The sequence below is a fragment of the Hypomesus nipponensis genome, chromosome 22 (genome assembly GCF_054491055.1).
Source record: "Hypomesus nipponensis isolate SF chromosome 22, ASM5449105v1, whole genome shotgun sequence".
NCBI lineage: Eukaryota > Metazoa > Chordata > Actinopteri > Osmeriformes > Osmeridae > Hypomesus > Hypomesus nipponensis.
In genome coordinates, this window is record NC_140382.1 from 7,124,157 (window position 1) to 7,250,000 (window position 125,844).

The 125,844-nt window shown below is 47.7% G+C and overlaps 12 protein-coding genes across 21 annotated transcripts; 6 read left to right on the forward strand and 6 right to left on the reverse strand.

Moving 5' to 3' along the window:
* The first annotated feature begins 6,585 nt into the window (after positions 1 to 6,585).
* On the forward strand, positions 6,586 to 11,118 carry anxa3b (annexin A3b). Its single transcript, XM_084687551.1, has 14 exons — positions 6,586 to 6,665; positions 7,116 to 7,149; positions 7,304 to 7,351; positions 7,580 to 7,667; positions 7,754 to 7,848; positions 8,224 to 8,337; positions 8,476 to 8,566; positions 8,709 to 8,788; positions 8,914 to 8,970; positions 9,380 to 9,473; positions 9,631 to 9,726; positions 9,905 to 9,963; positions 10,052 to 10,174; positions 10,489 to 11,118. The coding sequence occupies exons 2-14, from the start codon at positions 7,138 to 7,140 to the stop codon at positions 10,546 to 10,548; spliced, it is 1,017 nt and encodes a 338-aa protein (XP_084543677.1). The 5' UTR covers positions 6,586 to 6,665; positions 7,116 to 7,137; the 3' UTR covers positions 10,549 to 11,118.
* Positions 11,119 to 12,130: 1,012 nt separating this feature from the next.
* Positions 12,131 to 15,757, reverse strand: paqr3b (progestin and adipoQ receptor family member IIIb). Of its 2 annotated transcripts, XM_084688033.1 has the most exons (6): positions 15,058 to 15,754; positions 14,741 to 14,903; positions 14,441 to 14,596; positions 14,047 to 14,244; positions 13,717 to 13,807; positions 12,131 to 13,579 (listed from the first exon to the last, which is right to left on the reverse strand). In XM_084688033.1, exons 1-6 carry the CDS (start codon positions 15,258 to 15,260, stop codon positions 13,437 to 13,439), a joined length of 954 nt encoding a protein of 317 aa, XP_084544159.1. In that variant the 5' UTR covers positions 15,261 to 15,754; the 3' UTR covers positions 12,131 to 13,436. The 2 variants fall into 2 exon arrangements, with proteins under 2 accessions (XP_084544159.1, XP_084544160.1); XM_084688034.1 differs by lacking the exon at positions 12,131 to 13,579 and having other exon boundaries at positions 13,963 to 14,244; positions 15,058 to 15,757.
* A 141-nt stretch (positions 15,758 to 15,898) lies between these two features.
* antxr2b (ANTXR cell adhesion molecule 2b) lies at positions 15,899 to 24,433 on the reverse strand. 2 transcript variants are annotated; one of them, XM_084687422.1, is made up of 17 exons: positions 24,082 to 24,433; positions 23,598 to 23,669; positions 22,845 to 22,916; positions 22,476 to 22,557; positions 22,227 to 22,331; positions 22,013 to 22,081; positions 21,171 to 21,251; positions 21,013 to 21,073; positions 20,769 to 20,864; positions 20,001 to 20,070; positions 19,491 to 19,569; positions 19,191 to 19,286; positions 18,913 to 18,963; positions 18,619 to 18,714; positions 18,333 to 18,506; positions 18,160 to 18,240; positions 15,899 to 16,386 (listed from the first exon to the last, which is right to left on the reverse strand). In XM_084687422.1, exons 1-17 carry the CDS (start codon positions 24,210 to 24,212, stop codon positions 16,348 to 16,350), a joined length of 1,455 nt encoding a protein of 484 aa, XP_084543548.1. In that variant the 5' UTR covers positions 24,213 to 24,433; the 3' UTR covers positions 15,899 to 16,347. The 2 variants fall into 2 exon arrangements, with proteins under 2 accessions (XP_084543548.1, XP_084543549.1); XM_084687423.1 differs by lacking the exons at positions 23,598 to 23,669; positions 24,082 to 24,433 and adding an exon at positions 23,029 to 23,555.
* An 87-nt stretch (positions 24,434 to 24,520) lies between these two features.
* prdm8a (PR/SET domain 8a) lies at positions 24,521 to 27,904 on the forward strand. The gene is made up of 5 exons (XM_084687356.1): positions 24,521 to 24,601; positions 25,277 to 25,358; positions 25,517 to 25,744; positions 25,877 to 26,096; positions 26,232 to 27,904. The coding sequence occupies exons 2-5, from the start codon at positions 25,356 to 25,358 to the stop codon at positions 27,170 to 27,172; spliced, it is 1,392 nt and encodes a 463-aa protein (XP_084543482.1). The 5' UTR covers positions 24,521 to 24,601; positions 25,277 to 25,355; the 3' UTR covers positions 27,173 to 27,904.
* Positions 27,905 to 28,748: 844 nt separating this feature from the next.
* Positions 28,749 to 34,888, forward strand: ugcg (UDP-glucose ceramide glucosyltransferase). Its single transcript, XM_084687163.1, has 9 exons — positions 28,749 to 29,012; positions 29,894 to 30,038; positions 30,532 to 30,634; positions 30,809 to 30,910; positions 31,016 to 31,128; positions 31,264 to 31,442; positions 31,565 to 31,651; positions 31,823 to 32,009; positions 33,052 to 34,888. The coding sequence occupies exons 1-9, from the start codon at positions 28,915 to 28,917 to the stop codon at positions 33,220 to 33,222; spliced, it is 1,185 nt and encodes a 394-aa protein (XP_084543289.1). The 5' UTR covers positions 28,749 to 28,914; the 3' UTR covers positions 33,223 to 34,888.
* Positions 34,889 to 40,658: 5,770 nt separating this feature from the next.
* ptbp3 (polypyrimidine tract binding protein 3) lies at positions 40,659 to 52,969 on the reverse strand. 2 transcript variants are annotated; one of them, XM_084687439.1, is made up of 15 exons: positions 52,704 to 52,969; positions 47,815 to 47,848; positions 46,089 to 46,164; positions 45,053 to 45,222; positions 44,392 to 44,538; positions 44,072 to 44,239; positions 43,820 to 43,930; positions 43,204 to 43,378; positions 42,428 to 42,499; positions 42,145 to 42,284; positions 42,025 to 42,058; positions 41,805 to 41,897; positions 41,423 to 41,639; positions 41,213 to 41,290; positions 40,659 to 40,820 (listed from the first exon to the last, which is right to left on the reverse strand). In XM_084687439.1, the coding sequence occupies exons 1-15, from the start codon at positions 52,709 to 52,711 to the stop codon at positions 40,688 to 40,690; spliced, it is 1,656 nt and encodes a 551-aa protein (XP_084543565.1). In that variant the 5' UTR covers positions 52,712 to 52,969; the 3' UTR covers positions 40,659 to 40,687. The 2 variants fall into 2 exon arrangements, with proteins under 2 accessions (XP_084543565.1, XP_084543564.1); XM_084687438.1 differs by lacking the exon at positions 52,704 to 52,969 and having other exon boundaries at positions 47,815 to 49,464.
* A 3,239-nt stretch (positions 52,970 to 56,208) lies between these two features.
* hsdl2 (hydroxysteroid dehydrogenase like 2) lies at positions 56,209 to 60,212 on the forward strand. The gene is made up of 11 exons (XM_084687339.1): positions 56,209 to 56,453; positions 56,912 to 57,075; positions 57,209 to 57,307; positions 57,483 to 57,597; positions 58,072 to 58,175; positions 58,449 to 58,547; positions 58,763 to 58,957; positions 59,038 to 59,109; positions 59,369 to 59,521; positions 59,650 to 59,778; positions 59,985 to 60,212. Exons 1-11 carry the CDS (start codon positions 56,437 to 56,439, stop codon positions 60,098 to 60,100), a joined length of 1,263 nt encoding a protein of 420 aa, XP_084543465.1. The 5' UTR covers positions 56,209 to 56,436; the 3' UTR covers positions 60,101 to 60,212.
* A 145-nt stretch (positions 60,213 to 60,357) lies between these two features.
* Positions 60,358 to 65,169, forward strand: kiaa1958 (KIAA1958 ortholog). 5 transcript variants are annotated; one of them, XM_084687335.1, is made up of 5 exons: positions 60,358 to 60,577; positions 61,656 to 62,668; positions 62,784 to 62,963; positions 63,066 to 63,257; positions 63,709 to 65,169. In XM_084687335.1, the coding sequence occupies exons 2-5, from the start codon at positions 61,672 to 61,674 to the stop codon at positions 64,014 to 64,016; spliced, it is 1,677 nt and encodes a 558-aa protein (XP_084543461.1). In that variant the 5' UTR covers positions 60,358 to 60,577; positions 61,656 to 61,671; the 3' UTR covers positions 64,017 to 65,169. The 5 variants fall into 5 exon arrangements, with proteins under 5 accessions (XP_084543461.1, XP_084543462.1, XP_084543464.1 ...); XM_084687336.1 differs by having other exon boundaries at positions 60,358 to 60,478; XM_084687338.1 differs by having other exon boundaries at positions 60,358 to 60,474.
* Positions 65,170 to 65,259: 90 nt separating this feature from the next.
* On the reverse strand, positions 65,260 to 66,505 carry inip (ints3 and nabp interacting protein). The gene is made up of 5 exons (XM_084687435.1): positions 66,362 to 66,505; positions 66,181 to 66,277; positions 65,991 to 66,084; positions 65,798 to 65,888; positions 65,260 to 65,375 (listed from the first exon to the last, which is right to left on the reverse strand). The coding sequence occupies exons 2-5, from the start codon at positions 66,203 to 66,205 to the stop codon at positions 65,274 to 65,276; spliced, it is 312 nt and encodes a 103-aa protein (XP_084543561.1). The 5' UTR covers positions 66,206 to 66,277; positions 66,362 to 66,505; the 3' UTR covers positions 65,260 to 65,273.
* A 754-nt stretch (positions 66,506 to 67,259) lies between these two features.
* Positions 67,260 to 72,980, forward strand: snx30 (sorting nexin family member 30). Its single transcript, XM_084686371.1, has 9 exons — positions 67,260 to 67,560; positions 68,245 to 68,433; positions 68,700 to 68,810; positions 69,018 to 69,176; positions 69,289 to 69,478; positions 69,556 to 69,755; positions 70,364 to 70,450; positions 70,697 to 70,849; positions 70,951 to 72,980. The coding sequence occupies exons 1-9, from the start codon at positions 67,423 to 67,425 to the stop codon at positions 71,080 to 71,082; spliced, it is 1,359 nt and encodes a 452-aa protein (XP_084542497.1). The 5' UTR covers positions 67,260 to 67,422; the 3' UTR covers positions 71,083 to 72,980.
* A 120-nt stretch (positions 72,981 to 73,100) lies between these two features.
* Positions 73,101 to 76,595, reverse strand: slc46a2 (solute carrier family 46 member 2). Of its 2 annotated transcripts, XM_084686372.1 has the most exons (4): positions 75,310 to 76,595; positions 74,504 to 74,587; positions 73,586 to 73,742; positions 73,101 to 73,485 (listed from the first exon to the last, which is right to left on the reverse strand). In XM_084686372.1, the coding sequence occupies exons 1-4, from the start codon at positions 76,304 to 76,306 to the stop codon at positions 73,428 to 73,430; spliced, it is 1,296 nt and encodes a 431-aa protein (XP_084542498.1). In that variant the 5' UTR covers positions 76,307 to 76,595; the 3' UTR covers positions 73,101 to 73,427. The 2 variants fall into 2 exon arrangements, with proteins under 2 accessions (XP_084542498.1, XP_084542499.1); XM_084686373.1 differs by lacking the exon at positions 73,101 to 73,485 and having other exon boundaries at positions 73,645 to 74,077.
* Positions 76,596 to 76,736: 141 nt separating this feature from the next.
* palm2akap2 (PALM2 and AKAP2 fusion) lies at positions 76,737 to 112,835 on the reverse strand. 2 transcript variants are annotated; one of them, XM_084686369.1, is made up of 13 exons: positions 112,540 to 112,835; positions 105,232 to 105,312; positions 103,433 to 103,563; positions 101,086 to 101,200; positions 100,864 to 100,885; positions 99,995 to 100,093; positions 98,811 to 99,542; positions 94,864 to 94,949; positions 83,174 to 84,034; positions 81,463 to 82,963; positions 81,170 to 81,357; positions 80,116 to 80,154; positions 76,737 to 79,211 (listed from the first exon to the last, which is right to left on the reverse strand). In XM_084686369.1, the coding sequence occupies exons 1-13, from the start codon at positions 112,582 to 112,584 to the stop codon at positions 79,068 to 79,070; spliced, it is 4,044 nt and encodes a 1,347-aa protein (XP_084542495.1). In that variant the 5' UTR covers positions 112,585 to 112,835; the 3' UTR covers positions 76,737 to 79,067. The 2 variants fall into 2 exon arrangements, with proteins under 2 accessions (XP_084542495.1, XP_084542496.1); XM_084686370.1 differs by lacking the exon at positions 80,116 to 80,154.
* Positions 112,836 to 125,844: the final 13,009 nt, after the last annotated feature.

Below are 125,844 nucleotides of genomic sequence, written 5' to 3' on the forward strand. Positions count from 1 at the left end.
GGAGGTGATGGTATGGGAGGAAGTGGTGGACATAGAAGTGGTGGACATAGAGATGGTGAAGAGAGTGAGGTGGAGAGGAGGAGCAGGAGAAGGTGGAGCAGTTAAAAGGAGAAGATGGGAAAGCAGAGTTGGAGGAGGTGGTTGAGGAGATAGTGGAGGAATAGGAGTTTCGAGAGGAGAAGGAGGAGTGCCAACATTTGGGTAATGGCAGGTTTGGGGTGTGTAGGGGTGTCCATATGTCAGTCATTTGGGACCATTGTGTACCTTGGCCTTAAACAGGGCTGGATGATTGATGGAGGCCGTCTCTGGCCCGCGACACAGCCTGGGAAATTGCTTTCAGCTGATAGCTTCATTTCAGTTGACATTTATCAAGTGAATTACCCTGTTCTCTGCCCCTGCCTGTGTGCGATTTAGCTACCCTCACCAAAGTATGGATGGGGGGGGGGGGAGAGGTCATGTTTTTTCTTTAGCCTCTTGCAAAATATACAAGTCTAAATTGGCTCAGTAAACTGTAGAATTGATAGTGTACACTATGCTAAACAAGGAAGGCATCAGGCAAGGGAGGAAGAGGGATATGGCTGCAGTCAGTCCTAACTCTGCCTCGTTCTACGTTTCAGTCATCGTCCTTTCACATAGAGTAAAGAGAAATTGAAATCTCTCCCAGAGACATTTTCCACATTACTTTCTATGTAGATTACTCAGTGGTGAAGGACTCCTTTCCCTCCAGTCTAGCAAGGTCTGAGAGTCTTGGGACAATGGGCAGAACCATTTCATTGCTATGCAGGTCTGGTGAAGATGAGTAGGCTATCATCCCTCCCATCCGTCCGTCCGTCCCTCCTCCCATCCCTCGTTCCTGGACGCTTCTGTCTGATTACGCGCCCCACACCCAGCAGATGAGCCAGTGGTTAGAGAGAGAGGAGAGAGAGACCGGCGGCAGGGCCACTCGAGCGGGGGACAAGATTGGCTCCAGCACGCCCCTCGCGTGCGCACTCGTCGCTGGAGTGCGGGAGCCGGCCGGCGATCTCATCAAGAATGCAATCAGCGTGAATATGTATACATGAATATGTAATGCTGTCGGCTCGGCATGTCGCTGATGGTCGACACAAGGCCACCACGCTCACTGCATATGTAGATTGGACTGGAAATTAACAGGGGTTTTGAGACTGAGGATGGTTCTTGTCAGGAGGGGGGCTGGGGACTCTAAGCCCTGCTCATCTCATGTGCCAAGACAGAGAGGGAGGAAGAAGAATATAGAAGCACTTTCTTTAAGCATTGTTCAGGGAAAGGCTGGAGGGAGGAGGAGGTAGGCTGGACCGTGTTGGCTGGGTTTGAGGTCCATGCTATTTTAGGGCGGGGTGGTGGGGGGAGGCGGGGGGGGGGGGCATTTGAAGGGGTATTTGTGTAGGATGTTGGACATTTTAATAATCAGGTAACTAATCCCGAGGAATGGTTTCCTTCCTCGCCGGTGCTGCGACACGGGCCTGACTTGGCCTGGGAGCTATTTCCACGCCACAGAACGCGTGCGCTCATTTCGAGTACAGGGCTACCCCCTAGGTGCACCCTGCCGGCCGTTCGTGGTGAAGACCCCCCCCCCCCCCGCACCACCCCAGGAACAGAGCCCGCTCTCAGTCAGAAGTGGTTCAACTGTCATTTCAAATAGTCTGGACGTCGTGATTACCGGCACGGGAGGAATTATATATTTAGCTTTATGTCCTCTGCCATTTCCTACCCCCTACTTGATCTTAAGTGACTAGTTCCCTGGATATTACTGTCTCCAGGGAGCTGAACTCATCTCTTGGGGGGTGGGGGGTGTAATCAAGAACTCAGAGTGAGAGAGAAGTGGAGGGAGGGGTGGGGTGGGGTGTAGTAAGATTGCAGTAGTGGTAGATGGTATGCTTCTATGCATGACTGCTCTGTATATAACATCATATACATACAGATTGGTTGACGGTCTACCCTGTATTTCTAGATAGATAAAGAAGGCCAATTGTGGATCTCTCCTGACAGAGTGCTTGGTGTAAAAACATGGGTTCTGTTTTTTCTCTCTGAAGGGTGACAGGTTCAATAGGAATGGATGTCCATATAGCCAATGGATGGGAGGAGTTCTTCACTTCACATGGAAATATCCTTCTCATCTATTCAACTTAACTGTCTTGTTGCCATCACAAACCTGGGGACAATAGGATCTTTCTCCTCTCAACCTGGGTGTATGTGAGGCTCCACAGTGGATCAGCCAGGACATACCCATTCACCCCTCCCGTCATCAGTTTCCCCCCCAAATGATCCCATCAAGGATCAGACCTAATAACACGATCCCTCGCTCATAAATAAAAGTGATCATTTGGAGAGCTAATGGTGGGATCGGACAGGAAGTCTGTTAATCTGCAACCTGAGCTGACAGGAAGGAAGGAGCCAGGAAGTAGGTCTCAGAGCTTTCACCAATCATATTCATCACTGCACTCTGGCTCTGAGTCATCTGAGTGCAGCGCTGCACTTAACTAAACATCTCAGACCTCAAATAAATGCTTCCAGGTTACCCTGCACCCTGGTCGCCCGACCCACCCACCTGATATCAATTACCCTGGCGAGTTTGGAGTAGAGAGGCTGGGGACTGGAGAGAGGCTGGAGGGAGGAGGCTGGAGGGAAGAGAAGGAGGCTGGGGGGAGGAGAAGGAGGCTGGGGGCTGGAGGGAAGAGAAGGAGGCTGGAGGGAAGAGGAGGAGGGGAAGGAGGCTGGAGGGAGGAGAAGGAGGCTGGGGGCTGGAGGGAAGAGAAGGAGGCTGGAGGGAGGGGAAGGAGGCTGGAGGGAGGAGAAGGAGGCTGGGGGGAAGAGGAGGGAAGAGAAGGAGGCTGGAGGGAGGAGAAGGAGGCTGGGGGCTGGAGAGAAGAGAAGGAGGCTGGAGGGAGGGGAAGGAGGCTGGAGGGAGGGGAAGGAGGCTGGAGGGAGGAGAAGGAGGCTGGAGGGAGGAGAAGGAGGCTGGAGGGAAGAGGAGGGACGGGAAGGAGGCTGGAGGGAGGAGAAGGAGGCTGGAGGGAAGAGGAGGAGGGGAAGGAGGCTGGAGGGAAGAGAAGGAGGCTGGTGGCTCGAGAGAAAGGCTGAAGAGAAGCTAGAACTAGTTATCGCAAGAGAGGCATTAGTATGTCTGAGTCTCTGCCTCCAGTCAATAGTAAGATTCCACCAGCCGGGCATCAGGTGCAGTTTTGGGCCTGTACAGTTGATCATGGACCAACACCATAGAAGCAGCTGGTGTTGGAGGTGGTGACCACGGTGACCATGGTAACACTGACCGGAACCTTCCGGGGCCGCCGCCACAACGACATCAGGCGCAATGCTGTGATTGCACACTCCAAAACTGAGATGGAGAGGAAAGGATGGGGGAGGAGGGGGTGATGTTATTGAATAATTGTTTCCTGATGCTCTCCTTTCCGTGGAATATTAATTACCTGGTGATGAAACCTCTTTTTGTCTCAATGGGCTTCAACCATATTTGTGAGAGAGTATGGGCCCCAGGTATTGGACCGGTTCCTATCTAAAAGAGTTAACGGAATGTGTGTGTGTGTGTGAGCAGGAGATCAGAGGAGGCTCCATTCCAGAGGAAGCAGCATTCTTCTCCTCCTCTCTCCTTCTCTCCATCATAGCTGGTCCAGGCCAAGGGGTGGGTCTTGGCCCGGGCGGCTGTGAGGAGAAAGTGTGTTTGGGCCTCGGCCCGCTGGATTAATGGGCCGGAGAATGTCATTACTTCTCCAGTCGCATGTGAAAACAGAACCAGCAAACAGGAAGGAATGAGAAGCAGAAAGCTGTGGAACATCTGGCCTCTGCGAGGTCTACAACAAGGATCCTCCCTGGGCTGGTCTACTGGCCTTCTAGGATTCAGGCCAGGGTCTCTCGCTCGCGCTCTCTCTCTCTGTCGTTTTCTCTCATTGGTTGTGTCTCTCCTTCTCTTCGATGTTGTGCGCTACATTGCACTCACGTTCTCCATTGGTGGCTCGTTGTATCTGTCTTTCCCCCATTATATTTCTCTCTGAAACACACAAATGATGAAGGGTAATTTCACCTTAAAGCACCCAAATTGACCTGTCTGTCTTCTCTAGTTAGTCTAATACCATGGACACTGTCCCTGACCAACAGCACAGCCCCCCATTACAGCCCCCCCCCCCCCCCCCCCCCAAAGGCATGGTCCATTCCTATAGTAACTCCAGACTAACAACAGCCGTGTTTGTCAACAGAGGGTATAGTGCGCCCTCTAGTGGCTGAATGTATTTACATATTTACAACTAGGGAACCTACACAAGTACAGCCCCTAGTTTCTTTGCTCCTTCCCTTTCCCACTCTTTATCCCTCTCCTTTTCAGCCCTCCCTCTCACACCTCAGTCCCCCTTCCTCTACCTCTCCAGCCCTCCTACAGCAGTGTACTGCAGTCAAGATCGAAATACAGACTAAATGGGGCCCTTAAAACCCAGGAAGGGCTTAAGGAGTGGAAAATAGTGTTCTGAGAGGATCTCCTGGAGATGAAGAGGTGGCACAGCACTGGTGGGGAGAATTGAGATCTTGGGCTGACATTGAGACGAGAGCTTGTCTCGTTTGAAACCTCCTCTTATACGATTCAACCACCGTCCTCACACGCTATCATCAACACACTTCCAAAAATCACCAGCTTCTGAAGTTCAGACATTGACACTGCTGTTAGACCAGACACGAGAAAAGAAGTAAAAACTGTTTGACCAGCAGAAGGCGACAAAGAATTATGCTTCAGGATTTGTAATTTAATCGAAATAAAAATGGTATTTGGTTATGTTATACGATGGGATATTCCATTCTACTGTGTTCCGATATTACAGCTGATCTGAAACAGAGTGTATTTGATACTGAATAGCGTGTATTTGTGGAGGGGTGTATCTACAAGACAAGGTAATGTGTTCTGTTAGCTTTGTGATAACAGAATTGACCCATCACCTGTTTCCCAGCACTAGGTCCTATACAGACTGTTTATACAGTGTTAACACGCATATACGCAAGCACACGAACGCACCATGTCTCCCTCCTCCCCCTCTGCATCTCCTCCACAGCCCTGCCTCCACAGCCCTGCCTCTCAGCCTGTTCCTCTCATGTGCCCTCTCTCTAACCCTGCCCTGGTCACTCAGGTGAGGCAGGAAGAGATGGACGGAGCCCTTCTCTCCACAGTGCTGTTTGGAGCCATGGTGTGGCTGGTGGTGGCTGTGTACCTGCTGGTGTGTGTGCTGCTTCTCTGCTCTCTCTGCTGCGCACCCCAGGCCCAGGACAGCGACCTGGAGAGTTCAGAGGTCATGCCTTCTGAGGTCGTCATGGAGGTCCTATAGGGTCGAGGGCTCGGGGGGAAGGGAGTCTCCACTGGACTGTACCTTACATACAGAACAGTTTGAATCCATAGACCAGACCAGGACCAGGACCCTACCCAGGATCAGGAATATGGACCGGGACTTCACTGGAAACGTGACCAGGAGTGTGCGCGAGAATGTTTCTCAGCATGGTGGAGGTGGTTTGGAACCTACAGTATAGCCTGTAATCTTAACTCAACTGTAGCAAGGCAGTTGGACCCCAAGACAATTAGGGTTCCAGTTCTGGTTAGGCAGATATACTGCAGACATTGTGGTATTTAACACTTAGCCAGGAGATGCATATTTGCATGTGTACAGTAATTGCATGTATTTCCATTCGTATTGTTCTGCTTTGTTTAGTGTTTTGTTGTTGTTGTTGTAAATGTACATGTGAACAGATCCTTGTGTAAACACTCCGATGAGATAAACATCTGCATAAAAATAACAAACCAATTAATGCTCCACGTTGCCCATGGCAACCCCCAGGAAATGACATTGGTTCATTATCTGACATTGACTTAAACCCTCCCAGAGGGCAAGGATATGTTACAAGTGAAATAGAGAACAGAAGAAGGAAACCACAAGGGGTTGTCAAATCATGACTGCTCCTAGTCTCTCTCACCAAGACGTGACCATGTTGTCTATGACATAGTCCAGGTGTTAAATCAGACTGATGTATATATGTGGGATGAACACAGTTTAACATCTGTCCAGATGGCCCTTAGAAGTTGTAAACATTTTGTATTTGTTTCTTATTGGATTTTTGTTGGATAAAAACTGATATGTTAACAATGTCCTTTACTTTGTCTTATGTTATTCACAGTTTTTGTAAGATTTGACTGTGTTTATCAGTAAGGGTGTGCCATTAATGCATATTATACAACAAGGATTTGTACACTTCCCTTAGAATGCTGTTTTGGACTTATTGTGTGTGTTAGAGAGGAGAGAGAATGAAAACACACATTATTAATTTTGCTTTACATGGTCATACCCAAAAGTATTCATACAATTGTGACTCAATGTCGGCTTCATAACCAACAAACACTTTATAAGTATGGGCCTATCAAAGCCTGACTATTTCCGTGTAATATTATATTTCATTATAGGCTGTGCATGAAGTTGAAGCACCATTACTGGACTGGTTAATGGTGTAAATGGTTTAAAATGAGTTATCTACACCCAACTCTAAAATGAAGCGGGGCTGCAGGAGTATTGACGTATCATGGGCGTTGCCAGTTCAACTCTGTGAAAGGTGTGGCTACACATTTATTGAAGAGCTACCAGTAGAAACCCCCTGACACCAAACCCCAGGTAGGCCGAACATTATTGTGTTTAGTTGTATACAAGTTACATACGTAGCCTACAGTATTTTGTAGTTGTTATTTTTCCATTATAGCGAGTCATTCTCTGTTGTGCGTCATGATGTGCTTTGTAGCTTTTACTTTTGGCGTAGTTCTCCGGTTTCTGGTTTCTATTGGTAGTCGGTGACCCAGATCAGTTCGCGAGCAGTTTATTTTGACAACCCATTAAAAGCCCAAACACACGAGCGTACTAACGTTAAACCAGACAATGTTGATCTGAGTTCCGTACAACATTCAGTTAAGAGGTGGAAATTCCAGCACGCTATTACAGCTCCGGTTCCGGGTCTAGAAGCAGTGAAATAAAGATGAGTCTGATGTAAAGAAAGATAAGTAAGGATCTGATTGATAAGACCATGGCCCTGAATTGCAAATGTAATAGTCATGTATTCTGCTTTCTCAGTACATTTTCCTAGAAATCCACCATGTCTGTTTGGGTGAGTATAAAACAAATCGAGTAAAACATACCTAATCTAACCTAAACCTAAACAAAAACGTCCAATCTATGCAGCACATAATATATCATCACATCTCAGTGTATGTGGTATCAGCACCACCACGAAGGATGATGGATAACATTGTCTGTTCCAGGATGACCTGGATCTCCTCCTAGACTCACCTTCCTCATTAACAGTGACCGTGAGTAGATGTTCCTCAAGATCACAGTGAGACTATATTGATGTGATGTTAACTGTGCTGTGAACCACAGGCCCACACTCAGACCCATCCACATACACTCACCCTCAGTGGAGAGCTAGCCACTCTCTTTGGAGCAGCCCCGGGACGGCCCCTGGCTCATGGACACAGGAAACTGCTGAGGTTAGGTGTGCTGTTGTGCTGACTCTAACAGTCTGTTTCTCTCACTAGTCTACGGCCCGAGGAACCATCAAAGAGCGTCCTGGCTTCTCCCCAGCGGACGATGTCACTAACCTGAGGAAGGCTATCGAGGGTCTGGGTATGTCCCTCGGCTCTCCACATACAGGAGCAGACCACTGAGATCCTGAGATCAGACTGATATGTTTGACTGATGTGTGTTCTCAGGTACTACTGAGAAGACCCTGGTTGATATTCTGACCCAGAGAAGCAACGCTCAGCGTCAGCTCATCTCTAAAGCATACCAGGAGACTACCAAGAGGGTACACACACACATACTCGTGCACACATACATACACTCCTGAATGCCAGCACAGAATATGCAGCACTGAGAGGAATCTCTCCATGTGCTGGCGAGCTCTCCAAATGACATCTCTACATATCAAAGCCATGTTCATGTTGAGTGTCACACACACACACACACACACACACACACACACACACACACACACACACACACACACACACAGGCTCTACAGGCCTCACTATCCCCCCTATTCTACCACACACGCATGCGTTGACACGCACATGCATTCCAGTCCTTTCCCATCCCTGCACACACACACACATAAACAATAGGAGCCCACCTCTATGGAACAGCAGTGTTAATCCTTCATCTCCACCCGCTCTGACTGCAGTCCCTGGTCACCGACCTGGAGGGAGAGACCCATGGAGACTTTGAGAACCTGCTGGTCGCCCTGGTAACGCCTCCTTCCACATATGACTGTCATGAGGTCATCAAGGCCATTAAGGTGAGGAGGAAGGAGACACAACCCACCTGTGTTTGTTTATGCAGTCTGTCTGTATGACTGCCTGTCTGTCTGACTGTTTGTATGACTGTCTGTCTGTCTGACTGTCTGTATGACTGCCTCTCTGTCTGTCCTGTACAGGGTGCAGGGACCAAAGAAAGTACTTTGACAGAGATATTTGCATCCAGATCCAACACGCAAATCAAGGCCCTGACTGCGGCATACTTAGCAGGTCAGTGTGCAGTAGCCTTATCTATTAGTATGCAGTATCCTTACCTATTCAGTCACCATGTGTTAATGACCAGAAAAGGTATTGGTTATTGTGTTATTAATATTGATTGGGTGACAGGAATGTTTTTGGTGTGTAATGACAGAAACTGGCCGATCACTGACTCACGACCTCCAGTCTGAGGTAGGTGGGGATTACGGCAAGACTTTGCTCATCTTGGCTGAGGTGAGTTACCACCAGGGGTGGTGCTAAGAAATGAGCCTTCAGCTCTCCACTTTGAATGGGTTTTATGAGTGCAAGTTCAGTTTCTGTTTTAAAGTGACCCTTCTGCTCTTTGTCCATCCCTGAAGGGCAAGAGAGACGAGAGCACCACGGTGGATGCAGCCAAGGCCAAAGCCGACGCTAAGGTAGAGGGGGTGAACAGCTAGACTATTTTATTTTTTAACTAGGAGTTTGTACTTGTGACTTGTGAGGGTGTAGATGAGATCTAGACTGTTGACATATGTGGAAAGCTTTTAGGCTCCTTTGGACAGGGCTTGTCTACAGAACCATATGGACCAGATTTGTGTCCAGTCAAACTCCCGAGGTTCACAGTAATGCTCAGTATTTCATTGTTCCCTGTGGGCGTGTGTTTGTTTGGCTCAGCTTCCTGACCGAGCTGTGAGTCACACAAGAGAAACTCCTGTCCCTGTTGACCTGAAACACCATTCCTCCTTCTACCTGTTACTGTACAGCCTGTTATTCCTACCTTCATTGTTTTGCAACCCTCTCTCTCTCTCTCTCTCTCTCTTCCCTCTCTCTCTCTCCTCTCTCCAGGTGCTGTATGAAGCAGGAGAGAAGAAGTGGGGGACAGACGAGAGCAAGTTCATTGACATCTTGTGTCACCGGAGCGTGCCTCAGCTGAGACAGAGTCAGTAACAGCACGCTGTCCATCTCAGCTGAGACAGATCCAGTAACAGCACACTGTCCAGGAACAGTTCATAGAAGCTCTACTGAACAATACTGATGATTGTGAGTATGTATGCAATGAACAACATGAGGATGATGACTGTCCGTTGTGACTGCAGCTCTGGTGGAATACAAGAGCATCAGTAAGAAGACTCTACAGGAGAGCATCGAGAGTGAGATGTCTGGGAATCTGGAGAAGATTCTGGTGGCCATCGGTGAGGGGTTTTCTGTTTGATTCTCAACTTCATCAGTGGGCATCTTCCATCATGAGGGTCAGAGCAGACTGTTGGTAATAGATAGATGTTTGGTTTTACAAGATGATAACCTGAATGGTCATAGTGAAGGTGGTACTGTAAGTTGTTTCATGTCAGGTGTGTGTGTTTGTCTCCACAGTCAAGTGTGTGAAGAATGTTCCCGCTTACCTGGCAGAGAGGCTCTACAAAAGCATGAAGGTCAGTGTGTGTGTGTGTGCATGTCTGTGCACGTCCATCTGTGGTCTGGTCTGGACCTGATTGTAATCCGGTAGCGTCCTCTCCTCAGGGGCTGGGCACCTCTGAGGACACCCTGACCCGGATCATGGTGAGCCGGGCCGAGCTGGACCTGCTGGACATCCGGGCGGAGTACAAGAAGCTGTTTGGCTGCTCTCTCTTCTCTAGTCTGGAGGTGAGGAACCCTGACTGGACACACCGACTCTTCTCTAAAATCATGGAATCTAATTTGAGATCAATCCTTATTTTTGTAATGTAATGTATTCATTTAGCAGGCACTTTTATACTAAGTGAAGTACACTATACAAGGGGGATTTGAACCAGGCTGCTACCTCTTGATGTGCAGTGAAATGCTCCAACCATGGAGTTATACCCTCCCATTATATGTTATATAGTTATGTTGTATTAATAGTCATATAAAGGTTTTCTGTTTGTCCCTCTTAGAATCAGTCTTATCTCAATCTCCTCCTCTCTTGTCCCACTTTCCAGTCTGAGGTGTCGGGTAACTACGGCGATGCACTGAAGAAGATCTGTGGAGGAGATGACTAACTCCACTCCCTCATCTTATTGGATGACTAAACATACCCGGCTCAACACAGTACAACATTATTCAATAGGAACCCAGCATCTGATGGTTTGAAGTTGAACCGATGTAATGTGAACACCGTACTGTACTCTCTAAGTCCAGAGCACACAGTACCACCCAAGTGTCTAACACATGTTTAGTGACAGGGATTTTAGTGACAGGGAGCTCAATTTCATTACACATCAGTTGAGAACATGTTAAAGCGCACATAACGCCACTGTTGCCTAGGAACATGTGGAGGTAGATTTCAAGCTTTAAATGTATCTTACAGGTTGCCCAATACTGTGTGCTTTGGGCTTTGCTAAATTATCTGAAGATTGAGAATCCCCTGTGCTATGTCCGCTTGTACATTGAGCCTGTGATCATGACAACGTATAGCTTCACAATCTCTTGTAAGTCTATGACAGGTCTTCATGTCCATAAAGTTTTGAAAAAAGTGTCATTTTCGCTGCTTTGATAGACATATGTGCATCAATCATAACTGAGTGATTTAAATCCTTTAATGTAATAAAACCGGTGTCATTTGTTATTAATCCTTCGTTATAACAGGTACTTCTTCCTCAAACTTGTGTACTGTTGGGTGGAATTTACACCACAAGAGGGCAGTAAGCATCAGAATGCACCTTTCTCAGAACATCTTGGATTGGTCTTTCCTCAGCCCTGGTCCACACCACCACACAGTAAACCTGGTAGACTCCTGCCAGGCTCTCCAACCATAAGTGACAGCTTGACATTGTTCAGTCAGATGAGAAAGTGCTTATTACAGACTGTTATGGTACAAATCCATAATCCAACCCTAATCCCAGAGACAATGGAGAATCTCTGAGGCTCCTTCCAGATTGTGAACCAGGGAAAAGTGCTTAACCCAGTTGTCTGTTTTATATCAGACACACTGATTGGTCTGTACTATGTCAAGACTGTCTGATCTTGCATTGTTAGGGCTTGAAGAGGAAAAGCCGTCTTCACCTGTAATAAACTGACAAGCAATGCCCAAACTTCGATTGGAAAGATTTTCTTTGTGTGTTTATATTCATTCATACAAGGAAGCTCGGAAATAGCTCCCAGGTAGTGAATTACCAAGAAGACCATCACATCCTCTGGCCCCAATCAAGGTTTATCCCAACAATGTCTTCCTATGTTTGCCAACAGGAGGTGTCACATGAGGGAATAATCCTAGTCCCAATCTGTCATTACACATCTAATCCGTTACATGCTGTCTATTTGGGAATATTGAAGGAACTGTTAGCGAATTTTGGAGGAATCAAAAATCTTATGACAATGTCTGAGTGGCTGGCTGTTCAGAAACAAGACAATGCCCAATGGATTATCCTGCCCTTTACTTTCTTAGGTCAGAGATTACAGCAGATTAGGGATGGGGATTAAATAATATCCTCATGATAAAGCCGGAGTAAATTATTTAACGGTGGGGTTAAAACAGAAGAGAGGCTTTCTGGCAGATTCTTTTGTCTTGAGCAAAGCTGTTGTAGATAAACTGTCTGCAGGACCATCTCTACACATAATGGCACAAAATGAACACAAACAAACTGTCATTTAGGCATTCTTTAATCATTGAGAATATTTCAACAGATGATACTTTACAGATACATTGAAATCATTCTATGCCCCTTAGTCATAAGTGTCAGCATTCATATACAAACCGTCATGCGAAAACAATAAAACAAAGAATCAACCCAACCAAATTCAAAACAGGCAACCAAGACCAATAAAAATACCACTGTAATACTAACACATAATAACAGAAGGCCATAAGGAAAATAAAAATGATGAGCTCAGTTCATTTAAATATAAATAAATCCCCATAGCTTTAAGGTACAGTTTGTTTCATATTTTGACAGGAAGTAATATGGTTCTTATTGTCTGGGAGAAACTCCCAGTCATTGTCCCTGTCAGGCCTGATGACACAGACAGTGGAACAGTATCAAATCAAACGCATCATACAATAGATTGTAGCTACTGGCAGGCATGTGTGATATGACGACATCATGCTTTAGAGGTTTGTATCGATCAAGTAGTTTGTTTACCCAAATGAGGGCCTGCAGAGCACATTGTCAATCACCTAGAAGATTAAGGCAAGTCGTAAATCCCATTTTGTTCATAATAACAAAAATATGTGCCCTGAATCAACACTCATGTGCTGAGGAAGTCAGCTGACTACTAAATATGGAAGGTACCTCCTCATCAATAATAACGCAATAATACCCAAAAAGATAAGGACCCCGGAAACAGAACCAACTATTCACAAAATATACATTTCAAGTATTGTAGATTGTAACCTGGTAAAAATACTCAGCCATAAAATATTTGATCAGACAGGCATTTTTTTCCCCCAATTCCAAGACGATATATTGCACATAACCTTGCTGGGTCAAATGTGCAAAAGGCAGAGATACATTGTTTTCACAGCATTTCACAAACATTCAAACTGCAGACCTCATGCAAAACAGACGCAGGTCACACTAAGTAATAAGTGCTTGATTACGAAGAGAATAATCTGAGAATATGAACAGAATTCTCAGAATAGGAATAGAATAATCTGGTGTTCAGAGAGTAAGGGGGTGTGTACTTGTAAATGTCAAGGATGCTCATGTTTCTACAGACAGACCAGCACACTCGCTCCGGTCCAATAGCAAGGCCTTTGGTTCTGCCATTACTTTAGCTGGAAGTGCTGTAAAGTTGAGGGTGTCCTGGTCCAAGCCTGAGCTAGCTAGCTGCTAGCAGTTAGCTGCTACCCAGCAAACTGGGTAAAGATAGCTATTTAATGCTAACCTCTGCCAGCTAGCCCAAAAGTGGTGTGGACACGACAAATATGCTAACCTCTGCTAGCTAGCAGCTATTCCCTGCTGGAGTAGTCTTGGCAGGGCTGGTTGAGTCTGAAGTGCATGATGTTGATGGCCGTCTGGTGCCACCAGTAGAACATGAGCACCACTAGCACGTGCCACACCTGGTGACTGGCACCAAGGTAGTTCAGCTGACCTATAAAGGTTAAAAGTCATCAGCGAGCAAGTGGAACTGAGGGTGCTACGTTTAATGTTGCACGGTGTACACATCAAATAGAGGGGCAAGACAAACCTGGCGGGAATCTGGGCAGAGGTGAGGGTAGAGAGACTGACCTGGGAAGTAGCGCTCAGGAACCTTGGTGATGTAGAAGATGAAGGCTGAGCCAGCGATAAGGTACATGATCATGACACGAGGCAGGAACAGCTGCAGACAGACAGATGGCCGGACAGGACCAGACAGACAAGGGGGAGAGTTCATATCTATATCTAGCTCAGTCAGTAGCACTCTTGGAATTCTTGAATTGGAAAAGTGAAAAAACGAAGTCTTGGAATAAAATAATCGACTACATTTTAACTTACATTATTATATCGTAATAAGTGAGGCAAGAACAGAGACAGCTAGAGAGAGTCGTGTAACCTCTCCATGTCTTTGACCTCCCTCACCTGGACCACGGCAGTGCTGAGGCCTCCGTTGAGCCAGACCCAGTGAAGGGCCGGGAAGACGCCGTAGCCCGCCACGGAACAGAAGATGCCGGATCGCAGGCGGTGCCACTCCCTGGAGAGGTAGTGGGGGTGGATCTGGACACTGAACACTGCCAGAATCAGCACCAGAACCGTCACCAGGTACACCAGCCTCCAGAACTACACACACAGGGGAAAGAAAAACAAAGGCAGGGGAACATGATGGAAGGAACAGAGGGAAAGGCAAGAAAGAAAAATAAGATGAGGAGAGCAGAGAAGAAGAGAGGAGAGAGTGGCATTAGACTGTAAAGCTAAATATCCCTAAATCTGCCCCTAACCCTGCAGAGTTAGTGATATGATGATGATGCCGTCTTACCCCGTTACAGTAGAAGGCATAAAAGACCCCGGGCACATAGCAGCCCAGGATGCCCACGGAGATGCCTGCATAGTCCAGCGCCAGCCAGCGCCGGCACATCTGCTCCGACCGGTGGCAGGAGAACAGGTGATAGCCCACGGAACACAGCATACACATCTGTGCGGTGTGACGCACACACGCACGCACACACACACACACACACACACACACACACACACACATTACTCAAAAACAGTTAGACTAGTGATTAAGACCAGATTCTCACTCATGGAGACAATCAGCGCTGGTCTCCACACACACCTGAAAGCAGAAGAGGCCTATGGTGTAGATGACATAGTCCTCCCAGTTGGCCCCAGAAGCAGGAAGCACAGTTGACAAATCGTTTACCGCCAGAGAGAAGAAGAGCATGAAACCCAGCAGGTGGCTCCAGATATTCACAGTCTCATTGGACAGGATGAAAATACTAGAGTGGAAAGGAATAACAAATACTCTGATTAGAAAGTAATCCTGGGATAGACATCATCTATCGAACACAACCCATCGCCTTGTTCGCAGGGTTGAGGGAGAGGACTAATACTGTGGCCACCTACGACATAGATACACACGTGTAGTCTTACCTTTTTAAACATAGCTTGGATGGCAGGTGAGCTCTGTATCCGTCAGTGATGTAGGGATTTTCCTTCAGGAACTGAGGGACCTGCTCGATGTTGTACAGACGGATGCCGCGAGGCAGCAGGATCGGCCAATATTGGTAACTCCCGGAGCCCAGCTCCATATATTGAGAGCTCTTCAGCAGCCGTTGAGGAAATTTTAATGGCATCTTGATTCAAACGTAAAATCTCCCAGATTAGGACATTAAGGCTTGTTGTTTATAACTCGAGCTAGTCCATTCTCCACTCCAGCTGCAGGAAGGTTGGCTAACCCAAAAGGGCCTTCATGCTGCTGGCTACTAGCTACGGTCAATGATGAACTGTGAGAAGACGTTGCTAATGCAGTTCTACATTAGGAAAGCATACATTACAACACAAAGCAGCTTAAGCATGCGTCTTTACTTTACCCTCAAAAGTAGGTAAATGTAACGTTACGAATGATCAGAGTAGTGACATGCTGTAGCTAACAGCATGCTCATTCAAAGGTTATTCCGAACATTAGCTACTCAATGCCGGCTGCCTTTAGACCGTGGCCTACTTATTTTTAGCAGACAATGTTGCAACCAACAGACAATATAAATCAAATGACAAACTGCGCCATGCAGCTAGCTAGCCCAGCTAGCAGGCTAGCTACTAGTACTACTAGTAAACAAGCATCTACTGCTACTAAAGCCCTCGGCAGTAGGTTATGCCTTAAATATGCCTGATTAAAATGTTCCCAATCGGGAGCATAAAATACTGTGAGTATTTTTGGTGATCGATTTGAAATTAAAGGGGAAATGTTGTTCAAACAAAACACCAAACAATATTTTTAAAAAGTCACATTTATTTACAATAAGTGAAACATTAGTGCAGCTCTAATAGCGCAGGTAAACACCCAGACAATCAATGCACTGCCATTTTTTCTTTGGTAAATAGCCATAATAAAAAAATACCAACTTATGTCAACACAGACTGTGCTGGTTGACAAATAATACCGGCATAGTTTACACATTGCACACGATATAAATGTAACTTAAGCCCACTGACAGACAAACGATCTATAACATATATCTGGTTTCAGCAATAGGCTGAAATACAAGTTAAACCTCTTCCCCCTTGAATCACTCACTGACAGTGCAAAAAGAAGTCTGACGACAGAACTATGGAATGTTCTATGACGTTGACAAAGACACATGTCAAAGGCACACCTACATCCACAGCACTGTAATTTATAGTGTACTATCCCTTTAGGATTTATGAAAAGTTATCTTTAACCTATCGCCTCTGTTCTCTGGTGAAGTTCATACAGCGACCCTGAAACATGATCAAGACAAAACACAAAATAAATGTTCAGCAGGCTATTTAGAATTTTCCAATAAATATATTTGCAGTTCATGTATAGTTAGACATCAAACAAATGATTAATGTCTACATATTATATCATTCCTTTACTCATCTGCCAATATAACCCTGTTAGCCCCTATAATATGCCTAGTTTATATCAGTTTTGTTCCCATCACCCTGAGAGTCGTGAACTGTTAGTGACGGCCCCCTAACACAGCCTAGTCTGGATGACACTGATCATCCATCACCGCGCCCTCTCAGCGCTGCACTCCTGAGACCATCCAGACCTGCTGTCTACTGGTCTCAAATATTACAACCCACCACGCCAGATCATGCCAGACCTGCTTTACTCAATATTCCCTGCCACCATCACTCCTTATAACGCCATTAATATGAATGTGTACATCTCAGACCAATTAGAATCATCTTCTACAGATGAGTAAGCCCAGGGTGAATGTATGGGTGCTATATGTGACATATCATGGGAGCTGTTTTGGCAACACGGGGCAGCGTTGACATTTACGATAATGTATCATAATTGAACTCAATTGAGGCAGCCGTCCCTGCTGATGGACGGTGGAGGGGTGGAGAGATGGTAGTGTGGCGTAATGCTCGCTGTGTCATGACAGCTACGGCTATTAGTGAATAGCACTAATCAGGCACAAATGGGCTTCTCTGTTCCCCCCCTTTGTCTTCTCGATTCTCATCCATCCCTCCCTCCTATCCTCCACTTTCTCCTCTACTCTTCTCCATCTCTCCTCCACTTTCTCCTCAACTTTCCTCCATCCCTTCACCCTCTCTTCCACCTCCTCCTCAACTTTCCTCCATCCCTTTCCCCTCCTCCACCTCCTCCTCAACTTTCCTCCATCCCTTTCCCCTCCTCCTCAACTTTCCTCCATCCCGTTCCCCTCCTCCCCTTTTTTTCCTCAACTTTCCTCCATCCATTCCCCCTGTCCTCCACTTTCTCCTCAACTTTCCTCCATCCCTTCCTCCTCTCCTCCACCTTCTCCTCAACTTTCCTCCATCCCTTCCCCCTCTCCTCAGCACGTCTCCTCTGCCACCCTGCTGTATGTACACACACATCCCTATAGACAATTCTATCGCATCACATCAAGACAAGCCAACGGAAAGACAATACACCCTTCATTAGAGCTGCATGTGAGCCTAGCATAGCATGACTGATAGGACAGAGGTCACAAAACCATAAACCCTCTTGCCCACCTCCCTCCAACCGTGGCTACCTCGTTAGCAGGCAATCTAGTCCAGCTCGTTAAGGCCACCCAGCTCATTATGGCAGTCAAGCGCGTTAGCGCTGTCCTCAGCGCTGACAGCCAGCGGCTTCACCCAGAATAATGGGGATAATAGGCACAAGTCGACCTGGGACACGCAAACACTTTCAGAAGATCCCCCATTCCGTATGCGATTGAGTGCTAAATCTGCTTGTCACCTCCTCTCTCTGACAGAGTGGAATTGACCTGTCAGCCCCCTGTACCCTATATATGACTCACTATCCAGTCTGCATGGTGTGCTAATGCACTGGTTAAGCTAGTGACATGTCAGTTTTGATCAATGGCAATCTGATCATAGAGGTATTACAATCTATAATGGATCTAACTCTACTTCCTATTCAAGCTTCTCCCTTTCTCTCCCCCTTTTTCCTCTCTAAAACATCTTTCTCTCTCATCCCCTATTCTTGATTTCTCTCTCTGTCTCTCTCTCTGTGTTTCTCTGACCCAGTCCTACCTTGTCCCCAGCTGTGGGTCTCATGATTGCCACACGGTCATACTGTCTCCTGAGCAATGCCCGCAGTGCATCAAACCTTCCCTAGGAGGACGAATCACACAGTTACAGGGAATGATTTTGACACTTGATTTTTCACAGTTATCTTGGATATTACCGTGGTTATACATACTCACCATAATGGGAGTGTACCATTTGGACTGTGGAGGGGGGTGGTAGATGGGGGGTGGTCTGGGAGGGGGTTGGGGTATAATGGGCTCCTCCACCTCCTCCTGCATGGTCACCACAGCATTCTTGGCTTTTTCCAGCCGAGCACCCTCCTCGGTGGAGCCCTTCTCACCCCAACGCACCTGTAGGGGCCACCAGGAAGGGACATTACCCGTGTGTGTTTACTGTTTTTATGCATGTGTGTGTTTATGCATGCTTTACTTGTCCACGTGTGTGTTTGTGTGTGTGTGGTACCTCCATGCGTTTGATCCCTCCGGGCCCCCTGCCTCCGTAGTAAGAGGCGTCCACCATGGGCCATCTCCTCTTGGGGAGAGATTCTTCCTCAGGCTCCTGGAATCGAGGGAGCCATCATAATCAGCACTGTTTGCATCATCCTCTTCCCTATCAACATCATCTGACTATCATCCCCGCCATCCTCTTCATAATCATCATCAACATCAATACCGTCAGGATCATTAACATCATCACAATCAACATCATCTTCCTCCTCCTCATTAACCCAATGGATCTGTAACATCCAGTACTCACCCACACTGGCGCTGGGGGTGGAGGTCTGGAGGGTGGAGGGTCCCTGATCACCTGCAGGTTTCAGTACCAAAGACCCAGATCACATTCCTGCTCCAACCACCTCCATACATCAATGGTATCGCTTTTTCCTAAACTGGTTTACTTAATTAATACCCATCGGGCTGAATCATCATCAATACAATAGCCTTTTGACAGTCCTAATACATTGATACTGTTGTGTTTACAATGTTGGAATGGTCCAATTACAGTAGGAGGGAATGGGGGGGTGTTGCACGTACAATGGTGCAGCAGAGAGGCCAGAACCACCACAGCAAGGCCAGGCCCAGCAGCAGTACCAGGATCAGCAGAACCACCAGAACCAGCCATCCGTCTGACTGCAAGAGGCAGGAAACACACAGCTGGTTAGACAACACACACACACACACTCTCTCTCTCCCTCTCTCTCTCTCTCTGAGACTCTGAGACACAAACAGTAAGCGCCAAGTCATGGCTCTGTCGTATTGTTTCTCTCTCCGGTCTCTCTCTCTCTCTCTCTCTCTCTCTCTCTCTAGCAGACTGGTGTTGTTGTATGAACTCACACAGGTGGTGGCATGGATGGTGATAGGGCTGGAGATGTATGACTGGCCATTGTTCAAGCTGATCAGAACTTCTATGGACCTGGTCAGAAAAAAAGGAAAAACAATATCAATTTTCAATACAAATGAGTACTAACTATATTTATGTAAAATGCAAAACATTAAAGAGTTTAAGAATAAGACAGGCAAAGAGGGAGTGAGTTGGAGCGTAAGCGATAAGATGTGTATTTGTCTATGATCTAACTCATTTGATACAGTAAATAGGTCAAGTAGTTGAAGTATCAGCCTGGCATCTGCAGCATAACAGTGCTTGGCTCCAGTTCAGTTAAAGCACCATGGCACAGCAAACATTCTCCAACATGGGTGCCCACTGCCCTTATATAGCCATAGGAAGTTTATTAGTGAATGAACCCGGAGCACTTACTGAGAGAAAGAGAAAGTAAAGGAGATTGAGGGAGGAAGAAAGAGAGGATAGAGTTTGGGGTGGGATAGAGTGCAAGGGGCAGCACTTACTGGCCCACCTCGTGCAACACTGGGCCTGGACACAGCAGATAGCTGTCCTGCATCACTGTGGGCCTCTGGTCTGAGAGACAGAGAGAAACAGCTGTGTCTGAGATCTCCGTTAAACAGACACTCTGTTCTTTTAATAGAGTGATGAGGCAAGAGCAGCTCCAGCCAGTCATCTGACTACATAAGGACTCTTCTGTTCTCCCCCTCCACTACAAATAGAGAGGCTCGCTGATCTGATGTTTGGAGTGGTGTAGGTGTGTGTATGTCTCCATCAGAGACACAGACTGTCTCTCCACCTTCAAGAGAAGGCTCAAGACGCACTTGTTCCGGGAGTACAACGGTACTTAGGAATGGTTTGCTGAACCCAATGCTGGTTTCCTCAAGGATCACAATGACTCTTGCTTAGACTGTTGCTCTTGTTTGTTAGTGGTAGCTGATTTAAACTGTTTTCTATTTTAGTTAATCCTATTTTTATTGCTTTCCTACAGGTACACTTGCACTTAGAGTTTCATGTTGTTTAATTGTAACTTGTTTAACTACATGCTCTTATGGTTTCCTCCCTTTAGCACTTATTTTTTGGTTGTTCACAATGTGTACTTCTTGTTTTTGGCTACCCGCAATGCTTTGGGGTTATCTTGTTGTTATTATCAGTGACCTATGCACTTTGTAAAGCTCTCTCTTGGAAGTCGCTTTGGATAAAAGCGTCTGCTAAATGAATAAATGTAAATGTATATGCGTGTGTGTGTGTGAGTGTGTGTGTGTGTGACTGACTGTAGCTCTTCTGGTTCACAGAGAGGGTGCAGACCACACCCTCCGTGCTCCTCCCTCTGGTGAATCCACTTCCCCTCAGCACAATGTTGAAAGACTCTGAAACACACACACACACCCAAACAAACAAACAAACACACAAACGATAACAGAGACCATTTGATGCTGATTTGATCCACATCTCGCAATATCGTTCCATCTGTATGGACGTTAACTTGGATTTAAGGAGTTCTAATTTGAGACTCACCATTTACACAAACACTGGATGGCTCTATTCTCAATATCTCTGTGCAGGACTGCTTCAAAATCTGTACATGTGGAGATGGAAAATGACCATGATAAAATAAATGGCTAACCTTAATGTTTCTTTTTAAATTAACCTTCATATGGTGGCTCAAGCCTTACCGAGTTCACAATCGTTTTGAGCTCGTGGAAGCCTGCCAGGACAGGGAACACCTGCTCCTTGGTATCTGCTATATCTGCCAGCTGTAGATATGGAGGTTTGTGATCTGGTGGTTAGGTCGTGATAATTGAATCACTACTTTTGTTTCTACAGTACAACACAGCATAACGCTGCACTATACACACTCTAGCACTGTACTACAGGGCACACAGCACAGCACAGCAATGCACAACCCTAACCCAACCAAGTACTGTACAATACAGTACGCATTATTAGCAGTGGGATTGGTCTGCTCTTGATTCCACAGTGGCTTTCATCTAATGTGCTCTGCTACATGGACAGGAAGCTGGCGCTGGCATGATCCAATTAGGGAAATTCCTCACTTCCTATCCAGACTACTAACAGCCTCAAAGAAACAGACAGACAAGCAAGCAGGCAGGCAGGCAGGCACAAAGTCAGGCAGGAAGTCAGACAGACAGACAGACAGGCAAGCAGGCAGGCAGGCAGGCAGGCAGGCAGGCAGGCAGGCAGGCAGGCAGGCAGGCAGGCAGGCAGGAAGTCAGGCAGAAAGTCAGACAGACAGACAGACAGACAGACAGACAGACAGGCAGGCAGGCAGGCAGGCAGGCTGGCAGGCAGGCAGGCCGGAGGTAACTTGTCATGTCTAACTCTAATATTTGTCCTGCTTGTATCAAGTTCCTCATTAAACTGTCCCTGGACCATTCGTCTGACTGATATCCGATTATCAAGAATCCCAGTCTCTCAGCAGAGAAGGAACAGCACACTCTCAGTTCTATAAACTGAAATTCAAATGTTCAGACAACAACAGTCACTCAGACTCTACCTGAGTCTCATCAAAGTCTTTAACTCCAACACAATACACTCTGGCACCATACTCCCTGGCAGTGTTGGCCTGTGGAGGACAGCAAAGATCAACACTATGTGTGTTTATGTGTGTGTGTGTTTATGTGTGTGTGTGTGTGTGTTTATGTCTGTGTGTAGGCGCACATGTGGGAGAGATCGCGTGTATGTGTGCCCTTAAACATGTGTCGCCTCACCTCTCGGACAGTCAGTTCATAGGGGTAGACCTCCAGTTTCCCATCAGTCAGGGCTATAATGATGCTAGAGGACCTGCTAGTCTGGATTTTCATCTGCTCAGAAGCCTGAAATACAACACACTGTACACTACTATACAGAATATCACACAATATATCAGATACAACCAAAACATTGATTATGATGAAACATATAGTATTACACTTTATTACATCTAGTTAGGATGGGATGAGACGTGTTCATTTGCGTACCGCTATCAGGCCTTCATGCATGTACGTTTCGCCAGCTGGTCTTATCTGACTCAGCTGGTTCAAGCCCTCCTCTATCTCCCTCCTGTGAAAAGCACAGCAGGGATATCTGAGTGTGCAGGAGAGTGTTTGTCGTCACATCATTGGTGGTTATGTTGTTGTTTTGATGTTATGTTGTTGTTTAGAAAGAAAGAAGAGAGGGGGAGGTAAAGAGAGAGGGAGAGGAGGGAGAGAGTGCGTGTGAGAGAGAAAGAGGTGGGAAAAAGGGATAAGGAGGGAGAAAGAGAGGGAGAGAGAGAGCAAAGGAGAGGAGGGAGATAGTGTGACAGAGAAAGACATGGGAGAGAGAGAAAGGGTGAGACAGAGATATACCTGTTGCCAGTCAAAGGAAGAATCACGGCAGCTCTGGAGGAGAAGACAATGTAGGACACTCTCATCCTAGGACTACAACACACACACACAATACACACACACACATCACAATACAATTTAGAGTCAATTTAACTCAACTGATTACAAGTTCTGTTGTTTTAACAAGTCTCTAAGTGCCACTTACAGAGGTGGTGCTAGTTCTGTTGAAAGCCAACCATCCTGCCCTAACAAGACAGATGTGTCCGGTCTTTCTGTCTGGCCACCACAACCATCTGTTCCAACCAGTGTTTTCGTGGTTAAGTTTAGTGCCCCAATATTATGTTTATAAATATCCCACATATGCTGTGTAATTATCCAAGACTTATTTTTGAATGTTAAGTGGTGGCTCCTTCTGTATTTGAGTCAAATGCCACAGTGAATCTGAGCATCAGTGTGTCCACAACACATCCACATGTATTGATCCAGACCAGAGTAAACGCTATGAGAGACCTTGATCAATCATTAACAGACTAGAGGAATAGTTCTGAATGTGCGTAGCTCACTGCAGTGTAAACACACAGACACAGAAAACTGTTATTTCTCATGACTCACCCTGGCTATTTGTGTTTCGTTCACGAGCTGTTTGCGTGACACTAGTATTCCTATATGGTGTACAAGCTAGTTGGCCGAATGAGACAAACACATGGGACAGCTCCTACGAGTCCTTCAAGCCGTTTGTTCTCGTCTCAACTTAACACAAGATTTGTTTCTTGCCTGACAAATCGGTTGGTGAGCTGCTCCACAAATCCATAGATCTCCCCCCAATTTCCAGACACACTTCCGGACCTGCAGAGAGAGGGGCACCAGCTGGATCAATGGAAAGAACTGGACAAGATAGGACAGGCAAGAACAGAACTATACAGAGCAGCACCAAACACAACCATACAAGGACTGGACAGACTCAGACCTGAGAACCCTTTGAAACTAGAAATCTGCAGTCTCGGACTAGAGTCCAAGGAGACTGCATATTTTTCACTGTGCAAGCTAGATGTTATCTTAGCTAAGTTAGAGATAAGGTAAAGTTGTTTTTTATTAGATGTTTGAAGAATGATTAAAGCGCATCTAAAAGATGAAGGAGAAGAAAATGAAACTGGACATGAACAATAAAGTAATTACAACAATAAAGTACCAGATTATAAATGATAAAATATTGGTTGAAGTCGCATGGGATGAGTATTGTCTTATGTAGCACACTTACCTGTCTAAAACAAAATATATATCAAACGCTCCATGGCACGAGGGGTTCTCGCACTCACAGACTAATGCGTTTAAAGTAACTGTGAGGAGGACTGCAGATATTTGTGTCCAATGTCTCTCCATTAAGACCATATTTCTTCGTGCACTGTCTTGCTGCTTGGCTAGACTTCGTGCCGAAAAAACAAGTGCACACAACCACGAATAAATAAGGAAAACATTTCACAACAATTAGGTGACATGTTAAGTCTTCACTCTTTCTGATAAATCCACCGTTCAAAATTCTAAGAGCACTTGTTGGTAATTATCCATATGCTGGATTAAGGCGATGAGCGAAGAAACGGGACATGGGCGTATCACACAGTACAGAGGGTCACCGTTGAGAGCATGCGCAGGGATACACTGCACAGATGCTCTTTAGCGTCTTTCAAACATCACAGATCTCATTCATCGAAGTTCTCTGTGACTGTGCACGCGAAACATTTTCAAGATGTGACTATTACACATACAGAAAGGGATTGTCCGTGAGTTTATTATGTTGTCACATTATTTTTCAATTTATGTGACAAAATTGTCTTGGTCGTCGGGTGCCAACTGTCGAATGGGGAAACGTGCATCTTGGTGACCCGTCAATGAACCGATATGGCCGGAGGTCGCAGAAACAGCGTTATTCAACCAACCTTATTTAGCCTGCTTTACACTCAAGACTAATAGCCGGAGGGAAAGCCTTTCTGTGTGCACACCAGAACTTCACCCGCAGTCACCAAATACATTTTTACCTCGATTGCATTCAACAAAGCCTGACTATTAAATAGATTCTGACAGGCAGGACCAATGACTTAACAACTCTCACGAGTTGTAGTCTATTTATGTCACACTATAGGCCTAGTCCTATATGAACCATTTTTTATTTTATTTTTTATTACATTTAGGGCTACTCACACCATAGGTTCATCGTTACCGCTGCATGTCGACTAATTGTGATTGATTGTGAGTGGGCTTTTTATTCAGGGGCGTTTGCATTCCGTGACTGACTCTCATTCTGACCTCATTTTACTGTCCCTTTTATTAATCCCTCTGATTGTCAGATATTATTAGTGTCATCTAATCTGAGATGAAGGAGGGGCGGTGAGTTGTCACAACTCATTGCAGCAGATTACCCTATAAAACCTTCTCTTCACCCCTGTTTCCTCACACAGCAGGTTCTATGCTCATCTTCACACTCCACGCAAGACGCCGACTGCAATCTGTCCGAGCCTGAGAGGAGATTTTAGCATAATGGTAAGGGCCCGGTTGTCACTAGGCTACTGGACTGTTGATTTTCTATGGAGAAGTTTTACGCATGTAGTGTCATTGAGCAACAAACACTTGTTTACCAAACACGCATTTGTACACTCTGTTGTGAAGTAAACATTTGACGACATTATCATCATTCACAGGAGACAACTGAGGCATCTGCTATTCGTCCCAAAGAACTTTCCCGCGACGAGGCGAGGACTGCGCAACAGTGGCTAACGGACATGTTTACGCGTGTCCACACCACATGTGAAATCCCGGTGAGCGCTGTATTCGGGCCATGCGAACTGCAACACACCTCCGCTTACGACAGCATCGCTTTCATTGCTCTCAAATGTATGGACAGGCGAACGTCGCCTTATATCATAAAGGTGAGGAAACTACCCGATGCCTAAATCATTTGCACGTCTTTGTTTTAAATGGCAAAAACAATTTACTCTGGTAGTACAAGGCGCTGTTTTACGGGATCGCGTCTAACAAGTGGATTCTTATATTTGAGGCAGCAAGTGCACACCTCTATGCGCGCGAACGGTCTGGTGTGGCTGCGCCTCGTCCAGTCGGCCCGGTGTCCCGTGGAGCAAAACCTGGAAGCATACTTGAAAAACGGCCAGCTGTTCTATCGAGCCCTGAGGAGGATAGAGAAAGATGAGGAACTGCTGGTCTGGTACAGCAGGGACCTAGCCAAGCTGCTACTCCTTCATCCACTTCTGGTGCAAAGAAAAGGTACGCCTACTAAGCTAATTATTTCAAGATGACATTGGCCTATTGCCTTTAGAACAGCCTTCGCACATTCCACAGATTTCACAAATGTTGTAATTCCACTGTTTAAGATTAACAATCTAGATCTCTTTATTAAAGGTGCCCCTCCATACATCTGCCCCCACTGCAACCAGAGCTTTGAGTCCGAGTTCCCCTTCCTGGCCCACAGAAGGTTCCTGTGCAGCCAGCGAATGACATCCAACAGCCTTCATCAACACAACTCACCTAGCCAAGAAGACTTTGTCAATCCTGCTCCAAAAGACTATACTTCCCATGCAGCGAAGCCTGAGTCCTCATCCTCCCTTAAGGGGAGAACTCTACAAAGCAAACCTGGAATGGATTTCCACAACCTAGCGAGGGACATGGAGAGGAAGGCTGACTCCACGGTGGCTCAGAGTAAGGACCTGAAAAGGAAACACTTTAAGGTAGAGGAGGATGAGATCCACTGTGACCTGCAGCAGCCAATGGTACTAGAATCACTGACCACAAGAGAACATTATGCTGCAAGCATGAGCAGAGCAAGCTCATTTATTCACCAACCTATCAAAGGCTTGGACACTTTGTCAGAGAGCAGGAGTGCCTTCTCCCAACCTCCACACCCAGCCCCCGCTTCTGTCTTCCCCCAGGCCCCCCTGTTGTTGGTTAGAACAGACCCCAATAGCACATCCCTTTGGTCCAAGGCCCCAGGGTTTTTCCTTCAGACCCAGGCCCAGCTCCATGCCAAGGCCCTCCTTCACCAGACCCAGGCCCTCCGCACCCAGGCACAGGCCCTTCCCGACCCTCATGTTCTCCTCTCTCCGTCACTTTCCCCCCTCCGGCTGCAGGGTCAGAACTGGTGCGCCAGATGCAGCCTGTCCTTCCGACTCACCTCCGACCTGGTGGCCCACATGAGGACTGTCCACAACCACCAGAGGGTGTTTTCAGCCAGGTCTGGAGGGGACAAAATCCCCACGGGGGATAAGCGCCACAGCTGCCCCATTTGCAGGGAAGTGTTCAAGCAGCGTCACCACCTGGCAAGACACCTGGTTGCACATACCTGAATGTTTTTTTGTGAAGTGTCATTGCATACTAGTTCTGTATTAGACAGTACAGTACAGTAAAAAAGAAAAAAGAACGTTTTGTAAGAAATATGGATGTTTTCATATAATTAATTATAATAATTATAAAATAAAGCGGAGTAGTATTGTACTGTATTACTTTTCTGTTCAGTAAAGTTCCTGCATTTCTTTGATGTCTACTGGATATGCAAAGACAGAACAATTTCAGTTGAATACTTGTTTAATGCAAGATTAATAATATATAATGTATTTTACATATTACTTTTATAATAATGTGTTGCATACATTGATTCAGATACATTTATGAAAAGTTTTAAGAAACGTACAAAATGCAGAGCTGTGACAACAGAAACTCCATTTAAGCAAGACAATGACATAATCGATGTGTCGAAATGTGATGAGATCGGTGGAGCTGGCCTGCGTAGTTTGGTTAGCAATTAACTTGCAGGCTGCATGAGGAAATACTTTGTAAACCTGACTTACACACCACTTATCTCATAAGGGGGGTCAGATGGCTAAGCGATTAGGTAATCGGGCTATTAATCAGAAGGTTGCCGGTTTGATTCCCGGCTGTGCCAAATGACGTTGTGTCCTTGGGCAAGGCACTTCACCCTACTTGCCTCGGGTGGAATTTCCCTGTACTTACTGTAAAAAGTCGCTCTGGATAAGAGTGTCGGCTAAATGACTAAATGTAAATAAAAAGTACTGAAGGTACATTACTCACACAGTTCATTCATTGATTTGGTTATGAATAGTGGGATTGTTGAATATACTTAAAATAAAATAAAAATGTGAATAGCCTCTACAAAAGAGACCACAGCCATCATTTACTGGTACCATTTGAGAGTTATGGCTCTCCCTCTAGTGGACATTTTGGAAACAAACGCAGTCACCTGATAGGTATTTGACCTCTTACCACTTTTGACTGATTGTAGCTTTTCCTGGATACATTTTGCATATATATAAATAACATAAATACATTTTTGACACATCACATACAAATTGAGCCAAGAAAATTCAATTCGAACTCCCTGGAGGCCCAGACTTGGGACCCTCACCATGTAGGAGTTTTCTCCAAGTGTCTTTTGTAGAAAAAAGGAATGCATGTATTTATTTATTTATCAGCATACGGGCTAGTGTAAGACTAACCTACTATCTATTGTTACAAAGCAAGTTATTTATCTATCTGTTTCTGTATGGATCTATCTAAACCAGAAGATCCTTTTTCTCGAAAATGAACTTTGCTTCTCATAAGGAAGTTATTCATGGCTCAATGAACATTGTTCTTCCTGTTCCCTAACACGTCTTTATTACCAAAACCATAATCAAAACCTCTATGGTGTGCTATTTATGTTATGTATCTTTGTTACCATATGCCTCGTGCTACTTATTTCAGTTATTTCGTTTAATGTGTCCCCTCAACATCTTGACCACTGACATGGTATTTTGCTGGTATCGTTGACATTGTAACTTGCGAGGAGACAGCTGAACACAAGCACAAACAGTAGACATACAAATACACTTTATTTTGAAATTCCAATACCGCAGCCCACACCACCGGAAGTTTCGATGTTACACAGACTAGAGCCAGAGAGGCCACAGTTACTGCCCTGTGCTGTCAGTCGGGTTGACAGCTAGGTGGCTAACCGGTGGCTTAGCTTGAGGCTGTTTGGATAAGCTCGGTCGTTTGCTAGAACCCTAAATCTCTCCACAAAATACCAATCATGGCCCTTCTGGAACTTGCCATGCAAGGATTCTCTATCTTTGGCTTCATTTTATTTTTTGTATTGTGGCTCATGCATTTCATGTCCATCATCTATGTGTAAGTATCGGCACCTAACGATAGCTGGGTTAGCTATGACTGTTAACCAACGTTAGTTAGCTTGTTAACCTAAGCTACCAATATAAACACATTAGATGCTGGTAGCTACTGAACCTGTTTTTAAAATCTTAATTGTATAGGGCATGTACTCTGTTTTGTTGACGAAAAGATCTACCTCCGCATAACACATACATAGTTAGTCTAGCTAGGCTATATGGGGATCTTGTCTTGGTTGCTAGCCAACCATGTAGAACCATTTAACTAGCTAGCTAGGCAGAATAGCGACTAGTTGAGTGGGATCTCTCCGGTGGTCGTGGTCACACGATCAGTGATGGCATGAGCGTTTTTTTTAACTAGCAACGTATTACAACGTTTGTCCCTTAATCGACTTTATTATTATACAATATCATAAATAAATAACTTAATGCCAAACATACACATCAATTGATTTAAATGCATGTTGTTCCCTACATTGTTGCATCTTTGTCAACATGAAGGGAATATCTTATAAAGCTAGGCTCAAATAGTTGTGCTAACGTTAGCGTCTGGTTAACTAGCTAGCTAGCAATTTAGTTCTGCCAGTGGTATTTACCATCCCAACTGGTAAATGTTTTGTGTAGGATGATGTGTGCCTTGGCCAAACCCTCAACAGTTCTGATGTACCAAGGAAGTTATCCTAGTTAATCTATCGGTTTTAGATTATCGCAGTTGTCAAATTGCAGCCTTTACACAATCAAAATGTTAATCCTGACTCAGTTAGACCATCATCCCGTTGGCTAACCATTAACATCTATTTAATAGTATCTAAAATGATCTTGCAGTGAGTGAAAGGTAGGTCTCTAGTGAATCAAGTTCCCTCTCTCCTTTTATAATATTTGTAGCCGCCTCCATCTCAATAAGAAGACGCCTGAGAACAAACAGCCCTACAGTAAACTAACGGGTGTCTCGTTGCTGAAGCCACTTAAAGGAGTGGACCCCAATCTCATCAACAACTTGGAGACCTTCTTTGAGCTGGACTATCCCAAGGTAAACACCTATGTGCATTACAAACCCCTACATGTACAATCAAAGTAATTTTAAAAGGAAATATAGAAATATTTCAACTTAATTTTTGTCGTTATCAAAGGGCTTCCACAACAGAAGCTCTCTCGAGTTTGATCAAACCCATGTAATTTTTCCTTGATTCACAGAAGAAAACACACAGACACACACAGACACACACACACACAGACAGACACACACACACACACACACACACACACACACACACACACACACACACACACACACACACACACACACACACACACACACACACAGAGAGCAACACTTCCCACATCTCTGATTGGCTTCCTTGCCCAGTGAAAGCTGCAGCATTAGCTAGTTGTCCAACACGTTGCAGTAACACCTTCAGAGAGATGCTACTGGTCAGTCTGTGTAGTCTCTTTTGTCTCTCTTCCTCTCTTTTGTCTTCCTCACCCGTCCACTCCCATGCCCACTCTCTCTATTCTCTCCTCAGTATGAAATTCTGCTGTGTGTTCAAGACCAAGATGATCCAGCCATCGACGTGTGCAAGAAGCTCTTGGGAAAATATCCCAACGTTGATGCCAGGTTGTTTATTGGTAAGCTTCTAACCACCTTCCGCTCGCCAAACAGTGGCTGTATTATTATTTGGTGTGTGTGTTTGTGTGAATGTGTGCTGGTGTAGGTTATCGTGTAATTGTTTGTTACTTGTGTGTGTGTGTGAGAGAGAGATGTAGTGTTTATTCTGCATCTAAACTGACTGTGTGATACAGGGGGGAAGAAGGTTGGCATCAACCCTAAAATCAACAACCTGATGCCCGGGTATGAAGGTGCTAAGTATGACCTGGTATGGATCTGTGACAGTGGCATACGAGGTAAGGCAGCCATCCCATTGCCCCGCCCCACGGCTTACGTGCAACCAAACCTCGAAGGAAAATTCTGTGAAAACCAGTTTCAATGTGCCTTGCGTTTGTCCACAGTGAAACCGGATACCTTAACCGATATGGCTAATCAGATGACTGAGAAGGTGGGGCTGGTTCATGGTCTCCCATATGTGGCCGACAGGCAGGGCTTTGCTGCTACCTTAGAACAGGTGAGTTTAGTTTCTTTGCAGACGAGTAGAACCTTAGAATAGGGAAGGAGTCCTGTGGAGCTAATGAGACCAACAAAGAAACCCCCCCCCCCCCCCCAAAAAAAACAACCTTTTCCCCGTGTGCGTGTGCTGCAGGTGTATTTCGGCACGTCCCACCCACGCTCCTACATCTCAGCCAACGTGACAGGGATCAAGTGTGTGACGGGGATGTCCTGCCTCATGAGGAAGGACGTCCTGGACCAGGCTGGAGGCCTCATTGCCTTCGCCCAGTACATCGCTGAGGACTACTTCATGGCTAAGGCCATAGCTGACAGGTGAGGGCTTTTGTTTGTGTGCGCGTCTTGCTTTGTTTGCATACGAGTGCGCATATTTCCCGTGTGTGCCTGTATGTAAACCATGTGTCTCCCAATGTCTAACTGGAGCACCGGTCTTACAGGGGATGGAAATTCTCGATGGCAACACAGGTAGCCATGCAGAACTCGGGCTCCTATTCCATCGCGCAGTTTCAGTCGCGAATGATCAGGTACCTTGGCCGCCCTAGTGGCTTGGGATCTGGTGGTTCCTGCTAGTCCCAGCTTCTCGCCATAGTCCCAGCTCCAGTCCCAGTACTGCACTGTACAATCCACACCACTGTAGGGTGCGTGTGGTACCCAGGGTGGAAGAAGCCCGTTCTGACGCTGCCATTTCCCTCCAGGTGGGCCAAGCTGCGCATCAACATGCTGCCCGCCACCATCTGTGAGCCCATCTCCGAGTGCTTTGTGGCCAGCCTCATCATCGGTTGGGCAGCCCACCATGTCTTCCGCTGGGACATCATGGTGTTCTTCATGTGCCACTGCCTGGCCTGGTTCGTTGCTGACTACATACAGCTAAGAGGAGTTCAGGTAAAACACCCACACACATCCCCACACACACACTGGACTATATTGGGCCCTGTGGCCTATGCTACAAAACATGATTTGGGGTTAGCGAGGGACCTTCAGGTTTATCCCTGGGTCTTCAGTGTCACAACAGTGGTTCACTTCTTACCAGGGTAAGTCGCCATGGTACCTTATGCTGCACACCTAGACGGCTCCAGAGCAGGTTTTGTTATAGATAACAGATCGACCCGTATGAAAGCATCTCCTACTGACTAATCAGTTCTCTTGGAAAATGTCCTAATTGTTATCTAGAACATCCGGTGACTTCAGTGGGCAAATCCTTTGTGTCTGACAAAACACTTTGGCTTTCCTGATGAGTATCTTTGTAGCCTTTAGACCATTATTATTATTAACAGAGACTGATTAAAGAAGGAAAGCCTTATAACTTGTTGACCTTTATATGATTTGCATGTAAGTAACCTTAGTTACTGGTTTGAATTATGTTTTGTATTTGTTCCTTATTTGCTCAAAAAAACATTTAATAGTGTCGTGCAGCTAAAAGAACAAGGCTAAAATAGTTTTACACCCATGAGAATACTGTGACACATTCATTTAATGGAATAAACAATTGTAATCATGGTCAGATCTAGGCCTACTTGTGCCTTAATGATGGGCCGTGATATTGGAAAGCCTATAAATGTTTTACTAGCTTTCCTTGCTGCCTTCGGCAGCGGCAACAGTTGGGCTTTTAGCCTGGATTCCATTCAAAATGTGTCAGGTTTATTTAATATTATAGTTTGCTCATCTTGTGTAAAATATGCGTCTGTGGTAGACTTGTCCATTTTCTAGGAGCAGTCCATGTTCTGTTAAGTGAACGTGCTCATGGCTAGATGAGGGATGAATTTAGGAGTTGATAACCACTGTCGAGACGCGGCTTAGAGCGTTGGCGGTCGTTAGTCTTAGCAAAGCCCGCTCATTAAAATATATCCCAGGTATGTCGAACTTGCTTCGTAGTACAGGCCTCTGGACTATAACTAACCCCAACTCCACCCCTGTCCCCCTGCAGGGCGGCCCTCTAGCCTTCTCCAAGCTGGACTATGCTGTGGCCTGGTTCATCAGAGAGTCGATGACCATTCAGATCTTCCTGTCTGCGCTGTGGGACCCCACCATCAGCTGGAGGACCGGCCGATACCGGTTACGCTGCGGCGGCACCGCCGAGGAGATCCTGGACGTATAGCCACACCCGTTCTGGTGCTCGGACTCATGGGAGCAAGGTTCCATGGAAACCAAGGTTCCATGGAAACCACACTGAAGGACACGCTCACAGACAAGCGTGGCAGCTGCCATGGAGAAGACATAAACTTGAAGAAAGTTGAATCTTTTTCTTTTTTTCTTTTCTTTCTCTGAGAAGGAAGTCCTTGTTTGAGTGTTTTTAATTTGTGTGTTAAAATGTGTTAGGTTGTTATTTATGTTATTGGTGCTCTTAAGAAACCTCACATGGAAGGCAGAAATCCTTTAGAACCTTCTACACAGGAATAAAGAGTTAGAAAGGAGGACATGGTGTGTGTGTGAGAGAGGGAGAAGGAAGGAATGAAGGAAGGATTATTGGCTTGAAGTGCAGGTTTTTCTGTTGTGGGTGGTCTGACCCCAGTGTTCGAGGTCCAGTAAAGGTCAACAAACAGACATTAGGATAGAATCATCCTTAGGGTCAAGATTTAGCATTTAGCTTAGTAATTGTAGAAATGTTATGTGTCTATCCGCTAGGAAATGTAGGACCAGTAATCTGGTAATGATGCATGTTGGAACGTTCAGATCGCAGACTCAATCAGAGGGATAACGTTCCTCAATCCTCACCAATGTAAATACACCAGATCCACGTAGATCCACCAGAGGAACAGCTAAAAGAACCCCTCCCCAACCCCACAGCCTACTGTGTCCTAGACACACCTTCCTCACTGCAGACACATTTTCATTGGTCAATCCAGAATGGCCACTTCCTGTAGAGCGTTGGCTAACCCCTCCTCCGGTCATTGTGGTGGGAGTCAGCTGGCTGTCCAGTTGGCTGATTGGCAGGCTATCTGGTTGGCTGCTTGGTTGGCGGATGGCTTCATTGATTGCTGGCTGTCACCTTGAGCTCTGTTTACCATTTCTCACCGTGCTCTGAACGAAGACACGGCCTGTGTTCTACAGTGTCTTCAGATATATATCAAATTAATTTTGGTGTATGAAATAGCCAAACTGTACAAATGCTTCAGTCCTCTAGCCTTACTCATTTCATTTGGTTTGAATGGTGTGTGTTTGTGTATGGGTGGTAAGGTGTTGAGTTACCACATTAATGTCATTGTTTCAATATTGCCCTCCTGGGATTATTCCAGACATGTATCATCTTGTCGAAGGTTCTGGATCCACCCCACCATCCCACCACAACTGGCAGCAGTATTTAGGGAGTGGATAACAAACAGGGTTGGGCAGGACAGATGCAGAATCATGTAATGACGCGTGTGGAGATCACACTGTGAAGTACTGTGTGGATTTGAGTTTTTTTTGTTGTTATGACGCAGCTCAGAACGGAACAAGATGGAACCATTGGAAAGAATGGGATCATGAGTCATTATCGTTGTCATCTGAGACTGGTTTTATTACCCAATGCTGCAACTTGTCTCATATCAGCTCACATGGCCAACCCCACACTGTCAAAGACATACAGTATGTGTAAAGTGTTGTCACAAAATTGTATGATTTCCTGTATATGGCTGTATATTTATGAAGTTTGGTTGATACCATTATTTTCACAGCGTAACATTAATTTATTCTACCAGTAGGTAGGTATTGAATCTGTTAGCAGTGAACAAGAAGGCTGGACAAACTTGTTGTTAAATATCTTAACTTGTTTTTATATGAAATGTTTTCTGTCATGTTTTGTAGTGAGCGTTGGGGGGGGGGGGGGTCTGTGATGCAAGAGGAATAGTAAAGCTTTATGAACATAGTCATTTCCTTTTTTCCATACGCCTAGAGAACCAAGCGGTGGGAGAAACCAAACTGAAACTGGCATTGCACCAATAGAGCTGACAAACCAGTAGACCGGGGTGGGTCCACGAGACTTAAGGTCGTTAAGATGATGCAAAAAAAATAAAAATAATTGTAAACCGATACCAATAAACTGTACATGGGGTGGAATGGAAGTGGTGTAAGCCTGGGAAGTTTGCCCCGTGAAACACAAAGTACTGGAGCATACTCTCGTGGTTAGAGAGAGTAAGCCTGGTGACCTGGTCATGAGACGGCAGCAGCCTGACTTACCATGTGACCTCTTGAAATATTCAGAGAATTTTAAGCAGCTCTTGCACATTTACTTTACGTTTCAAGCCTTAGTTTAGATAAGGTTTTCGATAGATTAAAAGTGCGGTTTAAAAGTATTTTGCCCAACATGATTTGATACAAGACTAATTTGTATTAAGATGGAACCAAAAAAACTGAATGGGACAGAAAATTCCCGACCGGTTTGTAGAACATCCTGTCATTGGAGTTGCAGTAGGGTTGGGTGTTGATGTTAAGGCAATATTTATAAGCTACACTTAAGGTTAATATTAGGCTTTTAGGGTATAAAGTGATGTCATGGGTACCTGTGTTGCCGGCAGTGCTGTGGTTCCCAAAAACATCCATTAGTATGAAGTGTAATTAGTAATATCGCCTGCTTTTCTGTGCGGACAAAAATGTATTTTTGTATGTGGTTGGATATGACACAAGAGGTGTCTGACCTTCCAGACAATACATTTATGATAAATCCAGATAAACCAAACTCTTGGATTGACATCTGCTGGACAGGTGAATGAACTACATTGTCATAATTGATTATGCTTCTAACTGTTAAAAAAAATGACCAAACATTCATTTCATCTGGTAAAGAAAACTGGAAAGAAAATAATCATAAACATGACATTCCTGGCCTGTCACCTGGGAATTACTCAATTATTTCTGTGACATCAACAAAAACGTGTCATAATCGCCCGATCGTTCAGCCTGTTTCATTTGTTGATTTTACAAGCCCAGAATACTCTCCACCTCTGGATCCACAGTGACGCAGGAAGTTATATGTTCCAGATCATTTTCCTATCCTGATTATTCCCTGAGAGGTTAGTGGCGCATAGAACAGAAGAAAGGGGAGGGGCTTATCGCTTTGAGCGGCAGGACTGCGAGTCAGGGGGGAAGAAGGGTGGGGTGGGGGTAAAAGAGGTTAAATGGAAAGTATTGCAGGGTTAACAGGGTTGGACTGACGTGAGTGTGTGAGAAAGCCCAAGGCAAGAAGTAGAGGACACAGGAGCACCAAAGAAAGTACAGATGTCATGACATTTATTCAAGGCATGCTACAATTAAGTTGTTTTAGGAAAAAAATTAACTAGAGATTCTGGCGTATTAATAGTAACCATTGCGATAATAAGAATCATATAATTCTAGTAATAAACAATTAAAAACATGACAGAAAATGTTCTATATGAAATACGGAAACTTCACTCAACCATGCACCGCAAAAATTAGAAAATATGTTTCTTTAATAAGTCATCTTCTATTTGCATTTAATTACATCAACTCATAACTTTGTGTCTTTTACCCGTCACACTCACTGCTTTACAAATCAAAGCTGGTACTGGTATGATATCAAAATACACAAGAGTCTATCCTTTTAAATACAAAAAAACATGTCTGTTGTTGTCTGTGTCTCCCATAGACCATTGTGCCCAGGCAAGCCAAGGAAACCGACTGAACTAAAGCATTCATTTTTGGTGCTCAAACTTCTGACCAGCTATAAATAAAGAACATGCTGTGAGACCGAGAAACAGATGAGAAGAGACAACTGGGCTGTTCAACTGTCAAGATCCAATCACATTTCTCCCCATCGTAACATACCAATTTAACCATGTCATTGTCTTGCATGGATCTCAGTTTTGGGGTTGGTGGGCATTGCTGAGTAAATAATGCGTATTTATTTTTAAAAGGGTGGAATTTTGAGAAAGAAAAAAAAAATACTCTAAACATTCACAAAATCATTGAGGTTTAAAAAGCACCACATTTAAGCGACAATGCTTTGTTGGGTCATTCTAACAGGACAGAGTTCCTTTGGTTTCAGTTCCTGTATTGTTGTGGTTGGGTACAGCTACTGCAGCTGTCTAGGTTTGGTGGGGGTGTGGGTCAGGGGGGAGGAGAAGCCAGCCACCAGCCACTGTAGACCCAAGGAGTCTACACATCTGACCTCTTACTTCACCGCCAGAAGGGAAACAAGTTATGAATATGATTAATGAAAGGCACATAAACTTTGGTCCTGCGATGTTATTGATTCCTCAGTAAAAAACGTTGACAAAAGTGTAGAGTATATTGTCTCCAGTCCATTTGATATAGTCAAATCACAATTCGAAAGGCTGCAGAGCGGCATGGCTGCCGACCTGTGTGGCCTGAGTTAAGACAGAACTTTTAGTCAGGACAGTTAACTGAACATATCATAGAGCAGACAGCTTGCTCAATATGCAGGGTGTCACGGTCTGGCTTCTCTCCTGTTCAGAAATGAAAGGTAGCAATGTGGCGGATTTGGGCAACAAACAAAAAAAAACATCTTTCTTCAACCTCAACCTCCCCACCTGCATATATGACCGAAAGGATGGCTTCCATATTTTCATGTTGGGTTCATACATAACCACTGAGGTTGGGATCATTCACAACCAGGTTCATCCATTATCAAGGCTGGGTTCAAAGACAACCAGGTTCAAACGTAACCATGGGGATGGGGTGTATACAGTCAGAACTTCAGGGCAAATGATGCCAACTGAAACAGCAGAGTGACAGACAACCACAACCAAAACCAACTTCATCACCTTTAAAAGAAGATCAAATGAATAAAAACACAAATATCACTACAGATCAAAACCAGGCAAAATCCCTAAAATGAATAGTATGAAATACAGTAAATAAGATGACAAATGAAACACACACACACAGAGAGATGGAGATCTCTGGACTTCACTCTACCACAGCAAAATGAAGGCGCCCTTGTAACCCAGACTAAATAGGGGATCTCTCCTTATCAACCCACACACACACAGAAAAACCTTGCACATGCACGCACACAGAACCACAGACACACACCCATACAGTTAGGAGAGATCCTCACAAAATCCTTAAGGTACCAGAGTTTACCATTCATTTCCAAGTGCACTTAAAGCACCAAATATGAACTTACATTTCAAAAGACAATATCATGGAAAGACCCACAGTAAAACACATCTAAAAACCTCTAAGAAAACTGAAAATGAGTCAACCCGCTCACCAAATCCCACTAGATAGTACATAAGATAGGCCGTCTAAAACCTAGCAGAGTATGAACATAATAAGGCACATAATAAGAAGTGAAGTATTACACAGTAAATATGATATATGGTGTGATTACAGTGGTATAAAACCCTGGCTAATCTTCCATAGGGCTTTGTCTTTGCCATAAAAAAGAACAAATTACCAAAATAACTTTGTTTTTCTCACAAAATGTTGACAATCCTAAAGATGTAGACCTGAATAGTTTAGCTTTAGTTAAGACTGTAAACTTCAAAACAATAATTTTAGATTTGTTTTTCTTCTCAATAGAAGGGGATGTCATTGTTTTGCAAAAGGGAACAGGGAGGAGTTTGGAAATGCCCTATTGTGTCTAAAGGTCTGTCTGGTAGACGGCGTGTAGACGTCTATCCAGTTGGTCTCTCAATAGATAGTGGGTCCACTAACAGTTTATTAAGGACATATACACAAATGATTTTCACAGTCTTTAACAGTAAAAGGGTGTACTTCCTTCCTTTCTCTCCATATATATACACATGTCTTTCTAGGGGTTATATATCTTTCCTCCTGCATTCTTGAGTCCCAGGCACAGTAAGACACTTCCAACGCTGCTCTTGTTCCCCTTTCAAGGTAAAGTTAACAGTGACACCATCCTTGACTTGCGTTTGTGAAAACAAAACCGTTTTGTTGCTGTCGTGGGGTTAGGGACACACTCCCAGAAGCATGCACACGCAGGCACATGCACGCACATACACTCACACACACACACACACATACATACACACACACAAACGCACACACATACTTGCACCACACAGGGCTTTCCCACAAAGCAATGCTACTCAATCAACTCTTCTCCTTGGAATGTTAAGGCTAGACCGAGACAGCATAACCAAGGCAACAAGCCTGTATGAGAGCGAGGGCTCCAGTTGGTCTAGGTCTGTCTTTACAGACATTATGTGATCGCACTTTTCATTGTTACTTCCTGGTGACCATGGTGATTAAAACACAAGAAGACTGTTTTTGGTTTGATCCAAGATGGATTACAGGTGAGCAGGGCTGGAAGGCTGACTGGCCCCTCCCAACAGGGAGACAACAGGTCCCCATGGTAACACATGGTAGTAAGGGCTGGTCCCATGACCATCTTTCATGGTAACATACCCCAGAGGACAATAAGACTTATGTTTAGGCCAAGAGGAGTGGACAGGACAGGACAGGAGAGGAGAAGGGAGAGAAAGGGAGAGGAGGGGAGAGAACAAGAGAGAAGAGACACATGACCTCCAGGCCAGCTCTTCACATTCATTCACATGTCTTCCAACTGACCTGGCCTGGCCTTTCGGGCCTGTTCTAGTCTGGGCTGGAATGGTGCTCGATAGAAGCCAGGTATAGAGCAGGATGCTAGACTGGGTGAGGTGGCAGGATGGTAGAAATAGTCTGTCTCTCTGAAATCACCTTCACATTGCTGATGCAGGTCTTCCACTGGGGCAGGGGGCTGGACTAAGGGGCAAGCCCAGGATCTGAGCCTCCTACTGGGGGCTGAGCCTCCCTGAGCCTCCCTGGCAGACACTGGGTCAGAGTGGCAGCAGTGGCTCCCACCTACATCCTGATGCTACAAGGGAGGGGTCCCATTGGTTAAAAGTGTCGCTACAGGCTTCCTGTCCCTCCCCCATGTTCCTGGTGATGCCCATATAATGGGGCTGTGAGTGCTCCAGCACTCCCATTGGAGGGAGGGGTAGGGTTGGCTTGCTCAGCCAATGGGCTGAGGAGTGGGGAGGGGTTTGCCTCCCCTTTGTTGTACAAGGCAACGCAGCTAAAAGAGTCTCGTCTCTGACACTGGAACAACACAGAGTCTCAGGCCTTCAGGGGCAGGACAGGATGTAGAGGCCAGGAGTACTGGGGGGGGGGGGGGTCAGAAAGAAGGCTAGCCCCCTCAACACCCCCCTTCCTCCCCATCCTACACGGTCCAGGAGTGATGAGTTCCTCTCTCCTCTTGCCCCTCCCCCTGCCCGGAGTTGAACCTATCACAGGTCACCCTCCAGTCTCTGTCTGAAGCCATTGTAGTAGTCTATCACACAACAGATCTAAAGTAGCACACTACAAGTGTCTGGTTCCCCAAATGAACCCCTTCATGGGGGACAGGGGACGGACAGGGGACGGTGACAGGGGACAAGGAATGAGGTACTGGGGAAGTGTGTTTGTGCGTTGGGTATGTGTGTGTGTTTGTTTGTGTGTGTGTGTGTGTGTGTGGGCATCTGTGAGGCAGCACATTACATGGGGGCCAGCCCTAGGGAGGAGGGGCAGCGCCTGGTGGACGCAGAGGGGGTTGGGATGGGTTGAAGAGGGGGGGGGGGGGGTGCAGGTGGTGGTGGAGCGGCAGGGGGGGGGGGGGGTCAGATGGTGGACTTGGAGAAGGAGACGCGTAGGTGGTGGTTCTCCCCCAGGTCGTGGTTGTGGAGGTCAATCAGGGCCTGGATGGCCTCCTCCACAGAACCCAGCTGGATCAGGGCCATCTTCCTGTCTTTCCTGACACACAAAACATACCATCACACATATCGTCAGAACCTTACAACAAATTTACACTACACAGTGTAACTACACAGACTGACAAGGTAACTAATAATGGCAAGCTAACGCGTAGTGAGAAGGTCAGTATGAGAACTACTTGTACGATTTAGTTAACTAGTCATATGACGCCAAGCTCTAAGCTACCCACCAGTTTACTGGGTGTGGTACAATCACTCCAGTGCCATTAGTGCCCTCTTGTGGCTGTGTAACTACACTGCACATGATTAGTTTCAGCTGGCATCACTGGGTTTCATTCCAGACAAAAGTTCCCTCCTCTATAGCCTTGTTTCCTTCCCTGCATCCCTGCTCCCTCCCAAATGTCAAAGAGGAGTGGAAAATAGAACACTTACTGGAAGAATTTGAAGGCCTTGACTGTGTATCCAGTTCCAGCAAACAGGTCTTTCAGGACGTCGTCAGTGACAGAAGGCCTTTGAACAGACAAACAGAGTCACAATGTAGGATTTGAGGTGGCGCACAGTGCACATGATTAGTATGTGTGTGTGTGTGTGTGTGGGGGGGGGGGGGCGTACGCAGCGCGCGGGGCGGGTCGGGGAACCTACGGGATGTTGGAGAGGTGCAGCGTGGCGGAGGGAGGGAAGATGTTCTGGAAGTTCTTGGAGCCGGGCTTCTTGAAGCGGTGCAGCGGGCTGCCGCTGAAGTCCTTGGTGAGGCCCTGGTCCTCCTGGCCCTCCCTGGGCAGCTGCACCGTCTGGTGCTTGGAGATGGTCACCCGGATCACCTTGCCGTGGAGACGCTGGCCGTTCAGGTGGCTCATGGCTGCACTCACAGGAGACACACATAGCTCCAGTATGCTGCCATGACACACACGCACACAACTCAAACACACTCCCAGCACACACCTGGTATGGCTCGATCTTCTAAGTAGCACGGGTACACGGCTAAGCTTCGTGGGTTTAAGGTTAAACATTGAGGGTTACTCACCCAGCTGTGCCTGAGTAGCATCTGCCATCTGGATTAAGGCATTCTCTTTCTTGTTAAAGAGAATCTTGACCCTGTGGACATCCCCGTACACCCCTACACACACACACCATACGCACCAACACACACACCATACACGCCAACACACGCACACCACACACCGTTAGGAGAGGAGAAGAGAAGAGAGGAGAGGAGCGTAAGGGAGGGAGGGAGGGCGTCTTACCAAAGAGGATGAAGAGTCCATTAGGTGAGATGGTCTGTAGGAGAGGAGAGAGACTAGTTAAGACCCAGACGCCCCTGAAGGCACCCTGACCCTCCCATCTCTCTCTGGAGCTAGACTCACGTCAGGGTTGAGGTTGGAGACAAGGAGAACGGCGTGCACAGCAGGGGGGGCCATGCCGTGGATGGCCATGCGTCCGGCCACGGCTGAGCCTGACAGCGTGAGGGGCCCCAAAGCGCCGGGCATCGCCTGCATCGACAGACCTGGGGGAGGGAGTGGGGGAGGGAGTGGGGGAGGGGTGAGAAAGGGTAACTCACACAAGAGGCCCTGTTATTGACACAGCCGACGTAGCAGTCACTGTGGCAAGGTGCTGAGGTGGGGTGGGGGGGTTGGCATGGTAACTGACCTGCTTGGGGGAAGCCCATGGTGGGGGCAAAACCTGCTGCTGCATATGGAGATGAGATGATCCCTGGGGCTCCTGCATACACACACACACACACACACACACACACTAGGCGTTAATGCTGCCAAGAACTATATACCTGCATGTCTGACATTCCAACTTCCAAGCCAGCAGTTAGTGTGGCAACATCTGGTTCTCCTCTGCAATTTCAAACTGAACACATATTTCCAATTTCCTGTTCCAGGGGGCTGTTGACAAAACAGGAAATGAGAATCTCCTCCTGGGCTCAGTCCCCCCTGAGCATGTCCTTTAGATCCTGTCCTTCCCGAGCATGTCCTTTAGACCCTGTCCCTCCCGAGCATGTCCTTTAGACCCTGTCCCTCCCGAGCATGTCCTTTAGAGGCTTTCCCTCCCGAGCATGTCCTTTAGAGGCTATCCCTTGAGAACATGTACTTGTCTGTTCTTGTCATACATGTGTAAGAAAATGTGAGTGTGTGTTTGTGTGTGTTCAGGGGATGGTGCTAGTAGATATTGTTGCCTCAGACTCCACTAATCAATGGTGTATTCATAGCAGAGGCCTGCTGGGGCTACTGATAAGCTGCAGAGGTGGATAAACACTCATTCAAACACACTCACACACAGACAAAAGTGTGCACACAGACACACACACACACAGACACCTTTTGACAAATTAATTTGTCTGAATACAATAGCATCCTTTCTTTGGCGAGTTAACAGGAAGTCTGGATTCAGGGGTTGGGGGAGTCAGGGATGGTTACCGAAGGCGGCAGTCATGCCAGGGTCCATGGTGGGCTGGCTGTCCCCAGAGGGCAGGTCCAGGCGGGTGAAGTCTCGGCTCTTGTCGTTGTTGTACTTGACATTCAGGCTGGTCAGCTTGGAGAACTCCACGCGCAGAGTACAGCAGGCATTGTAGATGTTCTGGCCATCTAAAGTCTGGTGGAGATGGAGGGAAGGAAAGAGGAGAGAAAGAGGTGGAGGAGAGGAGATGAGAGAGAGAGGGAGTGATGAGGGTTGAAGGAGTGGAGCAGAGGAGAATGGGGAGGGTGGAGGAGAGAGAGAGGGAGGGTGGGTGGAGGAGAGAGAGAGAGAGGGAGGGTGGAGGAGAGAGAGGGAGGGAGGGTGGAGGAGAGAGAGAGAGGGAGGGTGGAGGAGAGAGAGAGGGAGGGTGGAGGAGAGAGAGAGGGAGGGTGGAGGAGAGAGAGTAAGACAGAGAAAGATGTATCCGAGGACCACGAAGCTCCCAAGACTGATGGAGCTCTGTTTCATGCTCCATCTGGGTGATGACAACTAGCTCCAGCCCGCGGAAACTCTTACCGAGCTCAAGGAGCAGATGTGTGTGCGTGTATTTGTATATGTGTGTGGTTGTGAACTGACCACTTTGGCGTGGTGTGCATTCATAGGGTCAGCATATTGAAGCAAGGCTTGAAACTGGTTATTCTTGGTGAAGGTGATGATCTTCAAGACTGTCCCGAACTTAGAGAAGATCTGGGGAGAGAGACAACGTGACCGGAGAGGGACAAGAGAGGAGAGAGGTTAGACGTCTGAGGATCAAGGTCAAAATAAGTTCACTCTGAGAAGCTCAAGATGAGAGCTTATGTGAGGGGTGGGGTGGGTACGGAGGCTGACCTGGTGCAGCACTTCCAGAGAGACGGGGTAGAAGAGGTTCTCCACGATGATGCGGAGCACTGGGCTCTGTCCTGGCATCAGGGTGCCATCACTGGCTGACGCAGACCCGGACAGCGCCATGTTCCCAGAATGCACTGCATTCACAGCCTGCAAGGCTGCCTGGGCCCTCTGGGAGTGTGGGTTGGGTGGAGAGAGGAGGAGCGGAGGAAGAGAAGATTAGGGGGCGCCTAACACGATATGCACGTTCTTCCGTTGAGTACTCTCATTGGACAGACTCAGTCAGTGCTCACCCCCTGATTGGGCAGGATGTCAGTACTCACCCCCTGATTGGGCAGGTTGTCTGTCTTTAGCTCGCGATGGTTGGAGTACTGGATGTAGACAGGTTGGTTACGGACATGGGGCGTGGCTGTAGTGTAGTAGTTCACCATGGTTATAGCTGCTTCCTCAGACGCCATCTCTAAAAAGGCCTGGAGTAGATCAACAACAACATCAACAACCAACAACAGCCAGCACCACAGTGTTCACCCCCTGGTTTCCTGCTGGTTGAGAACCAGGCAGCACAGATAGAAACACTGCCGTATCTGAAGTCTGTCTTGTCTTGTTAGGCCAATTAGAGGCTCACCAATAGGATGATGCAAATTTATGCATCCCAACGTTTAGAAAAGGTGTGCGTCTATTATTTACCAGATATTCAATTTCCATGTGAATGAGAGAGAGCTCTCAAGCTGGAGGGATGGGGAAGTGTGTGTGTGTGTGTGTGTGTGGGGGGGGGGTAGACCCACAATCCACCCCTCTATCTTCCTTTCAGTAATACCTTGATGTTTGTAATTAAAAGGAACCCTCCAGACCCTACCCTTCTCCATCTTCCAGACCAAAAACTCCCTCACGTCCCTCCTCCGGATCCCTCCCGCCATCCATCAGACCCCTTCGCTCCTCCCGGGGGTCAAAGATTCAGGGTTCAGTTCCGAGCTGAGCTCCTACCTGGTTCTTTCCTTTCAGCATCAACAGGTTGGTGACCTTCCCAAAGGGGATTCCTAGAGAGACGAGCTCTGCCTCTGACACCTCCAGAGGAACCTTGCGAACGTGGAGCACACGGGAGGGGCCACAGGGGGGGCGGTCTCCTTTATACACTCTGCTGTCGTTGCCATTAGCTACGGCACGGGAGAAAGATACAGAATTGGGGGTGAGACCAAGAGAGGAAGGTGAGTGCAGTTGTGGTGTGTCATGGGTTCGGAGGTGACCACCACCCCACATCCCATAAACCCCCACCTTCTCCCCCAACACATACATGACTAGCTGTGGGGGAATTACAGAACAGAACATCACAGTCATACACTCTGCAAATGTTGGTCTATGGTATTAAAACAATCTGTTTTGCTTCTCTGCTAGTCCATTGAAAGCTTGAGCTTTGCTTGAGACAATTTCCCTGGATGTAATGGCTTGCTATGTCCTTGTACAGACGTCATACCTACTCTGTCAGGCAGTGTCCTCTCTCCTAATCACAAGTACCAATCAGGAGACAGCAGCTACCACTCATAACATCCAACCAGGATGGCTGTACAGTAGACAAGTCAAAATAACCAATGTGGATGGCTGTAACATATGCTAGTCAATCAGGATGGCCTTCCGATTGGCCTGTGATAATAACCAATCAGGAAGGCAATCCTTTCTGCCAGTCACAATGACCAATCAGAACAGCGGTCCTATTTATTCAGTCCAGTCACAATAACCAATCAGGTTGGCAATACTGTGAGCCGGTGAAAACGGCCATATTATCTGCCAATCACGACAACTAATGATTACATTAACCTCTAAACTCCTAACCTCAACTCTCAGGATACTGAAACACTCATTCTTCCCAAAACACTAATACCTTGGTTCTTTAAGCTGTAAGACACACAACCATTCTCACACGTTAGTCCTCGTTTGTTTTCTGTCCTCACTGTTGGAGACACACCTGTTCTGATTGGTCCTGTGACTCTAGGCCTGTGTGCGATTGGTTGAGCAGGACACGTACCTGTGGATGGGGTGGAATTGCTCATGGTAGTGCGGCCACACAGGAAGAAGGAGGAGAGAGGGTTCTCAGGGTCCTGCTGAAACACACAAACACACAAATGTTTCACTTTATACATGAGCCAAGTATGTTCATATGCGGTATGTATGTTAGGGTTACTCTGCACATACAATAGGTACATCATACGCAGGTTATCTAGGATTAGTATGAATGTTGTTTGGGTTAGGATGCTAGGCAAGTATTTACTATGTGTTATGTTCTGAGCAGTTTATTCAGCCGTGCTATTTGTAAACTGTTTTTGTAAACCCCCTGGCCTATGCCTCTCTCTCTGGTTGCCAGGCAGCAGGCTGCTGGACCTATCTTCTCCCTTAGATCATATTCAAATTGCTGCCGCCAGAATGTATGAATATGCAAAATAGATACTATCTGTCCACCCTTTACAGCGCGAGCCCTTCTCCGATATCAATGACATTTAGACTGTCGTCAGAGACACGCACAAACACATCCACAAACACACACACATCCACAAACACACACACATCCACAAACACACACAGTGTGTGTACTGGTTGGGTGGAGGGTGACCTCTAGCTCCCGAACTTGTGTTATCTGCTGGTTTGTTGTGAGGAGAGGGAGGGCTCATCTCCAAGGCAACCAGCCGGGAGCAAGCTAGGTGTTTTGGAGGTCTGGGTGCCCTTGTTACGTTAACATGGTTCACATCTAACTAAACTGACCCATGGCCATAGAGTAACCAGCAGATTGTGATACAGCAACAGGTTCACATCCAGTTAATGTTGAATCAGGCCAACCTATATTGCTGACAGTGAGACTTTTGACATACACTGTTGCTATGGAGACAGGACAGCCAACTGGACACCAGCGAGAGAAGACAGAAGAGAGAGAGAGAGAGAGAGAGAGAGAGAGAGAGAGAGAGAGAGAGAGAGAGGGCTGTAGAGGACAGTTTTGTGCTTGACGTCTGACAAAGAATAAAATATTCTTTCACAGAACGTTTCCCTGGAACTCGTATTTCATGCTACTTTTTATTTTGTACAATAGACGTGCTGAAGCAGCCTCTCTCCATCACCCTGAGGCAAAACTCAACTGTTGCAATAAACCATCCATCTCCGTTCAACACATTTAACAGAAGGCCAGCACACTAAAGATACACAGAATTGTTTGTATGTGTGAAAGTGTTTATATATGTCTATATATACATATATTTAAAATATATACATGTGTGTGTATAAAAGGCGTATACAAGTGTGTATAAAGTATATACATATATATATATACACACATACTGTATCTATTTGAGCGCGAGAAAGAGAGATAAAGAGAATGCCAAGATTACAGAACGCTAACTAACAGGGAAGAAAGCTCAACATCAAACCTCTCCCCCAGACCTTACCCAAGTCTTAACCAGCTCTAGTCTGTGCTTGTTCTCTAGCTACCCTGACCCTCAGAGTGTTGACATGTAAACTGTGGACAGAAACTCTTCTGCTGTAGAACTTTCTCTCTCTAGGGGGTTAAACTGGTTCCACAACTACTGCAAACTTATCAGCAGCATACCTGGATAAAGTACATTTCTAAACCATGGCCACAGTAGTAGTTATGTGTGTCAGTATGTGTGTGTGTGTATGTATATATATATATGTATGTATATATATATGTACATGATCCCGGCAAGTCCGGAGCGTGGCTAGAAGTGTGAATGCCCGAGGTCCCCTACCTGGCAGTCAGTGTCTGCATGGTCACCTACTCCGCTGGTCGCATGGCGGTCAGGAACGACAGAGTAGGAGGAAGACAGAAAGACAGAAAGAGAGGCATTCAGCCTGGAGGAGAGCGAGAGAGACAGAGCTGCAGAAAGGCAGGTGAAAGAGTGAGTGAGAGGGAGAGCGAGAGGGAGAGGGAGGGAAAGAGAGACACTCATAATAGAAGGGGAGGAGAGCTAAAAGGAAGGTGTGTGTGTGTGTGTGTGTGTGTGTGAGTGTGTGTGTGTGTGTGTGAGTGAGTGTGGGTACAATTGTAGGAGATGTGTTTAGCATAGATAGGGAGAGGAGAGAGTAATCTATGTTGTCTATACATAAATCAACTTAGTGGCTGGAACTCAGGGCTGGGGCTGAGGATGGCCCTGGGGCTTGTGTGTGTTTGTGTGCATTTTCCTCTGTGCTAGCTCTATTGTCTGAGGTATCTATTATTGAAGCTGTTCCCTTCATCAGTAACCAGATACCACTGACCAAACAACAGCAGACGCACACTCCAATTAACCAACCGTGCTGAAAGGCCAATCCAGCCTGCCGGCGTTGCCTGCCTGCCTGCCTGCCTGTAGACATGCATGCATGTCTGCCTGCCTGCCTGCCTGCCTGCCTGTCTGTCTGTCTGTCTGTTAGTCTACCATGAATATAGCACTTAGAAACATCGGATCACCCCCCACACAGAGAGGTAGAGTTAAGTAGAAATTAATCATTACCAGTAGAGAGTCAACATGAAAGTGGCAGAGTGGGGATGCTAAAATGAAGACACATGGATTGGGGTGAAGGGTTATAATCTTCTTCATAGAGATGTTGCTTCAGTACAAACGAAGCCACCAAAATTATCAGGACTAAACACCAGATACACACACACACTCACATCCATACACACTTTGTGCTATAGAGGTAGGCAGAAACAGGAACTAGTAACTCAGGTTACTGGCATTTCTGAGCCTGGTGTTGTCTTCCCTTTAATATTATATTGGAGAGGCTGAAGAGGAAGGGGAGGAGGAGGGAAGGGGAGGGACGAAGTAGGGTGATGTGTGGGGTAGGAGGGGAGGGTGAAGGAAGAGGAGAGGAAAGAGGGAGAGCAGGGGAACTGAAACCTGACCATTCACCAGCAGCCTAGCCAGTCCTGTCATCTGACCCACGCCAGCAAACAGTTTCACCTCTGCATTGTCTGACTAGGGGGAATAAAACCCAACCACACCAGAACTAAGATGGCCACCTTCTCTGAAACCTTGCTGGACAACTCTTGGAGCTAGTTTTACATATCTGATGAACATCCTTTAAGCTATAACCCAGACTGCAGATTATGATTAGAACTCACCGTTGTTAGTGTATCTACTAAAGATTTCAACAAAACTCCCAAATCCTTACTGAACTTGTGTGACTCGTGAATTTGTCTCCTATTTTTTAAAATATTTTATCTGTGTGACTCATCTTTTCCTCCTGCGACCTTCACCCACCATGAGCCACACCTGGGGCAAGAATGGGGGGGGGCAGTTAATAGACCCCCTGGAATGTCAGCAACCATTCCTATTTTCCCTCTCTCCCTCTGTGCTGAGCTTGCCACCGCATATCTGGCATTCCTCTGGGAGGACCAGGCAGGATCCAGGATGGTCTGAGAGTGTGGGGGGGGAGGAGGACAGTCTGTTGTAGAGTAGCATAACACAGCCTATCAGTGAATGCCAACATAACTGGGAATTGGGGGAGGGAGGGGGGGCTTAACCATGGTCTGCAGTCTAAACATGAGGGGGTGAGGGAGGGCATCATGGAAAACTGTACCTCCAATTAGTCTCCTCCTGACCATACTCTGCATGACGAATCAGTGTGCCTTTAAGCACTGCCCTCCCCCCCCCCCCCCCCCCCCTACACTGCCCCCTGTAGGAACTCAGTCTGTATCCTCCACTGGTCTCTGTATGAATAGGGGACTGCAGACCTAGGCTATGACAGGACGGGGCTGGATTTTACAGTCATATGATTGTGACATTCTTCACAGCATTAACCACACGCTGGAGGAACAGGTCACGAGACACCGTGAGGGAGAGAGTCCTGTTGCCGTGGCAGCAGGAGGACACGCCTCCCTTTCAACCCCTGCTTGGGCCTTAACATTCTGATGACATCAGCAAAGTCAACTCCCACCCCACTACCACCCTGGTGCTGTCTCATTGTCTTCAATGTGTCTGGGGAGGGAGGGGGAGGGGGTTGGGCCTGACTTGCAAACTTTCAAAGGCCTTTATTTTGAAAAGGCAAAAAGGAGACTTTGGAATAAGACAGAACAGCATCTCCTGATAGCTGTGGCTGTATTCTATACATGCACAAACACATACATATATACCCAGTGCTCATAGGCTCACCAACAAGACTGGCAACCTCTGAGATGAATTCCAGGAAACTGAAGCATGACTCAGATATGCCTGGCCCCGCCTCCTCTCACAACCAGGAAGAGACACACAGGAAACCGTCCATACTGTTTCCTGGAACAGCAGCAGTGTAGCACATAGCAGACCCTGCTATACTTCAGGCGCAACTGGAAATGAGCCTGTTGTTGTCATCTCGGAGAGCCTAGGCGTAAATATAATCCTAGAACAGGCACTAAACCTAGCCCAGGTACAGAGACTAAACCTCACCCTGCTACAGGTATTCCCCCTAATCCTAGGGCAGAGACAAACCTCCTCCCATACAATGAGCGAGGCCATGCACTTACAAGGTAGGGACTTTCTGATGGATTTATACTGAGGAGCAAATGTCATCATTTAAACTGTTACCCGTACACTCCAAAGAGTACAGCAAGCCCAGCTGGTCCAGTTTCTGCGGTCACAGATGTCACAGAGCCGCACACATTAGTAGATCACAATCAACCTTAATCAACAGGTGATGGGGGAAAGGTGTGCACTTCAAGCCCAAATGTGTTTTCAGCTCCTCACAATTTGTGAAAGAAACTAATCAACACTGCATATTTCACGCCCCCACAGAGAGGTGGTGATTGCTGGCAGACTCTTGCCTTCAACCCCAATTTAGCTCAAAAACATGCTGTCTGTAAGTTTTAATCTGATGCACACAGCTGTAATATACTGTTGTCACAAGTCTGTATACACATGTAAAAGAGTTGTTCATTTCTGACACGATCATGTCACAATATGTGTGATATAGTATTTTAATATGGATAAAACAATTGGACAGTTAATGTGATTAGCCTGATTGGGAACACATGCACCCAATTGTTTATAGACATCAAATACTGTTGTATATCTGTTCTAAACTGGTATCGAAACCTGGGGCATGCCTTCTGATGTGGAATCCTTTAACATGCTGTGAGGGAGAGGGCAGCCAGGGGAATAACCATAGATTCATTCATTCAGTCTGAGCATGTTGTGTTATGCATTCATAGTGACTGACAGAGGTTGAGAAACATTTGAGGGTTCCTGTTACACCCATCTACCACAGAGCACGAGGAAGAAAATTCAGATCGAGTATTAAATCATGGAAGGGGGGGGGGGGCGGGGCGGGGGGCTTATCTTAAAATAAGAACCATTATAAGACTGAGGGACATTATGGAACATCAGTCTCAAGGTAGTTGATGAGAACGGTAGAGAGAGATAGAGAGCGAGGGAGAAAGAGAGAGAGACAGAGGTAACGTGGTTTTCAATCACGGAAATCCCCTAGACAGAGGAAGGCCAAACTCGTTTGAATCAACTGCAGGACTTGGGGCCCAGAGCCCCCCAACAAAGAAGGTCATCCGCCGCATAAGTGTCTTCTCGTATCCTAACGAGGCCCAACTCGACACAAAGCGATCGGAAATGTGCGGGACTTTGATGAACCGTAGTTATACAACAACGGTCCTGGGGGCAGTGTGACGGGGCGGGGGACACAGCCTAGCCTCGGGCTACTTGTGTTCACTAAATTGAATGTGGAAAACCAAAGTAGCTCCACTGAGAACATCAGAGATTAATTAGGCAAACCAACTGCGAGAAGAAAAAAGCACAACACTTTCAATCATGAAAAGAGCATGTGGTTGTTACAAACTAAGTTTGCGTAAATAATCAATGTATGCTTAACCAAAAACAATCCCTGTACTTGAACGTCTGGACCGACATCTGCCTATGCATTGAGGGGCACGCGACGATCTATATTGTTAGAAAACTATCGAGGTCGTCCCCCGCCCACGATATCCTTCTTTTCCCACGCACGAGTTGTAAACAATGATTTAGAATCTATTCCTTTTGTTGGATGTGGCTACTTATGGAAGTCCAAGCATGGTTCGAATGGATGAGATTATATTTGTACCTCCACACAGTCACACTAGAACATTTTGATTTTTGTATGCTTTACAGTAGAATTCGTTTCGCTCAGTGTTGTTTTCGTGAACAGGACAGAAACGCCCCTTACAGATTTCACTGTAGCCTACCTTAAAATGGCAGCCTGTCTTAATGTCTTCATTTGCTCATATGGTTTACATCGAGACTGCGAGAGAGAGCATGGCCCACCAGTCTTATCTGGTTATATGTGAATATGCTCCACACGAGCGTGTATTAAAGAAGAAAGACGGCTCCTGCAATTTCTGGAGAAGAAAGCTCCTTTTTAATGCTACTTCCTTGATAGGCTACTAGAGCGGGCATGATGCGCACGGGGTATAAAACTCATCGGGTCTTTGCCACAGTACACAACAAATTTTATGTAGAAACATTTCTGACAAGTACAGTGTGAGCCATAACTGGCATACCGAGGCTTGCAAGCGCCCCCTTTCATAGGGTCTTTAATTCCCTCTATTATAATTAATTCGCACATTGCAATAACTGTTGAACACAGCGGTGATACAGCTATATGCGAAATGGTTAAATAGTCAAAGAAAACAGTAACATACCCATCCATTGCACAGAGGAAACAGCGGAGAAAGGGAAGTGAACGCGAGGGAAAAGTGAAGAAATAGACTTGGGTGTTGTTACTAGCGCTCGCCTATCTACAGGGTTTTCGCTCTCATAGGCTACGCACAATGGCACGCTTCCTGCTACTGACGTGAACACAGATATACAGACATGTACAGACGCCTCGCTGTACAAAATGGCCTCCCCTCCTCTCTAGCTCAAATAGAGACACACCTTTGTCACTCTCAACAACGCACATCCATGTTCACTGTGTGCTCTGCGCTTTTAACGCGCCGTTCGTTACGCAGTCAGGCTGATGGAATAGCGCTTCTCTCCGCCAGCTTCCATAGCAACAGTGCTTCTGTCTAGCCCTGGCTGCGAGCTTCTGAAAAGGATAATCTTCTTGGTCAAGGGCGCGTGTTAATTAATCAAGTGAATGGATCACACTGATCTGACTCAAAGAGAAAGCCACTTTAATCAATCCGTCCGAGTCGGCCAATTCACCTCATGAAAACCATATGTCATTACATGTTTTGCAGATTATTTTACCTAGTTGAAAACAATGTTGTTAGACTTAATATCCCATTTGCTAACCAAAGCGGCATAGACTTAGTTATTGGTGAGGTATTGGCCTAAACAGTTGGGGAGAGATGAAGAGACTGCCGCAGGGCCATAAATGAGAATTGAACCATGCCACAGCTTGTGTGTGTGAGGGAAGGACAGTGTGTGTTTGTGTGTGTGTAAGTGGGTTGGATGTGTGTTTGTGTGGGAGGAGTGTGTTTCTCCCAGGACCCGAGTGTGCTGTCCCTCTGCCCATAGGTGGCAACAGGTGGTCACAGTGACCAATATCAAGCCCACATTCACCACAGTTTCTGATGTGTCTGTACAAGTAATTGTAAGACCAGAGCCGCTTGTGTTTGTCCCCGGCTGTGAAACGATTTGGTTAGATTTCAGGGAGATCGGCTCGTCAATATCTGACTCCTATTTAGAAATGTGCAAGTACGTTACCTGTAACCTCGAGCACTAAAAAGTTATTGACATGGAACTCGGACATAGGTAGAAATCGTCTGCTTGATCAGGGCACCGACCTTAAAGTATGCATACTCACTAATCAGCTGTTTATCTCTACTATGGATATGGATTTAGCCACCATCACAGTATACAAACTGACCCCCAGAGGCTACAGTATTACTTTGGAGCATGGAAAGCCTACTGTAAGTGACTCAGAGGCCGTAAGTTAAAACCTACTTCGAAAGAAGTCTATAACCAGTATTGGCCATATCAACCAAACTAGATCAAGGTGTTCACTGCCTAAGTGTTATAGATATGTACAAGGAAAACCAGTATTTAAATGCACAAGGATAGTTACACAATCTCTAGAGGTGTGCCATTAAAGTGTGATTGTCATTCTTACATTACAGTCCCTTTTGTGCAATGAACGACTGTCCCACACGAGTGTCTGAGTGACCAGTAACAAAGGGGCTGTATCATTCAGGTCTCTACCAATACAGCCCTACACTATAACAAGTTATGTATCTCCCATTGGGGATTGGGAAGAGTTGAAGCAGAGGTATTTATTTGAAACTCAACTCTTCTCTACTGTGATACGATGTGCTGTGCTATTCATAGTCTTACAGCAGTACTGAGTTTGCTGTCAGTGCTCACAGTCTACAGTTAACCACAGAACCAGTGCATGTGTAAGCTTGTCACACCAGTCTTACCAGACTGGCTGCAGTCCTGTACACACACGACACAGCAACGCCTCCTTGGCACTGGTGTTTTCTCACGTCACTGTGAGAGCCAAGAAGGATGTTGGTGTTGAAGTGGCATCGATAGACAAGACTGGATGTGTGAGTTCAACACTGTTGCTGGGGGAATGGGAACATCTCATTCTCCTTTTTAGGGGTTTCATCTTAAACCAGTGTTCATGTGTCAGCGCTCGGCTTCCTCTCTCATTTGTCCTTTGGTTTGACCATAAAAAAACAGCCAGCCAGCTAAAAAAAAAAAAATGTGCCCACTAGTTTTACCAGTTTAAACTCTGTTAGACCTGTCAAAGAGTTCCACAGATGAGGAATGCTACCTAGTAGGCCCTATGGTAAGGAATGTAGCATTAACAGTTTGTGTGTTGCTGGTCAGGACTGGTTCAATCCTCACTAATGTTTGAATTGTGCCTGCTTTCTTCCTTCAAATCAGATTGTATTCGTATAACCCTTTTACTGTACCATATGGTCAAGCTGCTCTCACAACAACTCAAAATTGTTGACATCCAGTGACTGTGCTGGCCACTCCATCATAGACATAATATCAGCTGACAATTCCTTACGTCTATAGTTCTTGCCTAGTTAAGAGCTGTGCTTTGAGTCATTGTCATGTTGTAGGGGGAAAATGGCTCCAATCAAGCGCCAACAACCGAGTATGGCATGGGGTAGCAAAATCGAGTGATTGCCTTGTTTCTTCAAGATCCTTTTTACCCTGCACAAATCTCCTACGTTACCACCTCCAAAGCACCCATCACTCATGCACTCCTCCAGCCTCCTCTCATTTAGTCTGTTTTTCACAAATGTTCTTCTTTGTGAACCGAGCCCCTCACACTTGGGTTTGTCTGTCCATATAACTTTATTCCAGTCTTCCTCTGTCCAGTGTCTGTGTTCTTGCGCCCATCTTAATCTTTTCTCTTTACTGGCCAGTCTGAGAGAGCTTTGTCTTTGCAACTCTGCATAGAAGGTCAGCATCTCAAAGTCTCTTCTCCTTTGACGTTGAGACTGGTATTTTGCAGGTACTGTTTTATTAAGTTGCGTGTGAAGGACCTGTGAGGTGTTTGTTTCTCAAAGTAGACACTAAGTTGTATTTATCCTCTTGCTCAGATGTGCACCGGGCCTCCCTTTTCACATTTGCTCTGTTTTGTGAATGGAATAATACACAGCATTGTATGATATCTTCAGTTTCTCAGCAATTTCTCACATGGAATAGTCTTCATTTATCTGGAATAGACTGAATAGTTTCAGAAGAAAGTTCTTTGTTTGTTCTTTGATTAACAACTACGTTGTTGTTGAACGAGTTCATAATTTTAGTTTTGTGAAGCTCTCCTATTTTGAGTTAAATGTGTCATAATATTCCTACTCAAGTTTTAGCCTTGTAAAATGTGTATTGTATTTGGTTCAATATGGAAAAACGTATTAGCGAGTGCCGAAATGTTTTGCTCCAGCAGGTGGCAGCAGTGTAATATATTGTAGAAAAGACTTGTCAAGTTATGTTACATATTCGTGATATTCGTGACAAGTACAAGACGATTCCATGTTCTAACAGAGGATGTTACAATATAGTCTATTGTCAATCTTCACAGTGACGTGGTTTGATATGACTAATAATAAAACAATTATATGTTCAGTGCTGTGGCTATGCGCCGATTGTTGATCTTAAACTCGTGAATCTTGGGTTTCGTATTCCAAAACGGAAGTGGATCTAGTCGGTCTCCCTGATCGCTGTCCTCTTAATACAATCTTGAACTGGGGGAAAGGCCATTGACGCTGTCATTCACACAGTGGAGGCTAGCGTTGGTAACTAATTGGTAACAGTGTTGCGACGCTATTGTTCTACTTGCAAGTATATATTCTGGTAAGCCTGTCAACTTTGATCTCTTTAACGCAAGAAGTGTTCGTAGCTGGTCGTCCTCGCTCTGATTAGAACGCCAAATTAGCACAGAAACCTTTGCAGAGATCTTGCGACTCAATAATGCTGCAAAACACAGGGTGAGTTGAATTCGTTAGTTAGCACATGACATATCTATCGAAACATTTTACATCAATTTGAACTGCTATTGATTATTATAAAGTTTTTTAAACAGTACATGATAGCTTCAGACAATAACATGCCACTCACCCACTGTTACTCTAAAGTGATCTACCTTGAATTTGCTACTAATGCTAGCTACGTAACTAATCATCACGACCTTTGGAAAAGTTGGTTGAACAATAGTCCAAGTTGGCGCAGGGCAGCTGTCACCCTATGCCCTTGGTTAGCGAGCCTTCTTCTGCTAACCCTCGGGGTTTCACCGATTGTCATGTATTAATTATATATAATAGTAATAATAATAATACTTGATTACAAGTTTAATGAAGTTGGGCCTATTTTAGTCTTTTTTAGTCTGTGATTAATGTGATTAATATTTTGCCGACAGTAGCATCACCTGTGTGTGTTGGTGTTGTAGTAAACTAGCAGGATGCACCCTCTTCATCACTGGGGCCAGCCGTGGCATTGGCAAAGCCATTGCCCTGAAGGCTGCCAAGGATGGTGCCAACATTGTCATCGCTGCTAAGACTGCACAAGCCCACCCCACACTACCTGGCACCATCTACACAGCAGCAGAGGAAAGTGAGTTGTGTGTTTGCATGTGATTATGCGAAGGACAGAGATTATGTGTGTGTTTGGGGCTTCAGTTGGGTCCCTTGGGGTGTGTGTATCTAGTGTCGTGTTTGTGACTCCAATCCCTGTCTGTGTGGTCCAGTCGAGGCAGCAGGGGGCAAGGCCCTCCCCTGCATCGTGGACGTCAGAGATGAGCAGCAGATTGGTGCAGCTGTGGAGCAGGCGGTGCAAAAGTTTGGAGGTGAGGGCAACGGTCCACTTAAGTAGGCTTAAATCTCACATGGCAGCGCCCCTTCTGCAGGTCTCCGAGTTAGCCACAGCTCATGGATTACTGGTTTTAGGCTTATTTATTGTACACTTACGATTAACGCACTGTGTCATAACTGTCTAACACTGGTGATTTCTCTATTCTGCAGGTATTGATATCTTAGTAAATAATGCCAGTGCCATAAACTTGACTGGGACTCTGGAGACACCCATGAAGAAGGTGGACCTCATGCTTGGAATCAACCTCAGAGGCACCTACCTCACGTGAGTACACTGTTCCTGTACGAGGGAACATGGCATGCACAGTAGATATGGTATATCTCAAGCACACCGTCTTTTCAGTGACAGTGTGAGTTCAATTAGGATAACACCCATTAATAGTTGTCAAATATGTGCTGGAGGACTTGGTTAGCGCTTAGCTTGTAGCTGCGTTTGTTTTCTTTGTAATGTCTGCAGCACAAGTCTGCACGAGTTGTTGAGGCCAGGAATAGACAGGATGCATGAAGGGCTATTTCACAGACTTTTGGGCAGTGACAGGGAACGCAAGATCACCCATATGCTTTAATGTAGAGCATGGTGTATAAGCATCCGGTCTGAGAATCTAAGAGTCCCCGATGTGTTGTGGAGGCTTCGAAGGTCAAAAACAAAGTGGTGCCAATCCATGTACTGCTTTCAACACAAATATGAATCGTTTAAAAACATAAATGAAAGTGACTGTGACCCCTTGTGTTCCGCCAGGTCAAAGCTGTGCATCCCCCACCTCCTGAAGAGTAAAAATCCTCACATCTTGAACCTCAGCCCACCTCTCAACCTCAACCCTATCTGGTTCAAGAACCACACAGGTCAGCCCTGTTCTCCTACCTTGAACCTCCTGTAGGTCAGTAAGAGTCCCCAACCTAACACTCCTTCAAGTGGGTCATTATGAGTTCTACCAAGCACCCCCTTCCTGTAGGTCACTAAGGGCTCTTCTGCCTCAAAACCCAACCCTGTAGGTCAGTAAGGGGTCTCATACATAGCACGCTCTCTTTTCTTGCTGGTCAGACTTGTATTATGTCTGGGATGCAAAAAGAACTGGTGTATCTGTCATTATTAACATGCTGCTCCTTCTTTGCCAGCGTACACTATGGCCAAGTATGGGATGTCCATGTGTGTGCTTGGCATGGCCGAGGAATTCAGGGGATCCATCGCAGTCAACGCCTTATGGCCCAAGACAGGTGAGGTGAACAGTGAATGCTAACCTGCTCCTAGAGATCAATGCACAGGACTGGAGTAGATGAAGGATGAAATGGTTGCCCTCATACAAGGATAGGATTTGTTTTCTTTTCTGCCAAGTTGTATTAGGTAGCATGCTAGCATAGTGTTGTATGGTGTGTTTTGTTGTCATGTAAGCTATCTGGCTGACCCTGACTTCTACCCTGATGTGCTCCAGCCATCCAGACTGCAGCTATGGACATGCTAGGGGGCTCCGGGATAGGTCAACAGTGCCGGAAGGTGGAAATCATGTCAGACGCAGCTTATTCCATGTTCTGCAAGCCCACCAGCTTCACTGGAAACTTTGCCATTGACGAGGACATTCTGAAGAACGAGGGCATTACTGACTTTGAAAACTACGCAGTGGCCCCAGGTGGGTTCTGGTGTTCCACCTTGAGTGAGATGTTCAGGATCTTGTGAAGAGCCAGTCTGATGGGGCTGTTCTGTCCCCAGGTCATCCTCTACTGCCAGACTTCTTCCTGGACGAGGAGCCGGAGGACCTGGTCAAACACATGGAGCAGCATGGTGAGCACAAACACTGCCACTGCCAGATCTACAACCCAAAGAGTGAAACGTGTACTAGCCCAGTCTAACATCCTAATACTTAAAACTTCACACCTAGAGTTTCAGATCTAGAACCTCATTCCTAAAATCTCAGGTCTAGAACCCCTGGACCAGAATGACTTTTTATGGGGTAATGATGCGATCCTTATCCTTGTCAATGTCAGGAAGTTCACGTATTGTATCCCCTCATGAGCCTGTTCTCGTGTTCCCATGGCGACAGGTGCCACCCCCGTGTTCAAAGGCGGGAAGAGCAGCAGTGAGCCGGCCCCGGTGTCTGGAGGGCCCATCGAGGACACCTTCAAGGTCATCAAGGGGGTGCTTAACCCAGATGTGGTCAAAACCACGCAAGGGGTCTACAAGTTTGACTTGTCAGGTGAGACTCTGCCAGACACACTTGGTTCAAGAGACTTCTTCAGTGCCCATGATCATGTAGGGAGCAGCCAAACCCCTCAGCCAACTTAGACGCCACTTTGGTTGATGTTCTGTGTGTGTGTGTTTCAGGGGAGCACCCAGGTGTGTGGTATATTGACCTGAAGAACGATGCAGGCAGCGCCGGTCAAGGAGAACCCCCAGTCAAGGCCGATGTGGTTATGAGCATGGACAGTGCTGACTTCAGCAAGATGTTTGCAGGTGAGCAGATTTGAGACCTAGCTAGAAGTTATTTCGGAAAGTTGTAACATCAGAAACATAGCTTTTACTGAGACTAAACAGCCCAAGCCCAATGCAGACCTTCCAGTCATGTGTCATCACTGAAACATAATATAACACTCATTGTTTGCAGCACTGCTAGTTCACGTTTACTTTCACGTGTGTAACACTTGCACTCTTGTTCTCAGGCAAACTAAAGCCCACCATGGCCTTCATGTCTGGCAAGCTGAGGATCAAGGGAGACATGACAATGGCCATCAAGATGGAGAAGATGATGTCCATGATGCAGAAGTCCAAGCTGTAGTCAATGACAACGCTGCGAGAATGTGCAGTTTGATCTGAATGTGTGGGAAGCAAATTGTCTGCCTTTTGTAACATGCAGTTTCTGTTAATAAATAAAGTGCTCTTATTGTAAAGCTGTTAGTTTGCAGTTGGTGCTTATTGAAGACCACTGGGTGAAAAGGGAGGAACTTTCAGGAATGCTTAAAGGGCTGTACTGTACACATTCATACACAGGTAAATCTCTATTTAATTAGCTATAACACTTGGTTACAGGACGATGTGCATTATTAGTTTATTAATTACTTGTGACGTAATTAAATGTCCTCCATATTTCCGGTGAACGGCAAAGGTGTTTTTTTTTTTATCATTTGGGAATTAAACGACCTGTTTGCCTTAGTGCGTGAGTCAGTCTCTTACTATTACCAAATCTTTAAGAAAACATCTGGGTAAATGGCGAGTTATTCATTTTAGGGAAATAAACAGTTACCACAGAGCAAAGGTAACTATTGTTATAAGTAGTTTTTTCAACTAAGCTAGTGCACTAACAGATTTTAGGTACGCTAGCTAGCTAGCTATCGTAACGTCATTAGTGCTAGCTAGCGTTCTAGTCTACCTACTGTTCCAAGCAGGGTTCTTTTGTTCCAGCTAGCTATGCTACTACGCATCTAACATAATATGAGATAGTTTGCTACAATAATATCGTTGTGATAGGTAACAAATTGGTTAAGTGTGTTCATATATTAATGGTGTGGAATACAATGCTTGCCAGGTATGTATCTAGTCCGTTAGCTGTGACTGACGTGATGTGTTTGCACAGAATACACGAACTGATGCCATCGATGATGCTCAGACTCTCAATCTTACCATTTTACATAGCTGTAGTAGCCTAGCCCCATCTCATTGACAACCTGATGTGATGGTGTAGGTTAAGTTACTTGGTCGAGCCATAGTTGTATTTTGTCAGTTATAGATTAGGCTAATGATGTCAATTGTTGACAGCGGTGGTAGGTGGATGTAGCTCTAATATAATCTGTACGACACACATCTAACTACCTCTTACCGTTAGTTAGCTAGCTAGCTAGCTCGCCAGGTAACTGTAACTCTGGACGTGATTCCAACAGGCTAGCACACTCTTCAGTAATGTTGTACGTTAGTCTCAGCGAGGGGTTGCATGTCCAAAGATTCTAGAATCTTTTTCTTTTTTTTCACATTCAAATTTTGAAAACTATAAACAGTGAGTTAAGGGGCAGACACTGTTATAACTTCTAACATAGCCTAATTTTTAATTATATGTCATAAGTTACGGTCATAACATAATAAACGATAGTTAATGGCCGCGTTTCCCAGATTCGTTAAGCTCTTAGCGCTTAAGAGCTTCTTACGAATCTGGAAAACGCGGCCAATGTTAGCTAGTGGCAAAGTGAGCTTGGGTTGGTGTTACCATGGCAACCCAGTCTTTAACGGTGGGACATCCCAGCCAAGTTTTGCATGACCTAGGTCTGGTTTGTGAGCTCTGAAGTGATTGTATTGTCATCATGGATTAAAACCTTGTCTATTCTACGACCCTTCCCTCACAGGAAAAAGGAGCTCTTGATGGAGGACTGCCTGCACACTTCCTCAGAGAACCTGTCTAAGCTGGTGCGCTGGGCCCACAGCCACGGCACGATCTGCAGCCTCATCCCGGGCCTCAAACACGTCCTCACCGAGGGTTCCCATGGCAACCTCACCGCCATGTGGGGATGTGGTGCGGGCCACGCCTACCACTGGCCTCTGACCTCCTCCTGCAGGCCAGGGCAGAAAGAACGTGTTTCATGTTACCAGGACAACCGGGGAATACTCTCTGAGGCGGGACCCCAGACCGGCGCCGGCAGTGATCGCTTCCTGGCCAGGGCCTCGAAGGCCAAAGGGGGGAGCAACCAGACGAGGGACTTGTGTGACTTCTCCAACTGTAGCGAGCCCTCGGAGGCAGACGACAACACGGAGGAGTTTGGCAGCAACCTGTTCGACACGGCGTGCGAGTCGTCAGCCACGGATGAAGACGGGGAGTATGAGCCTCAGCACCCTGCCAGGAAGAGGGGGGGCACCCCGGGGGGGACGGGGGGTCTGCGGTCAGAAGACAGGGCCGTGAAGAGGATCAAGCTGGAGGCGTCTGAGGACTATTACATGGTGGCTAACGGCCAACAAGCTCCAGCAACCGACTCAACCGACCCAAAGGCCACAAATGCCTCCGCCCGGCCATATGTGGGACACGGCTTTCCCACCAAGCCTTCCTCTGGGGATGGAGACTGTCTGGTTGCCTCCTCCTCCTCCCTACTCTGCTCATCCGCCCCTCACACCTCTTTAGCCAAGCTGGCCTGTGGCCTGGCACCCCAGCCTTCCATCATACACCAGGAGCTCTGCTCAGGGCCCAGCCAGAACATGAACCTCTCCAGGGAGACCCGGCCGGGGGGCCCCAGCCCCGGTGACCTCCTCCTGGGCTCTGAGGAGCTGCTGAGGGCTGGAGAAACAGGCCTGGGGGAACTGAAAGCTGAGCTGGAGCTGGCAGCACAAACTCTGGCCAGCAACACAGACACCACAGGAGAAGCAGCAGGTACGCTATCCTCAACGCTGACCTCCGCCGTTTAGACACCACCACGGTTGTGGTCTCCACGTGTGTGCTCCATTTATTTGGGGTGTTGACCTGTGTTTGTGTGTGTGTGTCGCAGCGGGCCCGGCGTCGGGCGAGATCGAGCGTCTGCGCGCGCTGCTGCAGGCGGAGAGGGGCCGCAGCCAGCTGATGGGGGAGACCATCAGCAGCCTGAAGCAGGACAAGGAACTGCTCCAGCAGGAGCTCACCAAGAAGGCCGAGCTCATCTGCGACTTCCTGCAGGACCAACTGCGTCCAGGTACCGTTTTTGGACGCTACGCGCGCGAACAGCACACACACACACCCACATCTCCTGTTGGTGTCGTCACATTCTCCCTGTCCTCTCTCGCTGCCCCTCCAGAGAAGAGGAGGGCTCACTCGTCCAATCACACGGAGGCGGGCAGCTCCCACATGGCGTCGTTTGTTGAGGAGGCGGCCTTCGATTCGCCGGTGCTCTTTGACTCCTTCGAGGAGGTGGAGCTCCATCCCCTGGATCGCCACAGAGGCCTGAAGAGCAAGAGGAACAGGGATGGAGAGAACACGCGCGTCCGGAGTAAGCCCTACACACTTACATCATATCCCCCTAACCCCTGTACCCTACACACTTACATCATATCCCCCTAACCCCTGTACCCTACACACTTACATCATATCCCCCTAACCCCTGTACCCTACACACTTACATCATATCCCCCTAACCCCTGTACCCTACACACTTACATCATATCCCCCTAACCCCTGTACCCTACACACTTACATCATATCCCCCTAACCCCTGTACCCTACACACTTACATACTACACTAACTACCCTAACTAACTACACTCAACCCCCAACTCCTACACCCTAACCCTTGTACCCTACAAACTTACATACTACATTAACTACCCTAACTACTACACTCAACCCCCAACTCCTACACCCTAACCCCTGCACCCTAACCCCTCCACCTCAAGGTCTTCCAGGGTCAGGAGTTGCATTCTAACCCTGTCTCCCTTCCCCAGTGAAGAACGTCGTCGGCGTGATCGCCCGCTACATGGCGGCGCTGCAGGAGTTCAAACGCAGCGTGTCCATGAAGGTGGCGTTCGACCGCGTGGGCGTGGACCGCAACACCATCTCCCGCACGGCGGCCATTGCCGAGCTGAGCCTGGCCGCACCCGAGGTCTTCCACGCGCTGGCGCCTTGGGATGAGAAGGAGGAGACGCTGGCACACTATGCCCACAGATGCCGGCAGGCGATGGACGACAACATCAAAGCCAAGATCAAGAGCATGAAGGCCAAAGGAGACCTGCTGCCAATTGTCAGCAAGTAGGTCCAGCAAGTAGAAACCATTGACTGGCTAGGTACCTCAAACTGGCTAGGCTAGGGACTTGTAGAGGTCTGGGCCTGAGTATGTAGTGTGTGCCTGTCTTGGTGTGGGGTGGTCTAAGGGGCTGGGACCTGGGGTTGAAACGTGTTGTTCAGAATGACAGGAGCTCGTGGGGAGGAGATGTTTGGTCTTGGGAATGTCTCCTGAGGATGACCCTGTTCAGGTGGGGTCAGTGGTTTTATCTGTTGCCTGTCTGTCCTTAAAGTCTGGTTTAAACTCAATCACTCAACATTTGACTATCATGTGATTGATAGTTGAATGCAACTATGAGCCAGCCTTACTTCTGCCCCACCATCCCAAACCCCTGGACTAACCAAAACCCTTAACTTTATTGTTGGGCACAAAAGAGATTCACCATAATCACTAATATTTATGTGAAAAAGATATGTTGTTTTTAATCATGTATATATTCTTATTAGAGATCCCCAGTCCAGTAAAATCTTTCGCGTGTTTTTGTTATTGCATGTTCACTTTTAGCTGTGATCTGGTGTGGTCCGTTTTAAGCTGTGTGTGTGTTTTCTTCTCTAGAGTTTCTGGGCATCTGTGTCCATCTGCAGTCAGAGATTGTTTTAACACTGACACATCCTTCTGAGCCCACCTTGCAGAATGCATAAGCTGTTATCAGCAGTGGGAAAGCAGAAGGCATATGAAAAATATGTTTTCCATCAAATGGTCTTCTTTGCAAATCTCCATGGTACATACTCTCAGATTGATTTGAATACTTGGGCTTGGCACCATTGACATCTATAAACGATCCCAGCTAACTACTGAAAGCCTGGCTATGACCTTCAGCCTCTGAATATTCTGTAGCTTGTCTGACCCTCATGTTTTACAATCAGACCACCTAAAAGCCTGAGGACTTATTTGACTGTTACACACACACCTTAAGAAGACAATTCGAAAAACAATGCCTGACCTACATATGATGATGTTTAATGATGAAATGATAAACGTATACAGTACTAATGAATAATAAGTGCTTGGGAAAATATGACAGCTGGAAGCTGTGTTCAAATTTAATAGCATTGGTAGTACACTTACTGTTCACTTGATCTTAAATTGAATATGCCTTAATAAAAACATTACAAAAGCAAAACGTAATCCACACATATCACATACACCCCCCCCCCCCCAATCTGTCCCTCAGTCTCTCCCACCACCTCTCCTCTCCCACCCCCCACCCCCTTCCCACCCCACTCCTCATTGTCCTTCGGGGTCTAGTCGAGGCAAAACTGGCAGGATGAGGTTCCCAAAGGACGAATCTTGGGTGATGAAGAATCCGGAAGAATGAGCGTGAGCATGCTGCAACACAAAGGCAGGATCACCTACTACAGTGGAACTACAAATCTTCCCATGTTGGCAAACCTCCTGTCGAGGTACTGAAGATAATAAGCATTGAGAGAGTATCGCCAGACAATAAACAAGACTCAAGAATAATGAATAAATCAAAGGCCCTCAAAATGGCTCTGATGCAAAGTCTCTCTCGCATGAAGGCAAAATCTAAATCCTAGACGGGACAGGTATGTATATATTCGGTCTCAACCTATCAGAAGTCTTCTCCAGCCACAGGCCAAATGAACCCTGGCCCTAGGCACCAGGTTCTGACCGGCCCATAGATGGACTGAAATATAAATGATATGGATATTCCCACAAGAGATGGCATCTGTCAAAACCTATGGTCAAAACTAATCTACTAACTGTCTAACCTGTGAGACCAGACTTACCTGAAGGGCAGCTTTCTGCTGGGCTGCAATATGCTGTTGCTCTGCATGGTCTCGGAAGTCTTTATTTACTGCTGGTCTTGATAAAGGGATACTGGGAAAAATAAAAAAAATAAAAAAGGGGGGGGGGGGGGGGGGGGTTACGCGCTGAATAAATAGATGTATGTCTACAAAATAGAGGTGTGAGTCTACAAACCTCGCTCCAGGATTAATCGTCTGGTTTTGAATAAGGCGCCTTTTCTCCTTATCCAGTTCAGCCAATATGGCAACGCGGTTTTTGTTCTGGAAACCTTTGAACAAAATCAAATATATTTAGATTAGTTGTCAACAAAAAAAGTGGTGGCACACTTTGATGTTTAGGAATCGGTTGTCTTGGCAATACCTACCCTGAGCAGGAGGATTTGCGGCCATGTCAATTTGTGTCTTCTGTTTTGCTCAGCAGCTTTACTTCAAGAAATACTGCCTGGGCTGGGCAGGATGAGGCTAAGATAAAAGACAAGGAGTCTATATGAGCTGATGTATGTCATTTATCGGTTGCAGACCATACCAGTATCTCACTATGCTTACATGATTAGCGAGCCGTTTAAGTTTAGCTTTTATTTACCACACACAACGTAACAGAATCAATAAAACCACGTGATATATGCAGCATTTTGTTTCACTACCGGGTACTGCTATTTTACTTCCGACTCTGGTTAACGTGGATCGGAGAAACTGGCCTCAGAAGTCCTCAAAGGCACTTCCGGTTTTGTGAATTTGCCTTCAAAATAAGAGTGGGGCTAAAAAAGTTAACTAATGTATGGCGCAAAATAAATTGAAAATAGCTGATCTGAGTAGGATTAACTCTAACTCTAAAAATTGTTTAGAGTTCTGATTATTTTAGTTTTTTTTACTCTGACCTCTCAAATGTCAACGGGGTAATCAGCATACCAACAAGTTCGTGTTAGTTTGGAGAAGTTTAGAAGAGGGTCAGTATAATGGTCAGTTAATTTGTTAAGTGCTTATCATAGGCCAATGGTTTCTTACGTTTGCATTAGTGAATCTTAGATTACTAAATGGCAGCTTAGTACCTAACTTGAGTTCCCTCATTATCAGAAATTGTTGAAATATAGTTTTACTCAAAAGTTTAAATAAAGCAATAAAATCTGTTAAAACAAAAGTCATTTTACACCCGTGCTGATGATATAGGCCATACCAGTATTATTGCATATTCAGATACCTCTCATCCTCTTGAATCCATTGCATCCCCATCTGGAGGGGAGGGAAAAGGTGCAGTTGACACTGTAGGCTATCATCATTTGAACCCCAAAATACCTACCATTTTAACAGTTGATTAATGATTTCACTTGAAGAGTTTACTTTGGACATTAAAATTGTATAAAAACTAGTTAGTTCAATTACCTTTATTTTGAAAAATGTGGAAGAAGAGGAAATTAAATTATTTGTTGTGGCCGCCTTTACCTTGTTTAGTCCGAGTCAGCTGACAGCTGTGTGCAGCCAGCAGCGGGTGTACCATCTGACACACAGCGCTGGAATAATCTCCAAACCAATCACTCTGTCCGGGCCTGACCACAAAGATAGAGATAGTCATATCGAAAAATCCCTTTTGGTTCCTCTTCGCTCGCACAATGAGTGCTGGCACTCCTAAATCACTGGCGTCGTCAGGGCAGCTACCCATCCAGGAGGTTTGCCACCCTCTCTCCGCGGAAGACTCCGCTCTCACACCCAGTCCAGATGTAGCAAACACCGCCAGCGCTGGGGATAAGGTAAGACATCCACAGGGACCAGCTGCACAACGGAGGATAATCATAATGCACAGTGTATAATAATATATTATAGCCATGGCTTTATTATACTAACACAACCAAACTAGTTTAAAATTAGCATAATGCTAGCAAACAGACATTTGTGAGATTGATGCCAAGCGTGATTTATATATGAAAAGCCAGTATGTTCTCAGCTCCATATTTAGTAAAAAAGCCATTCTTTTCATAATAGAAACCAGTGTGTGTGTGTGTGTGTGCGCGTGTGCGCGCGCGTGTTTGTTTATATGTGTGCACCAGTAGGTCGTATCAGTGCTATGTATGTAGACTGGTTAACCATTAACCCTACTGTCTCTCTGTTTTGTTGCTTCAAGGCAGCAGGATAGGCTTACTGCTAGCTTGGTCCTGGCTGGCAACATCATGAAATGTAGCTTAGAATCTCCCCATCAGCAGAGAATGTCTCGACACTGCACTCATTGGGGTAGCTGACAGGCGAGGAATACTATACATTTGTTTAACAGTCCGAGACAGAATCAAGCAAGACCTCAAACAATAGAATCACTGTTCACTGAAGCAAGAACGGAGAATACAAAAAGAGAGAAAACATTCTATCGCTTCTTTGTTTGTATTTTTGTTTCCCCTGGTGATGCAGAGCTGAACATTCCTCCCTCGCTTCTGTCCGCCCAGGAACTAAGCTTACCCAATGGCACGCCGGTCGAAACCTCCAGCCCCGCCTCATCATCCTCTCTCCTGAACCGCCTGCAGCTGGATGATGACCCTGACGGAGAGACTCGTGACCTGTTCGTTACCGTGGACGACCCCAAGAAGCATGTGTCCACCATGGAGACGTACATCACTTACCGCGTCTCCACCAAGGTCCTCAGCACCACTCACCCGTAGTGTTTGATCTAGACAGGGAGTGCAAATTGAGTTTGTCTCTCACACTGATGTGCCAGAAGATTCTGTGGGAGAGGCTCTACCAGAACAGTGCACTGGCAGCTGCAGGAAGGAATGAAATCTCAGCTATTTCCTCTAGAAGTAGGCACAGAGTTTAGCTACAGTATATGAAGGTGTATGCAGTAAGGTAAAGCGTATATCGATCTGCAGGCAAGGGTCTTATGGTTTTCTCCCTGTGCTTTCAGACGACGCGGGTTGAATTCAACCTCCCAGAATACTCTGTCAGGCGACGCTATCAAGACTTTGATTGGCTGAGAAACAAGCTGGAGGAAACTCAGTCCACACACCTGATTCCTGTAAGTTTCCCATTCTCCATTCTGGGGCCGGATTGTAGAAACAGCTGTCTGTTCCAGATCTACAACCTACCACTTACATTTGATACAGAGACGAGAACCTATATTCTGCACAGGAACTCAACTACTGTTGTGGATATAAAACCTTGAACCCACTCTGTATCCCAGTAACCTTTTAGATGAACTTGGTTCTCCTTGTTCTGCTCGCAGCCTCTTCCAGAGAAGTTTGTGGTGAAAGGCGTGGTTGACCGTTTCTCTGAGGAGTTTGTGGAGACGAGGAGGAAGGCGCTCGACAAATTCCTGAAGCGGGTGGCCGACCATCCTGTCCTGTCCTTCAACCAGCACCTAAATGCCTTCCTCTCCTCCAAGGTCAGCGTCTCTTATCATTCACCTCCTATACAGGTCATACTTGGATGTCCTGCGAGGCCTTAATGCTGTGTAATAAACATGGATTCATGTGTGTCTGTGCTGGCGTGTTCAGGACCTGAACAAGAGACAGGGCCTAGCCTTACTGACGAAGATGGGGGAGTCTGTCAAATACGTGACGGGGGGGTACAAGCTGCGGGCGCGGCCGCCCGAGTTCATCTCCATGGGAGACTACCTGGACATGTTCACCCAAAAGCTGGGAACCATCGACAGGATCGCTCAGAGGATCATCAAAGAACAGTCCGGTATGGCCTCCACTCCTCTCCTCTCCCACACCCTGACCTCTGACTCCTGAACCCTGACCTCTGTCCTCTGTCCTCAGAGTACCTGGTGGAGCTGAGGGAGTATGGACCCATCTATTCCAGCTGGGCGGGGTCGGAGGTCGAGCTGCAGGAGCCTCTGGAGGGGGTGGCGGGCTCCGTGGCCACCAGCGGCAGCGCGCTGGAGGAGCTGACGCTGGACATGAGCGAGGATTTCCTGCCCGTGCTCCGAGAGTACGTCCTCTATATCGACTCCATGAAGGTAGGGCTGTCTCCGTGGTGACCATGCATGAAGCATTCTCCGCTCCAGAATGGTGTTTAACCACTCGTAGCTATCATTGTTGGACATCTTTTTTATTCCTCTCTGACACTTGACACCTGACACTGCATTCCAATCACATGCAACCATTTCATTGGCAGTGGCGGTGTTCAGTCTCTGAATGTGTGCCTTGTGGAGCGCTTAAATCCTACTGTGAAAAAGTCCCTCGACAATTCATTTGGTGACGCCTGAGTTTGAGCTAGGCCTGCTTCCTGTTGGGTTTTCCTGGCCATATGTGATGGACATGATTCTGTAACCTTAAACCCTCAGTGTACAGGATGTAGACTCGTTTCACTTCCTGTTTCCATGCTGACAGCATTACAACACACACAGCCAGAGATCTAGTGTTGAACTACAGAGATAAAAGTCAAACTGGCCGAGTGGAGAGTGTTGGGTCATAGAGACAGAGAACAGTCTCGGTTTTACCCATAATTCATGAAATCAACAATCAGATCAAACCGTTCAAGTGTAATTGCTGTGACAAGCCAGTTCAAGTTGCAGTAGTTACTCAGATTCTTACTAGGTGTGTGTTGCTGCTGTTTGCAATCTAGAATGTTCTAAAGAAGAGGGACCAGGTGCAGGCAGAGTACGAGGCGAGGCTGGAGGCTGCAGCCCTGCGGAGGGAAGAGGGACTGCCGGTATGACCTTCTCCCCCTCCCCTCTTCTCCTCCTCCACTCCACTCTCCTCTCCTCCTCTTCCCCTCTCCTCCTCTCCTCTCTTCTCCTCTCCTCTCCTCCCCCCTCCTTTCCTCCTCCTCTCCTCTCTTCCTCCTCCTCCTCCTCCTCCTCCTCCTCCTCTATTCTCCTTTCTTTCTCTTCTCCTCTCTTCCTCCTCTCCTCCTCCTCTCCTGTCTTGTAGTTCAGTGCTGTGTGTCCCCCTGCAGGTTCCTGTCGAGGTGGAGAAATGCCAGGACCGCCTGGAGTGTTTCAACGCTGACCTGAAGGCAGACTGGGAACGCTGGCAGAGCAACAAGAGACAGGACTTCAGACAGCTGCTCACGGGGATGGCCGACAAAAACATCCAGTTCTACCAGAAGGTTAGCTCGTTGGCTCCCCCTCCTCTTCCACATGTCAACCATGTTGTGGTCTCTCTCTGGTTTGGATTTTGAGCCTGTTGTCGTTTCTCTCTGGGTTTCAGTGCCAGGCGTCATGGGAGTCCATCATTCCACTACTACATAACAAAAAGGAGGGCGAAGAGGAGGAGGAAGAGGAGGAGGAGGAGGAGGAAGGGGAAGAGGACAAAGAGGAGAAGAAAACGGAAATCAACTGAATGTGAGACCTCCTGCCCCCGAACACCTCCTCTTCACTCTTCAACTTCCTGCACAGAGGAGGAGCAGGACTTCCTGTCTCTCAGATACTCTCGCTGAAGGAGGTTCTGCCTCCAGCTCCCAGTGTCTCCACCTGCTGGACGGGAGCGTGTCTACGACACAGACGTGAGGTGCCCTCAGACTCAACTCTCTCACCTGACTGGTTCTACTGGGAGCCAATGCCCGAGCCTTCCTCTCTTGGACTGTCTGTCTGACAGCCAATCAACCAATAATGCTCAAGGAGCATTTAACAAAGGACCAGGAAGTTTAAGAAGGAAAAAGTGAAAGAGAGAGGTGGGTGGGGGAGAGAGAGACGGGCATCTAATATGTATAGGTTTTCAGTTACATGTTTTTGTTGTTTTTCTCCTGAGTTAACTTTTGCCAAGGATCCTGAAGTCAGTGAAGATGAAGTACATCTTTTGCCAAAGATGGAAAACACTTCTCATAGTTTTCCTTTTCTCGAACCTGTACAGAAAACTGGTCTGCACGATGAAGGAGGAAGATGCTCGCAGATAATGGTCTTAATTTGAACAAACACAAATGTGTTCCCCTTGTAAAAGGCTCCTGTAGACTGATGCCTGCTATTTCAGCGTGATATACAGTCCAAAGAGTCTCAAGGGATTGGTATGACATTTGACAGCTCTTTGTCTGTGTTGCTAGCCAGCAGATAGCTCTAGCTTAGCATTGCAGGCTGTCAGCTTGTTGGCCCACTGTCTGTAGCTAGCATCTAGCAGTCCCTGTGCTGAGCTGACAACAGTTGCTCTGCTCTGGCTGTTTCATATTTAGATTGTCTTTAATTATCACTGCTTTCCTCTGTAATTGGAACTACAGCTCCCAGCCCAGCCAAGCCCCAAGGTACCGCCTACATTGTGGAGCAAGAGCAGGCTATTCTGGTTCTGGGTATTATTCAAGGTCAATTTAGGGTTTGCGTTTAACAACAGAAGCTTGAGTTCTGCGATTGGGGAACCATTGTTTTTGATTTCTAACTGTTGAATCACTGTTACAATGTTACTCAGAGAGACTCCCCCTGTCAAGGTAACGAGCACATTATGTTTTTCATGGGACATGTGGGAGTGTCTGCCTCCTGGTGTCCAAAATGTAGAACTGCAGACTGGACATGTAGGTACAGCAGTCTGCTGGCCACAGGTTAGGTGTGTGCTGCGTCTGCTAACATTTATATATGCTCCTCTTTGTAGCTTGGGAGATGAGATGGACCAAATGTGAAACATCCATGTCTTGGTCAAATACTTAGAGATCCAAACTCCAGTATAGTACGAAAAATATAAGGTGTTGGAACTTGGTTTGCACCTGAGTTGTACTTGACCAATGTGTGTGTGTGTGTATCTATTCCTCCTGCTACTTCTCCTTACCCTCTATCAGCTACACCTGTGTTGAGTGTCCAGGCAGCTACAGATGTCTCATTAGGTTGTCAGTGGTGAATTTGAAGTTACCAATTAATAAACTCTCACACAGACCGCATGAAGGAGGGCGACATGACATCCAAAGTTCTGCTCAAATTGCAATATGTAGCTCCCTATTTTTCTATTCGCCTACGGTTCAGTTTGGTTGTGAAGACCGGGGTTTTCTGACAGGGGTATGTGTATATGTGTGGGCACTGTTTATAATACTAAAGTAAGGGCAACTGTGCTCTGTGCTGGCTATATAGGTCTGTATACATGCTGTGTGGACGTTTGTGTGTCTGTTTTTTCTACTCTTTCACCTTGAGGTTTTCTTTGCCAAACGCAGCCTGTTTAACCTTTTCCCTTTCCTCCTGCCCCCACGTGTGCATTGTTTACTATTGCATTCCTAATCATGTACATTTTGATGTTGAAATAACAACATATTTGAATAATCACCTCTACATCTGTTGTTTTGATGCAATTTTCTTTACCTCAAATTATTTTGAATATTGGACCAATAAAAATAGAATGTATTTAAATCATGTGTTAAAATCATGAATACAAAGCAAGTACAACATTAATTTGTATTAATTTTATTTATTTGAATTTTAACATCATCATCATTGGCTTTGTGAAGTAAAACAGGCCCAGTCCCAGCTCTTGGCCCATGTCCACAGTGCAACACACCTGGCCCACCATAAACAGTTGATGTGAGCAGTCTTTGTTCCTAACCCTTTGAACAGTCCTCCTGTTCCTAGTGCTAGTCACCTTTCTTCCCAATGGTCTCAGTCATGCAACACTTCAGGGGACGGTCACCTGTGTCACCTGTGCGTCAACGCACAGAGCTGAAGCTGTGACGGCTGATGCAAGCCTTCAGTTCCTCAATCCATCCCATCGATGCAACATCATCAGTCTCCCTGAATCCTCTCATACTCATTCCTCTTAGACAGTCTGCACCCCACCACACTGAAACACACACAGGGTATAATTACAGCTTGGTCAGGTCTAGTCTGATCTGGTCTGGTCTAGTCTGATCTGGTGTGATCTGGTCTGGGCGAGCTCTAACCTGATGGGGATGGTGGCCAGCACCGTGACGATGCTTGACAGGGTGAAGACAAAGCCGGGGATCCAGTCCAGAGTGGCCTGGTAGACGCGGGTGTAGATGGGGGTGTAGGCCAGACTGGCTACCTTGAAGGACAGCTGCAGTGAGATCAAGAGAATACCTGGAGGGGCCGAGAAAATGACATTGAGATCAGGATCATACCTGGAGAACCAGCGGAACAGGGGGATCAGGATAATAGCTGGTGGAACAGAGAGTGGGACATGGACAGTGACATGGAGATGAGGGTGAGGCCTGGAGACAAAAAGAGGGCTCATCTACAAGTCCAAGAGGAAGTGACAGTGTGATGAAACCACCCGATGACATCCGGCTTTATGACATCAGAGGGAGTGCAGAGTAAACAGATCAGTTCCTTGAAAGTCCGGCATGCTGCGCAGGAACTTCAGACAGCCACACACCTATGTCAGTCAGCTGACACCCAGCCACGGGCACAGACCTCTGGAGGGGCAGGGGCCAAAAATAAGAAAGAGCCCTTACTTTTTTCAGCAATCTCTAAAATACCTACATACACAGGACACATAGCTAAACCTGGCCTAAAAAAAAGAATCCGCAGCACTTTAACCTTGGGAAAGCTTTTTCTCTAGAAAATGTTCAGGCACTGAACTTTTTGGACTTGGGTGCCTATTTGTCATGTTCCTATGTACTCTTTGGTTGTGTTGAGAAAAAAAAAGGAACTAATACAAATTTTTAAAAAAACATGGCCCCCCTTCGCCCCTACCTGTGCACATGACTGCCAACACCACACACCTTTGAAGCACATGCCGGAGGATACTGCTCACTGACGTCAGCTCTGACTGACACCTGAGATCATATACTCCACCTTGTAACAGGCCTGAAAAGCACACGCACGGGGAAGACACATACCATAGGAGGAGCCTTTCACCTGCTTGGACAGCAGGGAGCGGATGGTGGGCATCGGGATGAGGGCAAACAGGGTCAGAGACCGAGCTGGGGAAGACACACACAGAGGTGAATGAGTCAATGGTGACGCACGCACACACACCGGAGAGCTATTGGCGACCTAGGTTACTGTACACACACACAGGAGCCTGTATGGTCACATACCACACACACAGTGGAGATTAACATAGACAGTTGCATCAGCTCGGCCCCGGGGGTACGCACGTGTGAAGAGATATGGTTGTTTTCAGACCATGGTATTGAGTGTGTGCGTGTAAATATAATAAAGCAGCCGTCCACTCATTCTCACTTCCCCAAAAACACAAAGCTCTCCAAACACAGTCAGCAAACAGGGGACAACCCTGGGTTCCTGTCCCCTCCCCGCTAACTGGGTTCCATACAGACCTCTATTAGATTTGAAATATGGAATCATTATTTCTTTCTGAACTGAAATTTGCTCCTGGTATGGGCTCTATAACGAAAAAACGAAATTCCTGATGATTTATACACAAGTGGTCTAGATTGTGCCAACCCTTCTGTGGCCTTATGTGGGCCATTAAGTTGAAACCCACCTAGGTAGGCTACCTACTCTGACACGTCCTAAACAGTCACGAAAGGCTCAGGCTTTGTTTGTGCACAGTAATAAAAAAAAAAATTACAGGTTAGGATAGGTAAAATCATACGATTTAAGGCATTAAAACATATAAACTATTGGATTTAGTTAAAGCACCAACCATTTAGTATTGATTACATATTTAATACAAACTTACCCAGGTAAAACATGTAGGTTTCTGTCACAAACGCCATAAAGTAGATTCCCACAGCGAATGACAGCATACCGATGATTATGAGGCTCACGTCGCTCACCCAGCGGGACATCACCATGACACCAAAGAAGCTTGTGAGGAACACCATGAATCCGGCTGCGTTACCGTATCCCACCTGGGTTGCGTTCCAGTTGAGCGGCTCCTTCATCTCGAACGACACCAGGATCTCCATCCCGCCACCGACCGCCACGTCGTACAAAATGCCACCGGCGAAGAGCAAGGCGATGTTCACTAAACTCCTAGAGTTGTGACTGATCAATCCCTGGTTCTCGTTCTCGCTTTCCGGACCAGTCACCTGTACGCGATTTATCTGAAGCAGGAACGTGGAGTGCAGTAAACACACGAGATAAAAAAACACGCTCAGCCCCACTAGCAGGCTGCCCTGCTTGAAAGTCGCCGTGTACAGCTGGAAAAGGTGACCGGAGGCTAGGCTACCGAACAGTCCCGCCAGCCCGTATATCAGTTCAACGCGCATCATGTCAACGGAGCGGTCGTCCTCGGTTGATCTCAAGGACACCAACGCCATGACGCCAGCCCAGTAAGAACAGAAGCCACCGCAGAGTCCGTGCAAAACTACCCCACCGTAGAGCGCTTCCAGGGGCCAGCCCAACATCACGACCGACAGCAGCACCGCTCGGGACAACAGGTAGCCTACCAGGGGAATGACGATGGGGATCTTTCGGTAGCCCCGGTCCCCGATTTTTGCCAGGATGATGGCCGGGATGATGGGAGTGAACTTAGCTAATAAGTTGTAAGTCATGTAGAAGTTGGTCATAGCTCTCTGACGACTGTCCACCGTTGACGTACCGTTGATGGAGTCGGTGGCGTTAGCGCATCGCTCCTTCACCACCATCTGCAAGCCGGTGTCAAAAAAAGCGCTGGCCAGCTGAGCGATCAGGACCACAGTCTCAATGCGCTTAACGAGAGACCAGAGACCCATCCTAGTATCCAGCAAGCTATATTTATTTAAAGAAAAAGTGTAGCACTGTTTTACATATATAGTTATATCCACAGCTGAAGGAAAACGCACTAAACTTCAACAAGTTCAGTTATGGTCGAGTATGTGAGGTGTTTCCAGTCGGAGTGCAAAGCTGCGATTCTGCGATGCTCCGTTCTGCAATTCCCTCCCATTTCCGCATGCATTGCCGTTGATCACGCACACAGCGGCTCCTAACAGGTTGGGCAAGATTACCGGACAGCATCACTGAAGAATGGAGCTATTATAAACGTTGTGGATTTTTGCCTGAGTCAATTTATTTGCCTTCTACAGGACTACACCCTTTGATTCTCCCTCATTCACGTAACAATAGCTGTTACATATCAAACACAACCGGTGCAAAACAATAAAATAAAAATCAGTAGTAGACAAATGATACCATTTTCATTTTAATGAGAAAATAATGATATAGGGGTATGATGTGAGCCTTGGCTACATGAGCTATAAAAGCATAATATGAACATAAAAGTGGTTAATATATAAACCCAGGCTTAACATTGAATATAATGACTCCATCCGTACATACTGATCCCCACAGCTCCTCCATTCCATGCTCCCCCCCCCCTGTCATCATCTACTCTTGATCTACTCTTGGTGTTTATTGTAGTGTGGAGCAGGCAGAAGGAGGCAGATCTTCCCTGTTCCTCCTGGTCTTCCTCTCATGACATACAGACATCCCACCCCCACCCCCAGACAGAAGTAAAGTAAGCCTTTTTCCCAGTTACAACGATAAATACAATCATCACCACCATCAAATTCAAACACAAAACGCAGAATAACGCACAGAAACAATGTGTGTTTTTTCGGTGTGCATTGGTATATCATTATATCCTACAACATACCAAGAGGAAGGACTGGACTTCCTCCAACCAACGTCCCAATCCATAACTAGAGAGAAGGTTGTCATATCGACTACACTGCCATCCCATAAATCAACTGCCCCCTGACTGTGCCCAGAGGTCCTCACACAAGGATACATATCTTAGATAAATGCGCATACATGGTCTTAAAAATATAAATATTTTCCACTCCCAGGGGTATGATCTCCACTGCATGGTCAGTCTCTCATATAAAACCATCTGTAAGTGAAACCCATCAACATTAGCAGGTGAAACCTGCCACCTTTTACCTGTCACCTTGTTATTCATCCTGCACCTCATTCTCATCAATACAAGCATCAGGCATGCTCGGACTCCATCTCTCATTCTCTCACTTTCTTTCTGTCTCTCTTTGCTGGTCTCTCCCAGCTGTTCTCTCCCTTGGATAGTCTCTCCAATCTCTTTTTGCTGGTCTCTTTAAAGCACACAGTGTCTCACACTCTTCTGTGAACACAAACAAGTTGTCAGGTAAGACAGGCAGTCAGCGCTTTAAAAACCCTCCATCTGACTCTAGTCCAGGAACAAGCCAAATTAACAGTCATAAAGGGCCAACACCCCGATAAATACTTTTCTGATATATTATATGCATATAAAAAAGCAAAGATTTTTCTAGAACACCACGAGTAACTGTCAGACTCTTCTGGAGCTTCGGTCCCCAGGAAGCATTCGGATTGGAGGGTGGTCTTTTATGTTAATGGTGGTATGTGTGAATCAGCAGTAGTGTGGGCCCTCTGATTGATGTTCTGGTCTGATACTAACAGGTACGATCAGTCTTATTCACTTATTCTCTTATTCATACACCGTGGTTTTTGGATGACTGTGATCATAAAAAGAGCCTCAAATGACAGATCAAACGTTCCCTTGTATAGTTAGGTCAAAAATAATATCAAGATATTGCAATGTCTCCCACCATTCACCATAACAGGCCTCTAAAACACAATAGCTGCTTACATCCGAAAGCGCAAAATTAAACAAGCAATGCCAATATGTAAAAACAAATGATTTTAGGAATACAAAAAAAAGACAATCTAATAAACCTAACAAGACATAGAACAGAATTTTGCAAATTGCAAGAGCAATTTTTCTTATAGAGTTGGTTTCAGACAACATTCACTCTGAAAGCCTCCTCATTTCTATAACTGTGTTGTATAGTTGTGATATTAACTTGTGTGTGTCTTTGAGCATGTGTGTGTGGAGACTCTACCATATTTACAACAGCATGGACTTAATACTCCGTATGTGTCATTACATTAATTTTAACTCCATCTATCCATCCATCCATCCATCCACCCTCCCCCCCCCCAACAAGTCCAGTAACACTAGGTAATGGCTAGTAGCATGGCAGCTGAATGATGACCCCCGAGAAACAGTGGTGATATACAGTAGGAGAGAGAAAAATACTCATGCACTGAATCAGCAGAGAATCGGCCCCCTTTACAGTCTACAGCTTTCTGACCCTTTGTCTTTGTCATACATCCACTACTCATTTATTTGTTTTAGTCTGAAAGTACAGAACTCATGTACAACCTGTGAACAGTCAAACGTTACAAATGACCTTTGACCCCTACCCCCTCCAAACAAGCCCCCCCCCCCCCCCCCGTTGTCGTTGTAAGCGGTGAGTCTCCTGAGTATTGCTCAGGGCTCCCGGTCAGCTGATTGGCCAGTGGTTAGGTCATGTGATCAAAACACTTCAGAAGAATAAATACTGCTGGGTGCCCCGCAGGGCCTTCTCCTCTCTTTTTCCTCTTCCTCTTCCCACCTTCCTCTTCCTTCCTTCTTTTCCTCCTCTCCCACCACCACTGATTGTCTTATAGCTTTAATGAAGTCTACTCTTCCTCCTCCTCTTCCTCTTCCTCCTCCTCTTCCTCCTCTTCTTCCCCCTGCCCTTCATCCTGGTTGGCATAGATACCAGCCTCCCACTTCAGCGCCATGTTGCTCTTCCTGCGCGTCACCCTTGTAGCCTCCAGCACCTGAAACACACCCAACAATCAGTCAGAAACTTGGAGGTCAAAAACCGTTCCAACAATAAACAGTCACAGCAATGAACAGCCAGGCAGGCAGAAGCAGTCTGGAGCTGAGGCTCTAGATGAGGCGGAACTAAAGGTGGACCTAGAGGCGAGACTTCCGACTGCTCCTGAGGGAAGGTTTTGCCAACTGTCTGCATCACCTAGCTGCCTAGGTCAATTACTAACTGTCCACCCGGTCACATACTTGGAGTGAACATTATTTAACTCATTTAAACCAAATGGTCAAATCAAAAGTACCTCAGTTAGTTACATTGAACTAACTGTCATTGATCTGTGTAATTGACCCAGGTATGCTACATCATCATCACACTCACACATTTCACATGACCCAATAGCTAAACCATACACTTAAATGAAGCACACCTGGGTAATGGGAATAGAATGGGAAGAATCTGAATCCAGAGTGTTTTCACAGCAAGATGTGGAATAGATGTCACATACACATGCACCTGAACCCCATCACCCTCTCCCCTCCCTACAGCCGATCAGTTCCCCCCTCGCCCTCCTTAGCCAACACTGATGCAGCACACTGGAGCTCAGCCCTTCTCACAGGCCCTACACTGAGACAGGGCCACAGACAGACATGTGATAGTACAGAATGATATGCTACAGTTGACTTTATATGACATTTGCCATGGAGATCTACCTGTGGCCCTGGACTGAATACTGGAGGGCCAGGTACATGACCCTGGGGGGCAGGTAGGGAGGGGGCATGCCACAGTCAACACCAGACTGGTAGGACACACACATATCCATACACAGACACAAGCACACACTTCCACAACGCACAGGCACACACGTGCGCACAGCAGAGACACATGCAGGGAGAGGTCAGCAGATTTGGTACCTCAGTGGTCACCTCACAAGCCAGCAACAGACGGGCATACTGACCAAGAGGAGAGACAACGTTAGAAGGTGGTGTCAACAACAACAACACTGCAGCAGCAGCAGTGAAATGAACAGGTCCTTCCTCCTTAAAAGGTGGATGTGAAACATCAAGCGCTTATCATGGTTGAAGGAGACAGCTTTGGGTGATGTGAAACTGCAGACTGGGGACGATGATGATGATGATGATGATAAGTGATGAAATATACTTTCAAAATGTAAATGATCTTCATCTAGATACAGTGGATAAAATGTGTATGTCCGTGATTAAATATAAATAAATCAGATAAGCATATCAGATGTGTGATGTGTGACAGATTACAGAAAGTACAGCTCATGTAGCCGTCTTTCTTCTTCCAACAAAACACTTGGCACAGGCCTATTGGGTTGGCATGTTGGTTCATGATTGCTTTCAGATTTGGTATTAGTTTCAGATGTTGTTCCCAAATGTGAGTCTGACATTCAACCGCTGAGAGATGAACTGTCTTCTCTTCTGTTTCAGTTCTGCTCTCTTTAGGAAAGTCCCACTGCTCTGCTCTGTCACAGCAGGGACCAGTCACATTACAGCATGTACAGGTCACATGACAGGAAGTCAGTTTGAGGCATACTGACATATGGGGGTACTCATTTTTGCCCAGTCTTGTTGGTTATTCTGATGAGTTAATTCTGTCTAGTTGCTTCTTCTTGTAAATGAGTTCTGTCAAATCAATTTAGTGAGTGAATGAGCAAAGTAGGTTTCTCTTGTTAGCTATTCTTTCTAGTTAGTCATCATAGTTAGTTACCGAGAGCAGACATTATTCTGATGACTCCTTCAAGCTAGTTATCTCCGTCCTATTCAGTTAATCCCCCTGGCTAATCTGGATGATGGTAGATAATGTTAAAAGAACCAGAATATTTTGTGACCCCCCAGGACCATCACTGAGTGTGTTTCCCAGAACATAGAGTATCAGACATATCACCACCCAATGTGCCCCTGCCCCCGCTTCGCCCACTTCCACCTCAGACAGGATACTCACGCTGTTGTCTTCCTGTTTGTCACGCCTCTTCACCTTGTGGGTTTCGTAGTCCTCCATCAGGGTCTGCATGAAGTTCTTGGGTCGCCCCCCAGAGTCGTCGCTGCCCTGGTCAGACAGGGGGGAGGCAGGGGGGCCCTCCGAGAGCGAGGGGGACACTGGGGGGGCTGGACGTATCTTCTCAATCTTACCTACAGATAAAACAACAAGATTGGGCCACAGTTTGTAAGGTGCAGTTCTGTATCTGACCACCAGATGTAGCTAAAGACCATACAGGCCTGCCTGCACACACCAACCTGGGGCAGTCCTGGATGTCAGGGTCAGTCTGGCTGGCAGGCTGTTGGTCTTCAGCTTGTCGCCAGGGGAAACCGTGACCCTCTGACTGGGTCTGTTGCCAGGGGCGTGGCCAGGGGCGTGGCCAGGGGCGTGGCCAGGGGCATGTCGGACCCCCAGCGTCTGACGCTGCTTCTTCAGCTCCTCCTCTCTCTCCTGTGCAGCGCGGATCTCCTCCTCAATCATGGACAGGGTCTTCTGCTTCCTGGAGCGCAGACGGAATGGGCCGGCGCTCGGCTCTGCCTCAGGGGCGGGCGTCGCCGCCGTGCTCCGCAGCTCGGCTGCCTCCGAGTACTTACTGAAGTAGCTGAACTCCTGCTTCTCCCTGGGTGGGCTGGACGGGGGTGCAGGGTAGGGCTGGGCTGGCCTGGAGGGGGCTGGGGCCACGGCTGGGGCTGGTGTGGGCTCAGGGGCCGCAGCGAGGGCTCTGGCGTAGGAAGACTGGACTCTGATCCTGGGCCCCCCCTCCCTTCTTTCTGGCCCTGGGGAGGGTCTTTGGGCTGGGGGGGAAGTTGTGGGCGATTGATGGGGGTTGGGGGATAGGGTGACCGAAAGTTTGTCTGGGGGGGGCTGCTGGGTTGGGGCTGGGGGTAGAGGGGAAGTGGAGGGGAAGGAGGGGGAAGACAAGGTGAGAGGCAGAGGGGAGGACTGAGTCTGGGGGGAGGACAGGGGGGAGGACTGGGTTTGAGGGGAGGACAGGGGGGAGGGCAGGGTGTGGGTGGAGGAGAGGAGGGAGGACTGGGTATCGAGGGAGTTTGCGGGCCGCCAATCTTCCTCCTGAGACCCTAGGGCGTGCTGGATGGCGTTGTGGACGAGGATGCCCGCCTGATACTCCAGCTCGTCCTCGCTGGGTCCGGCATACCCAGGGGGAGAGAGTGGGCCTGGCTCCAGACGGCCGTTTACCGGGGTGGTGGGCTGTGGAGTGGGCGGCAGGCTGAGGGCGTCCTGGTCAGACACTGTGTCCAGACTCAGGTCATTAGACAGGGTCTCCAGCACCGCCGTGTCCTGGGAGCGCAGGGACAGCTCGTCCAATCCCGAGTCAAACTCCTCCAGGTGGTAGGAGGAGCCAAGGGGCGGGGCCCGCCCGTCCGAGTCCTCCTCCCTCAGGATTGTCATGACGGCACGCGCGCACGTGAAGTCTCCGCCTCCCTCCTCCGCCCAGGTCATGTCACTCTTCCCAGGGGGAGGAGACTCTTCCGAGCTATAGCTGATCATCTCTGGCTGCACCGTGGTGATGTCACCTGGCTCGGCCAATGGGCTGCGGGCACGGTTGCCCGTGGAGACGGAGAACGGTTTGGCGGAGTAGATCTGAGGAGCCACGTCTCTCCTGGTCCCGCCCCCCTGCTTGGCCTGCTCACTCTGCAGGAACTGCTTCCTGGCGGCCAGGAAGTCGATCTGCTCTACCACCACATCCTCTCTGGGGGTGGACTCTGGGAGATCAAAGGTCACCACTGGGGGCTGGCTCTGCAACACAGTAGAATAGAACTGACTAGCATGCCAAATACAGTAAGAGATATGCAATGGAGTAGAACACGATATTGTAACTATAATAGAGAATTTACATAATCTTTTACCAAATAGGCTACTTAATATATTCGGTCATGTGTTTCTGTCTCAATGGGAAAATGCTGTATAAGACTGTAGACCCTCCTCCTCCAAAGCTCAGACACCTACAGCCATGTGGGCGTATCCGGGGCCCTGCGAGCGCTGCTGCTTCCTCTGCTGGTACTTCCTGTGTGAGTCGAGCTGCTCCGGGTCCAGCTCCTCCTCCAGGGTTCTCTCCTGGGGAGGGTTCCACCACTTGGTGGCGATGCCTGGGTTCTTCTTCACGGCCTGGCCGCGGATCAGCTCCAGGCGCTCCTTCTCCAGCTCCAGCATCTCCTCCGAAGGACGCACCTTCTTCACGCGCACCTCCTCCGCGGGGCTCTCAAACAGCCGCGATGGCTTCCTCTCCTCCTGGAACGCTCGTAGCTCGAAGGGCGGCGTCTCCTTCTTCGAGGAGGAGAAGGAGGATGAGGATGAGAAAGAGGAGGAGGAGGAGGAGAAGGAGGAGTCTGCCGAATGGCCATTGGCCTTGGAGGGATTCACTTCCTGGTCAATAAAGGTGGTCTGCCTCCCGCCCTCCACTCTGACCTCCTCGCCAGCAGGAGGCGCCATGCCAGACACGAGAACTGAGGGGGAAGAGCCGTCAATGTGGACCTCGCTGCGCTCAGGCGTGGATGTGCCATTGGTCGGCCCGTCGGTGGATCCATCGCAGCCATTAGCCTCCAGAACTTGGTCCAGGTAGCGTATCTCCTGGGCCACCTCAGAGTCCAGAACCTTAGAATGGCTTCCCAGACCATTCTGCCCACAATGTTGGCTCTCTGGGTAGCCATGTGGGCTCTCGGAAAAGCCATGTTGACTCTCGTGGTGTGCGTCCAACTCCATAGTGCAGTGTGTGGCTGTGATGACACTGACGGCGTCGAGGAAACTGACGGTCTTCAGGGCTCTGTCTCTCCTCAGCTCACCGTCATCCTCCGAGGCTCGTGTGGGCTTCTGAAACACACACAACATATGGAGCACATGCAGTGACATACTCCCGCCAGAAGAGAGAGCTACTTGGAGAACCGGCGTGACACAGATGACTGGGCTGGGAAACTGATAGCAAGGTCTTTGTTTTGGAGTCTGATGGCGTGTCAAATGCTCTACTGCCCCTGGGTGTGCTGGGCCCTGGGAGAGGGGGAAGGAGCTGGGGGAGAGGGGAGACTCCTCTGACTAACTCTATAACGGAGGAATTCAGAGCACATGTCTCTGTCTGGACCTATCAGAGGGATAGACCTCTTGAAAGGATAAGAAAGTGGGAATTAGTGGAAAGAAAAACAAGGAGATAGAGTGGAGAGAGAGAGAGAGAGAGAGAGAGAGAGAGAGAGAGAGAGAGAGAGAGAGAGAGAGAGAGAGAGAGAGAGAGAGAGAGAGAGAGAGAGAGAGAAGAAGACAGAGAGACAGAAGGAACAGAGAGGAGGGACAGCAAGCGTGAGGTGGAGGTGGTTGATCCGATGATCTCGATGAAGCAGGGACACAGAGGTGGTCTTTCAACATTAGCGCTGGGAGGAGGTCAATAAGAAGAAGAAGAAGAGAGCTCCCTGTCTTTCTTCTTTGCGGTTTCTCCCTCTCTCTTTCTGGGCTGTTAAGTGAATGATCAGCAGTGGGGGTCACATGGGCCACCTACAGTAAATCATCACATCCTGGTACTTCTCATTGAGCCATTTTTCCTCCTCTCCTTTCCTCTCGTCTCCTCTCTCTTGCTCTCCTCTCTTCCTTTACTGTCTATAAACACACCCACACCCATCCACCGCGAGGCCAAGTAAATTCACATGGAATTGATTAGGACATTACAGATCATGTGAAGTTTGACACACCTAAGGCTGCGTTTGGAATGTGAAAGGGCGGTACAGCACATACTTCTGGAGTAAATACAGTCTCACAAAACTCTTTTAAGTGTGCATGTTGGATGTGCATGTGTGTGTGTACGTGTGTGCCTGTGTGTTTTCATCTCCCATTGAGCTGTTCTGACATTCCAGACATACCTGAGCTGTCCTCAAGGGCCAGAAGTCTAATACTGCCGATGAGTGACACAGCACACTCTGCTGTGTTCTAATCTATGTAGCTCCCTATCCTAATACAGAATGCTGTGTCATACTCTATTGTCTGTCGCCATTGTAGACACGTCTGGAACAGCTCCGCAACACACAAGACAAACAACCAAAGACTTCCTGTAAAACACACACACACAGAAGTAGCTGTGAGAACTGCTTGCCAACATGACTATAAGACATTAGCCTAGACTGACGTCACACGTTACATACACACTCTTACAAAAACACACACCTTCATCATTCTGCCAAACACGTCAGGCCTCAACACACATACACAAACACACATATGCTTCATGCTTCCAGTGTTACACAAACTGACAGACGTAAGTATATTGCTCCGTTTCCTTTTAAATTGGTCTCTGGTGACTGCATGGTCATGTGATAAGAGTCCAGTAGAAGAACTTACTAACTAACTAACTAACTAACTAACTAACTAACTAACTAACTAACTAACTAACTAACTAACTAACTAACCCACTGACAGTCAGGCAGAGCAGCAGACAGACACATCCAGAAAATCAGACAGAAACAGAGAGCCAGCCAGCCAGCCAGCCAGCTGTTTATATGTTCTACCTTCAGTGTCCCCTTGTGCTGCAAAGTCTGGGATAATCCTCCTTCCTCCCCAAAGCAGACAGCTCACTGGTCACCCTAACTAGTGTGGTAATTAGTTGGTACCTCTTATAAGTATGGTTAGTATTAACTAAGTAGTATTAACTAAACTGGTGACTGAGCAGCCTGGCTGATCTCACCCTTCTCTTGTCTTTCTCTTTCGGTCTCTCCGTCTCTCCGTCCGTCTGAGAGACCAGCTCCCCTCTCCCTGCCGTCCTGTTTCCTCCCCCTTCCTCCCCCCTGTTCCTCTCCTCCACAAAGCCTTCCCTCTCCCGCCACATTCCTGCCTGCCTCTCAAGCTGTGATGTCATCGTTTGGGGGAGTGTCCCCTCTCTTCGGGAGCCCCCGCACACAAAGACCCCCTCTGTACCCCCCCCCCTCACATACACACAAACACACACACACAGACCAAAACATCCAACTTGACCACTGGTCTTTACTCCTCCCTTCCTGTGCAGGGCTCCCCCCTTTCTCCAGCTCGTTTCCTTGTGGGTGCGGACACAAGGGGAGCAGCCTTGCCCACACCTTGAAAGGAAAGAAGGAAGAGTCGAAGGAGGAGGGGGATGGAAAAGGTTGAGGGGGTGAAAGGAGGTGCAGGAGGGAGGAAGGGAGGAGAAGGAAGGGCAGGGTCTATACTGTTAGTACGAGTTGATCTGCACATGTCAGGCATAATAAACTTGGAAATGACTTATCACATTCACAGACTTTACATAGCTAGATTGCCAAGGAGATTGGTCATCGGTGAGTGTATACAGTCTGAGCGAGAGCATGAGCGTGTGTGTCTCTCTGTGTGTGTGTGTGTGTGTGTCTGTGTGTATGCATGAGGGTTTGTGTGTGTGGTTGGTCATGGGACGAACAGTAACCGGAGCCCTGTGGTCCTTTCCTTGCTCATCAAAGGTCCGGGTCAGTTCACTTTCTCTGAACTCCCCTGGCACTAAAACATCTAGGCTCCTCACTCCCGTTTCTCTCATGTGAGGATGGGATGGAGGGCACGTCTTGTGTGCAATGGAAAGTGTATGTGTTTTTGTTTGTGTGTGATGGAGAGTGTGTGACAGAGTCATACATCAATGGATGTTTATCACTCACAGATGTAGTTAATGGAGTTTATAGATCCAGCCTGACAGAGTTGAGCTCATGACCAGCCCTCTAATACATAGTATAACCGACACCCATCCACCTCTCTAGATAGCTAATATCCATTCACCTCTTTACAACTAGATAGTTGTGGCTCTCTACAGCTAGTTGCAGCTCTCTACAGCTAGCTAGCTAGCACCCATATACCTCTCTAGAGCTAGCTAGCAAGCACCCATACACCTCTCTACAGCTAGCTAGCTAGCACCCATACACCTCTCTACAGCTAGCTAGCTAGCATCCATAAACCTCTCTACAGATCGATATCTGGGACCCATAAACCTCTCCACAGATATGACCCATACACCTCTCTATAGGTCGACAGCACCCCCCTTAAGCTCTCTATAGCTAGATAGCTAACATACATACACCTTTGTAGCTACCAAACTCCATTCACCAATCTAACTATGCCTGGCCCATCAGAAAGGAGGTACCATACACCAGCTAACTGGTGCTCTCTTTGGCCAGGGCTGTTCTGTGATGGGGCAGTATTGTTGTCACAGTGGCAGAGCATCATTGTGACAGGTGTTAATGCCCCAGTGGCTGATGGGACAGTTTGTCCGGTCCCCCTAGGTAGCACCTGACAAAGCCTCAAAATAACCTGTAATCTGTCCTCTTTTCTCCTCCTCCCTCCTCTCTCTCTATCTTTGTATCTAACTCTCTGTCTCTCTCTCTCCATGTTCCTTTTAATTTTGCCTTTGACAATACCACGAAATAATGATATTCAATTTGATTTGAGAGTGTGTGAATATGTCCCTGTGTGTGAGGTGACCCGTGTGTTAGAGGCATGTTTGTGTGTGCGTGTGAGAGGACCTATGTGTTACGGACAGACGACCCCAAGGGGCTAATCTCTCATGGGTCATTAAGAGTGGCAGGCCAAGTCCTCTCTGACTGAGAGAGGAGTGGTGGTACAGAGACAGGAAGGAAGACTTAGAGAAAAGTAGAGACAGCATGACAAGGACAGGCATAATGAGGGAGAGAGAGAGATTGAAACAGAGAGGTGAAGAGTGAGGTGGAGCCCTGTTGGTAATGAAGTTAGGATGTCACATCTAGACAGTAAGTGAATAAGATCAGGACATTTTCTCTACTTAACAGAGAGTTAACGCTATTAGAATCTGCTTAGAAACAACATCCTGCTGTTCCCATGGACACAAAGAGCAGCAGGCAGACGGACAGAAATAAAGTTTGTGTGACAGACTCCACAATCTCACTAAACCTAACCCAAGTGGATGGTGGGAATCTAGCCAATTGGACAATCTGAGAGGAACAGAGGTCTGTTGTCATGGGTGCTCGGGAACCTCCTGTTATTTATACTGTTGTGATTGGCTGGTTTTCACATAGCAACTTCCTGCTCTGGAGTGTCTCAAGTCAACACCCCCCACCTCAACCCCCAGACTTCCAACTCCTTCTCTATGCTCCACCCATTCCTCCTCCCCCAACAATCACGACCCTCACCATTACAGCAAGCTTAGAGAGGAAACAGCTGATTGGCTGATCTGCTCAGCACAATGCCAGTGGTCAAGGCAAACAGGAAGCACTTCTTCCTGTGTCCAGGAAAGGGAGGGGCCAGAGCTCCACAGTGAGCAAAGAGCAAAGAGTTCTGCTCTCCACCTGTTCTCGAGCACGTCTCCGGTGCACCTCTTCTAGAACAGATAGGGCCGCCTGTTCTAGAACACAGAAGTCTACGGTGCTCTCCTAGAATATAGAAGACCCCCGTGTTCTAGAACTCATAGGTCAATGTTCCACCTGTTCTAGAACACAGAGATGTACATCACCGGTTTTCTACAGAGAACATACTTGGTGTTAACCCGACCGCCTCTCTCCCGTGGTCAAGTCCTAGTCTTCTGCTGTTTTGTTGGATGAGCCATTTCAGGAATGTGTTAGTGCTTGGCTTCCTAGAGATGTTGCTCAACACAGCTGGTCTGGGTGGTCGACACGACACACAAAAACTACACACAAATACACAATTACGCCCATAAGGTTATGTAAACACAGACAAAATGGCAGGGCAACAGGGAGACTTCTCATTAGAATATGGACATTTCCAGGTGCATGCAGCTTATTCTTTATTCTTATTTATTTATATTTGGTCTCCATATGCAATGGGTGTTATCTTTTTATATATTTTATTATATCCTGTACTAACGTAAATTCTATATATACTTCTGTTCACTTTGCTGCTGCAAAGCTCAAATTTCTCCATTGTGGGCTGAATAAAGTAATATCTTATCTTATCTTTTGATTGTCTGGTATATTTTGGCTCCACTCTCTGAGCAATACTAAAATAAACAATGCCTACTTTGTATCAACGACCACGGATGAGTGGAAGGAGCTCACCTAGCACCCCTCCAGACGACAGCACACTGTGACCTCGAGCCTCACCTAGCACCCCTCCAGACGACAGCACACTGTGACCTCGAGCCTCACCTAGCACCCCTTCAGACGACAGCACACTGTGACCTCGAGCCTCACCTAGCACCCCTCCAGACGACAGCACACTGTGACCTCGAGCCTCACCTAGCACCCCTTCAGACGACAGCACACTGTGACCTCGAGCCTCACCCAGCACCCCTTCAGACGACAGCACACTGTGACCTCGAGCCTCACCTAGCACCCCTCCAGACGACAGCACACTGTGACCTCGAGCCTCACCTAGCACCCCTCCAGACGACAGCACACTGTGACCTCGAGCCTCACCTAGCACCCCTTCAGACGACAGCACACTGTGACCCTGAGCCTCACCTAGCACCCCTTCAGACGACAGCACACTGTGACCTCGAGCCTCACCTAGCACCCCTCCAGACGACAGCACACTGTGACCTCGAGCCTCACCTAGCACCCCTCCAGACGACAGCACACTGTGACCTCGAGCCTCACCTAGCACCCCTCCAGACGACAGCACACTGTGACCTCGAGCCTCACCCAGCACCCCTTCAGACGACAGCACACTGTGACCTCGAGCCTCACCCAGCACCCCTTCAGACGACAGCACACTGTGACCCTGAGCCTCACCTAGCACCCCTTCAGACGACAGCACACTGTGACCTCGAGCAGAGACAAGCCGTCGAGCCACAGCGGGCTGGCTTTAGGGGAGGCTGTCACAAAACACATCTAGCGTCGTCTGCGAACAATGCAACTAAGACATCTCCCTCCTTCCAGTACCTCCCTCCCTCAAACCCTCCAAGCATACCTCTCTGCCTCGGGGAGGAGAGAGGCACGGCCACCTACCATTAGAGCAGTGACAAGCATCCACACAGAGATCATGTTGCAGATCTTCTTCTCATAGGGCTGTGTTGGGGAGGAATGAGCCCCAGGCTAGGACACATGGTAACAAGGCCTGTCCCTCTTGTTTCTGCAGACCCCCCTCAGCAACACGACAAAAGACAGAGAAAAGGCCCTCCAGACGGAATTCTAATGACTTTACCCAAACACACACACACACGCAAACAACGGAACGCACACACACATTTTCTCTTTTGTGACTGTTTTAAAGAATTAAACAGCACAGACAGCTGTGATGTTCAGAATTCAGATCACTCTGGAGTTTGGAGGCTAGGTCTGTGTGAAGTATGTCTACAAACACACATACACACACACACATCCAAACAGATGCATCTATGTTGCCATGGCACGTTAATAGACTAACTTTGATATGCATATGAGGAGGAGGCAGAGATGAAAGTAGGGGTGAAGCTATCCCACCTGGTTGCACACAGATTGGTTTACATCTCGTGTGTGTGTGTAGGTGTGTGTGTCCCTGCATGTGTGTGTGTTCCAGCTGGAGATTGCTGCTGTCAACTCTGTGTGTGTCTCCTCTGCCCAGTGTGTGCTTCCTGTGCTCAGTGTGTGTCTCCTGTGCTCAGTGTGTGTCTCCAGTGCCCAGTGTGTGTGTCTCGAGTGCCCAGTGTGTCCTGTATTCTCCTGTCTTCTCAGCAGGTGTCCATTGTGTCCTCTGAGCAGCTGATTCTAAGACCGTCCAGGTTACGTCAGAGACCGTTTGGGAAAACCCTAATCCTGAAGAACCAGCCAGCTGTCCTCGAACCTCAACTGGTCTCAACTGGACTCAACGTGTTCTGATTATACTGCAGCAGCCTCAAATTATTTGGATTATACGTGTTTTTCTACTGTGTTCCTTCCATCCTGAGTCAGACCCTACTGATTCTACTGGATCAGCCTCTACTCATTAGAATTGTGCTGGTTGTTTTGTGTTCGGAACTACTCTTTCTGCTTCAACTGTGTCAATCTCTACGCAGTTCTGTCTCCACTGAGAACACAAACCAGAACACGTTCTTATCACACCCCTCCAGAGCAGTGTATATATACCTGCATCCTAGCTTCACTCCAGCACTGACCATCACCCTTGTGGATCATAATAACTGGTCTTACCTGCATAATGCCTGTGAGGCAGGAAGGCAGCTCCAGTTTGTTCAGCGGCGCCAGAATCACTCCTGGTCCCCTTTACTTCCTTCACGCTCACCTCGGAGACTGGCTACCCCTACTAACCCGGACCTAAACTCAACCCTCACCATCACAACCACATGGTCAGCTGTCATGTTGACCGCATGCAGTTACCTGGGCTAGCTAACCTAGCATTTATGCCCTACTTGGGTTAGCACAGAGGCTAACTGCAACAGAAGGTTGAGGTGATCAAGTAAAAAACAATGTGATAACAATTAGCCCTAGTGATAACTGCTACATCAGCCCTATCCTAACTGTATCAGAGCATAAAAAAAGTTAGCATTAGCCTAACAACACTGAACCATAATGAGCTAGCGTCTTCAGCTCACATCCAGCTTCCTGCTGGGAGGGTCTAGCAGCTTGTTAATCACTTGCCTATTTACAGCTCTGATTAGTAGGCTTTATTTAGCCTAGTCATAGTCTTTGCACACCCTCTAGCTCCCATTAGAATCAACAGGGAGTCTGCTTTCGGTCCACAGGCTAGGAGAGGAGTTTCATCATTGATCTGCTCATGCTGCAGAGCTTTATACAATGTTATCTCACCATCTATCTGGGTCTCTAGAACAATCAATACACCTCAAGCTCCCAACACACCCTCATTACCCATCATGCACCCTACACAACTACACTGGAACACCCATCACACTAGCACCCTACACAACTAGAACACTGGAACACCCATCACTCTAGCAACCTGTACACCTAGAACACCCTGCACACTAGCTGTATAGTATGAAAACATGTCCTGTAGAACACACACAACACATCTGCATTCTGGTCCTCCTCCTCAGTCTGGAATGTGATAAGCAGAGTTCTGGAACCCTCCTCCACAGAAGTGCTGGGGGAGGCAGAGTAGGTAGCAGCAATCACCAGACACACACACACATGCATATGAGATCACACATATACACTCTCACACACACACACACACACACACACACACACACACTGTACCGATAGCTGGTGTGCATGAACCTAAAGTCCTAAACCTTTGAGGCCTCCTGATCAGGGTCTAGATGATGATGTATGGGGGACAGCAATAGACTGAGCGCTATACAGGAGGAAGACATGCCACCATCCCAGGGCTTCTGAAGGAACTGCTCAAGCAAGCAATTTGAGAAATCCAATTATCAGCTGCCTCCTTAGTGAGAAAAGAACAACAACTAGTCATGTTGAATTTTCCAGTCACTCTACTCCCCAATCCCCCCATATCCTGTCCTCTCCTGTCCTCTCCTCTCATCTTCTCAGAGTGAGAATAGCAATTCCTAGTCACGACTTGCTTGAGGGACAGTCTCCTGACTCTCAGAGTAAAAATAGACACAGCCACTCAGAATTCCTGTGATTTTCGACGTGTCAAGTCGCGGCCAGGCGGAGTACATTTAGTCATTTAGCAGACGCTCTTATCCAGAGCGTAGGAGTGGGGGAAGAGGCAGAGCAGAGGGAAACAGGGGAGAGGCAGAGTGAAGGGTCAGCAAGGCAGCCCGCAAGGCGGTCAGTCAGCAAACCAGTCAAGACTGCAGGAGTGCCTTACAGCTCGAGGACAAGCGCCATCCAATCATGCAGCCACGTCCTGGAACACTGAACAGACCAAGCCCATTGGCCAGCTGCCCTTCAGCCATGACGTCCATTGGAGGAGCTTCTATATGTATACAGTTTTACAGTAGAACAATGCCTGGAGCCTTGAGGAGAGGAACCGAGCTTGAACAAAACCCCCATCTGTTAAGTTGTCTGGATTTCCGCCACCCTTCCCTCATCCTATCCTATCCTCCTCCATCCTCCCATCTTTCTCCTCCACCCTCCCTCTTTCCTCTCCACTCTCAGTTATTACATAAACAGGGGTTCCAGGATGAGGGTGAGGTTCAGAGGAAGATAACTTGCTTCCTGTTTGATGTCCTCCACATCCTCTCTATGCCTTGGAGGGAGTGCGGGTGGAGGGGGACGGGCAGGGGGTGAGGAGGTCACTCGATTGACAGCCTATACAGATCTAGGTCTACGAAACACCCTTGACACCCACACAGACATCTCCAACCACACACCTGCCAAAAACAACATTTCTGTGGAGCTCAGGTACACACACACTAACACGCACACACACACACACACACAGACACACACACACACACACACACACACACACACACACACACACACACACACATACACACCCACGCATGCTGTATGGGTTAATATAATGATTGGTATCCATGTAAGGCAGGGTTCATTCTCTTCACCTCTACCTATATTGTTCTGTCACTCAGTCCAATGCTGTTTAAAAATATACTTTTATGTTAGATTCGTATGTAGAAATCTGCAGGACACGGTAACCTACGTAGTTATCCTAGTTGAGGTCATTAGAACATCAGTGGCACGAGCCTCCGGTGCTGCTGCACCACTGAGAACCTCCGCAGTCGGTCTGCTCGAGCTCTACTGACCTCTTTTGGACAACTCTCACAGGACGCAGTATCGCGTGTCTGTTTAAGTGGGTTAAAACCGACATGTTAATCTTATCGTTAAAGGTTAACGAATAGATTATATGTTAGTCTACATGACTATTCAGAAGAAGATGTCCACAGGTAAAACTGTCTACACTACTTTATATATATATGGTATTGTGTCATAGATATCTTTCTTAGATAACATTTTCAATTAGTAAAGCATAAAATCGACGCTGTAACTCTGCTCAAACTCCAAGTTCAGATTTACCTGTCCTATGAGCGGCGCATCAAGCTGCGGTGCAGTCAGCGTCCCACGGTCGCACTGCGCTCTCAGATGTGCAAGACAACGGTATATAACCGATTACACCAATGACTCTCGCTCGCACACTCCTGAAACAGGGACTACGCTAATAACGCAGTCGGTGTATCGGCGGACTGGAAGCAAAAGGAGACCAGACGCTTGAGCATGCAGCAGCACTTCTGGCTGGGATGACATTGAGCGTTTACGCACAACGAGCTTCCTCCGTTTCCTTCCCCCTCCCTTTCCGCGCGGACCGTCCTTCCCTCTCCCAGTGTGTCTTTCTGAAAGCACGCGCGCTGAATAATGTAGGGCTCGCGTGGTCCTGGAGGTTTCTGTCCCGTTCCAGGGCAATCAGAGAACGACCACAGTGCTCGGGTTACCGCTCTCTATTCAGCTGCGCAACAATCTGGCCCCCGTCCTGGCATTGTGTCCCTCCCCCCTCCCCTGCCCCCCTCCCGCACCGCAGGAACCCGGCGGCCAGGCCCGGTACTCAATAGTGGATGTTTAAAGCTGCGGATGGAGGCATTTTCAGGGACAATAACAAACACTGCTCAGGCTCCAGAACAATTAAGTTGCGCAACAAGAACCTAACGGCCATTAGAGGAAATATTCCCAGTGAATGGAATCCCAAATATGCAGAACGGATATTGAGACTGCACAAACCCTTGCATGAACTGGCGACATCCTGTACTTGTTGCACACCTGGCAGACACTTAACCTCCATGTTCTGTACTGTCATGACAAGGTGTGATAGTGTCTGGCCTGTAACGCCTGACGTCATGGTAACAGACTCACCATGGCTGTGTGGGGTTGTTTATAGGAAGTGGCTGCCATTGGTCTGTTTCCTGTCGTCAAGGCGTCCCCGTGGGTCTGTCCTCTACCTACGATAGAACACAGTTGTCGTCATTGTTGCCATCTTCATCATCCTCAGATTGGAGATGGGACCGAGATACACGAGGAGAGAAGTGAGGGGTTAGTGGGCTGTTTCTCTGCAGCTCTGGACCACTTCGGGAGGGAAGAGATGGGTGAGGGCAGGGCCGAGGAGAGGCCAATGGAGGAGAGGACAGAAAAAGAGGAGATAAGGAGAGGAGAGTAGACAAGAAAAAGTGGACGAGAAGAGAAAGACGAGAAAAGAAGGTAAGAGGAGAGGAGAGGGAGGAGGGAGGGAAGAGGGGAGAGGGAGGAGGTGGAGGAAGGGAAAGGACAGTAGAAAGGAAGTAGGTAGAGGTAGAAGAGGAGAGGGGGAAGGGGAGAGGAGAAATGGAGGAGACGTTTATGTGCTGACCAGACCTCTCAGTGATTAGATCAATCAATTACACCCATCCTCCAGGGTACATCTTCTGTGTGTGTGTGTGTGTGTGTGGACAGTGAGACGACAGGTGATACTGGAACACTAAGAAAACCATTCAGACCTGCCCCTGCCCCTTGACCCCTTTACACACTGACCCCTGACCCTTCTAGATACTCAATGTCTTTCAATTGGCTTTTTTGTACATTTTGGAAGCAACAGTACCCCCTCCAAGTGCCTGGGTTAGTCATTATCTCTGCTTTGTCTGTGGCATGACCCTCCAGACTGATAAAGCCCATTTACACTGTAATTCTACTGAGTGGTTACACCAAGTGATTGTACTGATGGATTCTACGGTGTCTACAGTTTTTTCTCTGCTCTCTCCGGTTGCTGGTAATCTTCAGGGGGGTCTGGCTGGGCTTGGGGCTGAGGGATTCTGGACCTGGTCTTTTTGGTTCTGGACCTTCATGTTCCTGGGTTATTCTTTCCAACGTTTTCTAGATGTAACTGAGTGGTTTGGGGTCATGCTTGGCAGGTCTAGGTCACTCTGTTTGTTTGTGAGGTGCATGATTCGATGTGGATGTATGTTGTTGTTCATGGTTCTGGGTCGTTCCGTTTGGCTGTGCATGATTTGAGATGGTCCCTTGTGTTTCTGTGTGGTTCAGAGTGTTCTTGGGGTGGTTCTGCATGATTCTGGTACATTGTTTTGGATGGTTCTGGATGGCTGTGGGTTAGGGCATGGATGGAAGCAGCCATAGTAGTAGAGGCAGGAGTGCACGGAAGAAACAAGTTGTACTAATGATGACGTGTGTATTAGTCTATGTGAGTGTGTGTGGGAATGTGTATGTATGAAGTATTCATGCATGTGTGTGTGTGAGTGTGAGTGAGTGTGTGTGTGTGTGGTTAGTGCCAGTGCAGGAATGCAGTGTGCCCAGGCAGAGGAGAGTGAGTTAGAGAGAAAGAACTGAAGCAGAGACACAGGAGGGTCGGCACAGTGAGACTGTCCTTTATTGACCAGGAGGAGCGTACAGAAGGCCTGGCACTGGTGACCGGAGAAAGAGGGGGATGAGTGAGGGCGTGAGGGAGAAGTACAGCCAGGGGATGAATCATATAAAAGGAAAAAGAGGATGGCAACAGTAAAAAAAGTACACCTCAGGTTACAAAAAATGACGGCAGATCAGAGTGGGCGAGGACAGCTGTCACATGACCCCCCGCGCTGTCATCCGGGGGGGGCTGAGATCCCACACAGCTGGTCTCTACTGGTGTCTACTGGTGTCTACTGTAGGTATGGCAGTGTGTCAGTCTGTCGCTAGCTAGTCCTTCTGGAGGTCCTAGAGCAGCGGGCCAGCTCAGGGACAGATTGAGAAGACTGAGACATCTCCAGGAGACCTATACAGAGTCCAGGTCTGCCATGCAGTGAGTTCTTCATCATCATCATCATCATCATTGACTCTCTGAGTTTCTGATGGTACAGTTAAGAGTGCACTTTGTAGATGATGTGTATATTCATGTGTGTGTGTGTGTGTGTGTGTGTATTGCAGAGCGTTGTGAACCTGCTGGTGTGACCGCTGTGGTACCTATAGTGCCTGGTGCTATGCTAGACCATTGATCCATTGTGATACTGCGTATGACCTTCTCTAAATGCCTTACGGGGTCAAACATACTAAGGATGAGATGGCTACCGCAGTAGCTATGGAAACTTGATGGCTTGATGTCTGGAGGATGTCTTCTCTGAGCTGCAGAGAGACGGGGTGGGGGGGGGGAGGAGGAGAGGGGTGAGGAGGAGGGGGGATGGGAGGAGAGGGGATAGGAGGAGAGGTGAGGAAAATAGGAGAAGGGAAGGAGGATGGTGGGAGGAAAGGAGAGGAGATGAGAGGAAAGGAGGAGGGGGAGAAAGAGGGGTTAGTAGGGAGACAGACCACAGAGCAAAGCAGTGGATGTTAGTGAATGGAAAGGTAACAGCAATTGTGGGCCAATACTACATGAACTGATACATAATCTATATATTATTGATCTAATAAATACTTACTGTCTTAATACATGTGCTTAGCACTGTTATATAGCATATTACTTTACATCCTGGTTCCACACAGGGCCTCTGACCAATTGGAGCTGCCAGAGGACCTCATCTGACTAATCAAAAAGCCAGCTGAATTGACTGTCCCCACAGTTGGCCAATCATAAAGTCAGCAGTGCTGATTGACTAGTTAAGAATGTGTGTTTGGTAGAAACTCTACATTGTTATAATGGGAGATTGTCCAGGCTAGCAGCAAACTGTCTCCTGTCTCCAACGCAACTAATTTGCCTAGAAACATATAATAACTAGGCCCATGACTCTTAGCACCATGGTAACCTCCATGTAAACTAGAGCCTAGTTAAATTGAAACCATCACCACTCAGCAGCAATTTGTTTGTGTGTGCGCATGTGTGTGTTGAGCTGGTCAAGTGGAGATTCCATTGGCAGTTGTGTTTCTCATCAACCCAGCACAGGAAGTTCTAATATAATGGCAGGAAATGGATCTCCTGGACAACCCTCGTCTTTATACTGGCCTAGACACAGCCCACACACCTCTAAGAGTGAGAGAGAGGGAGAACAAGAGAGAACTAGATTGAGAGAGGAGAAGAGAAGAACGAGAGAAAGGTAGAGAGATAAAGCAAAGGATTTCAGGGTCTCTGTGTTCACAGACGTTAATTCAATGGCCTTTCGTTTTCAAAAGCAAAATAAAACAACAACAACAAAAATCCAGTAAGGATACACCAGCTTGGTTGAAATAAATCTCTAACGCTATAGGAAGATCAACAAAGCACAAAACTAAGACAAGGGCTCCATGGCAACACCCCTGAGGTGGGAGGAGTCACCGAGAACATGGGAGGGGTTTAGATACAGAGCTGGTCAGTGGTTAACTGGTCTGGGTGGATTTTGGGGTCAGAGCAGAGGTCAGAACTGCCTTTCTGTTTGTCTGTTTGTCTGTCTGTCTATCTGTCTGAATGGACAAGGGGTTCAGTAAGGCCACTATCCTGTAAGAAGCACTTTGAATCAATGACAACCTGAACCTGACTACTATTTGCTGTCTCTGGGTGAATCTTCAACAATTAATCCCAAGTAACTAGTTAGTGACTAGCTGGTGCCGTTCTGACCCCTCTTTGTCTGGCTAATCTGACCAGTAACTAGGTAACCAGGGGTCCTCTGAAAGGGCTGGATCTGAGAGGAGAAAGAGGGGTGACGTCATGGGGTCAAAGGTGAGCCAAAGAGGTTACATCATCAGTTCAAAGGGCAGGAGAGAGAGAGTGTGTGTAGCCAAGGTCCAGAGGCGGGGATTCTGTTAGTAACCAGGGAGGGAGGGGCTTAGTGAGCGCGCTCCAGAAACAGAAAGAGTTGTGGGTAGGAGAGAGAAGGTCAGCTGACCAGGTCACATGACCGCGCAGCACTGGCAGCGTTTTTTCTTGTCTATACCTGGAGGGGGAGGGGCATCCAGGGGCGAGGAGGGGTCGCGACCCTCGGAAGACAGTTCCGTGGTGGTGTCGGAGAGCGGCCGGCCGGACACCAGGTCGGCGGCGTTGCCGTCGACGGCGGAGACGTCCGTCACGGTCTTCTCCCTCAGCGACTTCTCGTCGTCCTCGTCGATCAGGACTATCTCCGCCTTGATGGTTCCGTCGAAGCCCAGCAGACGCCTCCCCTCGTCCTCCTGCACGCTCTGGTAGCCCATGAACACCATGGTAACAGGCTGCTCCACACTGGCTGTCGGAACACCCAGCACCTCCCCCTCCAGAGGCTCGCTCCTGACTGGCTGGGACACCACCGCAGGGGGCGGGGCTCCCAGCCTGGCCTCCCGTTGGACAGTCTGCTCCCTGGGCGTGTGATCAGTGGGGATGGGAGGCGGGGCGATGGAGGGGGCGGTGCTGTCGGGGTTGCCTGGGGTGACGGTGACCTGGCCCTCTCCCCGAGTAGTGGGCTGGCCCACACGCTGCATCAGCTGGTCCACCTGGGCGGAGCTCCAGGCCTGCACGCCGTTCTCCAGTGTGGTTCCTCCCCCGGAGCGGACCTCGTAGACCACCTTACGGCCGTCGTCGAACACCTTGACGCCGCGGGACGGCACCTGGTCTGGGCTCACGGCCTCCGCAGAGAGGATCCGTGTGTCGCCAGTCCGACGGTCCTTCTCCACGTTGATCTCCATGGCGAACATTGCTACTCACACACACACACACACACACAAACAAACAGACATAAATGCACGTCAATGCACACAGGGAAACACAGCGTCAAGAGTCAAGTGTGTACAACAGTCAACAGAGTAAAACTCAAACACTTCAACAGCTGGAATCAACAGATTCACACATTGCACAGAACATGGGTCTAGCTCTACAGAACAGACTCTGTAGGTCCTCGAACACGAAGAACAGCTAAACTACCCTTCTGAGAAGGTGATATGCATGTGTGTGTATGATATACATGCTCGTGTGTATTGGTAATGTGTGTGAAGTGCGTACACGTGTATGTGTGTAGTTGTTTGGCTCCTGTGTACCACATCACCATGAGGCCCCTTAGTCTAGGTAATCTCATTAGCTATACTGGCTTTGGTCCAAAACTAGCAAACCCCCGCCCCTCCCTCACCTCCTCCCCAACCACCCAGGACCTACCAGGCTTCTTTGGAGGCTGGCTCTCCCCAGCGGAGTGTGTGTCTGGCAGGCTGGGGCTGAGAGAAATCCTGGGGCTCTGGTTCTCGCCGCGTACCGCATCTGACAGGAACCAGGGATAGAGGGGACGTCTCACACCAGTCCAACACACAGCAGGCCCCTCCCTCCCTCGCTCCCTCGCTGCAGCCACACACGCCACACACGTCGACACACACACACACACACCCCCACACACAAACACCCCTCCTTCTGGAGCACTGCTTATGCAGCAGAAGCGGTGTGCGCGCATGTGTGTGTGTTAGCGCGTGTGCGTGTATGAGAGTGTGTCTGTGTTTGTGTGTGCGTATGAGCAGGTGTGTGTGCGCATGTGTGTGTGTTAGCGTGTGCGTGTGTGTGAAAGATGTGTGCGTACGAGCATGTGTGTGTGTTACCGAGTGTGTGTGAGAGAGAGTATGTGTGAGAGAGTGTGTGTGTGTGTGTGTGTGAAAGTGTGTGCGTATGAGCATGTGTGTGAGTGCATTAGTGTCAAACAAAGCATGCCGGGGGCCAGGGCTTCCTGGTGAATAGGTGGATCAGAGCATGCTGCAGAGTCATGGCCTTGTGTGTGGGGCTCAATAGTCTCGCTGAGACAGGGGGGAAAGCAGCCAGCGGCCCAACACACACACACACACACACAAACACACACACAGGGGGACCCCTCTGGTCCACAATGATTGGTGGCAATGGAGTTGGGTCGCTCGAAGGTTGCAGGGGGGTCGGGGGTAAACACACGCAGATTGGACATGGAGACCTGTGGAGTTCTGTGGCTATTACATTTAGTCCTGTTACATCTACATGTTAGATACCAGGTGGATAGAGACAGGTGGTGTTACCTCCATCCTGGTACTGTAGACTCTGGAAAGAGGATAAAGGGAGATGGACCGGGGGAGAGGAGAGAAAGAATGTGGCAGAGAAACAGAGAGAGATAGTGAATTTTTATTGATTTACAGTACTACAATTTTCCCCTTCCCCTGTGAAGCTGCTTTCAGATACACTGCACGCGTCTGTCTCGAAATGTCAATGACAGAATATTCAAACATGGAAGGTTCTAGTACCTTCTGCAGGTCCTCAATGGACCGCTCAGTCTCCCTCAGACGCTCTCGGAGAACCTGTTCCTTAGCAGAGATCTGGGACTCCTCGTTCTCCAGCAGCTCGATCTCTGATTCCAGTCTGGAACGGCAGAACATTAAGGTCAGGTTCCGTTGGTCCATTAGAAACATCATCATGTCCCCAGGAACATCACTGTGACCCAGCGTACATCACTGTGACCACAGGAACATCACTGTGAACCTGGGAACACCCTCATGACCCCAGGAACAGTTTGGGAGTACGAGTTTTTATTAAAACTGATACCCTTTCTGGTATACAAGTCCTAAACAAATGTCACACATAAACACACACACACACATGCACGCTCGCATGCACGCATTCCATCTGTCCCTGAGGACTGGGGGTTTGGGTTATTTTGAATGCTGGCAGCCAATCAGGAAGCAGCATTGTGCCTCCTCCCTGGTCTATTTCCTGTCATTGTTATGAGTATAGAGGTTTCATGATCAGCAGGAGCCTTCCCACCACACACACACACACACACACACACACACACACACACACACACACACACACACACACACACACAGCTGTATAGTCGGAGGTGGTCTCAGTTGTTATCTGACTTGGTTGTGGTGGCTGGAGGTCTGCGGCTGGCTGGAGCTGAGGCTGCTGGGTGTCGTGACCCCTGACCCCTCTGGTGTGGAGGGGGCGGGGTGGGGCTGGACTGTATTATTACAATCATTATGATCAAAATCATCACTTCCATCCTGATCTTCTCAATCCTCTCCTCTCCAATGCCCACTCCCTCATATATCTCCTTAAGAAAACACATCATACGCCTCTGTTCCTCAACTCTGTCATCCTGACCCTCTTCCATCAGTCTCCTTTCTCTCCTCCTCTCTAAACTCGACCTCCTTACGCTCTCTGACTTCCTGTCTCTGATGCCCTCTGCTGGTTAAACTGTAGCTCTACAGCAAGTCTCTAAGTGCTTGGCAGAGTAGGGTGACATACACTTTGACTCACTGGTAGAATGTGGGTACTTTAATCACAACTTCCTTTTTCCATAACGGTCTGTGTGTGTGTTTATGCGTCAAAGTGTGTGTGTGTTGTGTGGCGATGACATCACGCTGGCCCCTGCCCACTTCCCAATTTCCATTCTAACTTTCCTACTTCCTGTCTGGCAATGTCATTATCTCCGTGGCAACCTGTTGGCAGTTGCCATCTTGTCCTACAGGGAACCAGCACATCGACCAATCACAACCAATGTAGGATTGGTGTGTCTGTGTATGTGTGTTTGTCCTCAAGAGAAGTTTGGCACAGTGGAACATCCTGTCCTAAGACTTTACAGATGTCCTAACATGACACGGGGTTAGGCAAACACACACACTCACTCTGCTTATATACACACCAAAGTAAGCGTCTGTCACAAACCACTGACCCTCCTGCCTGTCTGTCTGATGGTGGCCCTATACTCAGTTCAGCAGAGCTGTCCATATATGGCTCTGTATTCTGGACCATTCTCAAGGAGATACCAGACACACGGTAAGACTCCAGAGCAGAAGTGGGTGTGTGTGTTGGGTCCATGACAGTCACTATCAGCAGTGGAAAGTAGTGTCCTGTTATTTAAGTGTCTCTGTTAGTCAGGGTGCAAATATAGATAGACACACCCACATTCTCACTCCAACACACACACACACACACACATGCATGCTTACACCCTAACCCATCAGCAGAATGGCCTGCTTCAGTCAAAGATCACTTTTCAATGGGGGCTGTGTTTCCATAGAAACAGACTGAAGCCTTTCGAGCTGTCTAAATGTTATTGCTGACGAGTGATACGGTTGGAGTGGAACAGGGTTCCTTTTATAGTGACGTGTGCGTGTGTATGTATGTGTCTTACTATGTGAGCTTGATGTGTGGCGTTGGTGAAGAGACTCAAGTGTGCTTGGGAGAACCGGATGTCAAGACTTCAAATTTCATTCAACCCAGTGTACTAAAACCATGTCCCCTACCCTCCTCTCCTCTCTTCCAGTGACCTCATGTTCCTGTCATTGGAGCCTCCATCTGAGCAACAACAATGCATCATGGGAATCAGGAAGCTCCTCCCGAGAATAAAAACACGACGCCAGATTAACCTCCCTCCCTCCCTCCCTCCCTCCCTCCCTCCCTCCCTCCCTCCCTCCCTCCCTCCCTCCCTCCCTCCCTCCCTCCCTCCCTCCCTCCCTCCCTCCCTCCCTCCCTCCCTCCCTCCCTCCCTCCCTCCCTCCCTCCCTCCCTCCCTCCCTCCCTCCCTCCCTCCCTCCCTCCCTCCCTCCCTCCCTCCCTCCCTCCTTCCGTCCCCTGTGTGTGTACCTGTGAATGGTGTCCTCCAGGGTCTTCCCCTTGTCTTCATCTTGCTGCAGCTGTCTCCTCCGGCCTTCCTCCTCATCCTCTGACCCAGAGGGCGTTCCCTGGAGCAGCCAGCGTTCCCTCATGGCCTTCGACTGGAGCAGAGGACAGAGTCACACACATGTATACACACACACACACACACACACATATAGACCTGTTCTGGCCTTCGACTGGAGCAGAGGACAAAGTCACACACAAACCTCACATACACACGCCTCTCTCACACGCATTTGTGACAAAGAACTACCGATTTGACAGTACTTCATTAAAGTAAATATGTGATACTGGAATTGGGATTCTGTGCCTCTTCTGTCAGCATTAAATGAACACACACCACAAATAGCTATGGCTGCTTTTAGAAGTGTGTGTTTGTGTGTGTCTAGAGAAGGAGCTTGTAAAGAAGCAGGAATGTGATGAAGTATTTAACAAGATGGTGTTGGAATGTGGAGGGGGAGCAAGTGTGTTTGTCTCTGTGTGTTTTCTTATATGTGTGCGCGTGTGTGCGCGCGCGCGCGTGTGTGTGCATGTGCGTGTGTGCATGTGCGTGCGTGTGTGTGTGTGTGTGCATGTGCGTGTGTGCATGTGCGTGTGTGCGTGTGTGTGTGCATGTGCGTGTGTGTGTGTGTGCATGTGCGTGTGTGTGTGTGCATGTGCGTGTGTGCATGTGTGTGTGTGTGTGCATGTGCATGTGCATGTGCGTGTGTGTGTGTGTGTGCATGTGCATGTGTGTGTGTGTGTGTGCATGTGCGTGTGTGTGTGTGTGTGTGTGCATGTGCATGTGTGTGTGTGTGTGTGTGCATGTGCATGTGTGTGTGTGTGCGTGTGTGTGTGTGTGTGTGTGCATGTGTGTGTGTGTGTGTGTGTGCATGTGCATGTGTGTGTGTGTGCGTGTGTGTGTGTGTGTGTGTGCATGTGTGTGTGTGTGTACAGTATTCATGCGCTCCAGACACACAGGCCAGGCAGGGTGTGGCCTCACATGATCCTGCTATTAAAACACACTGGACACCATCTAACCACTTAGATCTACCCTCCCAAGGAAGCTCTATCCTATTCTGTCCTGTGCTACTCTAATATTCTCGGGACTTTTCTTGAATAGGTGGTAATGTAATATCTGTATTTGCATTATGACGCCGTAAAAGTGAAGGTGCCTATGGTGAGAAGGGGCAGTGTTCAGTTGACAGGGAGTGTGTGACCATGTGAGCCATCCGGCTGTCGAGCTGGTCTCTCCTCTGAGAACAGCCTCTGTTGACCCAGTCTCTCCTCTGAGAACAGTCTCTGTGACTCTCTACTCCATCCACTCACGGTAAAGTAACTCAAACGATACTCTTAAGTAAACATCCCATTTCCTGCTGGAATCTCTCACACCCACTCTGTCTGTCTCTCTCTCTCTCTCTCTCTCTCTCTCTCTCTCTCTCTCTCTTTCTCTATACCTCCTCCTCCACCTCTGTATTTAGCATGCTACTCTTTGTGTTCAAATCTTTCTCACTCTGCTGCTTCTGTAGATTCTGCCAGCCTCCAAGTACTTATCTTACGTGTGTGTGTGTGTGTGTGTGTGTGTATGTGTGTGCAAGGCTGTGGAGAGAGGAGCAGACTCATCTGGCTGCTGTCAGAACACACAGCACACAAATGTATGAATATTTATGCCTATGTGACCTTTAACGCTGCACATGACCTCTTATCATCCACACGCACACACACACACACACACACACAAACACACACACACACACACACACACACACTGTCAGATGTGTGTGTACCTTGAGGTGTTGCAGCTGAAGCACCAGGTCCTCCAGCTGACCTCTCTTGTCCTCGATCTCTGCTTGGCGCTTCCGTTTCTCCTGAAAAACAAACAAACACACAAACATACCCCCCCACACCGTTTACTTTCTCAGAGGAAGAGAAGGACAGAGGGATGGGGGATGAGGGGAGATGGAGAGGGAGAGAAGGGGCGTGGCATTGGGGATGAGGAGAGAGGGCGAGGGGGACAGAGGAATGGGGGAGCGGAGAGATGGAGAGGGAGAATGGAGCGAGGACTGATGACGGAGGGAAGGGCAACAGGGCAGGGAGGGTTAGGGTCAGCAGAGAGGACCTTGGGAAAAGCAGAAAGGAATAGAGGAAGAGATGGAGGAGGGTGGTTAGAGAGAGGGGGACGCAGGGAGGAGAGGAGAGGGGAGCAGAGAGATAAGGCAAAAGAGGACAGAAACAAAGGAGGGGAGGAGAGGAGGAGACGAGGAGACGAGGGGGGGAGGAGAGGAGGAGAGGAGGAGACGAGGGGGGGAGGAGAGGAGGAGAGGAGGAGACGAGGAGACGAGGGGGGAGGAGAGGAGGAGAGGAGGAGAGGAGGAGATGAGGGGGGAGGAGAGGAGGAGACGAGGGGGGGAGGAGAGGAGGAGAGGAGGAGAGGAGGAGAGGAGGAGACGAGGGGGGGAGGAGAGGAGGAGAGGAGGAGAGGAGGAGAGGAGGAGACGAGGGGGGGAGGAGAGGAGGAGAGGAGGAGAGGAGGAGAGGAGGAGAGGGTGATGATGTTTAGGCATCAGAGTCACATGGAGCCTGCTGATATGAAACAGATGGATCACCATGGGAACGCTGAACATGGTTACTTCCTATTCCTATATATAACTGAGGAAAGCCCCTTGAAGTACGTCAGTGTTTCACACAAACACACGCACACACAAATGCACACGCACACAGACATACACATACATACACAACAGAACGACAGAGCAACCATCTCCCACATGCTTACACACACACACACACACACACACACACACACACAAACACACACACACACACACACACACCCTTAGCAGTTCCCATGGCCTTGTTGGTCAGAGGGAGTATGGCTTCCAGATGTTTGTGACTGTGGAGAACATGTGGTAACAAAAAAAAGTGAATTTACACACACACAAACAAACACACATCCACACAGACACATACACATGAACACACACGTACTTCTTTGAAGATGTTTGATCTTTGTAGATAAATTGCTTTCGTGCCAAGGAAACATGGTTTCCACAAATCATTTGTCAACAGTCCTTTCTGTACAATGTTCCCTCTCCTCTCGTCCCCTCCACTATCCTCTCATCACACATAGACACACACAAACACACATTCACACACATGCATCTCCCTTCTGCCTCCCCCCACCCCCACCCCCACCCCCACCCCCACCCCCACTCCCCCCCCACACACACGCACGCACATGCTCAGACCCTGACATCACGCCTACAACACCCTGCTCCAATACAGCAGGCCAGCTCCAGCTGTCTCCACACAGAGAGGGGAATGAGAGACATAGAGGAGAGGAGGGTGAGGGGAGAGCGGAGAGTGGAGTCATTCATACAGACAGGGCTGCTTCAGGCAGACAACTGTCCACACACACACACCACACACATAGCTGGACACACAAAGCCCTCACTGCACAGACCCTTGTCCATAGTGATGTCTAGACTGAGACTTGCCACCAAGGCCCTCTCTCACATGCATGTTACTATGCAGATATTCGGCTGACAACACGGCTTCTACATGCCAACAGAGGATTAGAACTCAAACTGCAAACAGAGCGTCTGGCGTGGAGTGAACGTGCTGTGCCAGCTCCTGGGTTTGACCCAGACCACTACAACACTTCCCCAGCAGCATCAAGACACCTACACCCTGGCCCCCATGTTAGCTACTATGGAAGCCAGACCAGGGAGAACACTGTAAACACTGACACAGAGTTCCTCTCTCTCTCTCTCTCTCTCTCTCTCTCTCTCTCTCTCTCTCTCTCTCTCTCTCTCTCTCTCTCTCTCTCTCTCTCTCTCTCTCTTTCTCTCTCTCTCTTTGTCTCCCCTTCCTTCTCCATAGGGCTGGTCATGGATCTTCACCCGATGTCCTCTGCAGCCATGGGATCTTAGATCTAATACTGTTCCTCAAGAGCAGGCCAGGAAGTTCCTGTACAGAGTCACAGTCCCATCCTCAGGAGGAACACACACCCCCAGAGACAAATATGCTCACATTCCTGATGACACGACCTCCCCCACTCTCTCTGGCCCTCTCTTTTCTTCTCTCTTGCATGCACAAACATCCTGTATTGGCCATGGTGATACCATGGATTAATCATTTGTGTGCACTTTCGTACCTGTGAGTATGTGTGTTAGTATGTGTGTGTGTGTGTGTGTGTGTGTGTGGCAGTGTATGTGTGTGTGCTAAGAAAGTCAGGAGACAGAGAAGCTCATTCAGCAGTTTCAGTAGGACTGATTCATGGCAGATGCACCTATGTTAGACACATTAGACACACACACACACACACACATTCTGACACACACATGCTGAAACACACACTCGGCTGTCCCCTGGTTCTGATTAGTCAGAGTCAGAGCCAGAGTTGAAAACAAACACACACACACACACACACGTACACCCACAGAGGCCAGAGAAGCCAGTAAAAGCTTGTTTCATTAGCCAGTGTGGAGGTGATGAAGGCGTCCCTGCCACTGCCACAGCAGGTATGGAGGTGCTCCACATGGCTGTGTGGAGATCAGAAGCCCTGGGGACATCACCAGAGGCTCCATGTGGCTCCAGTTAAACTGGGGACCCCAACAGGAGCCTCATTCCTCCCTGCCTCACGGGCTCCAGCTTACTGCTGCTTTGTGTTTACTATCTCTGTTTACCACTGCTGTTGACTCCGTATGCACTCCTCATTTGCTCCCAGTGGAGACATGTAAGCGGGTGGACAAACTAACAGATGGACAGGAATGCGCCAGTCATTCACCAGGTCAACTTCTGTCATTCACTCAGTTATCCATTCAGTCGTTTGTTGTGTGATTGCTCCAGTCATTTACCCAGGTATGGATGTCAATGCTGACATCCATACCTGGGTAACTAAGCTAACGCTAACCCTTCAGGCCGTTATCTACCACACAGCTGCCCTCCTCCCTCCTGTCTCCCACACGACTGTTTGTGTGGTTCCCAGTTTAGAGTCCACTTGACCAGCATTCCTGCCACCCTAACCCCCTTGTGCCCCACCACCCACGTCCACACCCCGCCCCGCCCCCTAAACTATGCTAGGCAGCCGAGAGGAGAGGAGGGAGCTAGGACAGCTGCTGCTAAACTTAGACCTAACATAACGCTTAACCCTCACCCTTCCCCGCCCCCGACCTTCCAACTCCCCAATAGCCCCAATATTTTTGACCTTACAAAGCAGCCCCATCCCCAGTACCCCAAACTCCAACCTCCATCCAGTCCCAATTGCCAGATCTCCAACCCAACCACAGCCCCAAAGCTCATGCCCAACCTTGGTCAAGCTCAACTCCACCCAACCCCCTGTATGCCTTCCACTACTACGCCCAGTCCTGCAGCTAGTTCATACTGCAGCCAAGACGGGATCAATCTGGTGGGTGAGGAGAGAGGATGCGTGGAGGGTGAGGGAGGAGAGAGGGGGATGAGGGATGGGGACTGAGAGAGGGGGGATGAGCACTGAGGTCATCTGTGTAAACAAGCCTGTATGTTCTGTTCAAACACACACACACACACGCTCACACCTATGCACACATACACATCATCTTTCTCTCCCCTCCTAATACACAGTGGTAGCCCAGCCCAGGCTTGTATCAAACCCTGTTATTCTGTAGCGGCTAATCCTGGGTTTGGTCCAGATTCACAGAACCACCAACAATACTGACCACCGGGCCAACTGCAGAACTGCTGCAGATTCTCCAGATAGCTCCAGTAGTGCATCATGAGAAACCTGGGAACACGCTGCTCTGTGATTATGTGCTAATTATATGGTAATTACATGTCTGGATTTAACAAGATGACATCCAAACCGTTTACTAATCCCACCAATGAGTCTCTCTGTGACTGTGGACTGGTGGGGTTACCAGCTTCCTATGTCTAGGCAGGACAATCACTGGATCTCCATGGAACACCAGCATGCCTGGCAGCCGGAAAGGATCATTCAATTCATGTAAATAACCTGGGTCATCAAGAACAATTAGAGCAGGTCTGGCCAGGAGAAGATGTTTACAAACCTGGCTCAACTCAGAAAACCTAGCAGCACAGGGGGAGGGTTCAAACTGACTCAAGACAGACGATGGTTTCACCCAATAGCAACACAGAATAGAAACTATAACTAAACCAGGACAGAGAACACTGCCAACACAGGACAGAGAACATTAATAGTATTATTCAATATTAATAATTCTATCATTTAGCATTCACTGCGATTTAAATCTGCAACCTCTTGATCTGCAACCAAATGCTCTATCATTGAGCTACACCAATATTCAACCAAGATAGGTAAGTACAACTAACCCAGAGTAGAGAATACAACCAATCCAGGATAGAGGCTCACATCACCAAGGACTAACTCAGAACAGGATGAGAATCAAGGTCAAAGGGTTATGGGAACACTGATCCAGTAGTTTCCAGTCTGCATGTGAAATCTGTGGAAGAGTCTAAATGACAGTGAAGACATTAATTACATTAACCTCCATCTTCAAACAGTGCTTATTGCTGCTAAGTAATGCTAGTGGCTATCAGCCCTGCTAATATGTGCTAACTCCTGCTAATCCTATGGCTGCTAAGTGATGCTAACTTCTTTTAGCAACCCACACAAAATGCTGCATTATTTATGATGGGGGTGATGAAGATGGAAACCATAACGTTCCATTATTGATGTTGTAATTAGCCTGTTTGGGAGTGGAGGGCTGCAGTGTCTGTGTGTGTGTGCAGAGGGGTCCGATGCTGGAGGACCCCTTGCAGGGTGGTGCATCGCTCTCAACCCTAATGACATCATCTCACGCCTCAGCTGTGCCAGAGGGTCTGACTGCTGTCTGGCTGAGAGCTCAGGCACAACGACTCGATCAATCTTGAATCATCCTCGTACTCATTCATGTTCCATGGGTGTGACTTCCTGGTTCCTGTGTGGGACATCACTGATAGCCAAGGAAACATCAAGGGAAACACACGTGCCTCATGCTGTTGTTCTGGGCTTCGAATGGGAAGTTATAATGGCTCTGGTGCTTCCTCATTTACGGTTGCTTCATTTTCAGTCACAGCAGGGGGCGTGGCCTATGAGTGAAGGGAACTAGGAGAGGAGATCGGTGGAATATGGTGCAGAACAATCAAATATCTTACAATATCCAAGTGTCCAGAGAGTACATTTAGTACTCATGTGCTACTCTGGCAGCCCAGGCTTCTCTGGGATGGTGTCCTTGGTGTCCCTAATGTAAATATGGCAGCTATAATTCAGCTGGAATCTGCTGGCTGGGGAACAGAGACCTGTGTGAGTGTAATACAACTGTGCAGTCCAGCTCATTTCTTGGGGGTCTGTGTTTGATGGCTCAACATAACAGGTTCTCAGGGTATCACCAGTCACATGCCAGTCTGTGCCAGATACCAGGTGCCCTGCTGCACTTGACTGGTGCTTGAGGCTCCAGAACCTCCTTTCCCTGGGTTCTTTTGTTCTAAGTTTTAAAGTTCATGTTCCATATTTCACGTTCTGTGGCTCAGATGGAACAGGCCATTAGTTAGGTTAATCACTTGCCTGTAATTCCAGCACCAGTCTGCTCCAGAACAGCTCACCTCAGCCAGCTATAATTCACAGCAGTAATAAGATCTACATCTTTTATGCATACAGAGCTGTCTCCTTACTCTGCCATGTTTCATGTCTCCCGCCTCCTCACCTCCTCCCCTGTCTCCTTTCTTGTCTCCTACCCCCTTTCTTCCCCCCTGTCTCCTCCACTTGACTGTGGATAACTACAGCAGTGTTATCTGAACCTCCCCTTCTCCTTCAACAGCCACAGCTGGATAGGCACAGGGATGAATACGGCTGAATGTTCCTGAACACTTCACATCAGTAAACATTCTGAAACATTGGTGTAGACTCATGATCATAATTGAAACAAACCTTTCTAAACTTCAATGAAGGTTCTGGAACATTAGCGAACACTCGCTGTTTCTTCACATTCCATTTGTGACCACTTTGGAACGGTTAACGTTCTGGAACACAACTTGCCAGCATGGAGGGGAATGAACTTTGGCTAGCTGGATCTCAAAAAGTGTTTACTCTTCTCCATAGTCAACAGTGTGTCCACCATGTTGGTATCACATACAGTAAATACTCCCTGCCAGGCAAGGCTGCCATGTTACAACGTGGCCAAAATAGTTTTCCATCTGTCGCTGCACTCTACTCTACTTGCGTGCATGTTTGTGTTCCTGTGTGTGTGTTTCTATCCCTGTGTATGTGTGTGTGTGTGTTGTGCGTGTGCATGCTGTGGTTCCTGCTGGCGCCAAATTTAGTCCCCCTCAATCCGTCACTTGTCTAACGGCAGTTTTTCGTGCTCCTGTCAGAACCTTGGGACGTTCTCGAGGTGTTCAGGGGTTCATCTATGCTGGCTTCCATCCTGACCAACCCACAACCGACCCAGCAGAGACCAAGGAGCTACGAGTCTCCTGGTCCCTTTTAGAAAACCGTTGCGCCTCAATCTCACGGCACATCTGGAAACTTCTCCCCTGTTTTCCACAGTTCCCTGCTAACAGCTCCCCTCTGAGCAGAGGCACACACAGCAACGGCAGCACAGCGAGTGCGGGAAACGAAGGGGAGAGAGACACACCAAAAGAGAGAGAGAAAGAGAGCGAGAGAGGGAGTGACTGAAAGAAATGTAGACATACAGTATGAGACAGAGTATAAGTGTGTATGAGATACAGATTCAAAGAAAGAGTGAGGGAGAGTGATTGAGCGGGTATGAGGGCAGAGAGTCGTCTATGAGACAAGTTAGTGTCCATGAGAACAGATGTGTGTAGGAGAGAGACAGAACGAGAGAGATATGAAGAGAGACACTGAGAGGCAGAGAGAGAGAGAGAGAGAGAGAGAGAGAGAGAGAGAGAGAGAGAGAGAGAGAGAGAGAGAGAGAGAGAGAGAGAGAGAGAGAGAGCAGAGAGAGAGAGAGAGAGAGAGAGAGAGAGAGAGAGAGAGAGAGAGAGAGAGAGAGAGAGAGAGAGAGAGAGAGAGAGAGAGAGAAAGAAAGAAAGAAAGAAAGAGAGTCACAGAGCTAGACAGTAAGAACGGGACTTACCGCCAGGGCTTGCAGTCTCTCCTTGTGCAGCTGAGCCTCAGCCATTCTGTGGGGGACAGGGGAGAGAGGTGAGACACGAAGGAGAGACAACTCTGTCCCGTCTGCCTGGGGCTGGGAGGGAGGGAGGGAAGGAGGGAGGGAGAAGAGAGAGAAGAGAGAGAAGAAAGGGAGCGAGCGAAGGAGAGACCCGGCAGTGAGGGTGGTCTGTAGTAATCCAGTCAAAGTGCGGAGCGCGTGCTGAAATCTTTCTCATTCACTGGCCATGTGCCTCAACTAAGCCTGTCTGCCTGTCTGCCCACTCTCTCTCTCTCTCTCTCTCTCTCTCTCTCTCTCTCTCTCTCTTCCTACAGCCTCTCACCCCCCCTCCCTCCCTTTTAGGCACAGCCATGTATGTGCAGAGCAGCTGAGAACGGGGAGGAGGAAGAGAGGGGGGAGCAGCTGAGAGGAGTGGAGGGAGGGGAGCAGGGGGGGGGGGGAAGGAGTAGGGGAGAGGGGGGGAGGGGAGAATGGAGGGAACAGGAGGGAGACATATTTTACTCTGACATGTGAACGTTCAGGCACGGAGCTTCTGCAGCTGAACTGGACTATAGTGTGTGTTCTCAGACACAGTAGACCAGAAGGTATGTGTGTGTGTGATTCCCACAGGATGATTGGGGTAGATTAGTGATGCAGAACATCAGCAGTGTAGATTCTAGAGCAGAGCATGAACCACTGCGGAACACAGTGTCAGCAGAACACTGCCCTGATTCCACGTTTCACCTTTAAACACGCACACACACACACACACACACACACACACACACATGCATGCACACCAGACACAGAGACCGCTCTTCCTCTTCCTCCTCACCTCCTCTCCCTGTTACCTCTCCTCACCTCTTCTCCCTGTTACATCTCCTCACCTCCTCTCCCTGTTACCTCTCCTCACCTCCTCTCCCTGTTACCTCTCCTCACCTCCTCTCCCTGTTACCTCTCCTCACCTCCTCTCCCTGTTACCTCTCCTCACCTCCTCTCCCTGTTACCTCTCCTCACCTCCTCTCCATGTTACCTCTCCTCACCTCCTCTCCCTGTTACCTCTCCTCACCTCCTCTCCCTGTTACCTCTCCTCACCTCCTCTCCCTGTTACCTCTCCTCACCTCCTCTCCCTGTTACCTCTCCTCACCTCCTCTCCCTGTTACCTCTCCTCACCTCCTCTCCCTGTTACCTCTCCTCACCTCCTCTCCCTGTTACCTCTCCTCACCTCCTCTCCCTGTTACCTCTCCTCACCTCTCCCAGTTCCCTCTCCTCACCTCCTCTCCCTGTTCTGCAGAGGGGGCCTAAAAGTCCTTATATGGATAACAGCAGCAGCAGTCTGCAGGGGGAATCTCAGGGGAATTCAATAGAATGCACTGAAGCTGGCCTTACCGTAGCACTGGAGCCTGCTTCAAGAAATCATTGCAGCTGACTTAACCATAGTCCTGGAACTGACTTTACCATAGAACTGGAAGTAGATGACAAACATAACTAGTGTACTGGACAGAACTAGTGAATTGGCCTGACAGGACATCTAGGGTACAAGACAACTGGAACTAACTGGATCACAAATGGGAATATGGAGGAAGTGTGTTGTTCCAGAAGAAACAGAGAAGTGAGATGAGTCACAGCATGAGTCTGTAGATGAAGCCTACAGGCCATGCAGTGTATAAATAACCTACATGTTGTGTTTTATCTCTATATTATGGCACTGACAGAAACGGCAAGGGGAAAAAATCATAACAAATGTAAGGCTAGCATTGATCAGCCTGAGGCAAGGCTGGGTAATCCAGAAGCTAGGCTAGGTTAGTCAAATGCTTGCCTTGGTTAGTCAGAGGCTAAGCTAGGTTGGCTGAAGGCTAAGTTTGGTTAGCCTGAGGCTAGGCTAATTAGCAGCTGGGCTATAGATGGTTAACTGTTAGCAGTAAAGGAAATGCCTGCCGGTGAACGTCAGACAGGCATCCCAGTTCTGCTCCGCATAGGACACACACAACACATAACCCACACAGAACACGCACACCACCAGAGACACAAAAGTTGAACACACAGCGTTTTAGACAGTGTGGCTAGACGTGAGAAGTTATGTCACAGCCATGTCTTCACTGACACACCATCTGCTCTGCTCTGCTCTTGCTCTGCTCTAGCTTTCAAGCACTAGGCATACCTGTCTGTAGAAGGGGGGGGGGACAAGGTACCAGATAGGTAGACCTCCCCCTCCCCACACACACACAGGCGTCTGCTAGGTCACCAGTCGACATCACAGACAAAAGCAACTTTGTTCCTGAGAGGCGATGACCTCATGACGGCACCCGGCCTGCAGTAATGGCCTCCAGATGGAGAACTTGGAACCAGAGACCAAATAAACACATGGGAGGGGGTAGAAAGGGGGGAGGAAGAGAGAGAGAGGGGGAGAGAGGGGGAGGAAGAGAGAGGGGGGGGGGAGGGGGGGAGGAAAAGAGAGAGGGGGGGGAGAGGGGGGGAGGAAGAGAGAGAAGGTGGGAGAGGGGGGGAGGAAGAGAGAGAGGGGGAGAGAGAGGGGGAGGAAGGGAGGGAGGGAGGAAGAGAGGGGGGAGGGAGAAAGAGTGGGTGTAGGGAGTGAAAGAGAGAAGCAAGAGGGAGAGAGGGGGAGAGGAAGAAAGAGCAAGGGGGAGGGACAAAGAGGGAGAGAAGAGAGAGGGAGGTTATGATTACAGTTATTATAGAAGCTCTGGTTGTATTTCTGTGTTTCCTCTGGCAGTGTCTGTCAAAGACAGAGACAGTGCTCAATCCTAACACACTGGCTACACATTGACACAGACGATAGCTATCAGCCACTTATTGAACTGCTATTGGCAACACTTTTACAGTACTTGAAGAGAAACTATTGGCTGCAAATTCACACAGAGGAAAGCAGCTGGCTCAGCAAATTCAAATGATGAGAGGTGTGCGTGCTTATGTGCGTGTGTGTGTGTTTGTGCAGACCATAGTTAACTTTGGCTGTCAGGTTAAGCTGTGTCTGCTAAGACTGTGTTCACCAGCAGTGCTTACACAAATCTACGAGCATCTACTGCAGTCTACTGCAAAATCAATGATCTACTATACTATACAGCGGTCTATGGCAAGGCAAGCAGATCTACTACAGTCTACTGTCGAGTCAATTATCCCTCTGTGTGTGAGTGCTGAGTGGAGTGTTGAATGCTGCAACGCATTTTCAGAAGGTTTTAGTCATTGATGAGTCAAACTAGTAGGTTAATCATTTTGACCAGGGCACTGTGTGTATGTGTGTGTACGTGTAGTGGTAGAGGTTAGTGTGCGTGGGAAACTTGTGTGTGTGTGTGTTTGTGTAAGTGTTTGCATTTGTTGTTGTGTATGTGTCCCTGTCTATTGGTGTCAGTGGAGGTTTACCATTTGGACCAAAACACAATGAGTGTGTGTGTGTGAAAGTGGCTGTGTGTGTGTGTGTGTGTGTGTGAAAGTGGCTGTGTGTGTGTGTGTATGTGTGTGTGTGTGAAAGTGGCTGTGTGTGTGTGTGTGTGTGTGAAAGTGGCTGTGTGTGTGTGTGTGTGTCTGTGTGTGTATGTGAAAGTGGCTGTGTGTGTGTGTGTATGTGAAAGTGGCTGTGTGTGTGTGTGTATGTGAAAGTGAGTGTGGGTGAGCTTGTGGGTAACAATGGACACACAGCCCCTCCAAACTAACAACAACATCTCTGTCAGTGTTCTCCATTTGGAAACTATTCCTCCCCACGCAGAGCTATCTGCTCAGCGTCAGGGGAGAGGCCATTCTGGAAGCGAGCTTGGCGTGAAATAAGCAGGATAACATCAGGGTGATTACAGTATATGGGCCACAGACTGGAGCCTTGTTTACATTTGCTATCTCCTTCATCAGTAACACCAGTGCAGCCAAACAGGAGATCGCTTTAGAGGCCATTCACAGTCACACTACTGCTGCTGTAGTTGCAGGCTGGCTTCACACAATCTACTGATCAGGCCTGTCTATTCTCTACTTTGATGTAGTAACAACTCACACAGTGTTATTCTTAGTAGTGTAAGAATAATCACTGTTCATCGGCCACTCTTTCTTTCTCTCCCTTTGTCAGTTTCTTTACAGGAACTATTAATAGTGTTTGGAGGGGAGGAGGAGAGGATGATGGGAAGCAGACGCCATGCGCCAGGAGCACTGTGGTTTGACTGCTCAGCAACACTGCTCCAGGACCAGACGCTATTCTCTCACTCTCTCATTATCTCTCTGCTCTCTTACTTTCTGTCTCTATCAGTCTCACATTCTCTTTTCTCGCCTCGCCTCTCTCTCTCTCTCTCTCTCTCTCTCTCTCTCTCTCTCCGAGCTCCTGCTGAACTCTAGAGTCTGCATGACAGACATCTATTTAGACTCTCATTATCACATTATTATGGTTTTATGTGCGTCTGTTTTCATCTGCCTGCCTGCCTGCCTGCCTGCCTGCCTGCCTGCCTGCCTGCCTGCCTGCCTGCCTGCCTGCCTGCCTGCCTGCCTGCCTGCCTGCCTGCCTGCCTGTCTGTTGGTTTACATTTCTGTCTGCCTGTGTGCCTGGGAAGAGCCCCCTGCTGGACAGGGTGAGGGTGAGTCTAGACATGGACGATCAAATAACAACTTTGATCCAAAGTGACGTGTGTGTGTGTGAACAAGACAGCATCACATGCAGTGTTTCCAGGCTGCTGTGGTACTCCATGAGCATAAACACATCTTATATTGCTGCTGAATCAGTCAAAAGCATTCAATCAAGGGATAGTTAGCATGTGTTCGATAGATATGGAGAGAGGTATAAAGAGAGGGGGGAGAAAATCATGGAAACATCCTGATCACCTTGCCAGGCTTGCTGGTTAGCTAGCTAGCTTGTTAGTGACTCTGCTTAGCTTGTTACCTGATTAGGAGGCTGGCTAGTTAGCTAGCTATGTGGCTAGTTACACTGGTTACCAGGTGACCAGCTGGTTAGCTGGTCACCTGGTTATCTGAATAGCTGGCTAGTAGGTTAGCTGCACTGGTTATCGGGTTAGCTATAAGTCAGCTGGTAGTGTAGCCGAGAGCTAGGTAGCTAGGTTGCGAGGTAGTTATGTGAGAGAGGCTGTGTTGCAGTGTGAAGCTGATAAGAGGGCCAGCTGCTGAATGATCATAACCAACCTGCACTATAAATAATGAATGCTGCAGAAGACCATCCTCAAAGAGAGAGAGAGGAAGAGAGAGAGAGGAAAAGAGAGAGACACGGAGACAGAGAAGAGAAACGCTGGCTAGATTGAGAGATAGTGACAGAAGAAGGGAGGGAGGAAGAGATGGAGAGAGTAAGGGGAGGAATGACTCGCTCTCGTGACTAAGCGCCCTGCCCATCCGTGACAAGGCTGCCGTTACCGTAGCAACCCCCGCCTGATGATGTCGGACGGAGGACAAGCGGGAGAAAAAAGAAGGAAGAGGAAGAGGAGAGAAGGAGAGCAGGACAAAGAGGGGATGGGGAAAAAGGGTGAAGGAGGAGAGAATGGAAGAGGTACTCACGCGGGTGCTGCCGGGATGTGATCCTGTAGAGGTGTGTCCATCATGGCCGACTCAGCACACTGCAGCTCTGCCCTGTCTACTCACCCTGCTCTCCTCCTCTCTCCTCCGCTGCAGCCTTCCTCACCTCAGGAACCACCGATAGCCCTCTGCCCTCTCCCCCTCTCCTTCTCTCCTCGAGAGTTCTGAACTCTGTCTCGACAGCGTGTCAGAGAAGCTCCTCTCTTCCCCAGCGCGTGCAAGCCTGCCTCTCCATGCTACGCTCGCTGCACCACAGAGAGAGAGGTGTGTCTGTGTGCATGTCAGGGAGAGGGAGAGGTGTATGGCTGTTAGAGAGAGAGAGAGAGAGAGAGAGAGAGAGAGAGAGAGAGAGAGAGAGAGAGAGAGAGAGAGAGAGAGAGAGAGAGAGAGAGAGAGAGAGAGAGAGAGAGAGAGAGAGAGAGAGAGAGAGAGAGAGAGAGAGAGAGAGAGAGAGAGATAGAGAGAGAGAGAGAGAGAGAGAGAGAGAGAGAGAGAGAGAGAGAGAGAGAGAGAGAGAGAGAGGGAGAGAGAGAGAGAGAGAGAGAGAGGGAGATGGGTTATGGTAGGGTGGGAAATGATGGAGATGGTGAGATAGAGAGATGGAGAGAGAACAAGGGAGAGAAAAAGAGGAGGGAAATGGCAAGATAGAGAGAGATGGAAGGAAGAGAGAGTGAGGGAGGGGGTTAGAGAGAGAGGGAGGGAGAGAGACAGTGAAAGAGAGGGAGAGCAGAGAATAGTTAGTTGTTAGTGACAGCAGCATAACCCGAGACAGCTTCTAAAACAGAACACTAAAAGCCTCATGACAGACTGAGAGACTGATGGACACCGAGACTCAAGGACAAAGACTGATGAAACAGACTGAAGGACACGTGCATAGCTGGGGTGTTAAGACACTCCACATGCCCGAGTGTCACGGTGTCGTGCACAGCCATGTCAGTGATAGTGCAGTTTGTTCTGAAGCCGTCTTGATCATCTCGTGTGGAATGTAAGCCATGTCCTCCTAGACTCCTGCCCCCCCCACCACAGCATGGCCATAGGCCAAGCACAGACCTTATATGGACATCAGATCAATTGAAATATATATATTTTTAATGTAGCCTGTTTATAAATGCAAACTATTCAAAGGGCTTTACAGGGCCCAGATATCCAGAGCCTCCATGCCGACTACCAACCGCATCATTATCCGAGCCCATCTGCATATTTATATAACAGCTATATAAACATTTATTCTGGGTATCATGTCACTAAATCTATAAGTTCACGTTTTTTAAACATAAACTACTTTGAAGCACTGCTAAATGAAACAGTATACTATGTTTGCAGAGGATGTGGTTTCTCTTAGTCCAAACTGGGAATCTCTCTGTTACTACCTTAGCACTTGGGAATATTGGGAATGGTTAGAAATGAGCTAATAAACTGAATACAGCTTATTATCATTATAGCTCTCATATATTGATATAAGACAGTTTGAAGCCAAGACAACTGTTAGAGAGACCAGCCTATACCTTTAGAGAGACAAGACTGGCGCCAGAGAGACCAGACTACCTCTAGAGAGACCAGACCATCTCGAGAGAGACCGTAGCCCTACGGAGAGATAAGCTGCTCTCTGCTACACGACTCCTCACATTCCAGGAGAGAATGGCATTCTCCAGATGCACAGGGTCCCATGGCTGCTCCACCAGGTCACATACCCACCCCCACCCCCTGCAGAACACACCCCCACCCCCTGCAGAAAACACCCCCACCCCCAATCAGACCGTAGCAAGTGCCAACCCTCCCCCTCCCCTAAAGACCCCACCACCTGTAAGACCTCCACGTAAACAGTCCCTCCACACACACTGATATGCACACACACAAACACACCCCCACCCCCCAACACACACCCCCACATACCTACCCTGTCCACATACACACAGTGCTGGTCCCACACAGGTCCCACTCCTTCCCAGTTTACTGTCATCCCCTTATATGGGTACACTGCTCAGGGGAGAGGAGGGGTGGTGGGGTTAAGGAAGGTTGAGGAGCAAAGGGTGAGAAAGGGTGAGGAGGAAACCTTTTGCACAGGGCACTGACCAAAAGATTCAACCCAAAGCATTTTGGTCTGGTGTACATGGCCCTCTTGTGGTTGGATATGGTCACTGCAAGACTCTGACTCCAAGCTACTCATCTGAACCCATTATACACGGTGTTCCATATGTGAATCTACTGTGAAAACAGCTCTCTAGGCAAGGTTCACAGGTTGTATCATATAAAAACAGGAATCTCTGCGACAAGTCTTACTTTTTCTGCTGTTGCTAAAACTGTCCTTTATTTGTCCTAGATTGGACCCATCTCCACGAGGGAGAGCTCTGGTCCTGTCAGAAACAGCTGTCACACCTCGGCCAGCAGAGGGCAGCACACGCCCATGTCTGCTTCCAGAGGGATGAGGAGGCTAGATGACTGGATGAGAGGCTGAGTCACATTCAGATTTACTGTAACTACAGCTGCAACACTTCACAGATCAAGAGAGACTAATGGATTGCCTAATTAACCATATGAAGGTTTAGGTTGGGTGGGTCAGTGCATGTGGAAGTTACTGTGTATCTGTGGCGGAAAACAGCCTACACTAACACCATTTTATTGATTCGAAACCCTCTTCTCCTGAGCCGTTATTGTTCATTGCTGTTTTAGGTCATTCAAAGTTCTAGAAGGATTTAGAGGGGCCATTGAAGGAACACCACTAGATGTTATTTGTTGATATTCTAGTAAGTGTTTTGTTGATAATTAACCACACCCTCAGTTAGTTTTGCTGATGCCAGCAAAACAGTGTGTGTACATGTTGAATGGGTCTTGAACAGATTGAAGAGCAGCCATAGAATGCATGTAGAATGGAACACTAAGACATGTCTCCCTAGACAACTGTCACCATGGTTTCACACTCAACTGCCATAGCAAAGCTGTAGAGTGGGGAAGAGAGAAAGATGAGCATTGAAGAGAGAGGGATGAGCAGAGAGTAATCCAACTGAGATTTCTGCTTTAGCCCCCTCCTCCTCTCCTCTCCTCTCTTCTCCACTCCTCTCCGCTCCGCTCCTCTCCTCTCCCCTCTTCTCCCCTCCCCTCTTCTCCCCTCCCCTCCACTCCCCCCCCTCCTCTCCTCTCCTCTCCTGTCCTCTCCTCTCTCTTCTCCTCTCCCCTCTTATTTTCTCCTTTCCTTTCTTCTCTTCTGCCCTATCCCCTCATCTCCTCTCCTCTGCTTTCCTCTCCTCTGCTCTCCTCTCTCCTCCCCTATCTCCAGTGTCACTCCCAATCACACACACAGAGGGAGATGTTTCGTTCTGACCTACTTCTAGTTGCACACACACACACACACACACACACACACACACACACATACACACACACACACACACACACACACAAACACACACACACACACACACACACACACTGTGTAGACCCTTCTCACATCTTTAATAACACATCTGCATGATTTCAGACCCTGCTGGCTCAGTTTATTTATGGTCTGGGTTAATAATACATAGGACTAGCACATTAAACATTTATCACAGCCAATTCACAGCCAATTACTGACCTTTTGATTCTAATGGTCACAGTTTAATCACAGTAACATGCCATGTTTCTAGAAGCTGGTAGACATGATGCTCACGCGTTCTAGAAGCTGTTGGTATGTTGGTGAGAGCTTCCAATAGAAATTACAAAGAAAAATGTTCTCATCTTGAGCTTAAAAGAGTTGTGTGTGCTGGTGGCTGGGTTCTCTCACAGAGAAATATAACATTTAATATTAAATATTAAATACCCACACAAATGTTCAAGGACAATCATTCTTGTGATTTTTCTATGTCCCTATCCTCACACATTCCCAAATTCTATAGGACCAGTTCTAAACATCTTGCAGCACATCCATGCAGTCATCCATCTCCATTACACTCTGACAGAATGTTGAGGTTCCCCCCGTTCCTCTGAGATGTGGGTCATCCCTGCCTGATGTCTGGTTGGATGGGAGATACCACCTCCTGGTTTGTTTAGGGAGGGGGTACCCCACTGAAGAAGCCATGCTGGTAATTGTGTTTTAAGGAGGGGGGTGGGTGGGGGGTATAAAACGGTGTTGTATGAGAGGACCCAAGGCCAGGGAGGAGGAAGGGAGGGGGGGGGCAGCAGAACAAGGCCAGGCCCCTCGAGACAAACGTGGTCGCTTACCCCATTCAGTTGCCATGGTGACAAGATGGGATAGGCACTGGAGGAATTGCCATTAAAATGGAGAGCGGCACACACACTGGTTCACACAGAATACCTTCACGCTCAACCTCACTCATACATACACACACACACACACACGCACACACACACACGTCTCATAACCAGTTTTCAATACTAGACCTAGACCAGATTGGACAGTAACCAATGAGTATTTCTCTCTCCCTCTCTTTCTCCTTTTCTCTCTCTCTTTCTCGCTCCATATAATCCATTTTAATGTCGTCCACTTGATAGTTATCAGGCCGAGGAATTGATTGGGTTTTTGAACCTCATCACTGAGACTCGCCATCTGACATCAATTTCACAATCAATGACCTGTACCTCCTGGAGAGGATTTGTCACCCCTCTGCCCTAACCCCTCCACCACACCACTCTCCCCAGCCCTCTGCCCTAACCCCTCCACCCCACCACTCTCCCCAGCCCTCTGCCCTAACCCCTCCACCCCACCACTCTCCCAAGCCCTCTGCCCTAACCCCTCCACCACACCACTCTCCCCAGCCCTCTGCCCTAACCCCTCCACCACACCACTCTCCCCAGCCCTCTGCCCTAACCCCTCCACCACACCACTCTCCCCAGCCCCCTGCCCTAACCCCTCCACCACACCACTCTCCCCAGCCCTCTGCCCTAACCCCTCCACCCCACCACTCTCCCCAGCCCTCTGCCCTAACCCCTCCACCCCACCACTCTCCCCAGCCCTCTGCCCTAACCCCTCCACCCCACCACTCTCCCCAGCCCTCTGCCCTAACCCCTCCACCACACCACTCTCCCCAGCCTTTTTTCCATCTACCATGTTTCACTGGCTAATAAGATAGACACAGATATCACACCACACCAAGCAGACACACACATACACACACACAACCCTACACCTGATAAGTCCAGGAGGGTGTCGGGTAGTCAGATAAATCATACAGATCGTTTTAGGGATGGACTGAGGAAGAGAGTCAGTAAATCTGTCAACTGTTGCAGAGAAAGAGAGAGAGAGAGAGAGAGAGAGAGAGAGAGAGAGAGAGAGAGAGAGAGAGAGAGAGAGAGAGAGAGAGAGAGAGAGAGAGAGCGAGAGAGAGAGAGAGAGAGAGAGAGAGAGAGAGGGAAAATATAGCTTGCATGTATCATTGTACTGAAGTGATCCGACTGTCTGTCATAGATATCTGTCTGTTCCTAGTCATCTACCTCGTGGCTTTAGAGCTTACAGCCTGCTTGCACATCTGCACGTCTGTATAAAGACTGGGTGTATGTGTGCGTGCGTGCGTGTGTGTGGGTGTGTGTGTGTGTAAGGGTCGTAGGGGACAGACATTTCCCATGCTCTGGTGCTCTTCTTCTTGAAAGCCTTGTTGTCTTCCATCAAGGCAATAAAATGACCCCCTCCCGACTAGACACACACACACACACATTCAAATAGAGAGATTAACACAGAGAAGGGAGCTGACAGAATTAAAAGAAATAAGTTTAGGGAAAGAGAGAGAAGAGAGTGAGAGAGAGAGAGAGAGAGAGAGAGAGAGAGAGAGAGAGAGAGAGAGAGAGAGAGAGAGAGAGAGAGAGAGCATAGGAGACATAAAGACAGAGACAGAGGTTAACTGAAGCTCCATATTGAATATGTAAGACAGACAGTTGCATCTTTTTATAAATACAGTCAATAACTTATTGGCTATGCCATCTCTCTTCTCCTTTCCTCGCTCCTTTCCTTCCCTCTCCTCTCCTCTCCTTTTATCTCCTCTCACATGAACTGAACTCCATCCTGTGTTTAATCACTTGGGGGGATGTAAAGTCCTTGTTTACGAAGCTAAAAACTGTTCCACATCAAACAGCTTCTCAGGCGAATTGAATTTCCTTCATCTTCCATACTCTGAGCATAGGAAACCTGCAGGGACAAACATCCAGTAAGTCCCTGATCTCCTCTCTGCTCGCTGCACGCTCCTGCAGACGCCTGCTAGGACAAAGGCCCATAGCAAAGCAGAGACTCTCAAATTCAGCCCAGACTAGAGCACAGCCCAGACTAGCACACAGCAGATACCATAGAACACAGGCCAGACTCTAGAACATAGCAGGGACTTGCATATCAAATCAAATGTTGTCGTTCAGCCCTTTTTACAATGAGAGATGCACATACACCCAGCACACAGCACACAGCAGATACTAGAACATATTGGAGATTTTCTAACACAGCAGAGACTCTGGAACACAGCAGAGACTCTAGAACACAGCAGAGACTCTAGAACACAGCAGAGACTCTGGAACACAGCAGAGACTCTGGAACACAGCAGAGACTCTAGAACACAGCAGAGACTCTAGAACACAGCAGAGACTCTAGAACACAGCAGAGACTCTAGAACATAGCAGAGACTCTAGAACACAGCAGAGACTCTAGAACACAGCAGAGACTCTAGAACATAGCAGAGACTCTGGAACACAGCAGAGACTCTAGAACACAGCAGAGACTCTGGAACACAGCAGAGACTCTAGAACACAGCAGAGACTCTAGAACACAGCAGAGACTCTAGAACACAGCAGAGACTCTAGAACACAGCAGAGACTCTCATCAGACCCTGGTTCTACACCATGTCTGACCACCAGTCTAATGTAACACTAGCTGACTGTCTGACCTTCCAAATGATTCATTTTCTCATATCTACATTAGGCCACATCCTCATAAACACAACTTTATTACCAAGGTAACCTTTCCACCTCCCCTTCATCTAGGTCAATGTCTCTCCCATTTCAAACCCACTAACTCACTTCTGAGCACATTGTATTTGCAACACACTGTTTCACCACTTAACACACTGCGTTACAAAACAGTAACCCAAAACTAATTCACCAACGACACCACTCCTCTGTGTCTGCAACTGACTTCCTTACAACTAAACAAACAACATCAGAATTTTTTTTTTTTATTATCCTGAACCCTAACCCTACATCTGGAAACATGTATCATATGGAGCACAGTAACTCTCCACAAACTCTCCACTAACTCTCCACTAACTCTCCACGAACTATTGTGGAAGCAAGTTCTGTCTGTCTCCACTAAAACGGTGTCTCTATCAGTTTAGGTTCTGGGCTTTGAAGTATTCAGACATTTAAGTGAATGTTTAGCAAACACCCCAACATACAGCGGAAACAGCAGAGTCTCTCTGAAGCATGAAGATCAGAGGGCAGAATCTATAGTAGACAGAGAAACAGCCAGCAGGTGTTTGTTTTTCAATCAGGCAGAAACTACAGCATGGACCCATGACCATCATCAGAACATCATTTAAGTCACAGTAGTAAAGCATATATTTAAAGGATAATAAGTCAGAATGAACAGATAATAAGGCAATAGCTGATTGTGACCACTAATTATGATTATCATAAGCATATAAGCACAAATCCCTGATTTATTCCACAGTCATTGCTAACTCTCCACCAACTATCCACTAACTCTCCACTAACTCACCACTCAGTCCACTTTATCCAGGTAGTTAATGCCAGGTAGTAGGCAGGCTTCAGCCCAGGGCCAGTGTTTGGCTGGCTGGCCTTGCTAGT

What these genes read in the sequence shown, in the direction of transcription:
- anxa3b (XM_084687551.1), top strand. An exon ending in GAAGGCTATCGAGGGTCTGG is followed by an intron (nt 7,668 to 7,753) that starts GTATGTCCCTCG and finishes GTGTGTTCTCAG; the next exon opens with GTACTACTGAGAAGACCCTG. An exon ending in AGGTCATCAAGGCCATTAAG is followed by an intron (nt 8,338 to 8,475) that starts GTGAGGAGGAAG and finishes TGTCCTGTACAG; the next exon opens with GGTGCAGGGACCAAAGAAAG.
- paqr3b (XM_084688033.1), bottom strand. Translation starts at nt 15,260, where the DNA reads ATGCCATTAAAATTTCCTCAACGGCTGCTGAAGAGCTCTCAATATATG. An exon ending in TCCAAGCTATGTTTAAAAAG is followed by an intron (nt 14,904 to 15,057) that starts GTAAGACTACAC and finishes TTTCCACTCTAG; the next exon opens with TATTTTCATCCTGTCCAATG. An exon ending in TCCTGAGCGCTACTTCCCAG is followed by an intron (nt 13,580 to 13,716) that starts GTCAGTCTCTCT and finishes TAACCTTTATAG; the next exon opens with GTCAGCTGAACTACCTTGGT.
- antxr2b (XM_084687422.1), bottom strand. Translation starts at nt 24,212, where the DNA reads ATGGTCTTAATGGAGAGACATTGGACACAAATATCTGCAGTCCTCCTC. An exon ending in ATGAACTGACTGTCCGAGAG is followed by an intron (nt 22,082 to 22,226) that starts GTGAGGCGACAC and finishes TGTCCTCCACAG; the next exon opens with GCCAACACTGCCAGGGAGTA. An exon ending in TGTGAACCAGAAGAGCTACA is followed by an intron (nt 20,071 to 20,768) that starts GTCAGTCACACA and finishes TCTGTCTCTCAG; the next exon opens with ACCAGAGGCCCACAGTGATG.
- prdm8a (XM_084687356.1), top strand. An exon ending in CGTCGCCTTATATCATAAAG is followed by an intron (nt 25,745 to 25,876) that starts GTGAGGAAACTA and finishes TATTTGAGGCAG; the next exon opens with CAAGTGCACACCTCTATGCG. An exon ending in ACTTCTGGTGCAAAGAAAAG is followed by an intron (nt 26,097 to 26,231) that starts GTACGCCTACTA and finishes TCTTTATTAAAG; the next exon opens with GTGCCCCTCCATACATCTGC.
- ugcg (XM_084687163.1), top strand. Translation starts at nt 28,915, where the DNA reads ATGGCCCTTCTGGAACTTGCCATGCAAGGATTCTCTATCTTTGGCTTC. An exon ending in TTGCTGCTACCTTAGAACAG is followed by an intron (nt 31,129 to 31,263) that starts GTGAGTTTAGTT and finishes CGTGTGCTGCAG; the next exon opens with GTGTATTTCGGCACGTCCCA. An exon ending in GCTAAGGCCATAGCTGACAG is followed by an intron (nt 31,443 to 31,564) that starts GTGAGGGCTTTT and finishes CCGGTCTTACAG; the next exon opens with GGGATGGAAATTCTCGATGG.
- ptbp3 (XM_084687438.1), bottom strand. Translation starts at nt 48,015, where the DNA reads ATGAGTGTCTCTCTTTCCCTCCCTCTCCCTCTCGCTCTCCCTCTCACT. An exon ending in ACAACCTGCCCAATCAGGGG is followed by an intron (nt 44,240 to 44,391) that starts GTGAGTACTGAC and finishes CCACACTCCCAG; the next exon opens with AGGGCCCAGGCAGCCTTGCA. An exon ending in TGGCATGACTGCCGCCTTCG is followed by an intron (nt 42,500 to 43,203) that starts GTAACCATCCCT and finishes GTGTGTATGCAG; the next exon opens with GAGCCCCAGGGATCATCTCA.
- hsdl2 (XM_084687339.1), top strand. An exon ending in CTGGTTCAAGAACCACACAG is followed by an intron (nt 58,176 to 58,448) that starts GTCAGCCCTGTT and finishes CTTCTTTGCCAG; the next exon opens with CGTACACTATGGCCAAGTAT. An exon ending in CTTCAGCAAGATGTTTGCAG is followed by an intron (nt 59,779 to 59,984) that starts GTGAGCAGATTT and finishes TCTTGTTCTCAG; the next exon opens with GCAAACTAAAGCCCACCATG.
- kiaa1958 (XM_084687334.1), top strand. Translation starts at nt 60,822, where the DNA reads ATGGTGTGGAATACAATGCTTGCCAG. An exon ending in GCAGGACCAACTGCGTCCAG is followed by an intron (nt 62,964 to 63,065) that starts GTACCGTTTTTG and finishes CTGCCCCTCCAG; the next exon opens with AGAAGAGGAGGGCTCACTCG. An exon ending in AGAGAACACGCGCGTCCGGA is followed by an intron (nt 63,258 to 63,708) that starts GTAAGCCCTACA and finishes TCCCTTCCCCAG; the next exon opens with TGAAGAACGTCGTCGGCGTG.
- inip (XM_084687435.1), bottom strand. Translation starts at nt 66,205, where the DNA reads ATGGCCGCAAATCCTCCTGCTCAGG. An exon ending in ACGATTAATCCTGGAGCGAG is followed by an intron (nt 65,889 to 65,990) that starts GTTTGTAGACTC and finishes TATTTTTCCCAG; the next exon opens with TATCCCTTTATCAAGACCAG. An exon ending in AGCAGAAAGCTGCCCTTCAG is followed by an intron (nt 65,376 to 65,797) that starts GTAAGTCTGGTC and finishes TTTGTGTTGCAG; the next exon opens with CATGCTCACGCTCATTCTTC.
- snx30 (XM_084686371.1), top strand. Translation starts at nt 67,423, where the DNA reads ATGAGTGCTGGCACTCCTAAATCACTGGCGTCGTCAGGGCAGCTACCC. An exon ending in CTTACCGCGTCTCCACCAAG is followed by an intron (nt 68,434 to 68,699) that starts GTCCTCAGCACC and finishes CTGTGCTTTCAG; the next exon opens with ACGACGCGGGTTGAATTCAA. An exon ending in AGTCCACACACCTGATTCCT is followed by an intron (nt 68,811 to 69,017) that starts GTAAGTTTCCCA and finishes TTCTGCTCGCAG; the next exon opens with CCTCTTCCAGAGAAGTTTGT.
- slc46a2 (XM_084686372.1), bottom strand. Translation starts at nt 76,306, where the DNA reads ATGGGTCTCTGGTCTCTCGTTAAGCGCATTGAGACTGTGGTCCTGATC. An exon ending in GGTGAAAGGCTCCTCCTATG is followed by an intron (nt 73,743 to 74,503) that starts GTATGTGTCTTC and finishes CGGCCCCTCCAG; the next exon opens with GTATTCTCTTGATCTCACTG. An exon ending in CTGGCCACCATCCCCATCAG is followed by an intron (nt 73,486 to 73,585) that starts GTTAGAGCTCGC and finishes TGTGTGTTTCAG; the next exon opens with TGTGGTGGGGTGCAGACTGT.
- palm2akap2 (XM_084686369.1), bottom strand. Translation starts at nt 112,584, where the DNA reads ATGGCTGAGGCTCAGCTGCACAAGGAGAGACTGCAAGCCCTGGCG. An exon ending in CTGGAGGACACCATTCACAG is followed by an intron (nt 101,201 to 103,432) that starts GTACACACACAG and finishes CTGCCGTTCCAG; the next exon opens with ACTGGAATCAGAGATCGAGC. An exon ending in GACATCCAGGACTGCCCCAG is followed by an intron (nt 81,358 to 81,462) that starts GTTGGTGTGTGC and finishes TTTTATCTGTAG; the next exon opens with GTAAGATTGAGAAGATACGT.